General features: G+C 36.4%; 1 protein-coding gene and 1 long non-coding RNA gene across 3 annotated transcripts; both read left to right on the forward strand.

Annotated features, from left to right (window-relative positions):
- Positions 1–15,254: 15,254 nt before the first annotated feature.
- LOC114273795 (ABC transporter C family member 2) lies at positions 15,255–89,672 on the forward strand. Of its 2 annotated transcripts, none has more exons than XM_028215608.2 (28): positions 15,255–15,654; positions 16,436–16,916; positions 17,733–17,911; positions 19,257–19,296; positions 19,995–20,151; positions 20,778–20,892; positions 20,977–21,057; positions 21,154–21,178; positions 30,489–30,545; positions 37,557–37,622; positions 46,131–46,205; positions 46,704–46,811; positions 51,513–51,647; positions 63,720–63,826; positions 63,919–64,012; positions 67,294–67,461; positions 70,158–70,298; positions 72,480–72,680; positions 72,971–73,069; positions 73,188–73,340; positions 74,541–74,926; positions 77,703–77,883; positions 78,084–78,407; positions 83,729–84,485; positions 85,593–85,714; positions 88,442–88,687; positions 88,847–89,273; positions 89,430–89,672. In XM_028215608.2, exons 2-28 carry the CDS (start codon positions 16,581–16,583, stop codon positions 89,507–89,509), a joined length of 4,860 nt encoding a protein of 1,619 aa, XP_028071409.2. In that variant the 5' UTR covers positions 15,255–15,654; positions 16,436–16,580; the 3' UTR covers positions 89,510–89,672. The 2 variants fall into 2 exon arrangements, with proteins under 2 accessions (XP_028071409.2, XP_028071410.2); XM_028215609.2 differs by having other exon boundaries at positions 15,649–15,895.
- Positions 89,673–104,190: 14,518 nt separating this feature from the next.
- Positions 104,191–106,251, forward strand: LOC114319474 (uncharacterized). The gene is made up of 3 exons (XR_014341159.1): positions 104,191–104,369; positions 105,482–105,541; positions 106,007–106,251. It is a non-coding gene; the product is annotated as an uncharacterized LOC114319474 (long non-coding RNA).
- Positions 106,252–136,732: the final 30,481 nt, after the last annotated feature.

Raw genomic sequence — 136,732 nt, forward strand, 5'->3', positions numbered from 1 at the left:
CTACTCTAGAAGGAAAGTTGGAACCTCTCACAAGTGCCACGTTTTACTGGTAGCTAGCCAGAAGGAAAGTGGAACCTCTATATAGCCTAACAATCCACACGCTTTACCGGGCAGTACTCTGGAAGGAAGGCAGAACCTCTATGAAGCGCCACGCTTTATTGGTCGCAAGCCAAAAGGAAACAGACTCTCTTTCCAAAACTTTACCCATCAATTTCCTTATTTCAATTTAGAAAAATTACACCAACATCACATTTAATAATAAAGGTAAAGTTTCTTCTTTATAAACAAATATGATTTGTTTTTCACACTTCAATCACAACTTGTTTTATTTAAATTACACACTCCTTTAATATCATACGCTTTCCATAGTTCATAACACCAAATTCCATCATCAATTACTATAACATGAACCCATCCCACAAGGATTGTTCTCATAACATCTAATAATCAACATTCATAGCCAATTCAACTGTGCAACAACTCAATTTCAAGAATCAAAGACCAATTGAAGAAAAACCCCATGTCAAAATAAAATTTAAAACTAGGGTTTGAATAAAATTTGGGGCTTTCTACCTTAAATCACATAATCATGTTCCCTTCACACCAAAACTTCTATAATCCACTGTAATCACATGTTTAACTCTTTTGACTTAGAAACCCTAACTTCCTCTACATGCTTTTCAAGAAAATTCATTTCAACATCAGGTTTTGTGCAATAGAAACAGACCACAATCTATATGAAAATATAAAGGAAAAAAACCCAGACGACCAACGTCAACTAAAACATGATCCGCTCAGATTAATAAAAACCCTTCTTCGTGCTCATCATTTTTATATAAAGAACTAAAGTGAGATTCTCACTCAAAGAAAATGAAATACAAGGTTTAAAGAGCTTGGAGCTCAAAAATGGTGAAAAAGAGAGAAAAAAGAGAAAGAATTTGGAAAGAAAAAATGTACCAAAAAAGGCATTTTAAAGTGCTGATCCCGAACAAACCGCTCTAGTGATGAAACAAATGCTGAGTGTCAGAGACACAAGACTGCTCGAGCGACATAACCTTTACTCGAGCAAAGAACTCATACTCCTAGAAGTTCAAACCATAGAGCGAACACTTTTGCACTCAAGCGAACTTCATTAACTCTTAGAATCTCCAAACTGTAGACAAAAGTACTACATGCCCCGAAAGACCGCTCAAGCGAACAAACCCTTGTTCGACTGATGAAGAAAATTTTCAAGATGCTACAGGTGCCTTTCCAAAGGATTTCAATGAATGTAATAGGCACAAGTTGTATCCTAGAAGCTTAACCCTATACCCACATAGTCACACAAACACATAATGCATACAAAGTAAACTAATGTCCCTTCTTAGTAAGATAAACCCATTGTAACAAAAGCCACATCTCATGAGTTCAAGGTATTCAAACCTGGTTAACTCTGATACTAATTTGTAAAGCCCTGATATTTTAACCCATTTTATAATTACCGATCCTTTATTAATCTCCAATTTCACAATGTGAAAAAAGAGATAAAGAAAATTAAGTAAAGTACAACCATTTCAGAAGTCCAATATTGATCTCTTCTCATTAGATTTCTCATAGAAGGTACATTTCACTTTACAACGTTAGTGTTCGAAATAATCATACATTATAGTTCAAGAAATTCAACAAAAGGCCCAATAGGGCTTACACCTTTCAAGGCTAGCGCCTTGATTACACACATAAGCGAAATTCTATCCCAAACACATAAACCCAATGGCTATAATCACATAAAACATCCAAAGTGAGCTTCCATGCTCCATCAAGATCTCTACCAATTTCTAGCTGAGTTGAGGCACATCATCGCAACCTGAAATGTTTATTACAATAGGGATGAACTAATACCCAATAGGAAATACTATTAACAAGACATTTAAATAATTGAGATGCATATGATCATGCCATGAACTAGTTAGGATAAAATTCAAATTTTCTCTTTTAAAATAAAAAATGTTCAATGCGTGATTTTCATTTAGAGTCTCATCTACAACCATGGGGTGTAAATCCGCTATGACGTCCCAAGCAAGAGGTGCAAAATCATACATACATATATAGATTTATATACAGAAAATATTTTCACATTTGCAGACTCTAAAGACGGCAGGGCAATGGGCACCAAAAACCTTTCCCTTCCACATTTGCCGACTCTTGAAATAGCAAACTCGTGGACACCTAAAATCATATTTTTGCACATTTGCCAACACTAAAAATGGCGGGCTCGCAGACACCCAAAAACCTTTCCCACATTCGTCTGGCGATAAGCTCAAGACAGGGCAATTGGGTATCTTGACTCTCCACGTAGGTACCAAATACAACACACAACCCATTACCAAAACCCGACTCAACTACCTAGACTTATATGCTATTTACCCCCCTTTGACATTTTCCAAACATCCATAAGATTGTAAAATCACATGAGAAAATTATAATGCACATGATGGATGAGTTTTCAAATCCAATTTCCATAGGTTTGTCTAATTCACAACAACATTTAATAGTATCAACAATAAAGGGTTTCTCCAACACCACCATTTTTCACAATCTTAATATTCATCTATTTTAAGACATATATCTAAGAAATTCAATAATCTCGTGTCCCAACACCATTTCCATAATCATTCACACAATTTCAAGATTTAAGAGTCAATTGAGCCAAACCCCCATTATTTAATCAAGTTTGAAAACTAGGGTTTTTGATAAAATTGGGGTTTTTCCCTCTTTAACACTTAAAGGGTCAATTGTTATCGTCAATAACAATAATTAACAAAACATTCATAGTGTTACTCAAAAAATTTGGATATAAACCCTTTTTATTTATCAAACCCTCTTCATATCACAAAATCATTTCATACATTACTATAACTAAGAAACTACCATATATATCTCAAATCATAAATATATCAACTTAAAAGTACTCCTAACTCAAGAATGGAAGCAATAAGATGAAAACCCATCGAGGGTTTCGAAGAAATCACAATTCAATCGGTAAAAATGTTGATTTTTACTTATTCTTCATCTTTAATGAAATATCTATGGTGGATTCTTGGTGAAAAATAGATGAAATCAAAGTTTGGAGGTCTGGGGTTTTAGGTAAGGAAGAGAGGGAAAGAAAAGAGGAAGGAAGAATAAAAAGTTTGGATAAAAAAGTAACTTTAAAGTGCTTGACTTTGAACAGACCACTCGAGCAATGAAATTAAGCTCTTAGAATCTTAGAATCCCGAACAGACCGCTCAAGCGGCCAAAAGTTCGCTCGAGCGGACTTGCATCCAACATAGGTACTCAAATTTCAAACGCGCATAACTCTCTCGTTTGGACTCTGTTTTAGGTCGTTCTTGTGTCTAAATCGAATCCCTGGAAACAAGATTTCCAATGGTTCTAGCCTCACATCTAGATCCAAAGTGTAGAGAGATAAAAAAGTAAAAGAGTAAAGACTGCTCATGGGACAATTATCTGAATCAATATTTTTGGTTCAATCCAACTTTACCATTATGATACCACCGTAATCAATACCCTAAAATGAATCAAAGCGGCTCCAAGTACGATAATAAGAGTGTCAAGAGCAATCCCACTAGTCCAAAGAATACGAAGTGTTATAACTACACAACAGAGCTATTTAACCATATAGCGTTGTAACAACCCTAACCCATGGTTAATGTGAATCCATGCTTAATTATATCTAATAAGTAATTAAGTGAAATTTTGTATTATGTGTTGCCTTATTTGTGTATATATTTGTTTAATGTAGAAAAATCAATTCGTGTTTCCGTTTCAGTCTGTGAATCGAAGGCCTTATCGGCATCCGATTCAGAAACTGACTTGGTATACGTGTTATTTGGAATTGTTAGAGCATTATGGTAGGTTCAATTGAAACTCGATTCAGAATGAATTAAATTAGAATAAATTAATGTCCAATTGATTAGTTGATCAACAAATTAAATAAGCCATTAGCCAAGCCTATATAAGGCATTAGTGGACCCTCATTCACACTTTACACTCTCATATCTACATCCTTTGTAGCAAAAACGTGAGAGAGAGGAAGTGAGAGGCCAAGAACTTGAGATCAAACTTGAGGTAGAGAAGGACATTGTTTAGAGACTTAAAGGATTGCACAAGATTACCTCTAAATCTTAAGAAATTAGGAAGCTAAGGTGAGAACTCAAGCCTTTAGTCTTGCTTTTGTTGGTAAATTCATGAATTCAAGAGAATTGAGTGGATTAACATGAGTTTTGAGCTAGAATTGAAGAAAGCTAAGTCATTTTATACGTGCATGCATATTACATAGCAATTGGAAGTTGTTTTCAAAGCTTTCCTCACATGCATGTTGTAATTCTAGCATGGTTTGAAGAATTCATAACATTTCTCACCATTGGGCCTTATTTAATCATGTTTTGGAAGCTATGAACTCAAATAAATACATGCATGTCATGTTCATATCATATTCTTATATCTCAAGTTGAATATTTGCACAATTGACATGTTTTTGAGCCTTGATTTCATGAAATAATCTTTAACTCTTAATGTTTTCAAGTGTAAACTGATTTTCTCAAGTTTTGGGGCCCAAAGGTTGAGTTAAATGGCTTTGAATTCAAGTTTGGAGCTTGCAAGTGCAATCTAGAAATCTCAGATTCTGCATTTCTGCTCGAGCGGCAGAATCTGCACTCGAGCGACCACCCTGTGATTTTACACTCCCGCTCGAGCGACCAGAAGTCTACTCGAGCATAAAATGCATGCTCCCAGAAGTTTGTATGTTTTACAGACCACTCGAGCAGCAAAAGTTACGCTCGAGCGAGAACATGAGTCTTACGCTCGAGCAAGAGTCAATCGACCATCGAGTGAAAATTTTACTTAACTAGTACTTTTGCAAGGTTTACAGAGCACTCGAGTGAGGGAAGTAGCGCTCGAGCATCTCCTCACATGTTTGCATGTCCGCTCAAGCGAGGGAAGTTATGCTCGAACGGGACCCTGTTTCTAGCATTTTGACCAAGTGTTTTCAAATGCATTTTTGCATCCTCATTGCATCCTAGGCATTCCTATGCCAAGATTAAGACACTATAATAAGAATAAAGAAGTAGAAACACACCAAGATAAGAGAGAATTAAGTTAATATTTCCGAGTGTATAATTCAATATGTGTTCATTCTGTAACTGTGTAGGTCACGAGCCACAAGACGTCTAATTTGCCCATCATGTTTGTTTTCCTTGGACCCATCTGTTAATTGTGAGTAATAACTTAGTAAAGCTATGTTCAATTTTACTTATTTTCTGTATATGAAATAAGATATGTTCTATAAAGTATTATGTTTGTATTATGAATGATTGTCCAATTTTGATAAGTATTCGAGGCTCAAGTAAGTTATATGTTCCCGGTCCGAAGGTTCCTTATGGAACTGACAAGTTTTCTGTACCCAGCCAGAGGTTCCTTTATGGAACTGACAAGTTATTCGTACTCGGTCTGGAGGTTCCTTTATGGAACTGGCAAGTTATCTGTACCCAACCGAAGGTTCCTTTATGGAACTGATAAGTATGATCTCCGATGCCCCGTATGTGATCTGTTAGCGCTAATGGATGTAAGATTAAGTATGCATTCTGATTTCTGTTATTGACTTGTAAAAGAATGTGAATGTAAATCTGTTTCGGAAATGAATTCTAATTTCCAACTCTGTGATGGACATCATTCATTAAAACTCTTTACTCCGTTATTATTCACTGGGCTCTTGTTCACTATTTATTTTTATGTATGTAGGTGAGCAAGCTCGTGACCAAGCCTAAGTTGCCGCTTGGCAAGTTTTAGAGTCAGCCAGCTGTTGTGCCTCCCATGGAGGTTCCCTTATAAGATCTGACCAAGTTTTGAGTCTTTGGGATTTTCGTACCTTCTGATGTTTATGTTTAATCTGAACGTGTTTTGGAAGTTCTATATGTGTGGCTCTGGTGACGTATGACTAATACATTTTTTGACGTCATATCTATATATAAATATAAGTTTGTTTCAAAAATTTTTGTCTCATGTATGTCTACACAGCTCTATGGACTACGTATATTTTGTATATTTGCTTTTGCAGCCCCTAATTATATGTTATTCTATTAAGAGGCCTTTGGTAATCCAAGGATTACTGGCCGGTTATGACGCTAAACCTATAAAACCAGGTTTGGGTCGTGACAAGCGTTAAGTTGCAGAGTCACACACAGGTGAAGATTCAAACTCACAAACCTTATACTTGGTACAGTTCACCCAAAACTAGAAGGTTTGTCCTACCAACATATGTATTGTCACATGAATGAATATCCCTAAAAAAAATCGAACCTAGGATCTTGGGTATAACACCCAAGGTCTTACTAGTCAATCACACCCATTGGCTTTATCAAAGGAGTTTTGAACCAAGCAAAGCATAAATCTCTATTTGATGGAGAAGCCAAGTGTGGACACCATGCATTTTTCAAGTATATAAGGTGCATTTCCACACTATGTGGTACCAACTCACTATCCCACATTGAACGAGTCGCCACTTAATTTTATAGGAAACTAAGAAACCTTTAACAATGAAAACTAAGTACAGGCACTAATTCGTCATAACCAAACATTCTAGGTTCAGGAACTTAGGTACAAGAGATGAAAGTTATTAATTAATGTATCCCCTCTCGCCCAATCAAGTGATTGGCCTCTACTAACGTTTTATTTTATATGATTAAATGATTCCATGAACTCAATTATTAACTTTAATAAATTACTAACCTTAATAAATTACTAACGTAAAATCTAGGTGATTGAATAAATAAATATCAATTAACTTGGATTAAATTAATACAACCACATTTTTTCCCAATATATATATATATATATATATATGATTTTCTATCAAAAAGCAAACTTTTAATTCATGTTGTCATAAACACAATCCAACACAAGCAATATTCATGAAAAAGCATTCAAAACACATAATTGATCACCAAAAAGGCATTTAACTTGCATTATTGTTAAACAATGCAAAACTTAAGCACTATGCCATGAATAAAGAAGAATTTACCCAGATTTCACCACAAAGCGTCAACACATGCATGATATGGATTAAATATAAATATGATCCTACACATGCTACTAAACACACGCACAACATTAACCTAAGCCCGTACTGACATGATTTAATACAAATAAAGTAACTAACACATAAAACTAAACATGCTAGATATTATACAGTGATCAAACCGGCTATATGTATGCTTATATCATGATTGAACTAACCTAAATATGCAACAAGTATACATCTAACTAGTATATGCAAAATAAAGTGAAAAACATGCAAAAATAGCTAACCTACATGATGCTTTGTGATTATTAACACCCTAATTATTATCATCTAAGTAAAACATGATTAATAATAAATAAAATAAAAAAGTATTGAAATCAAGTAAAATTAGAAATTTACTTGTTGGTTTGAAACAAACTGAAGAGCACGCAAGAAAATGAGAGATTCCATGCTTTCAAGCCTCCCTCAAGTTTGGGCTTCACTTTGATTCTCTCTTCTTGAACCTTGATCCACTTTTAGTTGGTGGAGCTGCTGTAAGGGTTTAGGTATCATGGATTTGAGGCTAAGGGGTTGAGTTCACTCTTCAATCTCACTTCAAACACTTCAAAATTTGCTAAAAAACTTGGTCCCCCCAAAAGGAAAGATGGAGGGTTATTTATAGGTAAGGAGGAGCCTGGGGGCCAAGCAAAGAGTTACTAGGGTTGCCCCATCACATTCTCCTTGTGCCACTCATCCAAAACACAACAATAGTCATGATTGAAATCAAATTCTAGACTATTGAGGGGATGCGAGCGCGCTAGGCACGTGCAGATACACAACCTGTGTACGGGCACACTATGTATGTGCCTATCTGGGGACGCGTGTCAAATACCTATATTGATGTGAATTCTCATGCTTCCGAGCCTACTTGTTGCCTAAATAAGCCTGATAAACTCCAAATCGACATTTTCAAGTAAAATTACTCCATGCTTTTGAAAATATTGTCAATTCAGGTTCAACCAGACCTTTCTCTCTCCCTCTCTCCTAAGTGGGACAAAAGAGTTAGGTTTTAAATGAAATTGGGTTCAAGGGCAAAATGGTCATTTTCACAAAAAGATAGTTTTAGCTTAAAAAGAGGTAATACAGTAGTTCATACCAACTTCAAATATTTCCAAGGATGAAGTAATTACCATTTCATCATCGAGAAGCTTTCAAGCGCCCGAAATTTTGGGGCCAGTCAAAATAAAGTGTCTACACCAAGGCATTTCATTTGGCCTAGTTGCCTTAACTCCTAGGTCCCACTTTCATCTCCTTCTATTTTGTACTCAAGTTCTTGTGTCCTAAAACAATACTTTAAATTCTAATTTTTTTATTGTTGCTATAGTTATATAAATCGGAAAAAAAAAAATCAATTTACACAAAATGAAAAACAATTGTAAATAGTTGGAGATTAAAAAATAATTACAATTAGGGTGTAAAATCAAAAAAATAATCACAAAAATATGAGACCTTCTATTTGCAATAGAATTTTAAATCTTAGCTACCACTAATTTGTCCCCTTTTTTTACTTACACTTATACTTTTTAGCAAAATTACATTTAAAGACAAAATTTGTTTAAAAAAAACAAAATCCATAATGGAAAGAGGGAGGTTAGGGATGAAGGTAAGAGAGTCGGTATAGAGAGAAGGTCTAAGATTATGGATGATAGTATGTTTGAACTTATGACAGGAAGACGGAAGAGAGAGGAACAACATTTTGTCATTTCATCGATGGATTTTACTTTTTTGCAAAGGTATTTGGGTCATAGGTCCAATTTCAAAATTCTTTTCTTTTGGACTAGAATGACAATAATAATTTGAAATACTATATTACTCATACCTATCTATCTATTTGTACATTATTTACCTATATGTCCATGTCACATATCTATCCACATGTCATCTACCTATTCATGTGTCATCCCTCTATTTGTCCATATGCCATCTAGCTGTTTACTTAATCTATTTATTTGTTCATATTGCTACTACTACACTTGCCACTTTTAATGACTTTTTCAGTGAACTTTCGGTGTTGACGAAGTTTCGAGCAGTGGTTCGGCGATGGGATAAAATAAAATAAAAAATATTTCAAAATAATAATTTGCTCTTCTTACCAAACGATTGAACATGTCCTTATCACTCAAAAAGAATAAACCTTGGACCAAATAATTTGTCCTTCACCAATTATCCCTTTTTGTAATTATTTTTTTCGGGTAAATTACATTGACTTCTGTTAGGTTTGGAAAAAATACAACAACTCTCACAGTATTGACAAAATTACATTGAGCTCCCTTAAGGTTTTAATTTATATTACACTTAGTTCTATTTTTATCAATAATTCATTAGCCAAATGGATAGAGAAATTTTACTTGCATATATAATCACTAAATTATTTGCTTGTACTTGCACAAAATTTTCTTCCATAGATAATGACTAAATTATTAGTTTTTTACCAATGCTATGCACGGATTGTGTTTGAAATTTAATTTTATGTAAATATTGTTCTAGAGGGTCTTTTTTTTTTTTTTTCTACAAATAACTTTAAATGTTAGGTGATAAATCCAATTTGAAATTATTGTATTAGTGAGTGAATCAAATATAATTTGTTTCTTATAATAATTATAATAGTCTTTCTTGAGAAATTTTGTTTATAATTTTTATAGTTGACATAAATCATAATTATTGAGATATATGTAAATCAAAATCATTATGATAGATTTTGGACATTTTTAATTGATAGCGTAATTAATTTATTATATTTTTGTGACATAATTGATCGTATGTAAAATTTGATCAACTTTAACTTTAAAAAAAATTAAAAAAAAAAAAGCACTAGAGGCAATTGTAATTGGTATAGTCAGCAATCTATACATTTGGAGAGCTTCTATTTCCACACCCTTCGTTTACACATTTAATTATATAATTTATTTTATTACAATTTTATCCTAATGTAATATTATCAAAATGTCCTTATCTTCTCTACCAAAACCCTAACTTCCTAACCCTACCCACCATCCATCGCCACCACTACCGCCACCACTACAAACCACCTTCGTTGCAAATTCCCCAATTCCATGAGCAGCACTGCAAATTCAGCATGTACCCTCTCTCTCTCTCTCTATGTGAATCTCTTTCTATTGCAATCACTATCGCAATCGCCAAATTGTGAGGAAGGTTAGGTGGTGTGTTACAGGTAAGGGAGTTGCAAAAGGTGAAGGTCATGGGAAAGGTGTCGGAGAAGGTTGGGTAGGGGTGGAGCTACAAATGAGGTGGTAGGGGAGAGTGTGGAAAGGTTGAAGAAGATAGTATGAGATGGTGATAGTGACAATTGAAAGTAGGGTGGAAGGTTTGTGGTGGTGGCTGTGGCTAATGGCGAGTGGTGGCTAGGGTTATGTTAGGCTTGAAGGTTGAAGAAATTAGGGATATTTTTTACAAGAAAGGATGTGTATTGAGAAAAATTTAAGTTTGAAAATTGTTAAGTGTGTGTGCCTTGAGAAGAGATATGCACAGAGAAGGTTTAGTGTATGAAAATAGAAGTTCCCATACATTTGGCATACAATCATTTTAAATAATTCACAATTTCAGTTAATTTCTTTTCTTAAAATTTTATTTTTAAACTACTAATACTATATTATAGTGTTTGATTCATTAGAATGATATTGAATAAAATAGAGTGGTCATTTATTAATCTCTATATAGAACGACTATTTCTTCACAATAATGAATGATCATTCCATTTATAATACATTTTTTGTCATACTTTTAGTGGACCAAACGTAAAAATAGATAATATAATTAATTGATTATTTCATTCCATTTCATTCGAATAAACCCAACATAATATAATGGCTAAAGGTATTTGAGGCTCTTTTTCCTAACAGAATTTCGGGGCTTAAGATGGCTGCCTTGTTTGCTTTCCCCAAGGACTGGCCCCAGGTGGCCGGAGGGGCTTGGAAAGACAGAAGGCATGAAAGTTTATTTTCTAAATTAGTGAAATTAATTTTTTTTTATTGTTACAGGAATTTAGTAAATTGGTAAAATATTTTATAATTTTTTTAAAACAAAAAATAGACACCAAATAATTTTTTATTCATAATTTTTATTTTTTTTTAACAAATATGTATAAAAAATTATAAACATAGATATTGTCAATCTACAAATAGGTAGGGCATCCTTGTTGAAATACTACACCCTCGACTTGACATGGTAAAATGATTTTTTTTTTTTTTTTTTTTTTTTTTGGAATCGTTATCTTAATTGATCTTACTTGGGAATATATTATTTTAATAATTTTTGATTTTTTATGAAAATATGTGTAAAAAGTAAAAAAACAAAAATAATCTGACAACTTATAATATTTTTTTGACTAAAATATATAATTGACAAATGAGACCTAATATAGTATTGGATGATTTTATTATGTGGGATTCAAATAGCATAACCTTGATGTAAGCCATGACATGGTCTTATTTGTACAAATCAATACATTAACCAACCTAAATATAATATTGCATGTTTCACCCCTCCAATACAAATGATACAATACAAGAGTAGTGATAAAAAAAAAAGTCAACTGCTTTTGGAGTTTCTTTTCCTTGTTAGCAACCTGCAGGTTGAATAATCAAATCTGTATAATTATTTTAGGAGTTAATTACCTAAAAAATTTGTTTACAAATGTTGTGGTAATTCGAGTCCTATTTAAAAAAATTAAATTAATAAGTCATATTTAGTAAAATTGATAATATTATTAGTTTTTTTTTAAAAATTTAAAAATAAGAATATTATCAATTTTACATAGTAATGTTCTAGATATTTGCTTCACTAACTGAGGGAGAGAAAAAAAAAAAGAGTATGAGATTAAACGTTTTTTTTCCTTTCTACTTATTGGTTTGATACAACTATCCAATAAAACTGAGAACATTATCATTTTTTTTAATTTTAAAATTTAGAACATTATCAGTTTTTTCATTTTTAAATTTTTTTTTTTAAGTTTTGTACACCAAAGTTCCATCATTATGCTCCTTTATAGATACAAAATTTTCAATTTTATACAAAAAAATAATTCATTTTTTTCAATTTTTTCAAAAAAAAAAAAAAGGTAAATTACACTGACCTCTCCTGATATTTCTGACAAATATAGGGACCACCCCTGTGGTTTCAATAATTACAGTAACCTCCCCTACTTTACCTAACATTCTCCAAATTCTCTCATTCTGTTAAATTAGAACAAACGGTGTTACTTTCCTATAATTAATGACCTTATTGCCCTTCTTTTTAAAATATTAAACAATGTTTTTGGATTGGAGGACGACTGTGGAAGAAAATGACCTTACTATAAGAAGGAACACTGTTTGGAATAAACAGTGTTTTTGGATTTATTTTTTTAAAATTTTAAAAAATATTTAAGAAAATTTTATTTTTTTATTTTAAATATATAATTTTTATTTAAATATTTTAAATTTTTTTATTTTAAATATTTTATTTTATTTTGTAAATATTTTAATTTTTTTTCATTTTAATATTTTAAACTCAAAACACAACTCTACACTTAAATCGTAACCAAACACATAACTCAAAACTCAATTCAAAAATTATTTTCAAACCTCATAACCAAATACATAACTCGAAACCCCATACTACTTTCAAAACTCTATACTGAAATCATAATCAAACACATAACAAAAAATTAAAATATTTAAAAATATATTTATAAAATAAAATAAAATATTTAAAATAAACAACTCAAAACTACTCAAAACTTGTAACCAAATACACAACTCAAAATTCAATTCAAAAATTATTTTTTCAAAACTCAAAACCAAAGACACAATTCAAAACTCTTTTCAAAACTCAAAACCAAATTTTTTTCAAAACTCTATTTTAAAAGAAAAAATTTTAAAAAATGTTTTTATTTTATTTTTTAAAATTATTTTTAGAATCATGATTTGAACGTGGAATCGTATTTTGAGTTATGAGTTTTAAAAAGGAAAAAATTGTTTAGTTATAAGTTTCGAAAAAAGTTTTGAATTGTATTTTGAAATTTTTTGAATTTATTTTTTTAGGGTAAATATTTTATATTTTAAATATTTATTTATTTATTTTAAATTTTCTTTTCTAATTAACTATATTCTAATATAGTAATTAATATTTTCAGTGTAGTAGATAAAAGAAAAAAAAAACTGTACATGTATTCATTTATTACCATTAATAAATGAGAGGTCTTTCTAAGTTATTTAATTATATTTTATTTTTAATTTATGCTTTACAATATTTTAGATATTAAAAAAAATATTATGAAGAAAAGTTATGAATTTTTTTGAAGAAAAAATATTTCATTATGGATATTAAATTGATAAAAAAAAATTATGAATTTATAAAAGTTTCGAAAAGATTTAAATTCATATATTGTTTTTATATAAAACATACAAAATTTATAAGTAATAAATAAAAATAACCTTCTAAAAAAAAGTAACAAATAAAAATATGAATATCAAAAACTTAAATAGTAATTACTATTTTGAGGTGTTTTAGGTAAGAAAAAAGAGTAACTATTTAAATTAATATTTTTAAAAATAAGTTTAAATAACTTACAATTTAAAAATATTTTGTTTACAAAAATTTTCTCTTTCATTTATTTTTAATATTATATTAAAAATTAAAATTTCACAATAATGACTATTTTAAAAAATTAGTAAATTTTAACAAATTTTAATAAATTAATATTTACATATCATATTTTACTTTTTACAAATCATAACAAGACAAAAATACAAGAGAGAAATAATTAAAAATGGTGTGTCATTAGTTTTATATATTTAAAATTAATTTAAAATGCAAAAGATGATACAATTTTCAAGAAATGAAGGTAACTTGTGTCGCAGGCAATATTTTAAATAGTAAGTCTATTAATAATAAAATAATAAGTGGCTGGATACCAAATAATAAGTATGTTTGTAACAAATAATAAGTTAGTATCATTTTTTTATTTCAAAATTAACTAAAATTATTTTATTTTTTTAAAAACTACCTTACTTTTTCTATCTAGTTTGCTATTTACTTATCCAATGACCAATGACTAATATTCATCTTATCTAAGGCCAAGTTTGGGAAGACTAAAAAAGTGCACTTTTTGTCTTTTTGGACTAAAAAATTGAGGTTGAAAATATGGATATTTGGGTTAACTTTTTGACTTTTTATTGAAAAATGTGTAATAAAAAATTGTAAAAATTGATTTGTAGAGAAAAATTTGAATTGGGAGTTGTGCAGCCGTAATTGTTGACTTTTGGTGAATAGTGTTAACTTTTTAACTTTTTGAGTAACTTTTTGACTTTTTGACTTATTTGGGACTTCCCAAACTTAGCCTAAATTTAATGATTCATATTTTTTTTTTTTTAATTTACATACATGAAAGCCACTCTAACTTAGGGAAATTCTAATATACACATCTTTGAAAAATATGTATTATATGCACTCTACTTATGTCATTTTTTTCTTTAATTATGATTAATTTTTTTTAATTATGACTCGTTAATTTGTAGTTATCTTGTATAACATTTAATTATGAAATATAAAATTATACCTTTTTTTAATTATAAGATATATGCAATAATACACATGATTTGAAGGTGTGCACCATTATTTTCGTTTAGAAAAATGAGTGACAACACTAATTAGTGATATCACTAATGATATAATCTACTCTCAGGTCATGTTTGATTCACAATACTAATAGTGAGGTATTAATAATCCTATCAAATTAGTGTGGTATTAATTATCCCACCCCTACCCCATTACTAATAATCCTACAAATTTGTTGGATTAATTATCCATTAGATTAATAGTCCTAAACTAAAATGTCAAAACAAACATAAGATGATTGGGCCCACGGATTAATAATCCTAATCCCATGCTTTAATCCTTCCAATCAAACATGCCATCATAGTACTATTGTGCTTTTTTTTTTTTTTTTTTATAAATAAATGTCAACTATTAGTGTTAATTTAAAACATCAGTCTCTATCATATCATTGCTGTTCCGTCTAACGTATGGTACAATTTCCCTTGAGTTTTGACTTTACAAACCCTCGAATGTGGTGTGTGTATGTTTTTTTATTTGACGTAAGCGGTGACGTAGCCGACGGCTACTACTCCAATTTGTTTATTGTGACAAAAGTATAATTCCCAACTCTTCTCTCTTTGGAGGGAGCTTATATTTACACGTCCACCTTTTTTTTTTCTTTGCACATATTATATAAAAATTATTTTTATTATAAATTTTTTTAAGTAAAATTATTATTATAGACATTAAATAAACATATTTGAAAAGTTAAATGTCGAAAAAATAATAAAAATTCGAAAGTTTATTTCTGAATCAATTATTTATTTTTAAAAAATTACTTCTGAACTAATTATTTATTTTTAAAAATTTATTATCGAACTAATTATTTATTAAAAAGGATGTGTAAAGAGGGGAATGAATTTGTGTAAATAGAAGTTCCCCTCTTTGGAGTATTCCTAACTCCTATTATTCGTAGATTTCAAAGGCAGAGCAACGAGTCGGACACACTCTGTTTCGTCAAGAAGGTGAAAGATTCTCTCTCTCTCTCTCTCTCTCTCTCTCTCTTTTCCGGATTCTCTTATCTTCTGCGTCACTGTTTATTTCCTTGCCTTTTCATCTCAATCAAATTTCTACAATTAAAAGCAACCAAGAAAGTTTGTCTTTAATTGATTCATTTTCCCAAAGTTTTTATGCATTATTTATTTATATTTTTTTATTCCTTTTCGGCGGATGCATTTTCTGACTGATGAATTTTCATGGGCGCATGTATGTATTTTTTGATCCAGCGTGCAAGTATGGTTAATTATGTGCAACTTTGTTTCTGATTCGTTTGTGCTGAGAAAAAAAGCTGGGATTCAGATTTGTTATATATATATATATATATATTTATTTATTTTGTATTTGTATTCATGAGTGTTTCACTAAATTCAGCAACAAAAACAGTAACTCTTTATGTTTATGTATGTATATCAAATGTATTTCTGTTGTATTAAGTTGTGACGCAGGTAATTTTTAAGATTTTTTTATTTTTTTCTGGTCAAAAAAAAAATTTTTCTTTGAATTAATGGAATTTTTTTTACGAGAAAGCTTAAAAAAGAAAAAATCTTGATGCTTCAGTTGTTTACCTAAAATATAGTAGGATCACAAGTTGCTTCATTCACCAGCTAAATTTGATTTGTTGGGATGAAGAATTGTGTTGAATCAAAACTTGAAGGGTTGACTTTTGTTAAATCTATTTTCTATAACAGCTTTAGATATGTTACATATGATCTCTATAATTGAAATTGGTTTGATCTGTTTTTGCAGGAATAGTAAGTATCCTGAGCAGTTAACTCATCTCAGTTGTGAACAACAACGTCTCTTGATGAGTTAAAGGAGAGCATACAGTCTGTGATGTTTTTGTAGTGGAAGTGGATAGAACCATAGACAGACCTTAAGTGCTTGCTTAAAGATGGGTTTTGAGCCACTGGTTTGGTATTGTCAGCCAGTGGCGAATGGGGTGTGGGCTAAGGTAGTGGAAAATGCGTTTGGAGCTTACACACCATGCGCAACAGACACTTTGGTTGTTTCCATCTCCAATTTGGTTCTTATGGGCCTGTGCTTATATCGAATATGGCTGACTAAGAAAGATTTTACAGTCCAGAGGTTCCGTTTGAGGTCAAATTATTACAACTACATGTTGGTATTGTTGGCTGCCTATTGTACCGCAGAACCTTTATTCAGATTGGTCATGGGTATATCGGCCTTGAATCTTGATGGACAGACTGGCGGCCTCGCTCCATTTGAAGTAGGTTTTCCCCTTCTATGTGTGTTCTCTGTTGCTCAAAATATTCTATACTTTATTGAAATGCTCAAAATTCAAAATATCCAGTAGTTGAATTGCGTTCACGTTCTAATGACATAACCTCCTTTCATTTCCTTTGGAGACAAAAGCAGCTACCCTTTTGCATTTTTGAATTTTAAAAGCTTACTATTGCAAGTAGCTACCTAAAGGCCATGTTTGTTTGGGTGGACTGGATTAGGTTGGATTAGAATTTCCATAACTAATAGTCCTATACTACGAATTCCTTTGGATTGTATATCCTATCCTATGATTGGATTGAGTTAGGATTATGAGAAGAGACTAATAGTCCAGAGTTTGGCTTAGTCCGCCAATTTATATCACACTCCTCTGTGGGATTGAATAGTCCATCATACGTGGGATACCATATCCGGATGGATTATTAGTCCGTACTTCAATTGTTTAACCAAATATCGGATTAATAATTTTATTGGACTATTAGTCCAATCCCAAGCTCATGTCCACCCAAACAAACATGGCCAAAGTGTATTTGCGTTATTTGGTTAGCTTGAATGTGAGTCGATTTGTTATGTTCACCACCTAAAGTGTATTTGTGTTATGGGTTTCAGATAATGCCCCCCTCCTCTTTCTTTTAGGTCACATCCAAGGATTTCATCCTAAACACTCAAAAACAAGTACTAATTATAATGTTCGTTTGGCTTTGGATACTTGAATCCATAATTAAATTAAGACCACACGAGGATTGCCCATCCATCACATGTGACCTCTTGCTAATTTTTTATGGTTCATTTATTTTCGCAGATGGTTTCACTCATCATTGAGGCTTTTGCTTGGTGCTCTATGGTGGTCATGCTTGGTGTAGAAACAAAGGTCTATATCAGTAAGTTCAGGTGGTACATCGGATTTGGGGTCATTTATGCTTTGGTAGGGGACATTGTGATGCTCAGTCTCATTCTTCCGGTGAAGGAGTTTTACAGTCGGTTAGTTTTTGTCTAATTTCTTGATACTTTTTGATTTGATAATGTATATTTTTCTCCCTCACTACGGTATGTCTTAATCTTCTTGTTGCTGCTGCACATGTAAAGACGTATATCCAACAAAATTATGTTCATTGATTGTGCTACTGATTTCCATAATTTCTTACTTAAATTTCTTTTGTCAAGCTCCCATATGCAATTTTCAAATATGGGCATTTGAAGATCTGAAAACCAAATATTGGATGAGGAATAACATATCTTTAATTGTGAAATGACCACTGATAATATAGTTCACAGTTATTTTAAAACTATGATTGCAGTGAGTAAAGAATTGTAGTAGTTTGGACATGACATTTACTTTGATGCTATGTATGTTTATGTGTGCGCGCATGCGTGCTAGCCTGTGCATGTGCCTGTGATAAAGTGGAATGTGTCACACGATCTTGGGTAAAACTTAACCCAAAAACCAGCTGTTGAGGTGAGGGTGCCCCTTGCATTGGGTTTCCATTTCTTTTTAGCTGCTTCTTTGTATCTATTTTGTTTGTAGACATTGGTGTGTTGCTGCTTCGTTGTGTCTATTTTGTCTGTATGCATTGATACACCAGAATTTCAAGTGTCTTTAGGATTGAGACAATCGGTATCAACCTCAGTTATTGATATTGATTATTTAGGACTGTTGAGTGAAGTGAAATGGATCTCGTTTCGATAATTCGAGGCGTATCTTGTAGGGTCCTTCATGTATATCATCTATACAAAAAATTAGATGAATTTGATAATCTTAACTTATTCAATATATCGCGTTTGTCCCCCAAAAAATGGATGATTTATTTTTAAAAATACAGTTGTCATTCATTTTGTTGACCACAAATGTGACAAATTGAATAGGTTACTATTATCGGATTAACCTTAAATGTTCATATTTTATCATAATCAACCTATAAAGGTGTGATTCTTGGATTCAAGCAATTAATGGAAGATCTAAACTCTAAAGAGTGCAAGAGTTGGCCGACTAGAGCCAAATAATAGTAGGTTGGGGTCTGGCACAGATAAGGTGGTTGTGATGGGTGGATTGAGTTACTTCGATTTCAGATGCATATGCTGTTGTTTTGGCAATCACTGTTATGTTCTCAACAACTTCAGTTTTCTATTTTGTTTGAGTGAATTATGAGACATGCTCTTGTTAAGCAAATTACTAGTTTGAAAGTGTCAAAATCTCCTTATCGTGAATAATTCGTGTATAGAGTCATATTTTATCGTAGTTTGGAAGTTTTTTTTGATTAAAATTGTTGAATAGATATTTCTAGATATGCTCGCAGCACAAATATAAGGCTGCGTTTTATCCATGCAGATCTGTTCTGTTTTGGTACATCAGTGAGGTCTTTGTCCAGGTTTGATGCTCTTCTCTGTCTCTTTATATTTTTTAAGATTGTTAGTTATGTAATTTTATTTCATATCTTCTGTCCAGTCGAATATTGTGCGGACAAAAGCTAAAAACCGGCCCTTCAAGACCAGGCCAACACTAACCTAAGCCTTATGAGAAGCATTTAATAATTGATCCAGTGCCCAGCATGTATGATTTGTAAATGCCTTCTTGCACGTGCAAGAACATTTATGGGCTTCATCCTTGACACCCTTATTTTGATTAATGGAAATCAAATTTTTAGGATTATAAACATAAATGTGGCAATATGGTATATTGTGGTAACAGATACATATTTATTGGTTGGACAAAAGTAGGCAGTCACAGCCCTGTTCTGGATTTCAAGTAGGCTGCATTAGAACTGCCTGGTGGATCTCTAAACCTCACAAAATTTTCCTTGATACATACTCCTTTTTGTGGTCCAACTTAACCAGTTTTGACTTTCTGATTAGGATGGCTATTACTACCCAATGATACTGAACTTTATACTCATTTAGCTATTTGCACCCCAAGATGTCCAAATTCTAGGCAAGTACAAGAACCAGGGGTTGGGACAAAAATGAACATGAACAATTTGTGGATCAGGGTTTAAACCTTGGTCTTTAACTTTGCGTTCAGCTACATCATACAATCAAATTCAATATGTGGTTATTGTTTGTGAAATAGGTCTTGTTTGGAGTACTCTTTCTGGTGTATTTTCCCAGTATGGATCCTTATCCGGGGTACACCCCAATACGGACCGAATCTGTTGATGACACTGAATATGAAGAACTTCCTGGAGGAGAGCAAATTTGTCCTGAGAAGAATGCCAACATATTTTCCAGTACGTACTTTGTGGATTTACATGTTCTCATTCGCAGTGCTAGCTATTCTAGAATTCTTATATTGACTCTTTGAATGGAATATTAATTATAGTTGCTAAGATGAGAATAATTTGAACCACTCCCTTCCATTTTGTGTGGTGTGATTGATTTTTTGGAAAGCATCTTTGAATGTGAAGCTTACAAAAATGCCCTTTGTCCCATTTGAATAAAGATGATATGGGACTGCCAAAATGGAAAGACCACATAAAACAGGACGGAGGTAGTACATCTCAGCTATACTATGGATTGTCTTCCCAAACAATCAGAAAGGTGGTCATAAAGTGATTTGGCCGCTTCTTTGATTTGAAAATTAGAGTTTGTGCTTTGAGCTTGGTTCACAGTATTCTTCACTGCTATCTCCAAACCTTTTTAGTTCACCTTCCTGCTGTTGTCAATTGCTTGAATTGAGACACTGTTTTTGTGCTTTATGGTGTCCTCCCAGTAATCTTTGCCACCTTTGTATTTGTTTGCTGCACCACCACATGTACAGTGTGAGACTATTTGTAATCTTCTTGATAAAACAAAAATATATCTTTTTCCACTGCTTCACTTAAACTGATATTCTGGTTCATGGTTTCTTTTGCAGAAACTACTTTTGCATGGATGAATCCACTTATGCATCTAGGCTTTAAAAGGCCCCTGACTGAGAAGGATGTTTGGAAATTGGACACATGGGACCGAACTGAAACACTGAATAGCAAGTGAGTCCTTGTTTTTCTAATTTTGTCTTTTACTTGGATTCATTCATAGCAAGATTCGTGTCATATTTTTTGTTGACTCCTTAGGTTCCAGCAATGTTGGGCTGAGGAATCTCGGAGGTCTAAACCATGGCTTTTAAGGGCATTAAATCGTAGCCTTGGGGGAAGGTGTGGATATTGTTACATTACTAGAATTTTTGCATTGCATGTACTGTAGTTTAATCTGGTTGATGTTTTTCGTGACATGTTCTCTCATTTTTGTAGGTTTTGGTGGGGAGGTGTTTGGAAGGTAATGAGCTCCTTAAACAACTGTTTCATTAGGACATTGTTTATTTAAGTTAAAAAGCATGCATCCGATTTAGGAGCAGAGTATTTACATGCATGTGGTTTTTTTGAAATTCTGAACAAATTTAGTTTCTTGGTTGCAATGTTCTATGCTTAGGCTCATTTTGCTTTCGCATTTTGGGTCCAAATACAATTGGCAATGCATAATTGCATTTGCCAAAAGTTTTTTTTTTATTCCCTTTCCATTTTTTTTCGTTTTGGGCTACTATTCAATTATACCCCTTTTCTTTTTGTTATTTCTCTATCTCAACATCGTTAACTTTTTCTAAGTGAAGATGAGAGAGGCTTTTTAGATTAAGGCCTTGATTACTAATGTGCGATAATATCTGACAACCAATAGAACCAATCAAAGCTTGTACCTGTTTTTATCAACTAAGTGTACTGTAAGCATGAAGACATCTTATATCTGCAATATAATTATGAAATGGTAAAAAAAAAAGGTGATTGAGTGCATGAGGCTCCTGCTAAAGTGCGGGGTGGGCAAGATGAATGCAGCCTTAATTCAATTCATGAAGAGGCTGATTTTGTGGCTCGAATCTGCGCCACTAAGAACATCAACAAGCAGCCTTACCATTGCACTTCTAAGATATTTGTAAATTGTATTGACATTAAATATGTACGTTTGATTTCTGGTCCTTGTTTTAATTAAATAAATGATATAACATTAACACATTTGCACATGCACATGCAGATGGGGGAGTATACAGTTAAAGAATAGAGTATGTGAAAAATTAGGGTTGGAATGAGAAAGAGAGAAGAAAAGAGAATTGACAGAGAGAATACAGATTAGGGTTGCATAATCTAGCCCCTACATATATTTATATTCAAGTGAGAACTACAAAATGACCATAATACCCTTACTAACAAGACTGAGAAATATAACAGAGACAAAAAAACTACTCTACACTCCCCCTCAAGTTGGAGCATAGAGATCAAACATATCCACCTTGGGAGATAATTGGTGGAAACATGACCAAGCTAAAGGTTTGGTGAGAATGTCACCCAATTGATCTTTAAACTGAACAAATAGAGTCTCAAGTTGCTTGTAGAGTAGCAAATCACGAACAAAGTGACAGTCAATCTCGATGTGCTTTGTACGCTCATGAAACATTGGATTATTCGCAATGAAGATAGCATCATGATTATCATGCCACATACGCATAGGAGAAGGAACATATATGCCAAAATAGATTCACTTCCAAAATAGATTCACTCATAAATTCACTAGAGATTCACTTCCAAAATAGATTCACTGGAGATTCACTTCCAAAATAGATTCACTCATAGATTCGTATCAATTTTGCAGACATTGCCAATCGAATCATGAATTGAATAGCAAATCGTAAGATTTTGATTACAGAGTCAATTATACCTTAATTAGTTCTCAAATCAATTTTTCATGGGCTATACTTTCCCTAAAGGGGCACTTATGGCTTTTCTCTGCCATGCTTTCTGGTCCTGCATGTCAGTGATTTCAAAAGGATGAAAAGAATGATTTTTGGCTTACCTTTGAATGAGGTAGAGGCCATATATATATTACATATTCCTGATACAATTTTAGGGAACAATATAAACAAGAAGAGAGATTCTTACAATCAACATAAAAATATTCTAATTCCTATTCTATTCTAGTTTCTATATTAAACACTTCCCCTCAAGCTGGTGTGGAGATATTCAACAAATGCAACTTGTCAATGAAAGACTGGAGCATAGTTGGTCCCATAGATTTTGTGAACATATCTGCCAACTGTTGAGAAGAAGAGACAAAGGATAGACACACAATGCTAGTCCAAACCTTTTCTCTAATGAAATGTATGTCGACCTCGATGTGCTTGGTACGCTCATGAAGCGCAATCAAAGGATAACATAATGGCAGGTTTGTTATCACAAAATAAAGAGGAAGGAACAGTCTCCTCAAACCCCAACTCTGCCAGAATAGAGCGAAGTCAAAGAATCTCACATGCCCCATGTGCCATAGCCCGATACTCAGCATCTGCAAAAGATCTAGAAGCAACTGCCTACTGGTTACTTTTTCATGAGATAAGATGATCACCATAGAAAGTACAGAAGCTAGAAGTGGAATGCCGATCAGTCCTAGATCTTGCATAGTTGGTATCGGGGAAATAGGAGAGCCCAGATTAGAGACTAGCTGTAAAGAACAATCCCAAGCCAGGAGAAGTCTTCGAATACCTCAAAATATGATAAACCACATCAAGGTGCTTTGTACGAGGTGCATGCATGAACTACCTCACAACATTAACTGCAAATGTCAAGTCAAGTATAGTGTTGGTTAAATAAATGAGGCGTCCAACAAGACGCTAATGCATGCTTGGGTCATCCAGCAACTTAACAGGCTTTGATGTGAGCTTGACATTAGGATCCATAGTAGTAGAAGCAGGTTTACACCCTAACATACCAGTATTCTTAAGCAAGTCAAGGGAGTACTTGCACTGTGACAAGGAGATCTCCTCTCTTGAGTGAGCCACCTCGATTCCCAAAATGTATGAGACATTCCAGATCCTTAATATCAAAAGTTTGGCCTAAGTCCTTCTTGACTTGACCAATGCCAACAGAGTCATCACCTAAAACCAAACTAAACCAAACCAAACCAAACCAAACCAAGTCAAGCCTTAAGTTCCATCAAATGTGGTTGGCTATATGAATCTTTCTTCTCCATGCAGCTCTATCAATGGCCATTTCGTTAGTCAAATTAAGTAGATTCATATCTCTATTTATAATGCTAGCCAACGTTATTGAGGCCTACCCCGTCTCCTAACACTTCCATCTACCATTACAGCATCACATTTCTTCACTACTGCCTCTGTTGGTTTCCGTTGAATATGACCAAACCATCTCAATCGATTCTCTCTCAACTTATCTTCTATCGGTGTTATTCCTACCCATTCTCAAATGCATTCATTCCTAATTCTGTCTTGTCTAGTCTTGCCACATATCCACCTTAGCATCCCTATCTCAGCTACACTCATCTTATCTACATATTGTTTTTTGGTTGAACAGAGGCATCACCTGTGAGAATAATATCATCCACATAAACTAACAAGACTATACACCGACTTGCAGAATTTTGGCGAATGAAACAAGTGTGATTTGAGTGGCACTGAACAAAGTCCACAGATATAATAACAGAATTGAAGCGACCAAACCATGCTTGCGGAGTGTTTCAGACCATAGAAGGATTTGCGTAACCGGCACACTTTCTCCAAATGCTTCCCCTTAGCCCGAAAACCTGGTAGAGGAGCCATGTAAATTGTCTCAAGAAGATCCCTATGAAACGCATTCTTGACATCAAGTTGATGAAGAGGCCAAGAATAGGATGTTGTAAGGGAGATAAAGAGACGCATAGAAGTAAGCTTAGCGATAGGGGCAAAATTGGCACCAAAATCCTTGTCAGGAATCTGTGTGAAACCTTTGGCCACCAGGTGGTCTTTGTAACGGTCAAATGAGCCACCAATGAGGTACTTTATGGTGAACACCCATTTGCAACTAACCGTGCTTTCCCTAAGAGGTAAAAGTATAAGATCCCAAGTGTGATTCTGTTCTAAGGCTGTCATCTCAGTCTGTATAGCTGCTACCCATTTTAGATGCTAAAGGGCCTCAGACATAGTTCGAGGAATGGATTCAGACTCAAGCTTGGCAATGAAATAACGGGAAGAAGTGGCATAGGAAAGGTACTGGGAAATGAAATGATTAGTATTGCTTAAATAACTCAAACGATTTGGAGGATGTCTATCCCAAGGTGGGTTACAACGAGGAGGTGGAGTGGAGCCAAAGGAGAAGAGTTACCTGACCCAGAGATTGGAGAGGTGGCAGGGAGAGGTTGAGTGCGTGGGTGACGGGAGTATACTTGCAATGGGGGAGGAGACGAAGGTTGAGAAGGAGGGAGGGGGACAACCTCATCCTTAACCTTGTCCAAAATGGTCACCGGGCAAACAGTGGAAGGAATAGTTGGAGGATCCTGCAAAGGAGGGTTAGTACCAAAGAAAGAAAGATCATCAAAAAAAATAACATTTGAAGTGTGGTGAAAGTGATGAGACACAGGGTTGTAACACCTATACCCTTTGGACATAAAAGAGTAGGGGTGGGCGCGGGTCGGTTGCGGCCACGGAACCTCCAATCCGCCATCCGTCCGCCAGATTGACGAATTGAAGAAAATCAATCCGCATCCGTCCGCCAATCCGGCGGATGTGGATTGAGCGGATTGGCGGTTTGGCGGATGGATGCGAATCGGTTTGGCGGTTTAAAATTTTATAAATTTTCAACATAATTCAACTTGTGCACTTCCTCAAAAAAAAAAAAAAAGAAAAAAAAAAAGGAAAGTATTACAGTCAATGACTTAAAAAAGTATTACAATCACTGTATGCCTTATCCAAAGAAAGAAAGTTTGAAACTTTAGAATATCACGATCACTGCATCTCTCATCCACATATTACAATCACAGCATGATTCATCCCCATAAAGTATTACAATCTGTGATTCTTAAAATATAATAACAATTCAAACCACCAAAACCATGAACAGAGCAGTAATAGAGATTGAATGTCTCTGTATTGTTACATCTACATATGTTTTTGAAAACAAAAACCAACCAGTATATATCATATTTTCTATTTATTATTTTTAGAGTTAGATTTAAAAACTAAAAAATATAGATGAATAATACGTTTATTTTTTTCAATGCAAAAAATATATTCAAGTTGAAAACTTTTTTTCAATAGAATATTTAAATTCTTTTTTAATTGAAAACACAAACATAATATTTAAACAAATTGAAAATACAAAGTCTTATAAATTATTATGGGTGCTTGCGATTTGGCGGGTTTGGCGGTTCGGTTGCGGCCAAAAAATCTCAAATCCGCCATCCGTCCGCCAAATTGGCGGATTGGAGAAAATCAATCCGCAACCGTCAGCTCGTCATCACGCATCCGTCCAAAATGCGGCAGATCGGTTCGGTTCGGTCGGTTTTGGCGGATCGGTATATCCGCTGCTCACCCCTATAAAAGAGTATCTTAAGAAGATATAGCGAATAGATTTGTCATCTAACTTTGCGCGAGTATGACTTTGATATTGAACAAAACAAGTACACCCAAAGACAGGAGGTAAGAGTAGAAACAGAGTGGTAGTAGGCATAAGGATATGAAACGGAGTGAGACCATTCAACACTCGACTAGGGGTCCTAGTAATGAGGTAAATAGTAGTAAGGACAGCTATATGCCAATAAGACTTGGGAACACCCATACCTTGAAGAAGACACCGGACAATCAACATAATGTGACGGTTTTTACGTTCGACAACACAATTTTGTTCAGGGGTTCGAGGACAACTAAGTTGTTGAAGAATACCGATTTGATTCAGATGGGAATGAAATTCATTGAGCTATATTTCCCACCATTATCAGAACGAATATTCCGAATAATTGTACGAAACTGAGTTTTAACCATTTGTAAAAATTGAACAAAAATGGGAAACACTTCAGACTTCCGTCAAAGGTGATAAACCCAAGTGCACCTAGTGTGATCATCAATAAAAGTTACATAATATCTATGACCAGAGAAAGCAGTGACAGGGGAAGGACCCCAAACATCTGAATGTACAAGATTAAAAGCATTAGGGGCTCGAGTCATGTGAGGGATATAGCTAGTACGAGTATGCTTAGACAACTCACAAACCACACAATGAAATTTAGAGTCTTTGCAAGCTTTATTAAATGAAGAAAAAAGTTAACATAAATATTGAAAATTAACATGACTCATATGAGAATGCTATAATTCTAAAGTTTGAATATTAAACACGCAAGACATGGAAGCAGGCAAAACAAAGGCTTGAAAACTAACTAAAGAAGAAGAGGAAGGCTTGTTCGGTGGGTCCCCAAAGTAGTAAAGCCCATCACACTCATAGCCCTTGTCAAAAATTCTCTTCGAACTACAGTCCTGTTAAAGACAAGAAGAGGGTAAGAAGATGAAAACACAATTAAATTGTTTGGCAATATGACTAACGGATAAGAGATTATATGCAAACTTTGGAATATGTAAAACAGATGATAAAGTAATGGTAGGGGATAAGGACACTGTACCCTTATAATGAACAGAGGATGAAGAACTATCAGCAAGACACACAGATTGGGCAATACTAGTAGGGACATGAGAAGAAAGAAAGGAAAACTCACTAGTCATATGATCATTAGCCCCAGAATCCAGAATCCATGAGGGACTAGTATACCGAACATGGAAAGTAGTAGAAGTATCTGTAGCAAGGGTGGCAACAGTAGAAGATGATGGGCCATGAGAGCTAGCAGTGAGAGATCCAAGCTGAGTCTGAAGCTGACCAAGTTGAGTCTGTAACTCCTGTAAATTAGGGACATTAGGAATAGCCTCCACTAAAGCAGTAGTGCAATGGGTGCTAGTACCACGAGTATGAGAAGAACATGGCTTCAACTCAGGATGAAGTTTGAAGCAACGAGCCTTAACATGATCAGAAGCACCACAATGATGACTAGTAACAGGACCAGTAGAACCCCGAGAACCAAGCTTGGCAGCAAGAACCATCTGATCAGATAAAACTGGAGAAAGGGTAGGAGGACTTGGTTGAACAAGACGTGTACGGCGCTTTTCACTATCAATGGTGGTAAAGGCCTCATAGAGAGAAGGCATGGGTGATGTGTTTAACATGTAAGTTCGAAGAGATTCGAATTCAGAGTTTAAACCCATCAAAAACTGGTAGGGGTGCTGGCGAGCAAGGCGTTTGGACACAAGAGAGGCAGCATCTGCTGGTAACTCAGTCAATGGTTCATATTGAGCCAATTCTTCCCAACAGGCTTGCAGATATCCAAAGAACTCTGATACAGAAAAACCCAAGGCGGACTGGGGGGCATGAGCATTATCTTGATAGAGCTCAAAGATGCAAGCATCATTGTGAGCATGAGCATGAGCATACATCTATGACAAGGTACGCCATAGACTAGGAACTATGCCGCAATAGAGAAACATGTGATAAATACGATCCTCTATGGAGTTGAACATCCATCCCAGAATAGTACAATTATCAATATCCCACTGGGCACGTGCAGGATCTGTCACATCAGGCTAGGTAGTAGAAGATAGGAGCCAGTGAGCTTTTCTCTTTCCCCTAAATAGAGTTTAAGGGAGCAACTCTAGGTGGCAAAAATTTTCCCATTGAACACCACACTCGTAATACGATGAACAGGAGTGTGATGAGAAAGATAAAAATCAGAACTAACTGGGACAGGCTTGATGGACATATCAGAAGTAACAATAGGAGGTATCTTAGTCATGGTGAAATAATAAGGTCAAGAAAAACAAACACATAGCAACACAGTTTTGGGAAAAAATACGAGAAGGTGGAAAAAACTCAACGGCTAGTCCAGGTAAATGCAATTGAATAAACAGTAGCCTATTGAATGAAAAAGAGTTAAAAAGTGCTTAATACATCAGCAATACACCCTAGAAAGGGAAAAAGAGGGCATGCACTACCCTAAATAGACCGTCGACACACCTAAGGCCAGTAAACAGCCAGGTCGGCAGCAAACAATGACCTTGGCAGGGCTGAAACCACCTGCCGAGGGTCTAGGACAGGTGGGTAAGGGCTGTTGAGTGGTGTAAAGGGGCTAGGAGGGGCTGTCGGTTGGTATAGAAGAGAAGGGTGAGGCTGATGGATGGTGTAGAGAGGCTAGGAGGGGCTGTTGGCACCTAAGGAAGAAGAAATAAGGGGAAGAACAGGTTGGGCAGTGGCTGGGTAATGGCGGCAGGGAGGAAGGAGAAGGGCTAGGGTTTTTGAACTTTGCTCTGATACCAAAAAGGATGAAAAGAATGGTTTTTGGCTTACCTTTGAATGAGGTTGAGGCCATATATATTTAACATATTCATGATACAATTTTAGGAAACAATATAAATAAGAAGAGAGATTCCTACAATCAACATAAAAATATTCTAATTCTAATTCCTATTCTATTCTAGTTTCTATATTCAACAATTTCTATCCAGGCTATATGACCCATGTCCTTGACTATTATATATGGTTCACCATTCTATAACCTGGAGTGAGCTAATGATTGGTCATGGTTCACCCGTGTAACTTATATTTGTTGTTTAATATGACTTGTGGATCAAATTGATGGATTAAACATTAGAATCACCTGGTAAAGATTCTGTGTGCGATGCAGTTTTGGTTGTTTTAATAGGTGACTGTGTCTAGTTGATTTACTAGTACATGTACACATGCTTATGAAAATATTTTTGTTGATGCTTTTGTTGTTAGTATCATAACATTGTATGTGGACAAAAAGAAAAATAGTAATATATACTGTGGCACTCATGCAAATTTGTGATGTGTTTGCATTATTTTTGCCGTCCAGTTGTTAAATCGTACTTCAAAATTTAAGAAATAGGAGTCCTTTTATAAATTGATTGAACCTTGTCATATTCTTAAATTCATAGTTTCATTTGGTACTGAAATTTTTGTTTTTACCCATTTTCCAATGAAAATAATTCTGTATTGCATCAATTTTTTTATTTTTATTTTTATTTTTTTATTTCATTTTTTTGTCAATATAAACTAAGGTATCTTTTTGCAAGTTTTTTGTTAAAATTTTATTTCCATCTTGAGAGGAATCATGATAAGACAAATATTCACTTTTAGGATTTTCAGTTTCCATATATTAAGTTTTGTTTTGTTTTGTTTTTTTAAATTTTTTAAATTTTTTTTATTATTTTATATATATATATATATATGTTTTGTAGCACCAGAAGATTTAAAACGAAATCAAGGTTTAGCTTTGAGAATTTTGAGTCAAGTCAGAATACTATTGAAATCCATTTAAATAGAAGTTCCCATTTTCATTATCAAATGCAGAAATCTATTTTTAAACCATTTGGTGAAAATTTCTGATATGTCCCACATTTTACTAAATCTCTATAAAATTTGGCTGAATCAACTAATATACATATTGGATGTCTATACTAATTCTTTATGAGTCCAACTGTTTCAGGTTTGGCATGAATATCCTGAATATATGGTTGATTATCATCTAAATTTTTATTTATTCATGTACAGATGTATTGTCTGAATCTAGTATTCACTGAATTCTTAATAATTATTACTGGAGTTGGTATTTGCATGTGTAAATTATTACTAAAATTGGTATTTGCACGCTTAAATTATCACTTTTTAGTTTGATATTTCAATTCATAACATTTCTTTCTTCTTTGATCCATTTGTAGATTGGTAATGATGCTTCCCAGTTTGTGGGCCCAATTATATTAGACCAACTTTTAGAGGTCAGTTACTGTTTTGGCAATGCATCACTGGATATATAATTTGAATTGTCATTTTCTCCCTTAGTTGGATTATTTATTTGTTGTGTAATTGGTGATTCCTATTGGTTAATGATACTCATGTGTGACAGCTATATCAGCCCTTTTCTGAGTTGTGTTCTGATTGATGATACTCATGCTTGGCAGTTGTACCAGACATTTTCATAGTTCGAGAGCATATTTAATGCAATATTTTTATTTATTTATTCCTCCTCTCTCGTTTCCAGAAAAAGTCTCTCTCTCTCTCTCTCTCTCTCTCTCTCTCTCTCTCTCTCTCTCTCTCTCGTTTTGTCTTTTTGAGTGACTGGTCTCTCTCTATTCTATGCCTATCCTCCAAATAGGAGGTTCTCTCTCTGTTCTATGCCTATCCTCCAAATAGGAGGTGGCACCTCCTTAAGTTGAGGTGTGTGCCTACTACACAGCTCACTAATCACATAACTACTTATTTACTCAAGGTTATTACTAATTAAGGTTAAGTCTCTGCTCTTACTTAGGCTAATTAATAATGATTAAGCTTAATTAATTTAGTTTAAGTCTACTAATGACACTCAATTACTACTAATCTTGTTACACAATACATAAAAATGTCAAGCGCAGTAGACCAAAACAAAGCTCGTTGATTAAGGAAATGAAACATCTTTAAGCATGTCATACAAAAAATGAAAGTTTTTCTTTCTTATCTCTTAGTTTTCTCTAGTTCCATATCAAAGAGGCATATAGACAATTCAGAGTTATAGGAATTTGATAACAAAGCATATAAATGTATCCTATTCAAAGAACAACATTTCTAATCATGTATCCTCTTTCTCGGTGGTCGGTCGTTTGAGTTTGAGGAGACGTTGCTCGGTGTGGATGGGCGATGCAATTTGTCCATAGTTAAGCGGAAGGAGGGGCTTCGAAAGGCGGTGGTGGTGGCTGGGTCGGAAGCTCGATGGATTGAGGGGCGAATGAAGAATGCCTCGGTTGAACCAGATAATCTAAAATTCCTAGACCACCTCAATGGGGGAAATCGCTCTGTAGCAATATGGGTTCGTGGAGAGGAAGGTGCTAGGTCGTCATTTCAAATAGTGGTGACAATAGGGAAGCAGTGCAACTAGATCTTTATTCCTGTGTCTGTCTTCGGGGATGGCTGCGAAGGGGTGGCATTGGTTATTAAAGGCTTTGATATGATGAAGGAGAAGGCACAGCGAGCGACCTGTAGTTCCGAATAACTCGCCGTCCGTTTCTGCTACGTCGTCATCGGCCAATCGTGAGATCTTAAAGGTGGTTCGCACCACGGTGGAGGTTGATTGGTTTTAGTTGTTGGATAGAGCTTTGGTGGGTAAGGTGGGGGGGCGAAGTGGTAAGGACATGAGCTTCGCGGCTATCTCGAAATGGGTAGGTCGGCGGTGGGGCCAATTGGGTATGATGGAGGTACGACTGCTAGGGGAGAAGGCTTTCTTGTTTGTCTTCCCAACTAAACGTGAGGCAAAGGTGACAGTGCGCCAACGGCGGAAAGTGGGTGGGCTTGATCTTTTGTTGGAATGGTGGTCACCATTGGCCCTGAGTACTTCAAGGAAGTTGTCGCTGTTGGAGAAAAGCATATGGATTCAGGTGGTGGGTCTTCCTGTTCATCACCGTGGGGAAGAGGTGTATCGTGCTATTGGCGATCAGTGTGGTGGTTTCGTGGAGGCAAATGAATCCTCGGTGGATCTGGGTTGTGTACGATTGTGGGTGCGACGTTCGGACCACACTCCGTCGCAAGTCTCTGTTGGTTGTTGGTTGGGGATGTGGCAGTTCTTGCCGCTAGTTTGGGTGGAGGAAGATTTGCTCGTCGAGCTGCGGTTGTCGGCGGCTAAAATTCCTGGGGGATTTGGGGCGGATGAGGTAAGAGTGGATCTCAAGCAATTAGGTCGCGAAGTTATAGGGATTTGGGGGAGGGAGGAGTATCTGCAAAGATTTAGAGTAGATAAGGGGCTTGCTGGTACACGTGGTATACGTAATATGGTGGGTCATGGTTTGGGTCAATCAAGGAGGCCTCATAGGGATCAGTTGAGCTTGGCAAAGGCCCAAGTAGCTGTGAGTAGGAATGTGGGCCGTAAGGCTTGGGTGGTGGCAAATAATAAAGGAGTTCAGGGCTGGGCCTATGAGACTAATTGGGAGAGCTCTCCAGCCTATCACTTAAGCCCTAAGGGACCTGAATTGGGCCAACCTGGGTTACCCTAGGTCAGTTCTGCTGTTGCTGGGCTAGGTCGTGTTGGCACGAGCAATGGATGTGATGTGGTGGCAGAGGCGAATCCAGGAGAGAGGGGTCGGGTGGAGTTGGTCGATGTTGATACACACCATCGATCGCCAGACACGAAATTGGGATGGGAGTTGGTGGCCCATTGCGACTCTGGTGGCGACAATCTAGGGTCTAAGCGGCTGGCGGAGGTTGGTGGACTTAGTTCTCAGGCAGAGAGCTTGGAAGCTGAAGATGGTGAGGTCGATCCAGGTATGGAGTCGTATGGGGGTGTATCCTGGGTAGATTACGTTGATGGTGAGACCAATGGCGAAGGGCTGGCTTTGGTACTGCAACCCCAGGTATGGAGTCGTATGGGGGTGTATCCTGGGCAGATTGCGTTGAACACAGTGATATTACCAATGGCGAAGGGCTGGCTTTGGTACTACAACCCCTTGCCACAGAGGGAGGTGGGTCGGAGGACTTGTTGGGACAGCACCAAAACATGTTTCAGACCAGCGGTGGGTTGGATGGGGCAGAGGTACCATCGTCTGAGGCAGTGTCGGAATGGGTGTTGGAGCGCATTGGGGAAGTCAGCTGCTGTTTGGTTTGTCATTTGAGGCCATGAAAAGGAGGCTATGAGTTTATTTGCAGTAGTAGAAGCATCATGGTGGCAAGGGGCTCCCAGTACGGGAGTGGGTACACCATTTGTTTCCTTGGTAAAACGAATCGGGAGCTCAAGAATTTGGAATGCACTGTTAATTATGATCATGGGAGGCTGACTGCAGGATGGGGAGCTAGAAGAATGCGCAGGGGACCACTATTGTTGAAATGAAGCTAAAAATTTTATCTTGGAATGTACAGGGCTTGCATAACAAGGATAAACAGGTGGCGGTGAAGGCCATGTTGTGTGGAGCAAAGGCGGATGTTGTGTCTACAAGAAACAAAAATGGCGGGGTTGGGACTGGAGATGATTCGGGAGACATGGGGGGCGGGGCGGTTTGTGGAGTCAACATTTTTGCCGTCGTTTGGGACGACAGGGGGATTTTTCTTTGCTGGGATTCGAGGGTGGTGGTGAGAGAGGAGGAGGAGGTAGGGGGTTTTTTAGTTTCTTGTTTGTTTCGATGTGTGGAGGATGGCTTTCGGTGGGCCTTTACTGGGGTGTATGGTTCGATGTAGAATTCGGAGCGGGGAGGGTTTCTCGAGGAATTGGAAAGTGTGGCGTTTTGATGGGATGTTCCGTGGTGTGTGGGGGGAGATTTTAATGTTATTAGATGGCCCTCAGAGAGGTCGGGGACCAATTGGGTCTCTGGGTCCATGAGGTCCTTTTGTTCTTTTATTGATAATTTGCAGTTGGTTGACTTACCTATTTAGGGGTGATGCTTTACTTGGTCAAATGGGCAGAGGATGTCTTAAATTGATTGTTTTCTGGTGAACGGGGGATGAGAGGAGCATTTTTCGGAGGTTGTCCAGTTACGTCTTCCTCGCCTAGTGTCTGACCATTGGGCTATTGTGCTTGACAGTTGGGAGATTCGTTGTGGTCCCACGCCATTTCGCTTTGAGAATATGTGGCTGCAGACAGAGTGTTTTTTGGATGTGGTGCGTGGATGGTGGAGTAGTTATGTTATTTCTAGTTCTCCTAGTAGTGTGCTAGACCATAAATTGAAATTGCTCAAGGGTGATTTGAAGAGATGGAATAAGGAGGTGTTTGATCGGTTAGAGGGGTAGAAAGCAGAGGTGGTGTCTTTATTCCGAGCCTTTGATGAGTTAGAGGCACAAGAGGGTTTGTCTAATGATGATAGTGTTCGAAAGGAGGCGGCTAGACAGGTCTTTGTTCGTATTTCTCGTATGGAGGAGGTGTCTTTCAGACAAAAATCTAGATGCTTGTGGTTGAAAGATGGGGATCGAAATACGAAATTCTTTCATCGGATGGCGAATGCACATCGGCGAGTTAATCAAATTAGTAGGATGTGGGTGGATGGGCGCGAGCTTTGCACGGATACAGAGATTAGGGAAGGGGTTATGGGATTTTATCAATATTTGTTCAGACAGCAAGAAAGGCAGTGACGTCCAGGCTTGGACGGGGTTCAGTTTGATATGATATCAAGGGAGGATAGGGCGCTTTTGGTGTGTGCTTTTACGGAGGAGGAGGTGTACAGGGCTTTGCAGGCTATAAGTGGTGATAAAGCTCTAGGTTCAGATGGCTTCTCATTGGCTTTCTTTCAGCATTGTTGGAGTGTGGTCAAGGGTGATGTGATGGCAACTTTGGAGGCTTTTTTTTCGATCTGGACAATTTGAGAAAAGTTTTAATGCGACTGTTTTGGCTTTGATCCCAAAGAAAGGGGGGGCTGAGGATGTTCATGACTTTAGGCTTATTAGCTTGTTGGAAAGTGTGTATAAAATATTGGCTAAAGTTCTGGCAAATAGACTTAGAGGGGTTTTGCAAGCTATGGTGTCTGAGTCTTAGAATGCATTTGTAGGGGGCAGACAGATTTTGGATGCTGTGTTGGTTGCCAATGAGTGTGTGGATTCTTGGATTCGATAGCAATGCCCAAGTTTGATCTGCAAATTGGATATTGAGAAGGCATATGACAATTGGGATTTCCTCTTGTATATGCTGGACTGTATGGGTTTTGGAGAGACTTGGTGCCGATGGATCAATTTCTGTGTATCGATTGTGCGGATGTCTGTCTTGATTAATGGAACTCCAGTAGGGTTTTTTCCGACGTATCGAGGTCTTCTGCAAGGGGATCCGTTGTCACCGCTGTTATTTCTTCTAGTGATGGAGGCATTGAGTAGATTGTTGGATAGAGCCATGTGTGGGGATCTCTTGGAGGGCTTTGCTCTGGGATTGTTGTCTGGGGCTTCTATTGGTGTATCTCATCTATTATATGCGGATGACACATTGATTTTCTGTGGGGCTGATGTGGAGCAGGTGGGTCATTTGTGGTGTGTTTTGTTATGTTTTGAGGCAGTATCGGGCCTCCGGGTTAACTTGCGGAAGTTGGAGCTTATTCCAGCTGGAGAGATGGGGAGGTTACCAGTTTTAGCTGTAGTCTTGGGTTGCAGGGTGTCAGTTCTGCCGGTATCTTATTTGGGTTTGTCGTTAGGTACTTCATTCAAGGCGAAAGGGGTTTGGGATGGGGTGGTGGAACGAGTTCAGCGCCGTGTGGAGGTTGGAAGAGGCAGTATTTGTTGAAGGGCGGACGGTTGACGTTGATTAAGAGTGTGTTGAGTAGCATTCCGACCTACTTTATGTCCGTCAATGTTATTCCAGTATTGGTGGCGCAACGGTTGGAGAAGCTTTAGAGGGATTTTCTGTGGGGTAGTGGTGGTGATGAATTTAGGTATCGTTTGGTTGAGTGGGGCGGACTTGTCAATTTAAGCAGGCAGGGGGGTTTGGGGGTGAGGAGGTTGGTGACTTTTAATAGAGCTTTGTTAGGGAAATGGTTGTGGCGGTTTGCCGTGGAGGAGGACAGATTCTGGCGATTGGTGGTGGCCTCTAAGTATGGGGTGGGGAGGGGGAATTGGATCTCAGGGGATGTAATCACCACCCATGGGTGTGGGCTTTGGAAAGGGATTTGGTTAGGACGGGAAGAGTTTTGGAGGTGGGTAGGGTTTAGGGTGGGAGATGGGTTGAGGGTGGGGTTTTGAACGGAGAGGTGGTGTGGGGGGGAATCTTTGGTTGCTCGTTTTCCGTTGATTTTTTAATATTGTGGTTGATCGGGAGGCGACAATGGCTTCTTATTTAGGGGGTGGGGATATGGTGGTGTGGGATATTCAGTTACGACATGCGGTGTATGATTGGGAGGTTGCTCAGTTGGTGAAGTTGTGGGGTGTCTTGTATGGGTTGGGAATTACTGGGGTGGGACGAGATGTTATGGTATGGAATGGGGTAGGGGCAAAGGGGCGGTTTACAGTTGCATCTTTTATAGGGATTTGGTGGGAGATGGTGGTGTTGCTTATCCTTGGCACAGTGTTTGGCTACCGGGTGTTCCGTCTAAGGTGGTCTTCTTCATGTAGACGGCCGCTTTAGGGTGGAATCTTACTTTGGACAACTTAATGCGGTGTGGTCATGTTTTAGTGAATCGGTGTTGCATGTGTTGTGTTGTTGCTGAGTCGGTAGATCATTTGTTTCTTCGTTGTTTAGTGGCGTCCCAGTTGTGGGGTTGCTTAGACATTGCTCATGGGGTTGCTTGGTTACAAAATCATTTACTAGTTGTTATGTATAGTTGGTTGGAGAGGAAGGTTGATCCGGATATATTTATTTTTTTTGGATTTTCTAGATGATGTAATTGGTTAGCTTCGTTTATTTTGGTTTCCCCTAAGTGGGGATGGCATCTTGTATTCGTTTTGCATCAACTTGATGCTTTCTAATAAGATTTGTTTATTTATCCAAAAAAAAAAAAAAAAAAATGCTTTCCGGCACTTCACAAGATAGCATTTTGATTTTAGGCCTTCAACATTAAAATGAATGGTATCTCAACTGATGCAAATGACAATATTTGCTCATTTATTGAAAGTTGCTTGCTAATAGGTCTTTAGGCCTTATGAGTGTTGTGCTGGTTTCTGATGCATTGTTGACTTCATGAGAATGGTCATTGTTGCAATGAGGAATTTGTGCTCATTATTAAGAAAAGGTTCCAAATATTAAAATATAAGAAAATGAGTGTATTAGTGAACACTGCTGGAAAACAAATTGTGATATAACAATCCCCTTTTCTGCCTCCTTTGTATAATTCTGTCACTGATGTTATTTTGTGGACAACTTGCAGTCTATGCAGCGCAGGGATCCAGCTCGGATTGGTTATATTTATGCTTTCTCAATTTTTGTTGGAGTGGTATGAGTTAAATCCCCTGTTTTCTTTTCTGGATTGTCTATCTTGCTGGAATTTTTTTTGAAGCATGATTTCATAGTCTTACTGCTTTAATATTTCTTGATGCATGATTTTCATAGTCTTACTGCTTTGGATTATGTTGTGCTTGCTACTACAATCAGAACATGTGTGTTGACAATGGAAGCTGATTTAATAGTTACTGGTATTTTTAATTAGGAAAGCAAGTTATCGATAATCTAAAATTTAAGAGAGCAGACCTGTGAAGCAGTAAGAAAGAGAAGGATAGGTAGATGGGAAGAGAGATGGGAGGAATAGAGGCAAGCATTCATGATCTGTATGGCAAAGCTATAACATGGGATTGGTTGTGTTAAGATTTGAGGTTATTTTTAGTATGAAATCAAAAGAAATAGCTTGCTATACTTCTGTCATTCCTAGTCTGGTAGTAAAAAATAATTTGTAGGATGCTAAGTCGATCTCTTATCTGGGTGTCTCTGGTTCTAAGCTTTCTGCTCGTGAGGGCTAATATAAATAGCTGACACCACTTGATTGGGGACACAACTTAGTTTGATTTGATTTGGTTTGGTTTAGGGAAATCCGGGCCATGTTTGTTTTGTATTTGTGAAACAATTTTGAAAAATAATTTTCTGGAAAGAGTTTACAAAATTTGAAAATTTGTTTGGTTGTCTGGTTTGAAATAGTTTTGGAGTTTGGGATGATTTAATTTTTTTTTTTCTTGTTGAATAGATAGGTGTGAGAGAAAAAGTGATTGATTGATATGTAGGACGTGAGAGAAGGAGAGAGGAGAGCAAAAGGTGATTGGTTGATATTTTGGATTTTTTGTTTCAAAAATTTTCAACCAAACAATTTTTTGAAATTTTTTCTCAAAAATTGTTTCTCAAGAGACAAACCAAACAAGGCCCCAATGTTTTTAGGTTTAGGATGGTTAGATAAGTTATGTAGGGGTTTTAGGAATTTTATTAGGGTTAAAGGATATTGCTTTTGAGTTTTGCACAAAAGTGTTGCAAATGAAAATTGAATGGAATAAAAAATAGAATGACAATAAAGATAATAGACAACTTACGGGTTGTTTGGGATATGCTTATTTAGGGTTGGTTTGGGGTGTCCTAAAAAATTGCACTTTTTGTCTTTTTACGAAAAGATGTGCAGAAAAGTAGAGAGGTGATGTGATGGAAAAAAGATAAAAAGATGGATTATATAGTTCATGCCAAACCAACCCTTAGTGTAATTTTTGACTTTTTACAAAAAGATGTGCAGAAGTAGAGGAGTGATGTGACTAAAATAAGTGCACTTATTTAGATCATCCCCAAACAACCCCTTAGTATATCCGTTAGGGTGTCTAGTAATGGAGTCTCATCTCATCATTGATGAGCATAGAAATCAACAATTTGTATTGATGATTTTTGGATAAAACTCTTAACCAAAGAACAAAGCAACTAGACACCAAACAAAGAGAAAATTACTAAAATATCCCTAGTCTTTTAAAAATACAAAAATGCTTGTGAAAATTATAAATTTCCCTAATTGCAAGGTATTAGAGCCATTTGGACCCATTTGGGCTCAATCAAACTAGTCAAGAATGGTTTTCAATAACATGACGCTACTTTTAGTGCCCATAGGTCCTTTGGTGGATTTGCATGGCTATTTCCCTTTTTTCCTTTTCCAAACATAGAGTTTAAGAGTTTTGTCCTCATCAGCCTCTTTTATAGACTTCTAAATCCCTAATAAAATTAGCCATAGCTATTATACAAACTTAAGCCTTGTTTGTTTCGCTTGAAGTTTGGCTTTTTATTCATTTTTTTTTTTTTTTTGCTTCCCCTCTTATTATCATTTTTTTTCCAATTAAGTTTTTATTATTTGTTTATTATTTTTGGAGACTTTTAGGGGCTTTTTACTCTCTTTTTTTTTTATTATTTTTTAAGTAATGTTAGGGTGGGCCACATTTGGGTACTATCTAATGTAATATATATTACCCAAAAGTTCTGCATTGATTTCTGAGGAATCAGAACAAAGGGCATGGCTTGGGTTCTTTGGAATTGCATGGTACTTGTAGTCTTTTGGGTATTATGGCTTGAAAGGAATGCTAGAGTTTGAGGAGAAATTTGCCGACTTGGAGTCTATTTGGAGAAATTGGTTTTTATCTATTCTTTTTGGCCATCGGTGGCTTCCTCCTTTACAGGGATTTCACTATTTTATATTTCTAGGGATTGGAGAGCAATATGTAGAGCGTGAGATTTTTTGTTTTTGTTTTTTTTTATTTTTTTTCTATTTGGTGGACTTCTTGTTCTCCCTCAGTTGTACTTCGGTGTTTTTATTTTTAATAAATTTTCTTGTTGCTGATAAAAAAAATGTATATCACCGAAAGTATTGTGTTTTTTTATTCTAACAATGAAACGCACAACCAGTGAATTGCCTCTTTCTCTAGTGCTTCAATCATAATATCAAGCCAACCATGACCTTCGTATTCTCTCAATGAGTTCAACACAGTAATCCTGATCTCAAAAAATACCTGGATGCTCCTTGATGCAACATTTATTGGATGGCTAAACAAGTACGATTGGCTTTGGAAGCCCAAAACAAAATCTAAGAGTCCCATGATTGTCAAGAAGCCCTTTTTGTCCAAAAAGAAGTGTACATGGTAGTGTTTAGTAATTAAGGGTGTTTTAGTAATTTTATAATTTCTTAGACATGGGCTCTATGGATTTTATCTTGGGTCAAGTTATTAAATAGGCCATTATATATAAGTTTTATCATGTCTAGATTAATCTTAGTGGTCAAAAGTCAAGTTTCCTATTTTGAAGTTGGAGTAGAATTAGAAGTCATTAAAGTTTCCTATTATGATTAAAGTGGAATTGGGTAGTTGCCAATATTATGAGTTTCAAAATTTGTGTCAGTTCTTACAGAAGTAGGAAAGTATGTTCCTATAATTATTTGTGTAATCCCAATGATTCAATAGAATTGTTGATGTTACGAGAATTTGAGATTGTATTTGTGTGATTAGCCTAACTTTTGCGAGGGTGAAGCATCTCTTCTCTCTCTTCTTCTTTTCTTCTACTTCTTCTCTTTCTTATTCTTTGCTCACATACCCAAGCTATTATTCACGGATTACTATTCACAGCCCATTAAAAGTACACTTCTCAGTCCCGAATCCGTATCTTCTCACCTCCAAATCAACCCTAATCCCTTCCCTACCTATTAGCCTTTAATTTAACGATTCAAAGCCTAATTACTCACTATTTGGGTCCTTAAATAACTTCTGTCTAAAAATCCGGCAAGCCTCCTACATCACGCCCTCACACATAGATTACAAGACGACATGTGATGATTTAGTCACCACTACTATTCCACTAGCTATCATGTGGCAGACACCTCATCGCACGTGCCTACACTCCCTCATGTGTTGATCGTCTCACATGTGTCTTAGAGTCACCTCTCTTGACCCAATCTGGTCCTGCCTCTCATGCATATTGCGTTCTTGATCTACGGTCGGCCTGCTCTACTGGCTCACCTAGTTCAATTGAACTGGATCAGACATCCTAAATTTTTCGCTGACTGGTTCACTCTTTTCTTGGCTGGTTCTAACCAAATTTTGACATTTGTACTTATTTTTGGCCTATGTTTTGCTCAATTCCACCTCTTTAGTGTACATCTCACATGGTGCACCTATGTATCTCACCCACTAATACATTTTTTTGCCCCCTTCCAGTGGGGGAAATCACATTCGGTCCTGCATGGCCTACACCGGAAACTATTTGCTTATTGGTCACTCTCTCTAGTGCAATTCAGATGCTCTCCCGGTGGGAGAATTCTCGATCTGTCCATGTTGTGAGCCACTATCTATCTCACTGGGTTTGCTCTGTTCTCTCTGTGCTTAATAAAGTGTATTATTGTAGATGCAATCTATTTTGAATTTTGCCCTTGTTCTCTTTGTTAAGTCACCAATTTTTCCAAGAGCCTAAGCTATTAGGAAATGGGCCCAACAATGTATATCAAGCTATTTAACACCCTTCCTCACGTGCAACCCTGTCTTGCACATGGAGAGACAAATAGAGAATCAAACAGAAGAAGAGGCAAACAATCAAACAAAGAGGAAGAAACCAAACGGGGACAGAATACCAAATGCCAATGGAGAGACTTAAACCTAAGGCCTCTTTCAACGAGAGCTCTGATACCATATTAAGTCACCAATTTTTCCAAAAGCCTAAGCTATTAGGAAATGAGTCCAACAATGTATATCAAGCTATCTAACACTCTTCTATTTGTATCGGCTTCTGCACTTTGTGTGCCCCGGTTTGTTGTCTAATTTTGTCGTACTTTGCATCTTGTGTGTTGGTTTGTCGGACTTTCCACATTGTGTGCCCCAGCTTGACAGTGTTACAAGAGAAGAATGATTATCTTATTAACCTCAAAAATTAAACACTATTACATAGTTTACCAAGAATGAGTAATGAGTAAAACCCTAATAACAAGTCAAGACAAAACTACCCTGAAACTAAAATTATACAACCAATCCCAAAAAAGTTAATACAACGTTCACAGCCGGATTGTCCACTCTGTTTTCTCTGGCCTTCTGGTGCGATCTCCCTGCACTAGTGTCTTCTCAAATCTTGCACCCTTGCACTCCTCAACTTGGTACTGGATTTCGGCCTGCACCGTATCAGTCAAAGCTGCATTTCTTGTTTACTGCTACATCACCACCACCTCAGTCACCTTCGTCATGTGACTTTTTATTTTTGATTTTCTCTATTTTCAGTTTCTCTTTCCAAACTCGTGTTGGTCTACCTACCTGAGTTTGAGGAGGATGTTAATTTATATTACTAAAAGTATTGCGTTTCCTTATTTTTCTATTTTCTTACTATGGTATTTGGTTAGCACTCAAGGTTTCTTGGTCAGCACTCTATTGTAAGCTTATAAATAGGCTAGCTCTTCAATAATAGAGATAATCTTGATGCAGTTTTCTTCTTTTCCCTATAATTCTATCATCTGATGTGTCGCCTTTGTTGGGAAATCCCCTCAAATTTTCATTCCTTGTGTGAATAGAAATGGGCGAACAAACCACAAATATACCAAGCAATAATATGGCTGAAAATTAAAGGCGACAAAACAATCATAGGACGCCAAATTTATAGGGTTTGGCAAAATGCCTATGTCCACGGGTCCAATTACGAATCAAACTTTTACTATAAAATAATGGGATTATAAGGTATACAATCATCAAGAGAACATTCTTGGATTTAAAATGGCTGTCCGATCTTGGCTTCAAAGATGAAAGAAAAACAAATATCTTTTTTCTTTTCCTTCTCACGCACTCTCTCTCAAGTACACTGTTTGCAGCTTCTGTGGATTCAAAGTTAGGAGACAAAATGTCTCTGTTTTCCTTCTTTTGTCCTGGAAGGCACAAAGCTTCCAAGGAAGCTTTACAAATAAAATATATAATAAACAATTTTGACTCCGAGGAGTCTTTGTGTAGGCCCCCCACTAGGAGGGACACCACTCAACAAATCTCCCCCTCCAAACTTAGGTGGGGGGCACAACCAACCCCGCTTTGCTTCTACAAAATTCATGTTTCTCCTTGGACAAATATTTCGTCATTATATTCGAACCATTCTCATTGGTATGAACCTTCTCAAGTTGAAGCAATTTTTTCTCCAACACATTGCGTATCCAATGATACCTCACGTCAATGCGCTTCGACCTTGAGTGGAATGTCATATTCTTGCTCAAGTGGATAGCACTTTGGTTGTCACATAAGAGAACATACTTCTCTTGTTTTACACCTAATTAATGTAGAAGCCTTTTAATCCATAACATCTCCTTGCATTCCTTTGCTAGTGCGATGTACTTGGTGTCTATGGTAGATAGAGAAACACATTTTCGCAACTTGGATTTCTAAGAAATAGCTTCGCTTGAAAAAGTCATCAAATACCCAGAGATAGACTTCCTAGAATCAATGTCTCCAGCCATGTTTGCATCTGTGGAGCCTTCTAACAAAGATTTTTCATCTCTAAAGCATAAACACATCTTGGAAATGCCTTATGAGAATCTATTTCACTGCAGCCCAATGATCTTTTCTAGGATTGGAAAGAAATCTACTCACAACACCAACCGCATAAGATGTATCCATCCCGGTGCACACCATCACATACATCAAACTACCAATGGTTGATGCGTAAGGAACTTTCTTCATTTGCTGGACATTGCTTTGAACTAAGTTTGAAGTGATTTACAAGTGGAGTACTCACTGGCTTGGCCTTGTTAATGTGAAAATTTTCAAGCACCTTTTCTATATACCTCTCTTGTAATAGCCAAAACTTGCCATTTTTCCTGTTATGGGTAATACTCATGCTAGGTATTTGCTTCGCAGGACCCAAATCCTTCATACCAAAGGATTTGCTAAGCTCTTTCTTCAACTTCTCAATTTTGCTCGCATCATGCCCTACTATCAACATGTCATTCATATGAAGTAGCAAAATGATGAAGTCGCAATCTGAGAATTTCTTCACAAACACACAGTGATCAACCATGATCAACCATGAAGGAATCAAATTTTTTGTACCATTACCGCCGTGCTTGCTTCAATCCATATAAACTTGTTTCTAGTTTGCAAACTAAGTTTTCCTTGCCTTTCACTTTGAACCCCTCAAGTTGTTCGATGTAGATCTCTTCCTCCAAGTCACCATTTAGGAAAGCTATCTTCACATCAAGTTATTCAACCTAGTTCAAGCTTGTGTCCAAACCAAGGACAACCCATATAGATGACTTCTTCACTAGTGGTGAGAAGATTTCCACAAAGTCAATTCCTTTTTTTTTTCTGGATAAAATTGTTCACAAGCAATATTGCCTTGTACTTAGGCTATGAGTTTCCTTCTTCTGTCTTCAATTTGTAGACCCATTTGTGCTTGACTGCTCTCTTTCCCTTAGGCAATTTCACCAAGTCATAAGTGATTCTCATGTAAAGATTTCATTTCTTCTTGCATGGCTTTCAACCACTCCCTCTTATGCTTATGAGTTGTAGCTTCTTGATAGCACTCTGGTTCTTCCTCATTTGTAAGCATCACATACTCATTAGGAGAATACCTTCTTGAAGACTTAACACTTTCTAGTAGATCTTTTCAATTGTGGTTCTGTTGGTGGGTCAAGAGGTGCTTATTCCTTTCGCTCTTCTAAAGCCATAGCACCATCAGCTACTGTATCACCAACATCTTCTTGAACGTCTCCACCATCATCATTATGCACTGTGGGTGGAGAGGCTGGATCCAAGTTTATTGGATACTCATTTGTGGAAACTGGATTCGCAACTTTGTCAAGGTCTTTCAATGATTTGATCTTCAAAAAGGATTACATCTTTGCTCTGGACTATCTTTTTATCAACTGGATCCCACAACCTGTCCCGAACTCCTCATGTCCATATCCAAGGAAGATACACTTCTTTGTCTTTCCATCAACCTTTGATCTCTCGTCTTTAGGAATATGCACAAATGCTCTACACCCAAACACCTTCAAGTGCACATAAGAAACATCCTTCCCCGTGTCTGGTATATCACCATCAAATGGAGCTGAAGGTGAGAGGTTGATTAGATCAACCGTAGTCCCCATTGCCTCACCCCAAAAGGATTTAGGCAACTTTGCATGAGAGATCATAACCATTAGAAAGTTGCTTACTTATGGCAGCAGGCCTGGTTGAAGTTTTGTATCTAGGCCCCATAAGGATTTCTCATGCCTTACAAAGGTGGTTTAGGGCTTCAGCCATGTACGAAAGAGAAAAAGTCAGACTGATTACCTTGTCCCCCTTGGTGTATTTTGCACTTTTTCTTAGCCTTTGTTTCTGTTGCTGATCAGAAAAATGATAATGAAACAATGAACTGTGAAATATGAATAGTGAGCACACTGTCTGGTGTTATACTGCATAATTACACACATTTATGTACTGTCATTAAACAACTGATGTAATTAAACTAGCCATTTAAGATAATGCTTGATGATGTGAGTTTGGGGTTAATTGCCAAGACCTTCAAATTATTATGACTATCTTCTTCAGACTTTCGGTGATTGTATCTGATTAAAAGTTCTTATTTATTGGGGTTTTTTTTAAGGGAATAATGAAAGATATGGCTTTTGAATTTCAGTCAGAGCCTGAAAGCAAAGAATGTTTATGCAGCTCTATAGTTCAATGGTTTCATGATATGTTTATTATATGTGGTGAATTTTTGTTTTGATCACTTTGTTTGTTCATATTTGTGCCCCTCAACACAATTCCATTATATTTTTCCATCCAGCAGAAGTAACAAGCATCTCTTAATTTTGTCCTTTCATTTTAAATTTCATTAGTCCTTATGATCAATAACTCTGCTGGTTTTTGAAGTGAACTGGGAAATTTTTACTTAATGGGCAGATCCTCACTTCACTGAACTTCTTTTTTAGCTGAATTGATTTGAACAAATGCTTGTTGATCACGAAGCACTTAGTATTTCTGATGCTTATAACTTGATTCAGGTGTTGGGAGTGTTGTGTGAAGCTCAGTACTTTCAAAACGTTATGCGTGTTGGTTATCGGTTACGATCAACTCTGGTAATTTTTTATTTTTAAGTTTTGCTAACATTCTGTTAAATAATTCTTGTATCATTTCCTCTTTCCAAATTGAAGTTGTTATAAGATTTGAGCTGGTGTGGTTCTTGAGCTGGCAATCATTTTATTTGTTGGTAATTAGAAGCATTGAATTGCCCACTTACCCAGAAAATCCTCAGTTTAGTCTTCTAACATGTACATATATATATATATATATATATGTATATATCTTTATTTTCGGGAGGTGGGATTGGGCCTGGGGTTGGTGAAAGGTTAAGGCAGAAAGTGATTGGGTGAGTTCAGATTTCAACTAAATAGTTCAACTTCAAGTCAGTAAAGTACGTTCATTTACTTTTGTTTAGGTGTATTAACAAGTTTTGTAATATTTTCTGTTAGGTTTAGGTATACTGCTAACCATTTTTTTGTCCCCACTGAGCTACATGAATGCATCAGCATTGCTCATATTGTTGACACTTTAATTGAAACTGCTTTCATTTTTAGGTTGCTGCTGTATTCCGCAAGTCTTTACGGTTAACCCACGAGAGTCGCAAGAAGTTTGCATCTGGAAAAATAACTAACTTGATGACAACTGATGCTGAATCACTGCAGGTATATTTTAGCTCTTTGACTATGTATATGCATATCGAATTTGCTTCATAATGATGCAATTAATCTGCATATCTAATGTGCTTCATAATGAAGCAATTTTCTTTTTGCTGGATGATGAGTATACTGTTCAAAAGTTAACATTATGTATATTTATATTTCTATAAAATTTACTCAGATGCCAAGATGTTTGTTTAGATCTAAACACACTATTGACGTAGATATATGTACTTGTGAGTGATTCTGTGTAAATAAGCATCCGTTGTGTAACTAAAAGACTCACAAATTATCTTGTGGGTGGCTTGAGTAGGACCTTTTATTTTAAATTTTTATGTTGTGCATATATTTTAGTTTTTGATTTCTTATTTTGTTTGAAAATAATATGAAATACATTAATATCATGGTAGAAATTTATTATTTTACAATGACAATTAATTCAGTTTTGAAATTACAGAAGTTTATGAAATCTGACATTATATTTTCATAGTTTAGAGGAAAGATGTGTAGTAATAACAAAAAAATGCCTCTCTTATTGGTGTATAAATGGAAATGGAAATCAATCAAATTCAAATAGGAAGAATAGGCGCATGCGGTTCACACAATAACTGTAACATTATTTCGCTTGTTCTCTTTTATTTGAATTTGATGATGTCTTTCTTTTGCCTTGTATTTGTAGCTACTTTTCCCACTAGAATAATCATATAAAATATTATTTGATTTATGACATACTAAAAAGCATGGACACGAACATGACTTATATGGTGTTCAAGCAGAAAGCTGTCTTGGGCGCTTTACTCTTGGCACCCGTAATCCTTCGATTTCTCCAGCAGAAAGCTATCTTAAAGCGGATCCCGACCTTATACCCATTTTGGCCAATTGTTTTTAGACCGTTAAAATCATTTTCCAAATGTTTTTAGCCGTGTAGAATCCAGTCACTTATATGATATTCAAGCTCACTTTTCAATTAAAATTTTGTGCTTTCGGTAATTGAGCGACGACAGAGTGGAAATGAGTGGAAATGAGGACAATCCTTTAGAAAAATCCTATTTCTTTTCATTTTTGACTTGGTTGTACAAAACATGTCTAGCTGTACAAATTTGTATGGGCTGCACATAAAATTGATGGCCGGACATATTTTGTTTGGCTGAGCAATTTTGTCGAGAATAGGGTTGCAAATGAATCGAGCTGTTTTCGAGCTAGCTCTGCTCAATTTGGCTCATTAAGGGCTTGACTCAACTCAACTACTAAATGAGCCAAGCTCGAGCTCGAATATTAAGCTCATTCATAAATGAGCTTAGTTTAAGCTCAAATAAGCTCGAGTCGTTTATCTTTATTTAAATAATAGCATAAATACATTATTTATGTATTAAATGATATAAATAATAATTTTTATTTAAATGTCTTTATTTAAATAAGATAAATAATAAAAAAAATTAACAAGTTGAGTTCGAGCTCAATAGATGAGCTTGATATACAAATGAGCTGAGCTCAAGCTTAGCAAAGCTCAACTCGGCTCGTTTGCAGCCCTAGAAATAGAGTAGTTTCTAGAAGATGGTCCCCTATGCATGTGGAGGTGCGAGAATTGCGGACGAAGCAACCTCTGGGGCTGTAAATACACCTCTTTCAAGAGGAAAATAGGTTGAAAGGTTTTGGAAGGTGTAAGCATAGAGACCAAGGTTTTAAAAAACGGCTGCAACCGTTACGTAACGTCGCTATATAACGGTTGTGGTGGTTACCGCCACCCATTATGGCCGATGTAGCGGTGTGACGGAAATTCACATGTGTAACGGCTGTTTTGGTGTTACGTAATGGCCGTAGCAATATCGTAACGGCCGTAGCGGTTCGTTATACACTGTTACATCCTTTTATAATATTCTGAATAACTTCCTTCCCCCTCCCCAAAAAAATAAATAAATAAAAGCTTACAAAAAAAGAACAAATACCCAAGTGATCAAAGTTCCCAAAACAAATCTTATATGAATTTATTTTCTTTATAATTTTTTAAAAATTTTTATTTCATTACATTGGCATGTAAAATAAAAAATATATAAATAGTAGTTGTATTTATTTTTATAATCATTTTATTTAATATTTAATTATAAATATTCTTTTATTTTGTTACTATAATGTGTTGTCTAAAAAATGTCTTTAAAAAATTCAAAAATATTTTTTATTTATGGCACAATTTTTATTTTTATTTTTATAATCATTTCATTTAATACTTAATTGTAAATAATTTTATTTAATTACCTGTAAAGTGTTGTCTAAAAAAATGCCTCAAAAATAATTTTTGTTTATGGTACAATTTTTATTTTTATAATCATTTCATTTAATAATTGTGAATATTTTTTATTCAATTGGTTCAGGTATTGGTCAAAAATAATTTGTAGGCATTTAAAATCAATTATTTTTAAAGTTATTAACTATTGAAATAAAATGTAAAAAGATCCTTTCATAGTGATTTGAAAATATGAAATATATTGGATTATACTTAAAAATTAACAAAAATTGATCAAAATCTATTTTAAACCCTAATAAATGTGATTCTAGAAGGAAAAAAAAAAATATGCGTATCGGTAAATTTTCTTCAAATTGTGTGGGAAAAAAAAAAAAAATACGGTTCCGGTTACCGCAACCATGACGCTACGGCCTTTATACCCCGCAACTGCAACCGCAACCGTTACAGCGATTGCAACCGCTTTTCGAAACCTTGGGTGGCGACTTTGAGTCTAGTGATGCAGTCCATTTTTGGCATATCTTGTGATTAGTGGATTTTCTATATATTTGGCAGATTTGGACTCTCATTCTGTATCACATTGCACTCGTGAAACCAGACTGGGGGTTTGAATTGTCAGGCACGCTCGGATACACTTCGGTAGATCCCACAATGACACCAACTTGCCAACATAGAAAATTTCAAAAAATGTAGGATACAACATGTGAGAAACATATGCAAAATATACAATTTTATGCTGGCACGATACGACACGACACGACACGGCACGACACGAGTTGGACACTTCCCAACACTTACACACACAAGAAACACATTACAAATTTGAATAAAATAACTTGAGATCCAATGCTTAAACAAATATATATAAGTTATACTTATTCTCATCCTTCACATTTCAAAATTGTTATTTTTTGCTTAAATATTCATATATATGATATATAATAATTATTTCTCTTTATATGACACAACACTTTTATATTCATAGAAGTGTTCGTGCTTCTTAGATGATATATATTTTAGAAATGCATCATTTAGGAATTACTAATATTATTCATTAGGTCCTTTCTCTTAGGAGCTGTTGCTTGGTACAATGGTAAATTCTTTGGCTGCAAAGAATGAAAATGCAAGTCTAGAAATAATGCCAAGCGGTAGGTTCGGATGCGATCCACCATTCCACAAATCCTTGGTAAATATGGACCAATATTAAGGAATAGCTCTTTTATATTTATCAAAAAATAAAAATAAAAATATTAAGGAATAGCTTTTTTATGATTTTTTCTTTTATTATCTATCCTTTTGTTTTTGGAGGGCAGTTTGTTTTGTTTTGTGCACAATATGGAAGTTTTATTTGTACAATTGGAAGTTCTAAATGGAAATGAGGGGGTGCGGCTTTTGTTCAGTGTTTGAGAACATTTAGGGTTCACATGAGGACTTATTGTTGGCTACTGCACTAAATAAAAAGTAAGGTCACTCTTGAAGATATGAAAAGGTAGGACACCACCTTTTTCTCAATTCACACCATTTTGTCAATTCAAATATTAACTACTGTACACAAATCAATTGTTTGGACATCAACTACTAAACAAAAGCTAATTGTTTGAACATCAAGTACCGAACTGAGATTTTGTTTGATAATTGATATCCAAACTATTAATTTTTGTTTGATAGTTGATATTTGAATGACAAAATTGTGTGAATTGAGAAATTTGTTGTGTGCAAATAGAAGCTCCCATGATGGATGTAAGGAAACTTAAGCTAGGGTCGTCGGTCTTTATGGGCTTAGAGGAAACATGGGTTTTGGGTGGGGTGGGAGGATCTGCTGATTATGAATTACAGCAGGCAATAAGTTGCACAGCTGATGAAGCTTTTCAAACTTGGAGGGAAACTATAGCACTACGACCCCTTCATCTGTGAAATATTATCTGGAGTTGCATTCAATCTCTTTTCTTTCTCTCTCATTCTCTCTCTCTCAAATGTTATTTATTATTATTATTATTATTATTATTATTTGACATACATGTCTCAATTGGGACTTGAAACACTGGACCACCCCTTAAGTTAAAGGCAGTGCATTCAAGCTAACAGTTGGTGGTTTCGGAGTTAGACTGAATCCTTTGATTTGTGGTTACAGACATGCGCTCCCCAACACATGTCAGAGTTATACTGAACCCTATTGTCTTTGTCAGAGTTCTGTTAAATTTACATTCTGTAACTAGTATGGAGATATATTAAGTAGCTTAAGATTAATCTGTATTCGCTTTGGTAACACTAGGATTGCTCTATTCTCACTTTGAAAACAATTAATGTGGAGTCAATAATGTGAATATTCACCAAGCAAATGTCACCTGTAATATTAGAGTGGTCTACCTTCATTTGATGCATATATATAATATTTCAATCTGTCTACATATGTACCCAAGTTTCTTGATCATTTTTATGGCTGAGTCTTTATTTTTTTCTACCTGCAGCAAATATGCCAATCACTTCACACTTTGTGGTCAGCTCCCTTTCGTATTATCATCGCAATGTTTCTGCTTTACCAGCAGTTGGGCGTCGCTTCTCTTCTTGGAGCACTATTGCTAGTTCTTTTGTTTCCTGTACAGGTGCACAGCTCTCTCTCTCTCTGTCTGTCTGTCTTCTTTTGTTTTTATGGTATATTTTGGAAAAAAAACAGTGCAATATTAAATGTAATGATATTTATTTATTTTTTAATATATTTATTTGTTTGGCCCCTCTTAGCATCACTGTCAATGTGAATCCCATTGTTCTAGGTTCACCTTGTTTATTGATCTTTTATCTCTTTTGGCAACAGACAAGGTATTTGTTTAAGCAAGCAATTTAAGCTGGAAATTAAAGATTTTGGGAGATGTTCTGGATTTGGTTCTTATCAAAATTACAAAAACTAGGGAAAAACATTGGTGTTTAACTTATACAAAGATTACAAGTACTAATAAAGGATCAGTAAATTGTGATCTTCAGGGCATGTTTTTTTTTTAATTCCTGACTTATTTGTGAGGTTAAATTTACAATGTATAGTTCAATAAATGAATTACATTCTTTTTGGACCATGTTGTGGCTAGCATTAGTGCCTTTTCAAACAAAATGTCTATATATCAATTAGAAGACTCACTGTAGTAATAAGTTACTCCAGGTACTAGTCATGATAACACTAGACAGAAATGTATGGTTAGAATGATTTTTTTCATTGAAAAAGATTTGTGGAGATTATATACAAAAGATGGGGGATAAAACACATTGGAGGTGTGATATTTGAATGCATCACAAATAGTCCTAAATATTAATTTAAGTTGACCTATTACTATGGAAATTCATGTGCTTTGAAACTCATAGTAGAAATAATCCTAAATCTTACTTGAAATTGACCTAGGACTATGGAAATTCATAGAAGAAAATATCCTAAGTCCTTGCCTAGAAGGTGATTCTTTCTTTGGTATTACGAAGTATATAGCATTTTCTTATCCAGAAAGGCATTATATTTATAAATGAAGAATCTAATTTGGCTTGTTGGTGATTATGTTTATTTTAGGGAAAATTGGTGGAAATTCCCACACTTCGGTCGTAGTTTAAGTTAAATCTTGTCATAAATTTAAGGGTAATTCTATTTATACACCACTAAACCTCTCAGTTCACACCATATTCTCATATTTTCTCAGTTCACACCGCACCTAAATTGAAAAGTCTAATTTTATCTCACTATACACCCTTATTTTTTAAATAATACCAAACTACCCTCTTCTTGAACAAACCCAAACCCTAACCCGAATTACTACCACCACCAACTGTAGCTGCTGCCACCGCTGCAGTCACAACTCTTTGCCTCCGGTCGTCGCCCCTCCACAACCTCCTCCTCCTCTTGCCGCCTCCATCAACCACCGGATCACTACTCTTTATTGTCACGCTCTTCCTCCAACCCGTTGCTCATTGTCGTCATCCTCCCTCACCACTGCCTCCAACCACTGTCACCAACCACGATCGCAGATAACAAGCTTGCTTCCCTCTTGCCATCGCCAAATGCTCCATTCCCCATCCTCGCCATCTCGACCAACCCTGCCATAGCGATTCATTACCCTACCCCACCATCGCGACCAACCCTGCCATAGCGATTCATTTCCCCACCCCCTTCATTGCATAGAGAGAGAGAGAGAGAGAGAGAGTCGGAGAAGAAGGCAGTGATCGCCGATGGTAGCTGCGGTTAGGGGTGGGGTTGTGTTGATTGAGCTTATTAATTTGTGTAAAGGTTAAAAATGTATTTGACTAAAAGGATAAAACTGTAATAATTTTTTTTTAAAAGATTGTGTGTACTGAGAGAATTGAAGGTGTGTGAATAGAATTTTCCTAAATTGATTGACTCATGCAATTTCATGGTTATCGAATGTTTTGATCTGGAGTCCTGCTTTAAATTTTACATTTCTTTAGTTATTCTATAATTATTTTGTTATTGACTTTTGGGTAGCCAGTTAATGGTTGTTTTACCTTTATTTTAAATGATCTGTATATGAGGTTGTATTACATTCACTATGTGCACCATTGTCGCATTGATGTGGCACATTATTTGAATTTTTGTATTTCGATCTTTAAAATTTCATACCTTTCATTGTACACGTCCATTTTTGATAAAATTTATATTTTTGGAACCTATTTGTTGAGATCTATCAAACATCACTATTGAATTTGAAATTATGTATATATAAAAAATAAAGAGTAAAATTTTCACTTTTTTGGTCAAAAACTGTGAAATTTCACTCTTGAATACCATTTCATTGTTGACATATTATAATCACCGAAAGGCACTTAGCATATTATATTAGCCGAAAGTCTCTAAGATCTGTAATCATTTTTACGCACTCAGGGATCATCTTGTAATTGTCTTCTTTGTAAACCCTAAATCTTCATTTATAAATAAGGGGTGATATCTCATCATACCCTAAGCTGGTTACCCAAGCTTCATGGTATGAGAGCATCACCTCCAGGGCTAGGGTTCAAAGCATACCTAGTTGGATCATCTGCTGAATCGATCTTCTGCCATCATCATCATTCCGCTTCTTCTTCGTCTCTGCCATCATCATCATTCCGCTTCTTCAGCCCTCGTCTTCATCTGCTTCGTCTTCGTCTCAGCCCGTCGATCTTCTCCCGCAGTTCGCCGCTCGTCTTCATCAATCGCAGTTCGTCGCTCGTCGATCTTCTCCCGCAGTTCGTCGCTCGTCTCAGCCCTCGTCCTCGTCGTCCTCTGATCTCAAACCAAGGTACATATAATATATATATATATATATATATATATATCCTGATATATATATATAACTATAGCCTGATATATATATTTATATATAAATATATAAATACATGTATATATAAATAACTCAACATATAAAAAAAAAAAAAAACAAAAAAAAAAAAAAAAACACAAAAAAAAAAAAACACAAAAAAAAAGGGAAAAAAAAAAAAAATGGTTTCTTAATTTTGTATTTTGTATGTCTTTATAGTGATCATTGTGCCTGTTATCTCACTACCACCTTCCAGGTTTGTGATTTCCACTAATTTGTTGCGGGTTTGGTAGTATTGTCTCCATGACAGATTCCACTAGTGTGTCCCCTTCGTCTCAAACACCAAAAAGTGAGAGTCTCATTCTACCTACTACCATGACTGAGAACCCCAACCCTAGTCTGAAAATCACCACCTCTCTATTTAATGGTCAGAACTACCTAGCATGGTCTCAAAGTTTGACTTTGTTTTTAAAGAGCAGAGGGAAGATGGGGTATGTTGATGGCAGGATACAGGCACCTAGTACCACTGACTCAGGTTATGACCAATGGGAGATTAACAACTCTTTGATTATGAGTTGGCTTATCCATTCGATGGTTCCAGAACTTGGTGAGGGCTACTTGTCTATGGAGACTGCCCAGGACATTTGGGAGGCTGTGGCTGTTACCTATTCCCGCAAAGGAAATTTTTCACAGGCATTTGAGTTGCGTCGCTCTATTGAGAGCACACTTCAAGGGGAGCAGACTGTTCTTCAGTACTTCACTTTCCTCACCAACGGCTGGAAACGCCTTGACCACCTGGAAGACTATAAGCCCGTTTGCCCTACTGATTCTATCGGGTACAAGAAGTTCATCACACGGGAACGGGTCTTTAAATTTTTGGCTGGCCTAAATATGGAGTATGATCCAGTTAGGGGTCGAGTTCTGAGTATGGATACTCTTCCTTCACTGCAAGAGGCATTTGCCTATGTCCAAAATGAGGAGAGTCGTCGGTCTGCTATGATGTCCCCTGTCTCTACTGACCGTTCCGCATTACTGTCTACTCCTCGAGATAGCCTCAGCTTGCCTCCTCCGTCTGCTGCTAAGGAGTCTGTATTCTGTGATTATTGCAAAAAGCCGCGGCATACTCGTGAGACATGTTGGAAGCTGCATGGGACTCCATCTGGGGGTCGAAGTGATCGGTCGGGTTCTCGAGGAGGTCGGTCAGGCTACTCTCGAGGACGTGGTTCCTATTCCCGGGCTCATCAGTCTAGTGCCGTTGATACCCTTGATTCTAATTCCACTTCTGCTACCCACGCTTCTGATACTGAGCTGGAGGATGCTTTGCGCCAATTGTTGGACCGCAGATCTTCTACTGCTCTCAGTCCCGCTTCCTCGTCCTTTGCCCGCTCAGGTAACTTAGTACCTTCTCCTTGTGCTTTCCTGTGTCATACATCTTTGCCTTGGATTATTGATTCTGGTGCCTCAGATCATATGTCTGGCTCCTCTAATCTTTTCTCTGCCTATAAGCCTTCTTCAGGTCAGGACAAAGTTAGGATTGCCGATGGAACTGTTTCTTCTATTTCTGGAAAAGGTTTAGTCCAAGTCACTCCTACCATGCATCTATCTTCTGTTCTCCATGTTCCCAAGTTTTCTGTTAATCTGTTATCCTTAAGTCGTCTTACCCAGGATTTGAATTGTTGTGTGACGTTTTTTCCTGATCATTGTCTTTTTCAGGACCTTGTCACGGGGAGGACGATTGGCAGTGGTAGTGCAGAAAATGGTCTCTACTTTCTAGATCAACCGGACAAACTTGCTTATTCTTCCACCCCGTCTTCTCCTACACCCACTGATGTCTGGCTGTGGCATCGGTGTCTTGGGCATCCCTCCTTTCATTTACTTAAGCATTTATTTCCTTCTAGTTTCGCAAATCATCATGTGTCTGACTTTCTTTGTGAGTCTTGTCAACTTGGAAAACAACATAGAGCTTCTTTTGCTCCCAGTTTGAATAAAAGCTTAGTTCCTTTTTCATTAATACACTCTGATGTTTGGGGTCCCTCTCGTGTTCTGTCTGTGAAAGGTCATCGCTGGTTTGTTACATTTATTGATGATTTTTCTCGTGCTACTTGGGTGTATCTCATGAAAGATAAGAGTGAAGTTTTCTCTGTGTTTCGCACTTTTCATAAGATGATTTGTACTCAGTTTGGGGCCACTATCAAAATATTTCGTTCTGATAATGGCGGGGAATACATAGATTCTGGGTTAGGACAATATTTCTCTACTCATGGCATTATCCATCAGACCTCTTGTACCAATACCCCTCAACAAAATGGGGTGGCCGAACGCAAGAATCGGCATCTTCTTGACATGGCTCGGTGCATGTGTTTTTTTATGAACGTGCCTCGACCCTATTGGGGCGACGCCGTTCTCACCGTTGCCTATCTTATTAATCGTCTCCCTACCCAGGTTTTGGACAAACAGGCTCCGCTTCACGTCCTCCTCGGTTCTCAGTCCTTGTTTTCTATTCCTCCCAAAATATTTGGTTGTGTCTGTTTTGTCCATAATCACTCTCCCTCTCGTGGTAAGTTGGACCCTCGCTCCCTCAAGTGTGTTTTCCTTGGTTATTCTCCTACTCAAAAGGGGTATAAATGTTACCACCCTTCTTCTCGTAAGTGGTTTGTGTCCATGGATGTCACTTTCTTTGAGTCCCAGTCCTATTTCTTGTCCTCTCCGGTGTCCCCGTCCTCACTTCCGGGGGAGCCTTGGTATGAAGTGAGTCCTGTGCCTCCTATGGTAGAAGTGAGTCCTGTGATAGAACCAGTTGTTCTTGCACCACCCTCTTCTACTGGAACTATAGAACCCACTGTCACCAAGAATACGGATGGACATGTTTATATCCGGGACATCGACAGAAAACAAGTTAACTGGATACACGGGACCGTTTCTGCTACTCCACTGCCATCTCCTGCTTCTGATGAGAGTCTAGGTAATTTTGAATCTCGTGAGTCCATTGATCTTGATGTTCCTATTGCCAAAAGAAAGGGTGTGAGATCTTGTACTCAACATCCTATCTCACAGTTTGTATCATACTCTCATTTGTCATCCTCATATAGAGCATTTGTGTCCAATATTTCCTCTGTTAGCATTCCTAACCATTTTCAGGATGCTCTTGCTATCTCTGAGTGGAAACTAGCCATGATTGAGGAAATGAAAGCACTTAGGAAGAATGGCACTTGGGAATTGACTGAGTTACCTACGGGCAAACGACCTGTGGGCTGTAAATGGGTATATACTGTGAAACACAAAGCAGATGGGTCTATTGAGCGTTACAAAGCAAGACTTGTGGCAAAAGGGTTCACTCAGACATATGGCATTGATTATCAGGAGACCTTCGCACCCGTGGCTAAAATGAATTCAGTCAGAGTACTTCTTTCTCTAGCAGCTAATCTAGATTGGCCGCTTTATCAGTTTGATGTCAAGAATGCTTTTCTCCATGGTGACCTCGAAGAAGAAGTATATATGGACATTCTTCCGGGTTTTGAGAATCATCAAACAGAAGGGAAAGTATGCAAACTTCGGAAGTCATTATATGGTCTCAAACAGTCTCCAAGGGCTTGGTTTGAGAGATTCACTCAGGCTATGTTTAAATATGGCTTCAAACAAAGTCAGGCAGATCACACATTATTTGTGAAACATTCCTCATGCGGTAAGACTACAGCACTTATTGTTTATGTAGATGACACAGTTCTTACAGGCAATGATAGTGGGGAAATACCTCTGTTGAAGAAATATTTAGCCAAAGAGTTTGAAATCAAAGACTTGGGAAGCTTGAAGTATTTTTTGGGAATTGAAGTTGCTCGCTCTAAGGATGGGATATTTATCTCACAGAGAAAATATGTGCTTGACCTGTTGAAGGAAACTGGGATGCTTGGCTGCAAGGCATGTGCCACCCCACTGGAACCCAATCAGAAATTGGGGGATGATGAAGGAGGAGAAGTTGTGGATAGGGGGAGCTATCAACGTTTAGTTGGTAAGCTCATTTACCTATCTCACTCTCGTCCTGATATTGCTGTTGCTGTCAGTGTAGTTAGTCAGTTTATGCATGCTCCTCATCAGATTCACTTTGAGGCTGTCATGGGAATCTTAAGGTATTTGAAGTCTGCTCCTGGTAAGGGTCTTTTTTTCAAAGTATGATCATCTTCGTGTAGAAGCCTATACAGATGCTGACTGGGCTGGGTCAGTAACTGATAGGAGATCAACTTCAGGGTATTGCACATTTGTCGGCGGCAACCTAGTTACTTGGAGGAGTAAGAAACAGAATGTGGTTGCCAGGTCAAGTGCAGAAGCTGAGTTTAGAGCTATGGCACAAGGTGTGTGTGAACTTTTATGGATCAAATTATTGTTGAGTGATCTAGGCATTGCTCAGACGGACTCCATGCGGTTATACTGTGATAATAAGGCCGCCATCAACATTGCTCACAATCCCGTTCAACATGACAGGACAAAACATGTTGAGATTGATCGCCACTTCATTAAGGAGAAACTCACTAGTGGTACCATTTGTACTCCTTTTGTTCAGTCTGGTGAACAACTTGCTGACATTCTCACCAAGGAAATTGGGAATAAACCGTTTCATGACATATTAGGCAAGCTGGGCATGAAAGATATCTTCGCACCAGCTTGAGGGGGAGTGTTGACATATTATAATCACCGAAAGGCACTTAGCATATTATATTAGCCGAAAGTCTCTAAGATCTGTAATCATTTTTACGCACTCAGGGATCATCTTGTAATTGTCTTCTTTGTAAACCCTAAATCTTCATTTATAAATAAGGGGTGATATCTCATCATACCCTAAGCTGGTTACCCAAGCTTCATTCATAACTATGAAATTTCACAATTTTTGCGTTCAAATTTTGAAAATTTCAACAATTTCATAGTTTTGTGTTCAAAGCTGGAAAATTTCACAAATTCTGTTTCTAAAATTGTGAAATCTTACACTTTTTGAAGTTGTTTTTAAAGTTGCAAAATTTCACAATTTTTGTGTGCAAAATTTCACAATTTTTGTGTTCAAAATTGGAAAATTCATAAGTTAAGCTTCTAAAACTTTGAAATTTCGCAATTTTTGGTAACATTTTATAAATAAATAAAAAATGGTAAAATTTTACATGTTTCAAAATCATTTTCAAATTTTGGGAAATTTCACAATTTATGTGTTATTTGAGAATTTTCACGATCTTAGTTTCTAAACATTATGAAATTTCACATTTTTGCTTTCTAAAACTATAGGATTTCAAATTTTTTAAGTTGAGAAGTTTTTGAAAACTAAATAATTTCATACTTCCTTTTGTCCTTTTGCATAGTTTCATAGTGAAATTTCTTATTATTCAAAATTGTGAAATTTATGAATTGAAGCATTAAAATTTTCATTTCAAAACAGCTCATTTTATTTCAAAACTTTTAGGTAGTGTGAAATTTCTTTAGTTTCAGTTTGACAACAAACAAAAAAGGTTAATTAGGATGTATTATTCCTTGTTTGTAGCAATATGTTAATGATGGAGTGGACACAATATTAATGGAAAACTAACTTAATCATGTTGTAATTCCATTAATTAACATTAAAGAAACTCTGATAAATTAATGTTTAGAGTCAGGCAACACAATTTTCAAACTGCTACACATCAGCTGCCACATGAGATACACATCCACACCTAAGGGAAATCAATAACAAACAACTCAACCAATCCGTCATGCATGTTACATGGATTTGGATACAAGTGTTGGGTGTGGATGCGTGTATCTAGAGGCCAAACTCATCAAACCTCAAATTTAAGGATATGTGGATTTGGCAAAAAAAAGTCCTATTTTTATATGTTTAATTAGTATATATTTGATGAAATAAAATAGATTTTATTAATTTTGTAGGAATTATGCAATAATATATACATATAATGATTGTGTTAAATACAAATATATAAGAAGCGTAACGCCCTCAAAATTCATAAGATCTGACTCACCGAATATAACCCACGTTTCCCATCATTCTCATTATTCAATTGAATTAATCACGTGGAAGCTAATGACAATTTCTAGGATAGATCAATGTAAGATAATTCTCTTTTACTATATCTCATTCCAATTGATCATAGAGATTACACAAGTGGATCACATGCATTGATACATTCACAACCCTAGAGCTTGAATCTATAGCATGTGATATGATAATTACTAAAGCGAATAAATTCAAATATATGCCCTAACAACTACAAGTCTTTCAAGGGCCTTGCCCTATTACAGCAAAAGTGGGTCTCAAATCTTAATACAGATATAAGCCCTTGGCTATACAAAAAGAAGAAAACAAAATGAGTTTTGAGCTCCAAAATCCTCCCTAGCCATCATCTCGGTGGAGGCACACTGTCAACACTTGAAAATGGTTTCCACATAGGGATGAGAATAAAGCCCAGCAGAGATAATCTTAATGAAGTGCATGAGTCTTAACAATATGATGATTATGAGATGCAATGATGTGCCATGCTCAATATATAAGTTTTTTTTTTTCCAAAATTCATGTCATGCTCTTTTCGAAAATCATAAGCCAATCAAAAGCTTTCACTCCAATAAAAGACGGGGCGGTAAATATGACTCTGACAATCCCTAAGTACATATTTGCTAGTAGTCTCTTAGAGCACTACCGAAATCCATTTCACTATGGACCTCAAGCCAACTTAATTCTCAACAAACTACACTCCTTAATTGGATTTACCTAGGTATTTACCCCATTTCTCAACACATTTCAACTATTCTCAATAAACCAAATACAATACATTTCTCAAAATGCGATATGAAAGTTGTATTATGAATGCATGAGATATTCAATGATATGCTTGCTTTTCAATTATTTCAATTTCCCTAATTCACATGTAATTTCTACAACAAGTCAATGCAATTCTCCACCGATTGCCAAAACAATTGTCTCTATCTCAATATTCCAAAATAGGCAATATATAGAGCGTAATTCAACATTTCAAATTCTTTGATACAATAATTGATTTTCCAAGAATCTTAACGATTCCAAAACACAATTGATATTCATAATTTTTCCAAAAATTCATTGAATTTCTCAATACTCAATTACATTCTCCAATTTCATAAATTCTAGGGTTTGAGGAAAATTTGGGGATTTCTAGATTTAAGAACAAATTTCTCAATTTCACAAGCCATGGAGCATTATAAGTAAAACAATTTGAAAGATTGGTGATCATATGGGAATTTCCCAATTTTATGCATTATACTCAATATAAACAAAACCCTAATTTCTCAAACGTAATTAACTATTAAAATAACACATAATAAAGCTAAAATAAATACAATACGTTAAGAAAATCCCTACTTCAAAGATTGAGAGAGAAAGAAAGCAAAAGCCCAAATTTGACTTTGTCAGATTTTCAATTCATTCGGTCAAAACATAGCCCTCGACATGCTTGTCGTTTTGATCTCAAGAACTAGTATCTTAATCTTGATAGATTTGTTTGTGTGATGAATTTAGTAGGGTTCAATGAGAGTTTTTAGAGGGAAGATGGAGAAAAGGAGACTTTAGAGAGGGGGAGAGAGAGAGAGAGAGAGGGTTGATAGAATGAGAAGAAAGAGGGACAGAAAGGCCAATAGAAGGCTGATGGGCACAAAATTTGAGGCTTTCATGTGCCTGGCTGCACATGTGGTGGACCCCTTCCACATGTGCGATGCCCTCCGGCCACACGTGCGGTCTAAAGCAGTGGAGAAAACTCTTACTGAACCAATGCGCCGCACGTGCGGGCCTATTGACTGCACCTGCGGGACCCTTGCTGCACGTAAGGCCCTTTCCACCGCACGTGTGGAAAACTGCCTAGAATCCAAAATGCATACTGCATAAGGCCGCACATGCAGAGACACCTGTGGCCAAAAATCTACCAAAGGCAATTCCACACTCTCCCGGTTCCGTCCTTACGCTCGAAACTCAAAAATTAAACTCGACAAGAAGGTTAGGCAAGGTACGAACCGCAATCACTATGATGTTACACGATGCACAAAACTCCAAAAACAAAACAATAAGTCCGAATAGTTGCATTCAAGTCGGGTCAACGGCCTGGGACATCACAAGAAGTATCCGAAGCAACAAGCATATAGGCTAAACCCTTGTCTAAGTGTTGGGTGTTTGACACGGGTATTTGATTTATTTTAGAGCCCATGTAACATAGCCCGTCATAGTCACCTGTAACTTATTCAGGTCATCATGACCCGTGAACATCCTCCCCTCACACCATGGCACCAACCACTACAACCAATGCAAACCAAATAAAATTCAAATCCCCTTCTTCTCCTATTTAGTCTCATAACATAATCACCATCCAACCACTCAAACACAACTAAATTGCTATTTTGTATTAAGCAACTAATCACACTTCTTGGTCATCAAAAAACACACGATGTGTTAACTTTCCTTTATTTTTTTTTTTGCTTTTTTTTTTTCGAATTATTATTATCATGAAAGCATTCTCATATCTTTCATGCATATAGGTGATCCATATATTTGTATATATCTATCTATATATATAGAGAAAAGGAGTTTTGGGTTGATTCTTCACCTTACCTCGAAAAATGACAAAAAACCCAGTAGTATCGTCGCATTATCACTGAAAAAGGGCTAGGTGGCTACCTCACTTCACAAACTCGAACTTTTGCTTAAATTGAAACTGCATGAGGTGATTGTTGCTGGTAGATAAGAGACAGGAGTTTTAGCTGTGAGGTCTTTTTAGAGGCACTTGAGTGGAGCACATTATATTTTGGGCATTTTGGTCATTTATTGGGAAATGGTTTTTCACGGGTTATGACAAAATGAATGAGGTTTGATGTTGTACTAGTCCCATATGTAGGAGCTTCGGCCAGAAAGCCCTTCATTTTTTACCGAGTGGTTATTTATTAATTTATTTTTAATAAGCAAATAGAATTGTATTAGAGAAAGTACCAAGGGTGTGCCACCCTTAATCTCTTATACATAAGAGAGGAAAGACCAATAAAATTCCCCTACAATACAGGAACCCCCACATGCAAAATACATGTCAGGCTCATTCAGTGAGGTTGCCCTATTGTGTCAAAAGTCTTGTTTGTCTTCCAACCCTAACTCAATAGGGTGGATTCTAATGTATAGAAAATATAAGTGGCATAAGTCTCTCCTTTGTCTTAGTTCTCTTCTTAAATTTTTCAGTGAAGTAGTGCCTTAATTTAGTTTGTTGTTACAAAATGTATTTTCGGATTCTCTTTCTCTGATATAAATATGCTTTTTGTAGATTCAAGATATTTTTACTTATACTTTATCCCATTATATAATTTTATCCTGAATAATGTTGTCTCTAACTTTTGAATTTTATCTTGTGGGGACAGACCTTTGTGATAAGCAAAATGCAGAAACTCTCCAAGGAAGGATTGCAACGCACGGACAAGAGAATTGGCCTCATGAATGAAATTTTGGCTGCCATGGACACTGTGAAGTATGGTTCATTTTGTGAATACTTTATCTGAGACTTGCGCAGATTGGAATCTTGAAATAATCATTTGACCCTTTGTTTCATAAATGCTTCAGATGTTATGCATGGGAGAATAGTTTCCAATCCAAAGTTCAAAGTGTTCGGACTGATGAGCTGGCATGGTTCCGGAAAGCGCAACTATTAGCAGCGGTATGACAAAACTCATTGAAAATTTCATAAATTTTCCTTAGTCGAATTGAATGATGTGTTAGCTTTTATTCTAGTGTTATTTAGAAGAATAAGGATTATATGTATATGCTATTATTCAACGATATGTAACATATTTTTACGGTATCATTAACTGCCAAAGAAATATGATCTCCTCTGAACCATTGTTATTGATATCACTAGGATCCGGTATATCTACTGCATGACATGCAATTACATGCACATACATGTGTGTGGTTCCAGATTCCTTGTCCTTTTATTTCAGGGATTACAGCTTTGATACAAGTTTTCAGTGTCAACCATCATTTTGTTGCTTCTGAAAAGTGATTTTACAAAGGTAGAATCAAATCACTATTTTTGAGATAGCAAATCCACAACTTATAAAGCAAATAGAACACATAAATTGATTAAATGATTAGGATCCTGGATAGTGTTTAGGTTGAAATAGTATTGCTAGTTTAGTTATTCCATTAAGAACTCCTTGGTAAGAAGCACGTGTATTTGATATGCATTAGTCATGGGTTATCTGACCCTACTCTAAAATGGCAAATTACATATACACCCCTCGAGGTTTGGCCAAATTACAGATGCCCCCCTGAGGTTTGAGAAATTACGAATTCCCCCCTGAATACTATATTTGCATAAGAAATTAGGGGGTTATTTGTTATGAAATATAAACCTCAGGGGGCGGGATGTAATTTCCGAAACCTCAGGGGGGTATCTGTAATTTAGCCAAACCTCGAGGGGTGTATATGTAATTTGCCCCAAAATTTAACATTTCGTCTTCTCTCCATCTCTCTCCCTTTCTATGCACACTCTATGTGCGCAATATACACATGCACATTCGCATACATACAAACATGCATATTTTTATTTCATGGCTTCATTGATCACAGAGACAGTAGAATTGTTGTCTTTCTGCTTGCACTCCACACCCCTCTTGTTTTGTTCATTAGTTGGGCCCGCCTCATGTGCACTTGTAGGTTCTATGACTAAACACAAGGAGTAGAGAGATATAGAGATATAGAGAGAGGTTAATCTTTAATGCATCTGCAAATGTCATACTCGTAATATTTATGTTTCTTTCCTTCTCAATTTTGATAAATCATTCATATATGAAAGGTATATATATTTATATATTTTTTGAATTCATATTGTTTTAGTATATAAGATTTTGATACTGGCAGTAATTCCTGCGTTTTGGATAAGTTGTATATTTGCAAGTCCGATGTTTGTAACACTCAAAATTTTTCTTATTTTCTTTATTTCTTTTTTTTTTTTTCTTTTTTTTGGCCTTTTCCAAAAAAATCAACCACCCCTCTCTCTCTGAGGCCTGAACCATCACAAAATGACCACAATGCCACCAATGAGCATCTACTACTGCTATTATTTCCACCAATCAATGGCCACCTCAGTACTAATTGTAAATGACCAGCATCACAATTAAAATCTCCATACTGCTCCAGCAGCAAACTCAATGACTAGCCACTCCGCACATGTTACAAAATCATCAAATTCATTTTGTTGGCATTACCATTACCCTGACTTTTTGTTCTATCTCTTCGCCACCCATCTACCACAGCATTGGAGCCCCCATCACTATGGAAATATTTTTCTCTCCACCTACATCAACCACCAATTCAATGCTGCAAATAAGCACCGAATAAAAGAATAATTTATATACACATATGTATGTGTATGTAAGTGTCTAACACATTATAAGAATGACTAATTCTATTGAGCTTAGAATCTTCTGTGTATCATTCATGTACTAAACTTGTTTAAAGCTTGGATCTTTAGAGGGACAAAGATTACAAAGATTAAAGAAATAAAGAACAAAGTTTTAAAAGCTATACCGAGGCTCGCCTCGAGGCAAGGCTAAGGTAAAACACATCAAGGCTTTGATTTTTAGGTTATACTTCCCAAAGGCTTGTGCATCATTGTTTGAGGCATGCGGCTTAGTTGCACATTGTATGCATTTTCTGCATGAGCAATGCTATACATAATTCCATTTCTTACTTCATTTTCTTACTCCTAGACACAAAGCAATAGTGCCCTTGGGATCCACTCACTTGTGTCTAAGAGTGAAAAAATGAGATAAGAAACTGGATTATATTTAGCATTTTTCTTTGCGCATAAGCATATGAGGAGTATGCATATAAAGAGCTTAACCTAGGCTCTTGTTCAATTAGTCTGGTAGATGGTTTAAACATAAAAAATAAAAATAAATAAAAAATAACCTCTTTTGCAACTATATTCCATAAACTAATCAAGAAAAAAAACAAAGTTAACACTCAAGTGATTAGCTCGATCACTAGAGCTAAGAATATCAATTTCACTTTTATTGAGGGAAAACTTTCTTCTCTATAGTGAAAAGTTTGAGGGCTTGAGGAGAAAATATTTACACCTTTTTATATTTAATATTTAATAAATTTTAGTATAAAATATTTAATTTATTTACTAAATATAAAAATCGAAAATTCGAAATGCTTACGCCTTGATGCCTTAAGGCTTATGCCTTCCCTCATGAAGGGTAAAACGCCGCACGTTACATATTCACCTTTAAAAACTTAAAGAAGGAAGTTATACTAAGGCCTCGTTTAGAATTAAGTAAAAGAGTGAAGGGTAGATGCTAAAATAAAGTATGAACTACAAGTCTCAGCTTTTTCTTTTATAGTACATATACAGGTATATGTACTCATAACATGTATCTGGACACTTAAGGGAGTTATTATTTTATTGGTAATGGAGGGAAGAAAAGGAAATGGTAAACCTATATAAACAAAGAAAGTTTGAGGGAAAAATGGTCCAAGGAAGGTAGAATCACAAGTCACGAACCTACTTTTATACAAGGTATACAAGTTTTCACAGTTTCACCTATATTTTCCTTGTCTGGCTTCCTGAATATTTTTCATTCTGTCCTAAAAATGTGTGTATGTTGCTTTATTTTTGAATGTACAAAATGGAAAATTCGAAGTAACATCCTTTGCTTTCCTATGGTACACTTCACCACAAAATGCGTTGCAAATGCCATAAATGTTTAAGTCTATATACCCAATCTACCCTCTTAGACCCCCATCTAGTGGAGACTAAACTGGGTGTACTTCACTTTTGCTAATGGGAATGTTAGTTGAGCTGTGCCAAAAAGGTCAAGTGATGTGAATTTATTGTTGCTTCTTGAACTGTGCCTTTTCAGTCATGACCCTCATTTTGTGACTAAGGGTGTAATAATTTTCTGCATGCTTTTTTCTCTTCTTTTGCAGTGTAACAGTTTCATACTAAACAGCATTCCAGTTATTGTGATTGTGATTTCGTTTGGGTTGTTCACTTTGCTTGGAGGAGATCTGACACCTGCAAGAGCATTTACATCACTTTCTTTGTTTGCTGTGCTACGGTTTCCACTATTCATGCTTCCCAACATAATAACTCAGGTTCTGACTGTTTCTTAGCTTTCTGACTTTCTGTTATCATCTCACCCTCCGGTGAAATATCTTACTTTTTTATTTTTATTTTTTATTATGCATCCTTATTATTGTTGGAGGGTTATATAATTTGTTTCATGGGAAAGTTTACTTTATGTTAATTTTGTTTATCTCATAACTTGTTATGACAGTTTGATGTTTGTAGCTCACCCCATTCCCCAACTGCTAAAGTTTTTGGGGTAAATGGCTGTTTAACATGTTATCAAACCTTTTTGATTTTGAGAAGTCTTGGGTTCAAGTCTTTGTTCGCATTTGTTCCCCCATTCTGTTTGTCTCTGTGCACTCCAGTAAATTGGTCAATCCGCTCCTTGAAAAGCAAGAGGGGGTTGCATTTAAGGGAAGGTGTGAGAGCTTCATATATATTGTTCAATCCATTTCCTAACGACTTAAGATTTCAGGACAAGTGGTTGTTTAACCCTTGTTAGAAAGGTACACCTTGGAAGAGAGCCATTTTAGATTGGAGTATTTTGTTTCCCAACAATTCTTATTGTTCTTTCTATATGTTGATCTGTCTTTGCAATCAAATTTAAACACCCATGTAGTTAATTCTTGCAACAATAAATTTGATTAAGCATTAATGAAGCTAGCCTTGTTTATTTTTTATTTATTTATTTATTTATTTTTTGTTTGATTTATTTATTATTATTATGAGGGTAAATTACCAATAGGTTCTACTTTTGGGACTTATTATCTAGTAAGTCCTATTGATAAATTCATCAAGTCTTTCTTGTTTTTATGAATAAATTTACAGTGATAAATTTATCATTCAGGACTTGTAGGTAAATAAGTCTAGTTAACAGGGCTAATTGATAATTGCCCTATTATTCATTTATTTTGGTATTTGAAACTGTTTGGTGTCTTGATTCCCTAACTTCACTTCTAACATAGCATTATTGGATGATAAAGTTTTAATGTTTGATGTCTACTAGCGATAGAAAATGCAAGTTATACTGGAGGTGTAACTTATTCTTTTAGAATTAAACCCCTTCAAAACTTTGGTGCTAAACTAGAACATACATAATATTCTTAGCTATTTCTTTTTGGGCTTAACAATTTTATTGTAATTTTTTTGTGATTTGTTATTTTCCCATTTCTTATTCTTGTTAACTCAGCTTGATTCATACAACTTTCGTTGTAGTAGCCATGACTTAATAAGTTGTTCTCGATATATTTCCTTTGAATATGATCTGCCTTTTTCGGACGTAATGATAAGTTTTAGAATTTAGTTTACATGCCTTTTATGGGTGAATTTTAATTTCAAAAAGTTTTATTGAGCTTTTAGTAATTTGTAGGTGTATTTAGTTTTTTTTTTTTTTTTTTTTCCCTCCTTTTTATCTATTGTTGTCAGAGAATCAATTTGGGTTTATGCCTTGTAGGTCAACAATTGAAGGGACCTATCTTTGGAGGAGAGTAATAAAAAAAAAGTATAGAGAAAAGAAAAGAGACATTCATTTGATTTTTATCAATCTTGAGAAAGCATATGATAGAGTGCCTCGGGATATAATCTAGTGGGTGTTAGAGAAGAAAGGAGAGACAAAAGGTTATATTGATGTGATTAGGGATATGAATAAAGGTGTGGTGACCACTATTAGATTGTCTACTAGAGAGACAAGTGAATTTTCAATTATTGTAGGGTTACACTAAGGATCAACTTTAAGTCCTTATCTTTTTGCTTTAGTACGAGAAATATTTAGGATGATGTGCCATGGTGTATTTGTTTTGCAGATGATATCGTGTTAGTGGATGAGATTAGAGAAGGAGTTAATACTAAGTTAGAGACTTGGGGAGAAGCACTTGAATTTAAAGGATTTAGGATAAGCATAACTAAGACAATATATATGGAGTGTAATTTTAGTAATAATAATAATGGAAACAGAGGAGAAGTGAATATTGAGAACCATGAACTGCCTAAGAGTGAATATTTTCGTTATTTAGGATCAATTATCATAACAACTGGGGAGATTGAAGCAGATGTGGGCCATAGAATTAAGGCTGAGTGGCTTAAGTGGCGTAGTGCGTTTGGGGTACTCTGCGATAAACAAATACCCACTAGACTAAAAGAGAAATTCTATAGAACGATTGTTAGACCAATGATGTTTTATGGGTCAGAATGTTAGGCAACAAAGAAACAACATGTAGATAAGATGAGTGTTGCTGAGAGGAGGATGCTAAGTGGAGGTGTGGCAATACTAGAAAAGATAGAGTTAGGAATGAGTATATTCGAGAATGAGTAGGAGTAATATCGATAGAAGATAAGTTAAGAGAGAATACATTGAGATGGTTTGGTCATATACAGTGGAGACCAATAGAAGCAACTGAAGAGATGCAATATAGTGACGGTAGATGGAAGTGTTAGGGGAAGGGATAGACCTAGATTGACGTGGACTAGTATAGTACATGGAGATATGAGCTTTTTAATTTAACTAATGAAATAGCCTTGGATAGAGTCAAGTGGAGAAGAAGGATTCATGTAGCTAACCCCATTTGATGGGACTTAAGGCTTGGTTTGGTTTAGTTTATCTATTGTTGTATACTTTTTTCATGTTTATCCTTTCCTCCATTTATTGGTCAAAACTTTCTTCTTCAAGAAAAATCCTTGTAAAAAATGATGTGTTTTTGCATCTGATGCCATTGTAATTTTACAGGTTGTAAATGCAAATGTCTCCTTAAAACGTCTGGAGGAACTTCTCTTAGCTGAAGAGAGAATTCTTTTACCCAACCCACCCATTGAACCGGGACTTCCGGCCATCTCAATCAAAGACGGATATTTCTCTTGGGATTCAAAGGTCAGCCTCATAACCTTATTGATTTTTACAGATACACACACACATATAATACATGTGTACATAGTCCTATTCTAGGAGTAAGGTCGCTTTTTTATTGATCAATTTAATTTTCCAATTTTTTAAATATGAGCATTTCTTAATAGTTTGCTATCACATGTATGTGAAGCCCTTGTCGAGCTAGTTCAACTTCTTAATTGATAAATATGATATGTGATCTCAACCTTGGAGGAACTCAAATTAAGTGTAATGAAGAAAATGAAATAAAAGAAAAGAAAAGAGGAAGAATAGACATAGACAAGAAAAATGATGTAATACGACATGAAGAGAGATAGCCAGGATATAGGTTCTCTCCCTTATAAATGTATTTATACTGCATATGCAATATCCGATGGATTGTGTGAGAGAGATATATCAGTCTCGCTACAAGTATCTGGCACTTTCCCTTATCCACCAGATCACCAACACACACTACTACTGAGTTAATGATTGTCCTCAATAGGAGTATCCATTGGTCTATAACCTAACATGCCTATTTTTTCAGAAAGATCTAGATGTACTTTATTTGACAGATAATAATGCTCTTATCTAATCTAGAAATTTCAATCCTAAGAGAGTATCGCAATGGACTTAGATTTTTGATCCCAAACTCCTTGGCTAGAAGTATTTTTAGCTGAGGCACTTCCTTCATATCATTACTTGTCAACTATGTCATCCACAGACACAATAAGAACAGTGATCTTATCTCTATCTTGTTTGTTGAACATAGTGTGATTTGCATAGCTTTGCTTATGTCTAAATCTCAGCATAGCGTTAAGAAGTTTGTCAAACTAAGCTTCAGGAAACTGTTTCAATCTATAAATGCCTTTTTCAATTGGTAAACCTTCCCTTCAGTAGACAGATGAAAAACTAGGAGGGATATCCACATCACTTCTTCCAAATCACTGTGAAGAAATGCATTTTTCACATGTAGTTGCTACTAGGGCTAACCTAGATTTGTTGCATTAGAAAGTAGACATACAGTTTGTCTGTCATAGGAGCAAAAGACTTCTGATCCCTTTGCAACCAGCCTTATGCTGTATTTCTCAACTGTTCTATTTGCTCTTTGCTTGATAGTACCAATTTGCAACCCAAGGTTTTTCTCAGTTGGAAGAGTGACTAACATTAAAGTGTCATCCTTGCGCAGAGCTTTTATCTACTCTACCATAGCATCATTCCACTTGGGATTAGTAAGTGCTTTCTCCTATTAAACAGACACATAGCAAAGGACGAAAGGCCTACCCTCTCTATATCTCTAATGCTACCTTGGTCTTCTTTATTGAAGTGCCTACTATCTTCCTAGAGGTCAACAACCAACCACCTCTAACACCTTAAAACCTACACATTCTTTCGTATTCTTCAAGACTCTCAGGTGAGAATTAGCGTGGAGGACGAATTAGTTTGGAAAGGGACCTTGAATGGTTTTTTGTGGGTCTTTTTCTTCTATGATTCCTTGATTAGAGGATGTGTTATGGATTTCCATTGGAAGAGGGTTCGGAGACGTAAGGCTCCTTTCAAGGAAGCCATCCTGACGATGGATAATTTGGATGTGTGAGTAAATTTGTGTGGGAGAACTTAGATTGGTGCTAAATTAAAGGTGAGGGGAGTGTTAATCATCTCATCCTTCACTGTTTAGTAGCTAGGGAGGTGTGGAGGTCTGCGTTCTCGATTTTTGGAGTGGAATGGGTGATGCCTTGCTCAGTCCAGTATTTGTTTGCATCATGGAGTGGTGGTTGTCCGAGAGGTAGATATCTAAGGGCGTGGAAGGGGACTTCTCTTTGCCTCATGTGCTGCTTATGCAGTGAAAGGAATCAGAGATGTTTTGATAATTGTGAGATGTCTAGTTTTGTTTGAAAGGCACTTTGGTTGTCCCCCTGTTTGTTTTATTTATTATTATTTTTTATTTTTTTAATTATTCTTTTGTGGTTTATGGACAATTTTCCATTCTTGTTGCAGGATTTTGTTGATTTTTTGGAAGAGTTGCATGTCCCTGTAGATACTTAGATGGGATTCAATTTGGTCTTTTGGAAGAATGATATTTAATGAAATTGTACTTACTAAAATATATATATATATATTTTTGGTTGAAATGCTACACAATGGTTAACTTCTGCTTATTAATTTTTTATTTTACTTTGAATTCAGGCAGAGAAGCCCACATTGTCAAATATTAATTTGGATATAGCAATGGGTAGCTTGGTAGCTGTTGTTGGAAGTACTGGAGAAGGAAAGACGTCACTCGTATCGGCAATGCTTGGAGAGCTTCCTCCAGTAGCAGATGCAAGCGTTGTTATCAGAGGAACAGTGGCTTATGTCCCACAAGTTTCATGGATTTTCAATTCAACCGTAAGTAAAAAACATGCTTGTTTTATACTGATCTAAGTGTCTAAGCAAAATATCTGCCATTTTAATACTTCCTGGGTTCTATGATTGATCAGAGTCATTGGTGATGGTGCCAAGCCAACATAAGTTATAAATATGTAACCTACATGGTTCAAGTGGAAAATGATCTCTATTTTTGAAACAATTTAGGCAATATAGAGTATGTTGTCCACTTGGTGTTAAGGGCTTTATATCTTATAAGTTTGTGACATTCAATTTCAATATAAGTTTGTGACATTCAATTTCATTTTCAGGTACGTGAGAACATATTATTTGGGTCTGTCTTTGAGTCTGCAAGATATGAGAAGGCAATAGATGTTACTGCATTACAGCATGACCTTGAATTGCTTCCTGTGAGTACAAGTGCAGAGTATTATTACTTCTCTCATGAATGCGCAGTAGTCTTATATTATTATTGATGAGTTGCTTGTAACCTAATGTCTTGTGTGCCTCTCATGCCTTATTTACTAGGGAGGTGATCTTACTGAAATTGGTGAAAGAGGGGTTAATATTAGTGGTGGTCAAAAGCAAAGAGTGTCAATGGCAAGAGCTGTATATTCTAATTCAGATGTTTACATATTTGATGATCCTTTAAGTGCTCTGGATGCTCATGTTGGTCGGCAGGTAATTACTTCGTTTTTAATTAATAATTTTATAATCACTTCAAATCACCTATCATTGTCGCATATAGTTTTTACTTGTTGAGTCTTAATTTTGTAGTATGCTGTTATGTTACAGCCACATTATTCCTTGACCTCTGGGCAATCATTTTTCAGTCAAGTTATTCAGTTTATATATTTAGCGCAAATGCATCATATAGATGAATTTTATAATATATGTGCATGTGTATAGAAATGTCTCTGGTGAGAGATTAAGGTTGCGTTTGGTTCTCTTTTGGAATTTTGATTCCAATCAAAAAATTTCAAAACTCAATTCAAAAATTATTTTCAAAACCATAACCAAACAAACAATTCAAAATTCAAAACCAAACTCTTTTTAAAACTCTATTTAAAAATAAAAATTCAAAATTTTTTTATTTTGGTTTTTAAAATTATTTTTAGAATCGTTATTTGAGTATGGAGTCGTGTTTTGAGTGTTGAGTTTTGAAAAAAGAATTTGTTTAGTAATGAGTTTTGAAAAGAGTTTTGAGTTGTATTTTAAAATTTTTTGAAATTATTTTCTTTTTAATATTTTACAAATTTCTTAATTTAATTTTTTTAAGGTGAATATTTTATATTTTAAATATTTATTTACTTATTTATTTTAATGTGCGCTATATTTCATACATTTGTGTGTTGTATTTTTTAAAAATATTTTAAATATATTTTTTAAATATTAAAAAATTAAAAAAAATTACTTTTTTATTTTATAAATATGTTTTTAACTATTTTAATTTTTTTGTTATGTGTTTGGTTACGATTTGACTGTGGAGTTTTGAAAGTAGTGTAGAGTTTCAACTCAAAATTCAAAAACTCAAAACTCAAAATACAACTCAGAACTCTTTTCAAAATTAAAAAACTATTTTCAAAACACTTTTCAAAACTCATAACCAAACAAATTTTATCTTTTCAAAACTCAACTCACAATTCCACGCTTAAATCACAACTCCGCACTCAAATCATAATTTCAAAACTAAACCAAACGTAGCCTAAGTAAAAACCCTTGTAGAGAGCTACTGGATGACTGATGTTAACTGTTTCTTCGTAAACTGTAATTATGAAATTTTTGCTGCATGAAAGGAGTTGTTGTATGGATGTAGCATAACTTCTTTTTCCTTTTTCTTCACTTTCCTTTGTCATTGACCAGTGTCATTTGCACCTGCAGGTTTTTGAAAAATGCATTAAAGAAGAATTAAGAGGAAAAACAAGAGTTCTAGTCACGAACCAGCTCCATTTTCTTTCACAAGTTGATAGAATTATTCTGGTCCATGAAGGTATGGTGAAAGAGGAAGGAACCTTTGAGTACCTCTCAAATAATGGCGTGCTCTTCCAAAAACTGATGGAAAATGCGGGAAAAATGGAAGAATATGTGGAAGAAAAGGAAGATGATGAAAACGCCAGTCATGAAACCGCAAAGCCTGTTGCTAATGGAATGACCAATGAGTTGCCTAAAGATGCAGCCCAAACAGATAAGAAAAAAGAAGGAAAATCTATTCTTATTAAGCAGGAAGAGAGGGAAACGGGTGTTGTCAGCGGAAAAGTTTTGAAGAGGTAAGGTGGTGAGCAACTTGTCATGTGCACCAAAATGCACTCTCTTGTTTATCTTCTCTTCATCTGCTATAATTTAGACTGATGCCTACAAAAAAATAAAAATAAAAACAAATTGTTTCTTTTGGATTACCAACATGCCCCGGCTTGTTCTAAAGTTTAAACTATTAGCTAAACACGGACAATTGTAAGAAGGTGTTGTGTGTGCTGTACACTTCTTGAGACATGCCGAACACTCATTAAACATGTACTGTTATTTTTTAATTTTTTTTTTTTTTTGATTCTCTAACACGCTTCGAACACTTGGGGAACACAAGTGGCCATCGTTTAGACACGCATAACAAATTATAACTTCGAACAAAATAACTTGGTATACAATGATGAAAGAAAATTAAAGTAAATTTATACCTATTAACCTAGTAAATTGTTAATCCCTCCATTAAACTTTAGAAAATTAGTGTCACATTGCATTTTTTTATTATCTTTGAATGATATATTCATATATATGACATATATCAGATATATAAAACTATATAATTTGAGTGTCCCCCATGTGCCAGGTCCTGCATTTTTCAAAAATTGCTGTGTCATTGTCTTCTCCAATCTTCTATATTGTTATCTTTAGTTTTTAGGTGCTTCATCATTTTGGTAGATACATAGTCGAGTTGTTGTACAGCCCCTTGTGTACTTGCTGCACGTTAGTTTTTGTCAGTTCTGATGAAAGTTTTACTTGCCTAAAAATAGTGATAGCTTTTAGGTTTTTGTTCAGTTTACTGACATAATAGGAATTTGTTAAAGGATGTGCCTTCATATAATGACTTTGTTCATACAATTCCTTTGTCTCTTTATGATGGTGGTATCATTTCACCTTCTCCTGTACTCCTGACCATTCCAAATGCCCATGTGCAACTGGTGGATCAAGCAGTTACAGTGATTGTACTTGGTCTGCTTCAAGAACATAACTAGTCTACATTTATTGGTACTGATTATTTATTTTTTTATTTTTGCTTTGGTAATTATGCAATTAAATGTCATTCCTACATTTTCTTTGGGTTTTTCATTTGACCAATTAATAAATTCAAAATCTATTGCATTAATTTCTTAATGCATCAGCATGAAGTCCTTTCTAGATTCCCCCAGTATGACTCATGACTCATTATTCTGGAACCACCTTTGTATGATATTAGTGTAGCCCCAACAAAATAGCAGTTTCAGCTCTATTTATCTAATCTAAGCAATTTTATTCTGTCCAACTAAGCAATTTAGGCTAACATAATGAAACTTGTCTTTAACAGTCCTATGTCCCAAATTAAAATTACATGACCTTGTTAAAAAAAAATAAAAAAATGCTGAGTCTAAAATATCCCTAATTAAGAGTTAGGCAGCTGACCCACTAAACTAAGTATAGGTTCTGCATAGAAAAACTAGGGTACCGTTTGGTAGAGTTTTAGAATTATGATTTGAGAATAGAGTGTATTTTGAGTTTGTGAGTTTTGAAATTATAATTTGAGTGAGGAAAATTTGTTTGATTATGAGTTTTGAAGAGAGTTTTAAAAAGAGTTTTAAATTGAGTTTGAAAATTTTGATGTGATATATGATATTTTGATTCAAAAACTTACAACTCATAATCAAACACACAATCCAAAATTCTATTCAAAAATCATAAAAAATTTTAAAAAAAAATTCTGAAAATATTTTTTATTTAAAATATAAAAATAATAGGTTCAAAAAAAAAAAAAAAAACTGTTCCGGTCTATAAAACACGGGTACGGGTACGAGTATTGATGCTGGTACGATACAGGTATGTTGATACACTAAAATCCAAAGAAAGTAGGGTACGAGTACGGCTTGGTACGCTTGTAAAAAAAAATATTTTTAATTTAGAGTAATGTAAAAATTAATTAAATGGTTTAATTTGTTCAGATCCAACCTATAATTAACATTTAATGCCAAAAATAAAGGTATGAATCAAAATTAAATGCCAATATATTAAATAACATACTAACTATAGTTTAATTTTAAATCATGTTAAAGTATAAAATTAAAGATAAAATAAAAAAAAGTTTAGGGAAAAGAGTTTTATCTTTGTAGTAGAAAAAAATATTGTTTCAACTGAGGTACGGTACGGCTTGAGTATATACTAGGTACGTCTGGGTACGCCAAAAAAATTGAGAAGAAAAAATTTGGGTTCGTTTTTTGTGTACCCGGTGCGTATGCAGTAGTACCATACGAGGTACCATACGTCGGTAAGTACTCAATACGGGTACAATATGTTTTTCGTAGTACCCATGCTTCATAGGTTCCGGTCAACCGGCCGGACGTCTGGGGGGATGATCGGATAGAAGAGTTTTCAAACGTGGGTGTGGAAATGATTTTTGAAAACTAAAACCAAATGTAGCATTCAAATCAGTGGGTGGAAAATTGATTACAAAGCCCCACCAAACACAGCCTAGATTTCTGACGGAAATAAAAGACGCAAAGTCCCAATGAGAGGACTATGGAGTGATTGTACTAAAGTGACCTTTTAGCTTGGTCTTCCTAAGATGTGCAGTGCCTGAATAACTTATCTACATCTGGTGCATCAGAAACTAGTAAAAAATACCTTAATCTTTTAGTTTCATAATGCAGTGATGGGTGTCAAAATGATGTTTAATATATTAGTAATGCTAGTGGTTAAATTTGTTGATGCAAATATCAAATGCTGTGAGATGTCCGATTCAATTTACTGTGTGATGAAATTGTCTATTGATTTTGTCAATCTCGATATTCTTTTTTGCAGGTATAAGGATGCATTGGGAGGCCTATGCGTAGTTATGATACTCTTCACGTGCTATGTCCTAACAGAAGTTCTACGAATTTCCAGTAGCACATGGTTAAGTACGTGGACAGATCAAAGCAGTTCAACGCGCTACGGGCCTGGTTTTTACAATCTGATTTACGCACTTCTATCATTTGGTCAAGTATGTCTTTCAGTCGGATGTTAATTTGTGTTATTTAGATTTCAAATTAATTGTCATTAAATTTCAATTGACCTGTCCTATGACTGTGACATTAACTCTAATGCTACTGTTTCTTGTATAACTTTGGTGCCTTGATTTAAAATTTTAATGCTGCAAAGAAGACATAATGTCATAGCTGATTATACATTTTTTGGATTCAGGTTATGGTGACTCTGGCAAATTCATTTTGGTTGATCACCTCAAGCCTTTATGCAGCAAAAAGATTGCATGATGCAATGCTTAATGCTATACTACGAGCTCCAATGGTCTTCTTTCACACAAATCCCCTTGGACGGATTATCAACAGATTTGCTAAGGATCTTGGTGACATAGATCGGAATGTTGCAGTGTTTGTGAATATGTTTCTGGGCCAAGTATCACAGCTCTTGTCAACATTTGTGTTGATAGGAATTGTGAGCACCATGTCCTTATGGGCGATACTGCCACTTCTACTTTTGTTTTATGCAGCCTATCTGTACTATCAGGTATGCAACAGTTATTATTTTATTTGTTTGTGTTTTTATGCTTTTCTGAGAACATAACCAGTTTTCACCTCATGCACCCATCAACAAATAGAAAAATAAATAAATAATCTCTACGGTTCGACCCTTGTAACAAATTAAACCCTAACTTCTTAAAATTTTCACTATAAACCTTGAATTGCTAAACTGATAAACCATCTGTTCATCTTTTAAAGTCACTAAAATAGGAAAATTTGCAATACATGTGGGATCATCTCATTCCCTCTTTCTAATTGATGCCTATCCCAACTTCAATTTAACTACTCCAAATCACAAACACCCTTTATGAACCATCTGAACCACCCATCTCAATCCTATCATACACCTAATTACATTGAATCAGCCCCACCTTACCCTTCCCTTACTCACCGTCGCTCCATCCCTTTCCCCTCACTCAATTTGACATATTCAAAGTTTCAAACCACTGCTAGTGCCGACCTATGAAGCATGGACAAGCCAAAATGGAAGCCGTGGGGGTGTCGGATACGGGACACGCCGGGGACACGCCGGAGACACGTACGGGACACTGCATTTGGCGTGTCTCCTTAATTTAATTTATTTTTTTACAGGGGATACGGAAGAGACATTGCGGGGACACGCGTGTCCAAATCTAGACACGCCATGGACACAGCGACACAGCAAGAAGAGTAAAATGAAAGGGAAAACGAGTACAAACCTAGTCAGCGACGATCCAGAGCCCCATTCGACTTTGCCGAGCTGTGTCTCTCGCCTTTGCCTTCTCAGATCTCTCTCTCTCTCTCGCCCCTTTGCCGTCTCGGAGCGCTCTCTCTCTCGCCTTTTTTCTCTCCCTCGCGATCGCGATCCTCTTTCTCCCTCGTGATCGCGATCGTCTCCCTCACTCTCGCTTCTGTCTTGCTTCTGTCTCCCTCTCCCTTTCCCTCTCCCTCTCCCTCGGTTCTCTTCCGTCTTTATCTTCTCGCCTTTTGATTCATCATATATAATATATATAACTATTATATAATAACTATTATATAATAGTTATTGATGTGTTGAAATTCACTAGGAGCATTTTTTAATCCAAATGGCATGACATTCCATTCATAATGACCAAACGGTGTAGTGAATGCAGTTTTGTATCTATCACTAGGATGAATTTGAATTTGCCAAAAACCACTTTTTAAATCAAATTTACTAAAAATAACAACTTGACTAATATATAACAATAATAGTTATTATAATAGTTATTATATAACATATTATAAGATAATATATACTTATACATATTAATAAATAAAAAAAATAAACACATGAATGTAAAACAAATTAAAAAAATTAATTGGAACACATTATTTAAAAAATATAATAAATAAATAAAATAATTAATATGTATTAAAATAAAAATATTTATAAAAAAATCTCCTGCCGTGTCCGTGTCCGTGCTTCATAGGTGCCGACAACACAAACCCATTCATCAATATATATTTATATATGTATCAACTCTGTCATAACCATATATCCCACCACAAAGTGAGATCGATTAGTAACTAGCCAATAGTCATAGACTGCTGAAGGCTTAACTAAACAGACATGTAGTGCTCCTGTAAAATCAAAATTTTGGATATAATTTGATCTGATAACTGAAGTCTTTAAATTCTTTAACCAATTATCCTACCCCATACATTTATAGATGGTGCATAAATAAGTGAGATGAAAACACTAAACTATCACCTATTGCAATTAGAAAGCAAAGTACATATTATCTTTCAAAGCCAACTATATACAATGATCTTGACATCACATTCTTCCTTTAGAAAGCCTAAAGTATGTCATTCTTCCTTCAGTTAAATAAACCCACATGCATATCGCAAAGGAGATCTCAAATATCTGCTACTAGTATACTTGCTATCTCCTATTTGCTGGGACTGACCAACGATGCCATTTATATACTTTCAAATGTAAATAACATAGGATATCCATTCATATCAAATATTTCAATGTAGTTCATAGCATAACATAATTTGAATTCTAAAATAGGGTTCAACACATAACTTTTCTGGAATACTACTCACCTCAAAGTTTATCGGCCTACATGAGTTTAAGCAATACATGTTGGTACACAATTCATTTCAACAAAATTAGAGCAATTTGATTCAATATGGAAATCCATTTCCTTAAACTAATTTGTTTAAGGTATATCTGTTAGATAGCTTGATTAGTTAGTTTTTCGGCCTATTTATGGTCTTGGTTTTGTGTGCGTTGCATCGTCTTGATGCTTTTTTTTTTTAATATAAAACTAGTTTATTTAAAATAAAATAAAAAAAGAAAAGAAAAGAAAAAGAAAAAACCTGTTAGATAGCTGTATATACATTGTTGCGCCCATTTCCTAACAACTTAGTTTTTTGGGAAAATTGGTAACTTAACAATGCCAATGTTCGAAAATGTTGCTTATGTCCTTGCTTGTGTCTCAAAACATGTTAGAGTTAAATTGCGTTTGATTTGGAGTTGAATTGGATGAAGAAAATGAGGTTGAATCCATTTTTGTTCAATTCGAATTGTGCATGCAGCATTGACTCCCTTTAGTAAAACAACCATATCTTTCACTACAAAAATTGAAATCAAGCTTTGTTTTTTGTGTTAGAAACTAGATTCGTATATATGTTTATCAATGGTTTAGGCTGTACAATTTGTTTTTCCCAATTAAAACAGATTTGCACTCAAAGTTGACCTAAAATTGTTGTTTGTGCACACTATGGCATATCTTATTTGTACAGACTTGGATTTAGGGAAAAAATGGAGTCTAAAATAAATGGAATTTTGATGCGACACTGTTACCAATTAGAAACCGGGGTTATTTGCGGATCAAATCAGATCAGAACACTTTTTTCGGCCACCCATCACCTGAAATGATAAGGTCCGTTTGAAGAACATATCAACTGAACTCATCCAAATAGTATTTTGAAATGTCTTCAGGTTGCAAAATAAACTGTCAGCCTTCGGTTTGTATTGCTACTCTTCCATCTTCCTCAACTGAACAGAAACCATAAGGGAAGTAGAAGGGGGGTGGGGGGTTTTAGGGGTGGGAGGGGATGAGGGTTTCGGGAGAGGAAGATAAGAGAGGGAGGGAAGGAAGAATCAGAGGGAGAGAATATATTGTTATCGGGGCTGCGATCTTAGAGCCATCTCCACCATCTCATATACAGGGCATCAGGGTTCAATATTGTTGTCTCCGCTATGAGCTTAGTGTCAGCACCATCTCATATTAGGTAGATACATAGAAGATATTGGTCCAAAAAAATAATGATACGGAGAAGATACAAAGTGAGGAGAGAGAGAGAGGAGACAAAAGGCTCTTTGTGAATGATAAACTGAGAAGCTCTTTAATCAAGAGTGGCATAATAAAAGAGGAGGAATGGCTCTGTAGGTGAAAACATACCTATGAAGCAATTCAAAATTCAAGTAATAAATGTTTACGGTCGGTCCGGTGTTTAATCAGGTCAAATATACCAAATCTGATGTTCTAACAAAGACTCAATTTTTTGAATGATAATAAAGTAGCGAAATCAACTGCGAGATGTTGGTTCAGTTTGGGTCGGTTGGTTTGACCGAGTTGTCTGATTTTTTGAACAGCCCCCTATTAGAAACTTAATTTTTAGAGCTTTAATTTCGACTCTATTTTTTTTTTTTTCAAATTTGAGTTTGTACCAAGGAGATATACCCATTTGATAATGAATGACTTTTTCTAGAAAATAATATATGCAGCTACCAATTTTCGGTCTTCTTTCAGTGCAAATTTATTTTAATTGAGAAAAAAATATTGAACTGGTCTCCATGGCATGCAACTTCACTTTACCAAATGGTCCAAAATATATGTCAAATTTGTCTCCTTATTGTGATTTGCCACTCAAAAATATGTTTTTGGTCCATATTTGTGTAATTTTTTTTTTGTTGTTGTGATTGTGTGAATTTGGTGTCCAATTTCTATTAAATTTATTTTTCGGTTGCAGAGGATGGGGGCCGGGGGTTACGGTAGTGGTGGAGCATGGGGTGAAGGGTTGTGGCAGTGGAGGAGGCGTGGGCTGCTTTCTTGGTGTTTTTGGTGGTGCAAGTGGAGCAGGGATAGGTAGGTAGCGTATTGATGGAGGGTTGGTGGAAGGTGGTGGCACATGAGGGATTGTGGTGCAGCAGATATGGTGTAGTGAAGTGGTGATACAGCGGATTATAAAAGAAAAATAGAAGAAGAAAAAGGGGTGTGAAGGATAGGAAGAGAGAGATTGGTCACGTGAAGATAGAGGAAGGAAAAGAGGGGAAGTAAGATTTTCCTCGTTAAGCAAGCTTAAGGATGGAGACAGAGGATTGCGATTGTTTTCAAGTCCAAAGATTAGCGTTTTATATTGAAAAAATTAAAAAATTAGTGTTAAATTTGTTACAAGGTCAAACTCTAGAGTTTTTGTTTTTATAATTTGCCCCCAAAAAATATTGTCTTGCTCATCATTTTCCAACCTTTTCCTAAATTACTACATCATACAACTTCTCTTGAAGCTTTTATTTCTTAAACTTTACCGTATTACCAGTTATCCCTTTCATCATTCTGATTTCCGCGCACTTGTAAATAAATTTGAACAAGGTTGTAGACTGCTTTCAATTTCATGGAGTGGCCTGGTAAGCTTGACCTTGTTAGACAGCGTGATATACATGTTGGGCCCATTTCTTAAGGCTGTGTTTGGTTGGGAGATTTGGAAATGGAAAGAGAAAGGGAAAGGGAAAAGGTGTGTGAAATTAGGTGAAACGTAGGTATATTTTATTCACATTTTACTTACTTTTTCCCTTTCCATTTTCCTTTCCAAATCCCCAACCAAACACAGCCTAATAGCTTAGGCTTTTGGAAAAATTGTTGACTTAACATGGCATCAGGACTCTGGTTAAGAGAGGTCTTGGGTTCAAGTCTCTCCGTTAGCATTTGGTACTATGTCTCCATTTGGTTTCTTCCTCTTTGTTGGTTGTTTGCTTCTTCTGTTTGGTTATCTATTTCTCTCCATGTACAAGACCGGGTTGCACATGAAGGTAGGTGTTAGATAGCTTGATATATATTGTTTGGCTCATTTCCTAACAGGTTGTTTTTGTGTATGTGTGTTTGTGTGAATAGAAGGTTTGATTTTGTCTTATTCAATTCACAGTTGTCACAAATGGCTATATGTGGTTTCTTCAAATGTGTGATTCATATGCTTTGGGACACCATCTGCTTACCATGTCTACAAGTCCAAATCACTAAGCCCTTGAAAATATTGCTTCTTTTTCTCCCACTTAAGCTTTTTCTTTTCTTGCAGAGTACATCCCGTGAGGTGAAGCGCTTAGATTCTATTACCAGATCTCCAGTGTATGCACAATTTGGAGAAGCATTGAACGGTCTGTCAACTATCCGTGCATACAAAGCATATGATCGAATGGCCAACATTAATGGGAAGTCCATGGACAACAATATCAGATACACTCTTGTGAACATGAGTGCAAACCGCTGGCTTGCAATCCGTCTGGAAACATTAGGAGGCCTCATGATTTGGCTTACAGCAACGTTTGCAGTCATGCAGAATGGAAGAGCAGACAACCAGGAGGCATTTGCTTCTACAATGGGTTTGCTTCTCAGTTATGCTTTAAATATTACAAGTTTATTAACTGGTGTGCTGAGACTTGCAAGTCTGGCTGAGAATAGTTTAAATGCTGTTGAGCGGGTTGGCACCTATATAGATTTGCCTTCTGAGGGTCCATCTATTATTGAGGGCAATCGTCCCCCTCCTGGGTGGCCTTCCTCAGGATCCATTAAATTTGAGAATGTTGTCCTCCGTTATAGACCTGAACTTCCTCCAGTCTTGCATGGTTTGTCCTTCACAGTACCTCCAAGTGACAAAGTGGGAATAGTTGGGAGAACTGGGGCTGGGAAATCTAGCATGCTCAACTCTTTATTTAGGATTGTAGAACTGGAAAGCGGTAGAATCTTGATTGATGGCTATGATATTGCAAAGTTTGGATTGACAGATCTCCGCAAGGTTCTTGGTATAATACCACAAGCACCTGTTCTGTTTTCAGGTATGACTCTCATCAATCGTGAGTTCATTGGAATAGTTACCATTTGTAGTTAGTCAACCTTCTGAATTTTTCTGTGTAACTTGATTTGATATGGTATCATCTTCTCTATCGTTGTACTTGATATGGTTTCCTTTTGAATATGTGTTAATCTTAGTAGGAACTGTAGTATTTTGATGGCTCTAGGCACTCATCAACTAAGCTTGAAATTTGATTCTGTTACTGATTTTTTATTGTTATGCAATGCAACCAAAGTGACAGTTATACTTGGTTGGGAACATGAGGGCGGAGGTTTCTGGAAACTTGGTGTCCAGAAGTATCCAGATCCCATGGATGTCTATACATGCATGAATATATACATGTCATGTATCATGTGTCTGTCCATATTAATAGTTAAAAAAAAATATGACATGAAGCACGAGTGAGAAACTTTGAAAAATATTAAGGTCAATATATTAAGAGTCCGGTACAGGTGCCTTGGATTTTCCTTCCAACTTTATGGGAGTGGATTGGAATTGAATTAGCTCCAACTTTGTCAAATTTTGGATTGAGAACAAGGGGCCACCTGTTTTGGAGGATTGTGTTTGTGAACTATAATATCTTACTGTAGTACCTTACGTGAAAACTCGAAAGGAAGAAAAGACAATATATATAGATATAAATATAATAAAACCTTGTATGTCAACTTCTTCACACCTTCTGTAGTATTCTGCTAACCTCTCTATTTGCATTGTCTGTATGTGTTTTGCCTTAGAGATCACCTGTGATTCTTTTGTATTTATTGTGATGAGAAAAGGTTTGATACCCCTTGTGTTGGCATCATTCTAAGAGATTGGTGAAGAACCTTCTATCATCTTTGCTTCCTCAAATAAAATGAAGCCTATAAACTATTGAGTAGTTTGTATTGATCTTTAGTTACTCCTCAGGTCAAAGCATCCATGCCAAATTATTTATTCCATATAAGTTTCCTTGACAATTGATTTTTAAAATATATATATATATATATATATATCTTTCCAAGTCATTATGATTTTACAAAAATGTTTAAATGATGATTCCTGTATTGTATATGTGATCTTTTTTTCTTTTTTTTTTTTTAAATTTGTTCAGGAACTGTGAGATTTAATCTTGATCCTTTCAGCGAACACAATGATGCTGACCTTTGGGAGGCTTTAGAAAGGGCACACCTGAAAGATGTCATCAGGAGGAATTCTTTGGGGCTGGAAGCTGAGGTATATGCTCATATATTTGCTTCACTGAAGCTTTATAATTTTTGGTTTGGTGTGGCAAATTTCTTCTCAATAGTTATCCATCCATGAATGATGTTAATTGACATGTCGTCCAGATTCTATTGTCTTTCGGTTGTTATGAACTACTGATGAAGTTGCGAAGACATTCTTTCCTTGGAGGTTATGGAGAATTTCTTTACTTGAAAGTTACAGTTGTCAATTGCGGTGGTTTCTTGATATTTAGTTTCCATTTTTGGTCCATCCTTTGCTCTCTACTTGTATGTCATTTGTACACGGTTCGGTAGGGTGGATGAATGGAAGGAAAGATTGAAGAGAAGAGGAGGAAAGCAACGTTTTTTTAAGGGCGAATTACACTAGCAGTTCTTATAGTTTGGGGCTCGTGTTACTTTGGTCCTGACTTTTCAATTGTGACACATTTGACCCTGAATTTTGAATCTTATTCTAAATAAAGACAATTGAAAATATTATCGCTTAATTTCAAGCGCAAAATCATTAATTTGATAAAATATAAACTAATTTGATAAAAATAAATGTCAAAAAAATATTTTTAAATTTAAAAAAAATATTTCTACCCACAAAAGATAAAATTATATAAAATTGATAAATTTTTTAAATATTTATTTATTTATTTATTTTTACCAAATTAATTTTTATTATGTGTTTGGATAATGATTATGTAATGAGTGGTTGTTAGAATTTTAATGTGTAATCGATATATTTAATATATGAAATGTTTTTAGTTTTGGATTTTTTGATTTAATAGATTGGTTTGATAATAATATCAAAGTTGTCGCTATATTTGACTTTTGAAAAAATAGAAACTAATTTAATGAAAATAAAAACGACCACCCATTATATGATCATCATCCAAACACATAATAAAAATTAATTTGGTAAAATAAATAAATAAATGTGTAAAAGATATATCAATTTTACATAATTTTATCTTTAGTATGTAGAAATAATTTTTAAAAATTCAAAAATATTTTTTTGACATTTATTTTTTTCAAATTAGTTTATATTTTATCAAATTGACGATTTTGACCTTGAAATTAAGTAATAGTATCTTCAATTGTCCTTATTTGGAACAAAATTCAAATTTAGGGTCAAATGTATCATAATTGAAAATCAGGAATCAAAGTGACACAAGTCTCAAACTATAGGGACCGTAAGTGTAATTTGTCCTTTTTTTAACCTTTGAAAAGTAGTCTTCTTTACTATGCAAGAAGATAGTTGTGAAAGCATACATCACTTCTTTCTTTCCTTGCTAAACCAAACCAAACCAAACCAAAAAATGGGTAGGCAGCTTCCTTAGAGATACCTTTTCCATCCCCTTTCCCTTTCTTCCATGGTGAGTCAGCGGCTGGAAGTATATTCTTTTAATTGTTCAGCTGAATTATTCTAGAGGAAGAACTTATGCTTGAATAGTCCATGGATTTCCTTGTTTTCTCATTAGACCTCATGGATCTACTGTTGGGGACTGAAAGTCATTCTTGTCTAATGCATAATGTAGACCACAGAAGGTGCACTATTTTCTGTGCCTCCCCCTTTTTTTGGGTAATCCTTGATTCTTTTTGCTAAGTTTGGTCTGTTGGAGTTGGGCATTTATTTCAATAATATCTTATATCTTCTACACAGTTGGGAATTTTATGTGGCATTATATATTTTACACTTTTTTTTTTTTATTTATTTCCTAATAGATGATAGTCTTTGATGTGCTCAATCCTATGTATAGATATTTTTATAATTCAGATATCCGTGAGAAATAAGGACGCATGCGGAAGAGAAGTGTTTACTAGGCAATGTTTGGTTTGTTAAAAAATTATTTTCAAGCTCCTGATAATTGTTATTCTTTATTTAAAAGAAACTTTAGTCAAGTGAGTTAAGCATTTGTTTGGGACCTATGCTCATCTTGATTGAGAGTGTTAGAGATAATAAACATTCAACCCTATCGTTAGGTGCTGGAATATCTAGTAATTTTCATTTTTTGTATTTACTTCCAATATTTTTAATGAAATACTCCAGATCTAGAATGATTTAATTTTGCTGATACCTGCCACTGTGTTTTGCATCTCTGCATCTATTTTCATGGGTTAGTCTTGACTGGAAAAATAGCACAAGCAAGTTATTGATAAACAAATATAGGGGCATTACTCAATGCTAGTCCTGCAAGTGTTGGATGTTGGGAGAAGTAGACTGTTACGAATAAATCCTCAGTATTATTTGCGCAAAGTGGTTGCCATTGAACTCAAGTTTGAGTTCTCATGCTTGGCAGCTTGAGCTTTTAGGATTGGGCCAGGTAATGACCCCTTGTTAACAATATTAACAGAGATAGTCTTCGATATGCTTTTCACTCAAATGTTTTGAAAACAGCTTCTTCCTGTAATTTTCAAAACTCGTTTGTATATAATAAGATGCAGCAAAAAGAATTTGGATGAAATATGTTTGATTAAGACAGGATTTATTTTAGCGTAGTTAAATTGTTTCTCTTATTAATTTGGATATGAACTGACCGATCATGTTGAAAAACTTTTGCTAAACTTAATTTCATCATCAATTTAGCCCTAAAAATACTGATCATACATCATGATCAGTATAGTTTACATGGATTTATTAGACAATAAATGCAGGTCAGCTATGTATAAACTCTTATGCTTCAAAACTTCAAAGAACTTTTAACTAGACTAATTCTCATTGTGGTGTGTCCAGGTCTCAGAGGCAGGGGAAAATTTCAGTGTTGGACAGAGGCAGCTGTTAAGTCTTGCTCGTGCATTGCTTCGCAGATCAAAGATTCTTGTTCTTGACGAAGCAACTGCTGCTGTTGATGTTAGAACTGATGCTCTTATTCAGAAGACAATTCGAGAAGAATTCAAATCATGTACAATGCTCATTATTGCACACCGTCTTAATACCATCATTGACTGTGACCGAATTATTCTGCTCGAAGCTGGTCGGGTATGTTTTACTTCGTCGTTCCCTCGCATTGTCTTGGAAGTTTACCCAATTTAGATTCACATTATGGTATCCATCAAAAGACTTATAAATTGATGATTGATCTTTGGTTTAGTGTGACTCTGTTGATTTGTTATTTGTGTTTCTGTGCCTTACGTCCAGGTTCTAGAATATGCAACCCCTGAGGAGCTGCTGCAAAATGATGAGAGTGCTTTCTCTAAGATGGTTCAGAGTACTGGTGCCGCAAATGCTCAGTATTTGCGCAGCTTAGTACTCAGTGGGGAAGGAGAGAACAAAGTGAAGAGAGAAGAGAGCTGGCAATCAGATGGGCAGAGAAGATGGCTTGCCTCTTCTCGTTGGGCTGCAGCTGCCCAGTATGCTCTTGCTGTCAGCCTCACTTCGTCGCAGAATGACCTTATACAGTTGGAAATTGCAGATGAGAGCAATATTCTCACAAAAACAAAAGATGCAGTTATAACTCTGCAGGGAGTTTTGGAGGGGAAGCATGACAAGTTCATTGAAGAGACCCTTAATCAGTACCAGGTTCCTAGCGATAGATGGTGGTCATCTCTCTACAAAATGGTTGAAGGTACAAATTAAATATCCTCAGATACATTAACCATTTTAGTAAAACCTTAGAAATAATATTTATTTTCCTGGTGCTATTAAAAATTGAAATTGAGAATTTACTGAATAACTTTTTAATGATTTTTCCTGACTAAAATTTGTTTTTATTTATGTTTAGGTCTTGCAGTGATGAGCAGGCTGGCTCGAAACAGGCTATTTGAAGATAGAACAATTGACTGGGACCGTGTTGACTTGTAGAGAGAGAGAGAGAGAGAGAGAAAGAAGTGCCTCGCTCGTTCCAAGTTGCAACATTTTGATATTTAATTATAAGCTGCTTGCACCTTCCTTTTCAAAGATTGTACTGCTATTGCATGTTCTACCCTCTGATTTAGAATAACATAATGTCCAGTTTTGCAGTAAATTGGTTCGCTTGTCTGGGTAGTCGGTGATGTCTGATTTGCAGTGCTGTTTTTGAACTCTAATTCACTGCCTTTACAAAGCTGTTTGGATTCATTCCCAAATGGGAAATTTAACATTGGTACGAGTAGTTTTTTAATGAGTTTATTATTCAAGGAGGTTTGCAGATTTTGAGGGTAAAAACTTGAGTGGACAGAGACAGGACGAGCAAAATAAAAGCTTTTTTGAAATGTATAGGAAGCAGATTTCATTAGACTTATAATGTTGTAGTTGGAGAGAGAGAGAGAGAGAGGGTCCATGCAAGTTTTGCATTCTTCATATAATGAGCTATTGCAGGCAGGACATTAACTCTTACAACTTTGATTGTTATCACAGCCTTGAAGAAGGCTTGATTGTGCTACAAGGTGACATTTAATTTTTGCATGACTGAATGGTGATATCCTAAAGCTTATTTTTTGTTAAGCAAAATTGAGATGAAAATATAGAGTTGGTGAAGCAAAATAAAATGGAACAGAGTATGCCAACTCTCTCTCTCTCTCTCTCTATATATATATATATATATATATATATTACTTCGAAATATTTCAGTATGTATAGAATAACAATATGAGACTGGGGATTATGTATTGATTTTTGGCTTAGTATGTACATATATACTATGCGCAATTGGTTAATAAAAAAGGAATGCAAGTCCGATACTCTTCTCATTAAAAACAATTCAAACAACATTTTTGCAAATCAGTCAATAAAACAATTTTGAAATCGAATCTCATGAGTTGTACAACTAAAATTCCTTAATGCTCTGACATTCTGTGCTTGAGACGGCAACTGGTATTGATACTGACTAATGATAGAATCTGAATGAGATAGTGTCGAACATCGATGTGAAGTTGCCTATGTATCTTGAATATGGCAACCAAGCCATTCGTAATTAAGGAAAGGTTCACTTGGGTGTTAACTCTCTTCTTTTGCGCTCTTTACCTTTGCCAAAGTTGCCTTGTAGGTTTTCAACCTCGTGAGATTTCATTATTTTATTTTTCATTTTTCATGTTCTAAATTTTGCTTGGGCCACCCTTTCGAATTTTCAGCTCAACGAGCTTTCTCAAGGGTTATATTTCTTCAATTTGTCTAAGTTAACAGCTTGCATGGATTCTATCCCATCCAAATCCATCAAAATGATTGCTCATTCTGTCATGATCTTCTCGATAATGTACAGTCCTATCCAATTTTTCCCAAGGTTCATGTATAGGAGCTCGGTTCTCCATGAGCACTAAATCTCCCTCTTTCAGATTCCTAGCCTTTATTTTCTTGTCGAATGCTCAAGCAATCATGCGCTGATAACCTTGAACATGATACAAGCTTGAAGTCTTCTCTCGTTGAATAGTATCTGTTCTTCAAATTTGCTTTTTTGCCACTTAGGTCTTATTTGGGGAGTAATAGTTTTAGCCTAAAAGTCAAAAAGTTACTAAAAAAATCAAAAAGCCTATAACTTATACCAAAAAGTCAAAGATTTTCTTTTCTCTCTACTTTTTGCACATCTTTTTGTAAAAAATTAAAAAGTCATTCCAAATATATAAGTTTTTTTTACTTTATGTTTTAGCCCAAAAGTTACTAAAATAGCTTGTTCTCAAACGACACCTCACCCTCTTTAATTTGACATTCAAGCAACACTTGCAGTGAAGGGATTTTGATTTTGATAGGTAGGATAGCTTCCATTCCATAGATTAAGGAATAAAGAGAGTTGCCCCAGTTCAAGTTCTAATTGATCTCTAATATCCCAAAGTGTGAATGGCAACTTGTCTAGCCAGTCTTTGTATTTGTCAATCATCTTTTGCAGAATATTCTTAACGTTCTTGTTTGCAGCTTCAATGGTTCCATTAGTTTGCGGTCGGTAAAGTGATGACTTATGAAGAGTCACCTTGTATTTTCAAGCAAATCGGTCACTTCTTCTTTGAAATGGGAACCGTGATCTCACATTATCTCATTTGGCACTCTATATCTATAGATGATGTTGTTTCTGATTAATTTTGCCATATGCGAGGCTTTAAGAACTAAGTAAGATGTTGCTTCGACCATTTGGTGAAATAGTCGATGGCAACCAGGATGTACTCATGTCCATTCGATCTGTTTGGCATGACTGCCTCGATTACATCGATGCCCTAGACAGAGAAGGACCAAGGTGATGTCAAGTTATGTAACCATGACGGTGGTATGTTCATGAGGTTGGTGTGGATCTGATAAATAGTACCCTTATCAAAGAATCTTCCTTACTAACATCACTCCATTTACATGAGCTCCATATTCTCCACATGCACGACTTCCATGATCTTTTTCCCTTCTTCTGCATCCACGCATAACTTTTACATTCCCAGGTATCCTCTCTTGTACAACTTTTCTCCACTCTCTTGTCCTTTTATGTTGCTTCTTGAGGATAGGCATCCTTTTCTATGAAGTTCCATGTCATAATACCATGGATATCCATCTTGAATTTCTTCGAATGTGGCGATCATTGCATAAGCAAGTTCATATCTCTATTCAATGATGATAGGCTCATTCAGACTCCTTTAAGAATGTCAACCATAAAGGCCAAGGTAGCCAAGGCATCAGCAAACCAGATGATCTCTCTTAGCATGTGGTGAAGGTAATTTTCACAAATCTTGGTAGCAGGCAATCTAGAGTTTGATGGTAAACTTTCATCATCTCTTCCTTAACCTTCCAATCTCCTCTAGTTCCAATCCTTCCTAGCTTGTGAGACTACTAAATTTGAGACACTTATGACATCCAACCGCTTTGCCCCTAGTTCAAAGGCTGCTTCTAATTATGGCAATACATGCCTCATACTCGACTTGATTGTTGGAAACTTCGAAGTGGAGCTTGAAAATCAAAGGCACATGGGATTCATTGAGGGCTATGAGAAGGACCCTTATTTCATAGTGCATTTGGTTCAAAGCTCCGTCAAATAATAGCCTCCTGTCTCCTCTACTAGTTGCATGATTTCTTCATTTAGAAACATGAACTTTGAGTAGTCTTCTCGATTAACTGGTCGATTGGCCACGAATTCTGCCATTGCTCTGGCTTTTACTAATTTTTTGGTTCTATGCTTGAGGTCAAACTCAGCCAGAAACAACAACTAACGTGCTAACCTACCAGTTAGTGCTGGTTTCTCAAAGAGATACTTAATAGGGTCTAATTTTGAAACTAACACCATTAAGTGGGCAAGCAAGTAGTGTCATAACTTTCTAGTGGCCCACACTAGTGCGAGACAGGTCTTCTCTGGTGATGGGTACTGGACTTCATAGTCTAACATTTTCTTGCTAATTTAGTAAATGGTCTTTTCTGTCTTCGATTTTGATTCTTGTGCTAGCATACATCCCATGGTCAAATTTGTCACTGTTAAGTACAAAATTAGGAGTTTTTCAAGTTTCTGTGGTAACAATATTGGTGGAGTTTGAAGGTAGTGTTTGATATTTTTGAATGCAAACTAACATCTATCGTCCCATTGAAATTGGTTCCCTTTTTCAAAATCTTAAAAGTGGTTCACAATCAATGTCAATTTTGAAATGAATCAACTTATGAATTGCATTTTGCCTGAAAAGCTTCTCACCTCATTTTCAGTCTTTAGTGGAGGCATTTCTAAGATAGGTTTGATTTTGGACGGATCTACCTCTATTCCTCTTTGTGTAATCAAGAACCCCAACATCTTTCCAACAGTTACCCCAAATGTGCATTTCTACAAATTCAACCTTAGTCTGTACTCACGGATTCTCTCGAAGAACTTTTCTAGTGCACTGTAGTGACTTCCCTTTCTTTGGATTTGATGATCATGCCATCCATATATACCTCGACCTCTTTGCGAAATATATTGTGCGGTAGCATAATCATAGCACTAGGTAGCCCCGACATTCTTCAACCCAAAATGGCATAACTCTATAGCAGTACATGCCCCAAGGCATTGTGAAAGTTGTTTTCTCTCTGTCTTCTGGTGCCATCATAATTTGATTATACCCTAAAATCCATCCATGAATGATAGGAGTCCATGTCCTATTGTGAAGTTTACTAACTCATTGATATAAGTAGTGGAAAATCATTCTTCAGGCTAGCCTTGTTCAAATCCCTAAAGTCAATACAAACCCTAATTCTACCATTTTTGTTAGGAACCGAAACTATGTTTGTTAACCATGTTGGATATTTTAACACTAATAGAAACCCGACATTGATTTGTTTAGTGACTTTTTCTTTAATTGTAAGTGCCCTATCAGGGTGAACTCTCCTTAGTTCCTGCTTTACTGGCTTAGTCTCAAGTTTTAAAGGGATTCTATGTTGTATAATCTGAAGATCAATTCCAAGCATGTCTTTGTAGGACCATGCAAAATCATCTTTGAATTCTTTTAAAAGAACAACTAGGCGTTTGTGTTCCTATGAAGAAAGTGTGGAACCAATATGGACCATGCAAGGATTTTCCTCATTGCCTAGGTTTATTGACACAATCTCATCCATTATAGGTCTAACTCGTCTTTCCTCCTCTTATTCAATTAAATTTTTTATACTTTGAGGAATTTCTTTCTCGAAATCAATTTTTCCATTTTCATTTTCGAAATCTATGGGATCAACACAATTAACTATTGGCATCGCGAAGAACTCAGAATCACTAGCCATATTATTGATTAAAGGGATGCTTATATCCGACTCAAACTCAAAATAAATAAAAAAAAACTTAGACTCCACCTTTACTCCTGGATTTATAAGCTCTAGGTCACTTGATTTAGAAGACACGTTGGAATCTAACAGGTGAAATTCTGACTCACTACTAGACTCACTATCATATTCATAAACAAGACATTTTCCACAGTCCAATTTTGAAGTTAGGGGGTTTGTATTTGAGTTCATACTTTCTGCCTTCTCTCTTTTCTCATGCTCTGTCTTTCGCTATCAAGTCTTCCCTTGTCGCTTGATAACCTAGTCCAAAAGTGAATAGATGGCCACTAACTTTTATTACTTTCGTAACCCCTTGTTTGTCATTCTTTCGTAGACCAAGACCAAGGATATACCTTCACTTGTTCATCATTAGAATAGAAGGTGAACTAACATATTTATCCTTCTTATTAACCACAATGAATTGTACCAACTGGGCTTCAGCTAGAGTGAAGCCAGAAATGAAAATGTCTTCATCTCCACATTGGATTTTGAGTAATGGGGTAGTCACATTTGGCTGTGGGTGTATAGAAGTATCACTATAGATGGTGATCACAACATCACCCTTCATATACTTAACTTGTTGATGCACAGTCGAAGATGTGGCTCGAAGTTGGTGCAACCAAGGTCTTCCCAACATGTTAAATGAAGCTGGGACATCCATGATATGGAATTCCATATCATAGTTTGTTGGTCACACATTGGCCCTCAATTTTACCGTTCCTAGAACTTCTTGCTTGGTGTTGTTATAAGCTCTGACCACTTGTGTTGTTACAGTGAAATCTCCAAGTCATAAGCCCAAAGCATAGGCAGTTCTGATTGGGCATACATTTATGGTTGAGCCATTGTCAACTAGAACCATTGGTACTCATTTCTCTCAACACTTCAAGTACACATAAAGGGGCTAATTGTGAGTTTCCCCTTCAGCAGGCAAATCTTTATCAAAAAAAGAGACAACAGGGTTCACAGGTGCGAGCATCACCACTAGTTGTTTTGAAGTTGTATCCATGGGTAATTTGGGCTTGCTCAAAGTAGTTAGGAAAGCATGATTGTGTTCATGAGAGGCCTTCAGAAGACCCCAAATGGAGATGTCTGCTTGAATCTTCATCAATTGTCGAAGCACACAGTCTTCTTCATGCTCCTTACCTTTCCCTTTGGATATGCCTAAAACTTCACATTGCTCAAGAAATGAGGGTTTAAAATGTTATCTACTACGAGTGAGGTAGTCCACTTCCCCCATGTACCAGGTGTCGTCCAACTTAACACCCCTCCAAGTCTCATCAGTGTGAGCTAGATAAAGGTCTTCATCTTTCCACCAGATACCTTCTTCAATCAGCATTGTTTCTTCTATTTGGACCAGGCAGTTGTCGGTTACCATGGCATTGGCTTAATCTTTGTGGTCCTCCTAGGCCAAAGCCATTTTCTGAAGCAACACAGTTAAATCCACTAGTTCATTTTGTTGACCTATTGGTTCATAACTGAGTGAGATTAATAAGGCTTGCTTTGAGTATGAGATAAATAATTAATACAAACCCACTTGGATTAAAGAATTTCTTTTCACAAAATGATGATTGCAAAACTCTGAGAAATATGTGGATGATTCCTAGCCAAACACTGCTTGAACTTACCATATACAACAAGAACTTAATTCATGATCAATGACTAGGTAATAGTTTCCCAGTCAAACACTATTTGAGGAATTAGTATTCTACTTGAAATGAAAGATTAAGTAACTGTCTCCCTGTCAAATATCATTCAAGGAATCATAGTTCTACTCAAAGTGAATAATTAAGTAACTGTTTCCCAATCAAATTCCATTCTATTCATCCAAAAAAAAAAAAGATTTCCATTTGAGTTAGGGTTCTACTCAAAGTGAATGACTAGGCAATCACTTCCCACTCAAACATTACCCGTAAAACGGAAACTCTACTAAAAGTCAATAACTAAGAAACTATCACCTAGTCAAACACCACTTGTAAATCCAAAACTCTACCGAAATTCAATGTCTAGGAAACTGTCTCTCATTCTAACACTACTTGTAGAATTATAACTCTACTCAAATACAATGTCTAAGTGACTGATTCTCATTCAAAAACTTTTTGTAGAATAACAACTCTACTCAAACTCAAACTCAAGGACTACGAAACTGCTTCCCAGCCAGCTACTTGTGAACGTTGTGTCTTTTTGGATATTAGGTGTGTTTCCACACAAGTGTTGTATCAACTCGCTTTTTTAACCGATAGAGTCACCATTAATTTTTATGGGAATTAGGAAACTTTTTACAATGAAAACTAAGCAAAAGACCTGATCCGTCACAAGCAAATAATCTAGGTTTGGAAACTAAGGTACTATAGGATGCTTTTTGGGGTTACCGAGCACACCCAACAGTTCGAACTCTCGATCTAGTCTCACAATGCAATACAAAACATAAATGAGAGTCCAGATCAGACAATTTGTACAGAAAATTCATTTTATTGCAAAACCTTTGCCATAAATGAACTACATTACCAGATCTTAGAATTGCCACCTAATCTTGTGAGAAAACTAAAAAATCCATGACTCGTACCAACGGCCACTACTCGTCATAACCAAAGTGTCTCGGCTTAGGAACCTAGGTATGAAAGGAAAGGTCATGAATTAAGCACCCCCGCTTGCCTAATCAAATGATCGGTCTCTACTAAGCCATGATATGAGTTTTATAATCTTTATACGCTCAAGTTCCGATTACTTTAATAATGCTATCATTACTATGTGGAGCAAGCAATTATAGATTGTGTGGCTCATTTTAGTTATGCTTTGATTTCATACATTTTGAAAAACCTTTTTGTACAACTCACAATAACAAGGAGTTCAAAAGCACAAGAATCAAACAGATATTCCACTTAAGCACATAGCCGCATGGTATAATGCCAGATATAGTAAGTAACATGCACATGCAGGATGCTAAAAAAAAAAAAATTGCTCACCTAGTACTCCTCTGTGGTAAGCGAAAAGAATGTGTTAGAAGTATATGCATGATCCTATGTATTAGTTGCTAATGCAATACGTACACAAAATGTACCTAAGGACTCGACTACTAACACGTGACATGCATATCATTTCTAGGCATGACATAGCGCACAAAATCACCCGTTTAAAATTGACAAATTCCACAAATATAGATGAACCAAATCCGTATGCATGAAAAATGGATGCAAAGCATGAATATGATAAATAAAATATGATACTTTGCAACATACATGGAAAGCATAGAAATAACAGAGATAGGAAGATGCGGGGTCGGGAATTATTCACAATAATGAATGAATAGAAGACGTGGGTTGGAAGTTATTATAACAATGAACGAATAGAAGACATGGAGTTAGGAGTTATTATAATAGTAAATTGATTCAGTCAAATTAAAGTTGAATCTAACAAATTATGGAATAAAAGCAAATAAACTATAAACAGCAGCCATATATGCCTAGGAGAGAACTTCCCCAGAAAACTGCTCTGTTATGCTTTGCTCTGTCTGGGACAAAATTCATCGGGCTGTATATAAAATCATTTGGTCGAATGAAAAGAGATCCAGCCGTGTATAACCTCCGAGACAAAACTTTGTTTTGTGCAATAAAACCAAAGTAGAACCAAAACACACCTTCTAAGAGGTGCTCATCCTTTCTGCCATTTTCTCTTGCAGAAAACATTCAAGGAAGAGGTAGATAGGCCTCAACCCTTATTTTAACAACACAAAAGACGATATACAACAGATATTTACAATAATTAATTAAATGAAATGAATTAGGGTTGGAAAAAATTCAAGCCCAAGAAATAAATGGAAACCTACAATCATCTCTTTGTGAATAAGGGTAGATTAATAACCAAATTCATGCTATCAACTGGAGAGAGTAGATTAATGCCCACCATTTCTTGGTGGAAGCTTTGCTTTCAAAGTAAGACATTCATCAAAGAATATTGAAAACTTCTCTTCCACCCATGGAATAAGGATGTTTTCATCCCTTTCCAGGTTCAACATAGATTGAGTAGAGAGTTTTTAACATCTTTAACCAAAAACTTCTTACTTTAATTCCAAAAAAAATCAATCAAAATAAAAGCTAACAACTTTCTCAACATCAAATCTCAAGGATCATCAAAATAGATCCATGCACCAACCACATCCACTCATCAAGATTAAGTATGGATTGAAGCACATGAGCCAACATGCTTGAATAATTAGAGAGGTGATGAGAAAGTGCACAAATATGAAAGAAACTATTTGTAGACACCCCATTTTTGACCGTCCTCAAGACTTGGACGTCACCATTTGAACATTCGATGATTATCCATGTTTGTGTTCGTTTGGAGTTCCCGGAGGTCTCGGCTCGCGCGCCTTGCCTCAGGATCTCCGAACCCGACCGTTTAGTGTCTGGTTTTCCACCAAACACTGACATCTTGCCTTTGAGAGGCAGGGTAGGGCTTGTAGACCATCCCCACCCACCACCGGCAGTGGCTAGAGGCCACCGGCTGGTTTTTGCTGCCACCGGCAATGTATATTGCCGGCCGGCACTTTTTGTTGCCGGTCAGCACTTTTTAGTGCCGGCCGGCACTCTTTTTGGCCAAGATGGCATTTTTGGCCGGCCGACTACTGTGCATCTGCTTTTGCAGATATTTTAAGACAGCTGTCTTGCTTTTGGCTCCCCTCCATACACGTGTATGGAGGGATCTCTCTCTTGGAAGCTTGTCTTGTAAGCTTTACAAGACAAAAAGCTTCTATATAGAGAGAGGCTTGTCTCTTGGCTTGAGAGGTTAGACACTTAAGATATTTTGAGAGCTTAGACAGCCATTGTTAGGGTTTGAGTTCTAGGGTTAAGGTTAGATGCACATTCTATCTCTCTTTCCCTCTCTTTTGTGCTCTTGTGTGTGTTTTAGTCCATACTATTGCACACAAGAACCTAGTGTTTCACCTTCCTCTTGGAACTGAGGTTCTAAAGGACTGATTTTGAGGTTTTGGTGTTGGATTCAAGCTAAGGAAAGCCATTGGAGCATCATTGTTGAAGAAGGCTTCAAGGGTAAGAATCTCACCCATTTTTACCCCATTTTTGCATTGTATTTCTACCTATCTTAAATTCGTTTTTGAGCTTAGTGTATAATACAAAAAAGTTCTGTTTTTAAGCCCTCTTGGTTGTTTGTTAAGAGTGTTTTGTGGTTTGGGTAAGTTTGAATACCCTTAGGCCTTGAAAGGCCTCGTTTTGTGCCCTTTTGTGTGAACTCCGGGATTTTGGTGTTGGGGTCTCTTCACCACTGAAATCTTGAGGGATTTCAGTGGTGAAGGTGATGCCTTGAAGTCCCAAGAAGGAGAGGGCCACCCCCTCTCCTTGTTGTCCTTGAAAAGGGCATGTTTTGGCCTATTGAGAGTGTATTATGTTTGAGGGTGTATTGACCATGACTTGGCTGCTTTTTATGCTTAATATGTCATGTTATACCTCTGTTTTTGATTAGTTTTGGTACTCCATGCATGCTTAGCATAGTTGCCATGTAATGCCTTGTTATGCCTTAACATGTCTTAAGTTGTGTGCCTTTGTTTCTAGCATGTTTTAGGCTTACATTTGTGAAGATTTTGTGCTTATCTTGACATGTTTTAGGTCTGTCCATAAGTGTTTGGGTTGATTTTGGCATGTTTGGTATAGCTCCTTTGTATTTGGGCTTGTTGGCCTTGAGCATATGAATGTATAGCATGACATCTTTGCATTGATTTGGTGATTTGGGATCATCCACCATGTCATTTCAGTCCTATTTGCATGCCTATATGTTTACCTTGGATGCATCTTTAATGCCTCATAAGCTTGTGTAGCAATGCTCCATGTTTTGGTGTTTATGCATGCCTTTGTTTTTGAGTCATTTGGATGCCATCTAAGTGGTCCTTAGGCCTTGTATTAATGTCCCAAAACTCTGTTTTTGGTCAATGAGTCCATGCCATGTTTGGTCTTGCTAAGTGTAGTTCAATACTCTATTGGTTTGCTTTGAGCATTTAGGCCATTTGGTGCATGCTTGGCTTGATTTATTGCTTGGTTTGGCACCATGTTTTAGCATGATTTTAATGCTTATGTTGCATGCTATGTGTCCATGATTCTCCCTTTCAAATGTGTTTGAGGGTTGTTCAATTTGTGCTTAAGTGTTAGCCTTTCAACATATGTATGTGTGCATGTGTATTTGGTCCCTCATTGTGGTACTTTGGCCCTTGTTTTAGGCCTTATTGGGGCTGCCTAAACCATGCCTAAGCCCACCTTTTCATTGGCTAGCATTGCCGCATGTTTGCTTGCATGCTTGCATAAGTGTATCGCCATGCCATGTTGCATCCTTAGCTTGCATGCTTAGGTTGCATTGCATCTTGCATGCATGCCTTGTTCCTTGAATTGGTGATAGGAATTGGGCCTTGTTTGGTTTGATTTGGTTTGCATGCATTTGAAATCAAAGTTGCATACTTGGTTCTTTGGGCCATCATGCATGGAAATGCGTGATTGGTGGTCCGAGAATCGAGGCACATGCCCCTTTGAGTCATTATCATGATAAGGGACATGGTTGGTGCATATATGTCTTGAATTGTGCTGCCATGCTTTGCCTTGCCCTCTGTTGCTGTCATTTGCAGATTCTGCAGGAACACTCTGCCGACCGGCAGTGTAAGGTGCCGACCAGCAATCATTTCCCTGCCGATAGCTTTGTTTTGTGCCGGTGGCCACACCACACTGCCGGTGGAAATTCCATGGAGCCGGTGATGTCTCTCAGCATCCAAGGAAGCAGCCCTGAGGTTTTGGCAACCTCCAGAGGAGTAAAAAAGGGAAAACAGAGGCAGCGTATGCATGGCGGCGCGTTTCTCGAGGCGATTTTCTGTTTTCCTTAGTTTTAGTTAATTTGCTTAGTTGATTAGGCAATTTGTAATATTTAATTAGCTTGTGTAGTTAATTAATTTGTAATATTTATTTGGCCCCTCCGAGTGAGGGCAAATCTGTAATAAGTGTGCGTGGGTGGTGTGTATGTCTTCCAATCCCCACTTCTTTCTTCCCTTTTATTTACCTGCTTATGATGGTAGATTAGGGCACATTTAATTTAGCATACCTTATGCTATGCATGTGTGCATCCATGCATTTGTATTGCATGCATTAGGCTCGGTACATCACGCTAACTGCATCTGTACTTCAATTCACAAATTGAATATGTGGTAGTTGACCGCATTTCACATGCCATGTTTAGGGTTAGCCGAGCCTGCCTAGATTGCATTTTTGCATGTGATGCATTAGCCATTTTTAACATGAACTAGGACATGCATGTTTGCTAACTAGTTTTCTGTTTTGGCACGGAGTACGATGTAAGTATTTACGCTTTAGCATCCCGCATGCGTGTGAGTGTTGCCATGACAGTATGCCTGCCATGCGGCTAAATGCTTATGTGTTAAATTGTTTGAATGCCTGTGGGTGGAGGTTGGATTGTTTGAGTTGGAAAAACTCATTGAAATCCGTGTTTTAGCCTACTTGCGAGTAGCAAATTCGAAAGCATTTTCAAAACAAACGGATATGCAATGTTTCTTTCCAAATTAGGCAATCTAGTCTATACTTGTTTGCTGCGCGCATAACATAGTAATTCTAGGCTAATAAATGGAATAAGAACACATAACGTTTTCAAAATCGGATATCATGGTTAGTAGAGGCCGGTCTTCGGACCGGGCGAAAGGGGGTGCTCATAGCAGACCTTCCCCGATCGTACCCAAGCTCCCGAGCCGAGACAACTCCGGTGATGACGGACATGTGGCCTTCGGCACCGAGTCAGGGTTTCCCAAATTTCCCCATTTTAAAAATATTTAAGTGGCGACTCTGTATCTGGCAAAGCAGTCCATGTTTGGCACTACTTTTTCAAAAATCTGTTTCTCAAAACGATTTGCCAGATTTGGACTCTTTGGTTCAGATTAAGAACCGCGACAACAAAAATCGCAAGTCCGAACTGTAGTAGCACGAGGCCCCTCCGCGGGCGCGCCTACACTATTCTACTTAATGAAACTTATAGATGGGTGGCTATTTGCTAACTCCCTTCACATCCACACAATTCCCATCAACACATCTATATACAACCACAATGAATTATACCTCCAAAAAGCATGAAAAGAGTACAAAATATAGAAAATAAAGGAAACAATCAACTCAATAGATGGGTGACTGCTTTCTACTTCCCTCCATGTCCACGACGACTCATCACATGATTATAACAAGCTAATAATGAAATTCAGAGCTTAAAGATGAAGAAAGTGAGAAAAGTTCAAAAGTTTCACCTCTTAAAAAAAAGTGTGTTTCTTGGTTGTCAAACTCCTTCTTGGCACCCTTAAGGTTCTTTAGATATAGCTTAGAGTTCTTAGAATCCTCAGCAAGAAACTCGGAGTTAAGCTTTAATGGAGTTTGGGTGGTTAGTGTGTGAGAGATCTCAAAAACAAGTCTCTTGGCCTTTGAAAATTTGTAATCCTTGAGAAAGAAGTCTAGTCATGTATTTATAGAATTTAGGGGTCAAAATATGTAAGATATTTGTGGAAAATTCGCAAAAAAAAAGAAGAAGATAAAACTCCTAAAAATACTCTGTACCCAGACATTTCAGCCGGTCGTACCATTATTCATCCGGTCGACTACATTTTTAATCCGGCCATGAGATGTTGTACGTCTAGATGAAAAATACACTGTTAGATAAATAGGGTAAAGCTAGCATGATTTGAAAGGAGAAACAAGTATTTTAGAGGATTTCACCATTTCCATTCATTTCCACTATATCATTCACTCGATCCACTAAAAGACACAATGTTTGGAGTTTGAAAAGGCGAGCCTCAGGACATTGTAGAAATGTTTGAAACTGCACAACCAAAAGTACTTTGAAAAAGGGTTTTAATTTGGTCTAAAATGTTTTGGCAAAAACGGTTGTAAGGTTGGAATTAAAGCCAGAGTTCGGACTTCTTGCTAAAGAATTTGTAAGATTAGCTACCACATATAATAATTAGCATTTAATTAATTAAGGAGATTTGAATTTTAAATGCCCATTATTCTAATTTAATCTGGGATTTATGAAAATTATGGGGACTGATTCGTATACAATTCAATTGAGGATTTATTTTGGAATTAGAAATTGAAAGCCTAAATGGCTCAAGAGAGTATAATTGGTAAATTGAATTATTTTAGTTTCGAGTAACGGACCATATGGGAGTGTAATTAAATATTTGATACAATTTAGTAAAATTGAGATTTTATTAAGTGGGTCCAAATTGGAGCTACTTAAGTTATGAAGATTAGGAATTAAAATTATGATGAATTAAATTTATTTATGAGGTGTTCAATTGAATATGTAATTTAATGACGGAGATTTTGAGTTTTATTTGAAATTAAAGGCCTTAAAGATTTGGGAAACCAAAATGGATGATGGAAATAAGTTTAATTTGATATTTGGAGCCTTTTGGGAGTTTGATTTAAAATCTGATTCAGATTGATAAATTTAAATATAATTAATTGGGCTATAATGGAAGTCAAATTAGATTGATTAAATTATGTAGGATTTGTGATTAGTTATGATTAATTTAATTATGTGTTTATCAAGATTTATTAAGACTAAAGAGTTACTTAAATAAATTAATCCTAAACATAAATTGAATTATAGAAGAATCTAGCATTGAGAGTGTATGTGTGTGCATGTGAGTGTTGTGTTTGAAGCTCAAGAAGTGTGCACGTGTGCTGGTGTAGGGCCAACAAGAAAGGCATGTGTGTGTATATGTTGAGTTAAGAGTGTTGGATCATTCATTTGTTGTATTGGAAGAAGGAAGGAAAAAAAAAAAGAACGAAGGAAAGAAAGAGAAGAAAATCGAGAGAGAGAGAGAGAGAGAGAGAGAGAGAGAGATCAACTCTATGTGCTGAAAATGGTGAAGGAAAGCGATGGAAAAGCTTGGAAAAGGTGAAGAATTGAAGAGAGACTCAAGAAATTGAGAAGAAATTCATCAAATTGAAGGTTTTAGGTAAGAAATGAAAGCTCAAATCTTGAAGATAAATCATTTAGAAGCTGAAATTAAGAGATAATTAGGTTCAATTTCGTGTAAATTAAAAAAAAAATTGGGAAAGGATGAAGTAATTTGAAGATTAATTATATAAACTGATAGGAATTGGGTTTTGCATGTTAAATCATGTTAGGATGAAGAATATGAGTTATGATTCTTTAAATTTGTTAAGTTTGAGTTCAATTTTGAGAATTATTCTTGAATTAAGTTCTATAAATTACATGCAACAAGAATTGTTTGAAGATTTGATCCGTGCAATAGATAATATAAATCACTTTGAAGAAAAAGTTTTAAAAATCATGAGTTCATGAAATTTGAGAGTTTGATTTTGCAATTAAAGTAAGTTTTGATTTAAATGAGTTGAAGATTGATCATGGCTCATATTTATTTTCATGTTTTGATGAAGTTTTGCATGAGTTTTGAGCATGAAATTGGGTTTTGAAAGCTTAATTTATGTTTTAGAATTTATGAGTTTGGAATTGGGTTTGATATGAAGAAAATGAACTAAATCAAACTTCGGACGAATTAAGAAGCAAATTATGATTTATATTTGAGATGAAGTTTGGAAGCTTAAACTACAGAAAATTTACAGATCGCTCAAGCAACCAATTGGCGGCTCGAGCGAACATTACGCGTTTTCAGTATTTTTACAGACAATGCAGTCTGCTCGATCGTCCAAGTGGTGGCTCGAGCGGTCAGGCTATTTTCAGCATGTTTTAAAAAATTGCACTTTGTTTATATTTTCATCTCATCTCCTCCCAAGGTGTTCTAGACATGGTGCTTGGCTCAATAAAGATTAATAACCTGCCAATCAACATAAATTAGTTAGTTAAAGAATAAATCATTGACCTAGTAGTAATTGTTTAAGAAGCCAAGCAAGAAATTAGTCTATTTGGAAAAGAATGACTTAGTAATGAAGGAATATGTAAAATGTGAACCCAATTCATCTGAATAAAGAAAGAATATGTGTAGTAAAACTTTGGATTACTTAGACAGAAAAAGACAAGAGAAGTCAAGTTTGATCAAGGAAGTGATATTGTGTTCTAATGTGTATATGTTATGTGTTTGTGTAGGTCACGCGCTATCATCTACCTGATCTATCTAATCTGTCTAATTTGCTTCTGGAGCTATTTGTGCGTAATAACTCTGTAAAGCTATGTTCAACTTTAAATATTTTTTGAATGATATGACACAATCAGGTTTCTAAAATGCTATTTTATGATTAAATGAATGATTGTCCAACTTTCTTAAATTTATTCATGGCATCCTTAGAATCATGTGATATCTGTTATGTGGCCTGGTACCATGGTTGGTTATGCATAACCGTTTATCTGCTTTGTATACGTCCCTTTATGGGTCATCTACACCGTCCGATGTAATCATGGGTCATATGTACTATCTCATGTAATCATGAGTCATCTGTTAGCGCTATTGGATGTAACACATATGACAAGCTCTAAATTCTGCATATGAATAAGTATAAGAATCTATTTCTGATATGAAATCTATTTTTTGAATCTGTTTTGAACATCATTCATAAAACCTTTACTTTGTTATTATTCACCGGGCTCCAGCTCACTGTTTATCTATGTACGTAGGTGATCAAGTGCGTGACCAGGTTTAAAAGTGTCTGCCTGGAATATGTTTTTGTCAGCCAACCTATGTGCCTCCCGTGGAGGTTCTGCATATGTCAAGTGGTCAAGGCTATGTGATTAAAGTTTAAGTTTTTGTTTATTCTATAATTAGGACTAAGTCCCTTTTTGTCTAGTCTGTACATATGTGATGAAGTAAGGGTGATGTATGATATATGTATATAAAAAGTTTAAATTTTTTTTTTGTCTCATATAAGGTTGTATAGCACAATGGATGTTGTATATTTGTTATTTGCTTCCGCTAGCTTCTAATATTAAGTTAATCTGTCTCAGAGGCCTTCGGTAATCCCAGGATTACTGACTGGCTACGATGCTAAACCTATAGGGGTGGATTTGGGCCGTGACAGAGTAATATCAGAGCACGAATTAATATCTCACACACGTATCCATTGAAAATTAGAATGTCTGGAAAATTTAAGTTTCATGCATATAGTAAGTAAGTAAGTAAGTAAGAAGTTGTGCATTCAAAATATATATATATATATATATATATATGTTTGTGTAATGCGTTTAAGTATTGAAACTAAGAATTAAGAGCTATTACGGAATTTTGATAATTATAAGGAAATTAGAATGTGTTTAATAAGTTTAGGAATGAGGCTAAAAGCTACGAATTATTATGGAATTTCTAATGTTATAAGGAAATTAGAATTTTTGACCAAAGCATTGGTGAGTACAAGTATGTTGATTTGTGGAAACACGGTGTTATGAAGAGTTAGAAACTTTAATGGAAGTCATGAAAGCTATATGGATTATATGTCAAATTAGACTATGAGAATATTTGGGAAATTGAGGAATTTGATGATCAATGAAGTATGTGGAACTATGGTAGTTGAAGACGAGAAAGATTATTTGATATGTAAGACGGCATATAATTTGGCAGGAAACCTATTATGTGAAATTTTGAACCGTAGAGTCTCATACTTTTGTTGAATGACCTTGAAAGTCCAATTGGAATCACGTTTGGTCAGCGTAGCTTCAAATCGGAAATTCTTGGTAAATTCCATGGGAATGAATAGGTAACCCTACCAATGTTCTTATATGTCTGTATGTGTATGTCTATTTGTATATGATATGTGCTTTGTGTTATAATCTAATTAAGACCAATTCAAATAAAGTCACACATATATAAAATTTTAACTTCAGATTTCTATACATGTATTTAAAACATTCCTACCAATTCCCTAGTTTTTAGTTAAATACTAACCTTTGACCGATTAAATTACTCGAGCCTTCCTTAGACTTTGGAACAATCAATTATGTGATGCCCCATCTTCCCATACTTGAAACAAGCTCTGGTAATTTGATGACACAATCCCCGATGAAGCTTGTGACATATTGAACATACTGGGACAAACTTACTACCCGTACAACCTTGCTTAGAATTACTCGTCTCTCCTACCACAAAATTCTTAGTCTTCTTCCTTGGTCTACTTTTTGCCCCCACGCCTAACTTTTTGTTTTCTTTTTATTTTGATCTTGTCAAGTATTATAGCATTGCACAACCTTTATCATATTCTCTAGCACTTCTTCTATTGTATCTAATCGTTTTGATAAAGACTCAACCTCCACTTCATTCATACCTTTCACCATTTTTGCCTAATGACAGAAGAGAAGGGTTAAACACAAGAAGATGGTTGATAAAGTTAAGCTAATGAAAATTTCCCTACTTAATGTCCGAATAAGTATGACTCAATTTATTGAAATCATATCGCTATGGAACCATTTGAAAACATTGAAAGTAACAATTTTGTGACATATTGAATTATGAATCTGAAAGGATCACCCTTTTCCCCCCTCAATAAAAAAGGAGGGAGGGGGCATAATAATTTTCATACATGAACAATAGTGATAGAAAACATATCATAAGCAAATGATAGAGTTAGGATACATTGCTTGGATAATTGAAACTTAATCCAAAATTGTCTACATTAGAAGGATGAGATCAAGACTTAAAATAATTTGAAAAACAAATCAATTAAGATCATATTCATAACATTAGAAGAGAAACACTTGTGATTTACTTAAGTTATAAAGTCCAAATATATACATATATATAGACCTTTAAGCAAATAGACATGGAAATTTCGTATCCGAATAGTGGTTGGAAAGGGAACATATTATGATATTATAGATACATAATTGGATTTAGATCTTGAATCCTAACTTAGAAAGCCTAACACATTGTAAAGAAATTCAACTCTAGTGTTAAATGGAAGAAGGAAAGCATAATGGGAAATAAGAAAATGAATTTCATTAGAATGATAAACATATATTTCTTAAAGAACCTTTGGGAACATAAGAATTTTAGTTGGCTAATTGTAATGATTTGAGAAAGTTAATAGTTTAGCCCTAAGTTACCATGTGACAATTCATCAAAGTCAATGAATATATCTAAATAGGTCTAAGAGTTGGAATAAGCATGAAGACAATATAATTTGAATTAGTTAAACAAGTATAAACTTAGTTACCAAAAGTAAATAAGGAAGCTAACAAGATCGCGTAAAACGTAGACCTGTTCTGAAATTGAATCACCACTTTGAAATGATAGTATGAGAAAGATTGTTAAAAAAAGGGTAATCTTAATTTAACGAAAGTATATAAGTTCTGCTTTGATCTATATGTCTGTCTAATGCTATTTGAATGCAACCCAACATCTGTCATTTTCAAAAAGACTCAATGAATTTCTGTAAAAATATGCTTCTGTTAACACTCTGCTACACTTCTGTTCTGAATCCGATGTGCCCTTCTGTTTCGAAATTACCATAATTATTAGTATCCAAGATGCCTGTTGAAACTGAGACCATTAATACGTGATTATATTTCCATATAATTTGGAATTTTCTGTTATAGATTAGCATGTGAAACCTTAATTGGGAATACTATATTCTATATACGACTTAAAACCTTCTAACACGATCAATAAAGGTTAAACGACCGTTCTTTTGAGAAATAATGAAATACAAATTGCGTAGAAGAAAAAAAATGTGTCGAGACTATTCTAGTCAATAGACTTGAAAGACTAAGAACTTGTATTTGTTATTAGTGATGCATTGAATATTAAATTTAATTTAAAGACCTCATATAAAATGTCAATTGCGGAATATTTTGATCTATTTGAAAGGTAAGGAGAATTATGAATATCCCTTGAAATAAATCTTCTACTATTTGGAGTATATGAATTATAGATTGATTAATCAAAATATATGAATTATGTGATTGATGACAAAAGAGACGGTAATGAATCACCAATTTGGATTCGTAACCGTTAAGTGATTGGGAAATAAGTCCAATTTCTGCGAAGAAAATCCAAAGAAAAGGAAGTTACTTTGGGGAGAAAATGAAATGATATATAACTAGTTTTCAATACAAGTACCTTAAGTTTGGAGGAGCAAACTTTCTAAGGAGGGAAGGCTGTGACAACCCCACCACGCATAGTAATTAGCATTTAATTAATTAAGGAGATTTGAATTTTAATTGCTCATTATTCTAATTTAATTTGGGATTTATGAAAATTATGAAGACTGATTCATATACAATTCTATTCAGGATTTATTTTGGAATTAGAAATTGAAAGCCTAAATGGCTCAAGAGAGTATAATTAATAAATTGAATTATTTTAATTTCGACCATATGAGAGTTTAATTAAATATTTGATACAATTTAGTAAAATTGAGATTTTATTAAGTGGGTCTGAATTGAGATTATGATGAATTAAATTATGAAGATTAGGAACTAAGATTATGATGAATTAAATTTATTTATGAGGTGTTCGATTGAATATGTAATTTAACGACGGAAATTTTGAGTTTGATCTGAAATTGAAGGCCTTAAAGATTTGGGAAACTAAATTTGATGATGGAAATAAGTTTAATTTGATATTTGAAGCCTTTTGGGAGTTCGATTTAAAATCTGATTCAAATTAATAAATTAAATATAATTAATTGGGCTATAATGGAAGTCAAATTAGACTGATTAAATTATGTGAAGTTTGTGATTAGTTATGATTAATTCAATTATGTGTTAATCAATATTTATTAAGACTAAATGTTGCTTAATTAAATTAATCCTAAACATAAATTGAATTATAGAAGAGTCTAGAATTGAGAGTGTATGTGTGTGCATGTGAGTGTTGTGTTGGAAGCTCAAGAAGTGTGCGCGTGTGCTGGTGTAGGGTCAACAAGAGAGGCATGTGTGTGTGTGTATGTTGAGTTAAGAGTGTCGGATCATTCATCTGTTGTACTAGAAGAAAGAAGAAAAAAAAAAGGGGGGCAAGGAAAGAAAGAGACGAAAATCGAGAGAGAGAGAGAGAGAGAGGGAGATATCAACTCTATGTGCTGAAATGATGAAGGAAAGCAAGGAAAAAGCTTGGAAAAGGTGAAGAATGGAAGAAAGACTCAAGAAATTGTGAAGAAACTCATCAAATTGAAGGTTTTAAGTAAGAAATGAAAGCTCAAATCTAGTAGATAAATCATTTAGAAGTTGAAATTAAGAGATAGTTAGGTTCAATTTCATGTAAATAAAAAGAAATTAGGAAAGGATGAAGTAATTTGAAAATTAATTATATAAACTGATAGGAATCATGTTTTTCATGTTAAATCATGTTAGGATGAAGAATATGAGTTATGATTCTTTAAATCTGTTAAGTTTGAGTTCAATTTTGAGAATTATTCTTGAATTGAGTTCTACAAATTACATGCAACAAGAATTGTTTGAAGATTTGATCCATACAATGGAGTATATAAATGACTTTGAAGAAAAAGTTTTAAAAATCATAAGTTCATGAAATTTGAGAGTTTGATTTTGCAATTAAAGGAAGTTTTGATTTAAATGAGTTGAAGATTGATCATGGCTCATATTTATTTTCATGTTTTGATGAATTTTTGCGTGAGTTTGAGCATGAAACTGGGTTTTGAAAGCTTAATTTATGATTTTAGAATTTATGAGTTTGGAATTAGGTTTGATATGAAGAAAATGAACTAAATCTAACTTTGGACGAATAAGAAATAAATTATGATTTATATTTGAGAATCAAGGATTGATTTGATTTTGATTTGACTTTCATGTATGCAACATTGTTTTCAAAGAGCTTTATAGCGATTTCGGTTTTCCCTTTCTGTATTTGTTGTATTCCGGACTTTGGTTCCGTTGAATTGGTGGTTGTGTACCTTGTTGTCATCCTTTAATTCTGTATGTTTGAGTTTGGGATGTGTTGGGCGTGTTTCGAACAGGTAGGTTGAGTTTTGATCTCAAATGTAGTTGCCCAGGTTTTTGGTGTTACGCTCTAGCGGGTCATTTTGCGCTCGAGCGGAGTTTTGGTTTTTGGTTGTCCGCTCGAGCGGGCCTTCTTGCGCTCGAGTGGGGTTTACACACTCCCAGTATTTCGTGTCCCTGCAAAACTTCTGCAGGTGTGTTTTTCACGCTCGAGCGGGTTTCCTTACGCTCGAGCGGGTCGCGCTCAAGCGGGTATCTTGGCGCTCGAGCGGGTAGTGCTTTGTTTGTGAAAGTTCTGGGATGGGGAAATCCACGCTCGAGCGGACTGGTTTTCGCGCTAGAGCAGATGTATTTTATTCTTGTGTCTTGGCGCTCGAGCGGGCCTTCTTGCGCTCGAGCGTGTCCAGATTTTTGTGCTTGATGCTCGAGCGTTCCATTCTCCGCTCGAGCGGGTTATGCGTATAACAGAGGGCAGCTGGGCATTTTTGAATCACTTTTTACACTTCCTCTCTCTCTCTTACTTTCCCAAAATCGATTTTGAGAGCTCCTCTCTCTAGAATCTCCCTTCTCTCTAGGATTTGATCTAGCTAGAGTGACCTACTCTCTTAGTGCCTTTGCAAAAAGTGTGTTGATCGTCGAGGGTTTCGTTTTGATCCGAAAAGTTTAGAGCATTTTCGATTTCTTCTTCTTCTCCGTTTGAGCTCTAACTTCGAGGTAGGGATATCCTACTCCATCTTATGAGCCTTGTCTTAAAATTTTGGCATTTTGATATGTTGGGGTCGTTGGGTAATTTTGTGAAGGTTTGGGGTCATTGTGTAATTTTCAAAAGATGGGGTTTCGAACATATAAACCTTTATGTATGTAATATATTGGAAAATGGACTCGGTGTTGGTTTATTGATGGAAAACGGAACCTTAGAGTTGGTATTGAGATTTAGAGAAAAGCCCTAATTGTTTCGATAAATTAATTTGTATAATTAATTTTGGAAAAATGAGGAATTGAATAGGAAATATTCAAATTGGAAGTGTATGGAATTAAAGGGTGTAGTTGGATTAATTTATCGCTCACCTAGACGAAATGTTGATATGTTATCCATTTGGTGCATTTATTTTCTGTTTAGAAATAACTGTTTTGGGCTATCGGTGGATGATAGTCTTGATTGTTGTAGACAATGCATGATGATTAGGCAAACTAAAACTAATCAATGGAATGTGTCATCGAATATAACGGTTGGAATAATACATTAACCTTATGTATTGATTGATTGTGTATATGATCTGTGTTTATATACATTGTTGTGTGGGAGGAGATAAGGGATGTACTCCACGGTTTAGGGGAAGATAGGGGATGGACCTCTAAACCGGAAGTTGTTTTTCATTGATACAGCACTACAATGTGTATCATATGTGAAGTATCGAAGTGTTTTTGTTATATTGATACAACACCAAAATGTGTATCATTTGTGAAATATGGAAATGGTTTTATGTATTATTGATACAACACCAAAATGTGTATCCGTCATGATTTTCGAAAGTATTTTAGTGATGAAATACTCTCTCATTAAATTGTTTGGCCAGGTTCTGAGCCTTGTTTTCAAACTTAATGTTAAATAAGAAATGGAAACTGAAGTGTAACATGGATATGATTGTCATGAAACTGTAATATGACATGAATTGGAATACAAGTGTGGACCATCTATCAAATGCTATTATTTTAGTCATTGTTTATAGTTGGTTTAGTATATTTCTACTGGACTGTGGCTCACCCTATATGGGACATCATTTTCAGGTACAGGTAGCATGCCACCTCCAAGGACATAGCTTGGGAGGCTTGAGACTGTTGGGTTGTTTTGTGTCTTTGATTGTATTACATGTATATCAAGCCAAGGGCTTTCTTTGTATAGAGTTAGTACTCTCTTTTTGTAACCAAGTGTTGACTTGGAAAGTTGTAAGCCCATAGGGCATTTACTTTTGATGTCAACATGTAATACTGTAACGCCCTCAAAATAACAACATTAAACCAAGTTGTAACGCCCTCAAAATAACAACATTAAACCATCAATAGAGACATGCATTGATATATAAAAGTTTCACATTCTTCCATTTATCAGAGTTTTATTACAAAAAGTATTACATGTTAACGACAAAAGCAAATGCCCTAAAGGCTTACAGCTTTCCAAATTAACACTTGGTTACAACAAAAGAGTACTAACTCAATTACACATTATGCCCTTGGCTTAAATTTACATGTAATACATCAAAAATAAGACAACAAAAATGTGTCCGCCTCTAGCCTCCCAAGCTACGTCCTTGGAGGTGGCATGCTACCTGTACCTGAAAATGATATTCCCATATAGGGTGAGCCACAGCCCAGTAGAAATATACTATACCAAATATAAACAATGACTAAAAGATTAGCAGTTGATAGATGGCCAACACAGATACTTTCCCTTATCACACTTTACGGTTTCATGACATACAAGTCCATATTACAATCTATTTTCCAATTCTTTTCAATTCTCCATTTATAACCATGGCTCAAAACCTGGCCAAACAACTCATATGAGACAGTAACTCATATCAAACATTTCCCATTTTATATTAGATAAGCATACTAGCTATATCACACAACAATAGATAAGCATACAAGCTATATCATCAGTTCCACAGATATGCATATGAGCACTATCACACTTCCAATGACAAGCATATGAGCTCTGTCAACACATTACTAGATAAGCATATGAGCTCTATCTATGGAGTCCATCCCCTATCTCCTCCCAACACATCCGGTTTAGAGGTCCATCCCATATCTTCTCCTAAACCGTGGAGTACATCCCCTATCTCCTCCAACACAACACAATGCATATAAACAACGATTATACACATCATCACACAATACATAAATTTAATGTATTCTTTCAATCGTCAATCTCAATGACACATTCCAGTGATTAGTTTCAGTTTGCCTAATCATCATGCATTGTCTACAACAATCAAGACTATCCTCCACCGATAGCCCAAAGCAGTTATTTCTATACAGAAAATAAATGCAACAATGGATATATAATCAACATTCCAACTAGGTGAGTGATAAATGATCCAACTACACCCTTTTATCCCATAACTTCCCAAATCAATTCCTCATTTCTCATAATTAATTATGCAAATTAATTAACCAATGTAATTAGGGCATTTTCCATAATTTACATTACAACCCTTAGGTTCCATTTTCATTAATGTTTCAACATTAATTCCACTTTCCCATGCCAAACATGCATTTAGGTTTTATATAAATAAAAACCCCAACTTTTGTAAAATTTACACATACGCCCCAAACTTCTACAAAATTACCAAACCTTCCCCAACATCTCAAAATACTAAAATTTAAAGACAAAGCTCATAGTAAGGAGTAGGTTATCCCTACCTCGAAGTTAGAGCTCGGATGGAGAAGAGACCCAAAACCAACGTGCTCCAAAGACCGAGATTTTCAGATCAAAACGACGCCCCCGACGATCAACACAACTTTTACAAAGGCCAAAGGGAAGAAGGACACTCTAACTAGATCAAACCCTAGAGAGAAGGGAGTATCTAGAGAGAGAGGCTCTCAAAAATGGTTTTTAGAAAAAGTAGGAGAGAGAAAGAAAAGCAAAAAGTGATTTGAAATCACCCAGCGGATAACTCATATACGTATGACCCGCTCGAGCGGAGAACACGATGCTCGAGCGCCAAGAACAAAACTCTGGACACGCTTGAGCGCAATAAGGCCCGCTCGAGCGCCAAGACACAAGAATAAAGCACTTCCGCTTGAGCGCGAAAACCAGTCCGCTCGAGCGTGGATTTCCACCTCCCAGAACTCTCACCAAGACAGTACTACCCGCTCGAGCGCCAACAATCCCGCTCTAGCGCCACCCGCTCGAGCGCCGAAAAACCCGCTCGAGCGTAGAAAACATCTCTGCAGAAGTTTTGCAGGGACACGAAATACTGGGAGTGTGCAATCTCCGCTCGAGCGCCAGAACCCCCGCTCGAGCGCTAGACTAGAAACCAAACTCCGCTCGAGCGCAAAATGACCCGCTCGAGTGTAACACCAAAAACCTAGGCAACAAGGATAAAGACCAAGGCTTAACCCACCTGTTCAACACAAGCCCAAAAACATCCTAAAACTCAATCAAGTGGAATTAAAGGACGACAACAAGATAGATACCGCTACCAACTTCACGGAACTGAGTCCGGAATACAATAGGACAGAAAAGGGACAACCGGGATCGCTATAACCTCCCCCCTTAAAGAATTTCGTCCCCGAAATTAAACACAAGTTTTTCAAAAACAGGTTTTCTCCATTTTCAACAATATTACAACATAATATTAAACAACCCGACCCATTACCGGTCAATTCCATCTCTCTTCAAGAGGCAAAACACAAGATATATTACAAGTGCATTATCAACACGCAATTTCCTTCCATTTCCAACCATTTTCAACATACATGGTTCACAGTTCATATCATAATCGATATACATGATATAACTCCAATTCTACAATATAGCCAACATATGCAATATCATAATCAACTTCCATATCAAGGTAAGTTCCACAACATATTTTCATTAAACCAAAACATTACCAATGTTTTACAACTTAAGACATATATAAAGCTCTTAAGTCCAAAATCATTACATAATCTAAATATTAGATTACTCATCAACAAACAAGTCCGGATATTTCTCACAGACCTCCAACTCACGTTCCCAAGTGGCTTCCTCCACTCCGTGATGTTTCCACAAAACCTTTACCAAAGGGATGGTCTTGCCACGCAGGACTTGATCCCGCCTATCCAAGACCCGAACCGGTCTCTCCTCATACGAGGCATCCTCATCTACCTCTAAGTCGGTCCAATCCAACACATGGGACGGATCCGGCTCATACTTCCGAAGCATACTAACATGAAAGACGTCGTGCACTCCGGACAACTGCGGCGGCAAAGCCAAACGATAAGCCACTTCCCCAATCCTCTCGAGGATCTCAAAGGGACCAATAAACCGAGGGGATAACTTCCCACTCTTCCCAAACCTCATCAAACCTCGCCTAGGTGATATCTTCAGAAAGACATGATCACCTATCTCAAACGCCAAATGCCTCCTCCTACGGTCGGCATAACTCTTTTGGCGACTCTGGGTTGTAACAAGCCTCCTACGGATAAGCTCAACTTTCTCCGTCGTCTCCCTAACCAGCTCCGGACCCAACAAATGTGCATCACCCACCTCGGCCCAACAAACCGGAGACCTACACGGTCGGCCGTACAAGGCCTCAAACGGTGCCATACCGATACTAGACTGAAAACTGTTGTTGTAGGCAAACTCTACCAATGGCAAGTGCCTCTCCCACGTCCCACTAAAGTCAAGGACACAACCTCGAAGCATATCCTCAAGGATCTGAATAGTACGCTCGGACTGCCCGTTAGTCTGAGGGTGATAAGCCGTACTAAAGGTCAACGTAGTGCCCAAAGCACTCTGCAAACTCTGCCACAACCTAGCAGTAAGACGAGGATCTCTATCTGAGACGATTGTCACTGGGACCCCGTGCAATCTCACTATGTCCCGAATATACAAGTCGGCAAGATGATCTACCAAATCTCTCACGCGCATAGGAATGAAATGCGCCGACTTAGTCAACCGATCTACAACCACCCAAATGGCATCACTACCCCGTTGAGTCCTCGGAAGACCTACAACGAAGTCCAAAGTGACATGCTCCCACTTCCACTCAGCAATAGGCAAGGGTTGCAACAAACCCGCTGGCCTCTGATGCTCGGCCTTCACTTGCTGGCAAGTAAGGCACTTCGATACGAAAACAGCCACATCTCTCTTCATACCCCGCCACCAAAACTGGCGACCCAAATCCCGATACATCTTAGTACCTCCGGGATGCACCGCAAGACGTGAATGATGAAACTCTCGGAGTACTTCCTCTCGGCAAGACTCCGGCACAAACAAACGGTCTCGGTATCTCACACTCAGGTCGGGATACACCGTCAAACCCTTCTCAACTTTCCCACTGGAGATCTTCTTTCGGAAAGACTCTACCTCAAGGTCACCTCTTTGTGCCTCTAACACTCTAGTCACAAGTGTGGGCTGTGCAACAACAGAAAACAAGGCCGCAGCCTCAACAGATTCGCCCAGATGCAAATCGAACTCGCCAAGTACACGCAACATCCCCCATTCCCGGATGGCTATACAAGCTACATCACTAATGGATTTCCTACTAAGGGCATCAGCCACAACATTGGCCTTTCTCGGGTGATAATGCAACTCAAAATCATAATCCTCAATAAACTCCATCCACCTCCTCTGCCTCAGATTCAAGTCTCTCTGTGTAAATAGATACTTCAAACTCTTGTGGTCTGAGAACACCTCGAACCTCTCACCATAAAGGTAATGCCTCCAGATTTTCAAGGCAAAGATCACTGCTGCTAATTCTAGGTCGTGTGTACGGTAATTCTTCTCGTGAATTTTCAACTGACGTGAGCCATAAGCCACCACTTTCCCTTCTTGCATCAACACACAACCCAAACCCTCCCGTGAGGCATCACAATAGACTGCATAACCCAACCCTCTCTCCGGAATAATCAAAACCGGAGCGGTGGTCAATCTAACCTTCAACTCTTGGAACGACTTTTCACAAGTCTCACTCCACACAAATTTGACTCCCTTCCGAGTCAGTCTAGTCAACGGCGAAGCTAGCCTGGAAATATCCTTCACAAACCGACGGTAATACCCAGCTAATCCCAGAAAACTGCGGATCTCGAACACACTCTTAGGCTGTGCCCAGTCTTGCACTGCCTCAACCTTGGATGGATCAACAGACACCCCTTCCCTGGATACCACATGGCCTAAGAATTTCACCTCCCCTAGCCAGAACTCACACTTCCCAAACTTGGCATACAGCCTATGGGCTCTAAGCAACTCAAGCACCACTCTCAAGTGTGCCTCGTGCTCCTCCTCTGAAGGCGAATAAACAAGAATGTCGTCCACGAAAACGACTACAAATCGATCCAAGAATTCCCGGAAGATCCGGTTCATCAAGTCCATAAAGACTGCCGGTGCATTGGTAAGCCCGAATGGCATCACCAGAAACTCATAATGGCCATACCGCGTATGAAATGCCGTCTTCGGAATATCCTCCTCCCTGACCCTCAACTAGTGGTAACCCGATCTCAAGTCTATCTTAGAGAAACAACGGGAACCCTTCAATTGGTCAAATAGATCATCTATACGGGGCATAGGGTACTTATTCTTGACCGTAGCCCGATTCAACTTCCGGTAGTCTATACACAATCTCAAGGCACCATCTTTCTTTTTAGCAAAGAGGGCCGGTGCTCCCCATGGTGAAACACTAGGGCGAACAAAGCCATTATCTAGCAATTCCTGGAGCTGAATCTTCAACTCACTCAACTCGGCTGGGGCAAAACGATAAGGTGCCATAGAAATCGGCGCCGTGCCGGGCACTAAATCAATAGAGAACTCTATCTCTCGGTGAGGTGGCAAACTAACAAGGTCCTCAGGAAAGACATCCGAATACTCACAAACCACCCTCGGCAACACAAGTTGGGTCTCACCACACTCACCACTCTCAAAGCTAGCAAGTAGGCCACTAAGCTCACTTCGCCCTCGCGAATCATACCCCGGTGGTAAAACACAACCAACCCGGTCTCCCAAGAAATGGAACCACTCCCCGCTCAAGGTACATAACGTGACCCTCTGACGGTAGCAATCGATAACAGCCCGGTATGACGATAGCCAGTCCATACCCAAAATAACATCAAAGCTCTTCATGGGCATGACAACAAACGGAAAAGGAAGCCTATGGTCGGCGACCTCTATATCACAACCTTTAACACCCTGTTTCAAGATCAACTCACCACCAATAGGAGATATCACACAAATAGGAGATGCTAACTGTGCTAACTCCAATTCCAAAACAGATGCAAATGCAGCAAATACAAAAGAATGAGATGCACCCGTGTCAATCAACACATCAGCAACCGAGTTGCAAAACAGAAAAGTACCTCTCACTACTGATGGAGCCGGTACAAGATCCTGTGCGGTAACAGCATACACGCGCTCCGTAGGCCCTGGTCTACCTGCTCACCCCTCGGAGCATACGACTACTGCACTGACTGGGATGACGAAGCTCCCGGATTGGCCCTCGAGGCCTGCACAGACTGAGCTGGCTGAAAACCCTGCGTCTGCCTAGAACCAGACGCTCCCGAAGTAGCACTCAACTGTGGGCAATACCTCTTCAGGTGCCCAGCCTGACCACACTGATTGCAAGACAAAGGCTGGCCCCTGCCCTGACTCTGGCCCTGAGGTCTAGCTGAAGAGGAAGCAGCTCGCTGACCCCCTCCCTTCTGCGGGCAAACTGAAGACTTGTGACCCAACTGGCCACACGCAAAACAAGTCAGGCCTCCCTGACTACCTCTCCCCGAGCCTGCACTCGGCACCGGAAAGGTCGATCTAGCAACTCCACCCTGTGACTGCTGAGGGTTAGAACCCTTCTGCCTCCTGCCATCACCCTGACCATCTTGGCTCCTCTTGGAGCCTCTCTGCCCCTCATCCTCCTCCTGCATCATGAGCTCCATATGAGCTGCAACATCCACTAAGTGTCTATACTATCGGATGTAAGACCCACCAACTCTCAGCTTAAGGCCCCGCCTCAACTTCTGCTCAAACTCATAGCAACAGCGTTCTTCGGACGCCACCAACTCAGGTGCAAACCTGGACAAACTAGTGAAAGTGGCCTCAAACTCTGCCACAGACATACCCAGCTAATTAAGCCGGCTAAATTGATCCCTCAGCTTCTCCCTAGCCACTGCAGATAAGAACCTCTCCTAGAAAGCATTTACAAACGCCTCCCATGTACCACCAACACGAGCCTTCTCGTACTTCCACCATTGACCCGCATCTCCCTTCAGCTGGAAGGATGCCAAGGTCACTTTCAGTGCCCTGTCCTTGATGCCAAGCATCTCGAACGTCTTACTCATTTGTTCCAACCACTCGTCAGCCTTCAGTGGCTCCTTTGGATCCCCAACAAACTCATCCGGGTTAGACCGGAAGAACTCCCTCTTCAAGAAAGAAGGTCCTGCCTTAGCTGCCTGATTCCCAGCCCTGAGAATACCTAAAGCTCCTGCTATCTCTCGTGCCAAGGCACTCATAGCCTGCTGACCTGCTGGCTCGGCCACATTGGCCTGACCAACACCCTCCTGCACTGCCGGAACCTCCTCCGGTAAAGGCATCTCCTGCCTACCATGCCTGCCACGCCTACCGCGTCCTCGTCCTGATATCCTAATAAAGGTAACCAAGACTATTAGCACATTCATAAATGTGCCCAAGCTATACACTCGCATCCTAATGCATGGAACTCTGTAATTCATTCCACGTAAGCACATAAACACATAAGCACTTACGAATTTCATTTCCGGATAATGATAGTCCCGAGGTGTTACTAGAGTTCCGGTTAGAAACAACATTGATCAAGTGCTTTTCCAACAAGACTCACAGAAACCCAAGGATCCAATCAACATCCCAGAAACTAAATTTCATTCCCACATAGTCACATAAGCATGTTATCAATTAAGCACATAGCATATGACACTACATCTAAGTCTCTACCAAGCGAGACAAACCCATTGTGATCCTAATCACTTCCCACGTACCCAAAGTATTCGAACCCGGTACGCTCTGATACCAAGTTGTAACGCCCTCAAAATAACAACATTAAACCAAGTTGTAACGCAATCAAAATAACAACATTAAACCAAGTTGTAACGCCCTCAAAATCATAACATTAAACTATCAATAGAGACATGCATTGATATATAAAAGTTCCACATTCTTCCATTTATCAGAGTTTCATTACAAAAAGTATTACATGTTAACGACAAAAGCAAATGCCCTAAAGGCTTACAGCTTTCCAAATTAACACTTGGTTACAACAAAAGAGTACTAACTCAATTACACATTAAGCCCTTGGCTTAAATTTACATGTAATACATCAAAAATAAGACAACAAAAATGTGTCCGCCTCTAGCTTCCCAAGCTACGTCCTTGGAGGTGGCATGCTACCTGTACCTGAAAATGATATTCCCATATAGGGTGAGCCACAACCCAGTAGAAATATACTAAACCAAATATGAACAATGACTAAAAGATTAGCAGTTGATAGATGGCCAACACAGATACTTTCCCTTATCACACTTTACGGTTTCATGACATACAAGTCCATATTACAATCCATTTTCCAATTCTTTTAAATTCTCCATTTATAACCATGGCTCAGAACCTGGCCAAACAACTCATATGAGACAGTAACTCATATCAAACACTTCCCATTTCATATTAGATAAGCATACTAGCTATATCACACAACAACAGATAAGCATACAAGCTATATCATCAGTTCCACAGATATGCATATGAGCACTATCACACTTCCAATGACAAGCATATGAGCTCTGTCAACACATTACTAGATAAGCATATGAGCTCTATCTATGGAGTCCATCCCCTATCTCCTCCCAACACATCCGGTTTAGAGGTCCATCCCATATCTTCCCCTAAACCGTGGAGTACATCCCCTATCTCCTCCAACACAACACAATGCATATAAACAACGATTATACACATCATCACACAATACATAAATTTAATGTATTCTTTCAATCGTCAATCTCAATGACACATTCCAGTGATTAGTTTCAGTTTGCCTAATCATCATGCATTGTCTACAACAATCAAGACTATCCTCCACCGATAGCCCAAAGCAGTTATTTCTATAAAGAAAATAAATGCAACAATGGATATATAATCAACATTCCAACTAGGTGAGTGATAAATGATCCAACTACACCCTTTTATCCCATAACTTCCCAAATCAATTCCTCATTTCTCATAATTAATTATGCAAATTAATTAACCAATGTAATTAGGGCATTTTCCATAATTTACATTACAACCCTTAGGTTCCATTTTCATTAATGTTTCAACATTAATTCCACTTTCCTATGCCAAACATGCATTTAGGTTTTATATAAATAAAAACCCCAACTTTTGTAAAATTTACACATACGCCCCAAACTTCCACAAAATTACCAAACCTTCCCCAACATCTCAAAATACTAAAATTTAAAGACAAAGCTCATAGTAAGGAGTAGGTTATCCCTACCTCGAAATTAGAGCTCGGATGGAGAAGAGACCCAAAACCAACGTGCTCCAAAGACCGAGATTTTCAGATCAAAACGACGCCCCCGACGATCAACACAACTTTTACAAAGGCCGAAGAGAATGAGGACACTCTAACTAGATCAAACCTTAGAGAGAAGGGAGTATCTAGAGAGGGAGGCTCTCAAAAATGGTTTTTAGAAAAAGTAGGAGAGAGAAAGAAAAGCAAAAAGTGATTTGAAATCACCCAGCGGATAACTCATATACGTATGACCCGCTCGAGCGGAGAACATGACGCTCGAGCGCCAAGAACAAAACTCTGGACACGCTCGAGCGCAATAAGGCCCGCTCGAGCGCCAAGACACAAGAATAAAGCACTTCCGCTCGAGCGCGAAAATCAGTCCGCTCAAGCGTGGATTTCCACCTTCCAGAACTCCCACCAAGACAGTACTACCCGCTCGAGCGCCAACAATCCCGCTCGAGCGCCGAAAAACCCGCTCGAGCGTAGAAAACATCTTTGCAGAAGTTTTGCAGGGACACGAAATACTGGGAGTGTGCAATCTTCGCTCGAGCGCCAGAACCCCCGCTCGAGCGCTAGACTAGAAACCAAACTCCGCTCGAGCGCAGAATGACCCGCTCGAGCGTAACACCAAAAACCTGGGCAACAAGGATAAAGACCAAGGCTTAACCCACCTGTTCAACACAAGCCCAAAAACATCCTAAAACTCAATCAAGTGGAATTAAAGGACGACAACAAGATAGATACCACTACCAACTTCACGGAACCGAGTCCAGAATACAACAGGACAGAAAAGGGACAACCGGGATTGCTATAAATACATTTTGTAAAGACTACTCTGATGGAATATATTTATGCTTTATTCACTTATGTTTAAGCATGCTCTTGTTAGATGATTTATGAGTTTATTTTGAGGGTGTTACAAGCTTTATGGCTTCAATTTTATGTTTTATAAACAAAGAAAGAAATATTTTGAAACATCGTATTTATGAAATTTTAGTTTTAATCTTAACAAATTAAAGAAGGGTTTGTATTATAATTTAAAAGTAATCGTAGTTTCATGTTTGTTAATGAAATTACATATTGAAATTGAGTCAAGCATGAGCCTAAGTTTTGAAATGAAGTTTGGAAGCTCAAACTACAGTTTTGAAACTTAGAAAATTTACAGACCGCTCGAGCAACCAATTGGTGGCTCGAGTGAACATTACGAGCTTCCAGTATTTTTATAGACAATGTAGTACGCTCAAGCGACCAAGTGGTGGTTCGAGCGGTCAGGCTATTTTCAGTATGTTTTGAAAAATTGCATTTTGTTTATATTTTCATCTCATCTCCTCCCAAAGCATTCTAGACATGATGTATGGCTCAATAAAGATTAATGAGCTACCAATCAACATAAATTAGTTTGTTAAAGAATAAATCATTGACCTAGTAGCAATTGTTTAAGAAGCCAAGCAAGAAATCGGTCTATTTGGAAAAGAATGACTTAGTACTGAAAGAATATGTGAAATATGAACCCGATTCATCTGAATAAAGAAAGAATTCGCATAGCAAAATTTTGGATTACTTAGACAGAAAAAGACAAGAGAAGTCAAGTTTAATCAAGGAAATGATATTGTGTTCCAATGTGTATATGTTATGTGCTTGTGTACGTCGCGCTATCGTCTGCCTGATTTGTCTGATCTGTCTGATCTGCTTCTAGGGCTATCTGTGAGTAATAACTCTGCAATGCTATGTTCAATTTTAAGTATTTTTTGAATGATATGACATGATATATTTTCTAAAATGCTATTTTATGATTAAATGAATATTTTCCAACTTTCTGAAATATATTCGTGGCATCCTTAGCATCATGTGATATCTGTTATGTGACCTTGTACGAGGTTTGGTTATGCATAACTGTTTATCTACTCTGCATACGTCCCTTTTATGGGTCATCTGCACCGTCCCATGTAATCATGGGTCATTTGTACCATCTCATGTAATCATGTGTCATCTGTTAGTGCTATTGGATGTTCCACGTATGACAAGCTGTAAATTCTGCATATGAATATGTTTCTGATCTGAAATCTATTTTGGTCATCATTCATAAAACCTTTACTTTGTTATTATTCACTGGACTTCAGCTCACTATTTATTTATGTATGTAGACGATCAAGCGCGTGACCAAGCTTAAAGACGTTTACCTAGAATCTGTTTTTGTCAGCCAACCTATGTGTCTGCCGTGGAGGTTCCAGATATGTCAAGTGGTCAAGGCTATGTGATTAAAGTTTATGTTTTTGTTTATTCTGTAATTAGGACTAAGTCCCTTTTTCTCTAGTCTATATATATGTGATGACGTAAGGGTGATGTATGATATATGTATATAAAAAGTTTAAAATTTTTCTGTCTCATTTAAGTCTGCATAGCTCCATGGACATTGTATATTTGTTATTTGCTTCCGCTAGCCTGTAATATTATGTTAATCTCTCTCAGTGGCCTTCAATAATCCCAGGATTACTAGCTAATTACGATACTAAACCTATAGGGGAATTTGGGTTATGACATTATCACATCTTGCACCCCTTTCGCGTGAAACGCGTTAGGTCGTTGATTCACCCGGTTAAAACCTCCCCTCTCTCCGTATGAAATACAGTTAGATACGCCTGTTGGTTACACCACCTTTGTACCCCTTTCGCGTGAAATGCGTTAGGTTGTTGATTCACCTGGTTAAAACCTTCCCTCTTTCCGTATGAAATATGGTTAGATATGTCTGTTGATTACACCACCTTTGCCCCCCTTTCGCGTGAAACACGTTAGGTTGTTGATTTATTTGGTTACAACATTCCCTCTCTTTGTATGAAATACGGTTAGATACGCCTGTTGGTTACACCACTCGTCCCTCCTTTCGCTTGAAACACATTAGGATATTTTTTTGATGTCGGTTAAAACCTTTTCCCTCTCCGTATGAGATGCGGTTAGATATGCCTGTTGATTATACCGTCTTTTCTCTTTTTACGTGAAACATGTTTGGAATTGTTGTTTGCTTACTCCTTTTCGTGGGAGACACAGTTGGATTTATTTTGATTTAAGCTTGAGGCTTGTTTTATTCATATGCTATCATCTTGTTATTACTCAATGCATTGTTTTGCATGATCATGGATTTTCAAAAATAATTGGCTTCACGAAGCATGTAAGTCCAACTTCTAAGTGTAGTCTTGAGCATGTCATTGGCATCTTGCCCTTGAGCTACGCTGGTTTGCTTCCTTGCAAAGGGATACGTAGGCAACTTTCGAGTTCAACCAATTACATTCACATTTTGTGTGTTTAAATGGGTCGTCTTCGGGTTTTGATATTCACTCATGTCATTTCATGACTTCGAGCTCTATCAAAGAGGGGGCAATTGTAGACACCCCATTTTGACCGCCATTAAGACTTGAGCGCCTCACTCTGAACACTCGATGATGAAATGTTACGCTGTGCAATCGTTCTAAATCTTTAGCAAAATGATTTGGTTTCAAGCTTTAAAACCTAAACCTTGCACCCCCATTGGACCAAAACCTTTTTTTTTTTTTTTAGCCTAACCACTTAGAGAACAGCTGGCTAACAAATGGCCGGTAGGTCATTTTCAATGGACCGACCGTACATCCTCATAACCGGCCGGAAATGTTTAGCACATGCAGATATTTTGCAGCAACCACCTGCTCCCATGCACATGCTTTGGGCCAACTATCTTTGATATACAAACATTTCTAATGTGAGAACCTATTTTTCTACAAATACAGCACCCCCTCATGGTTTGGGGTTAGAAAAATTTGCCAAGAGCCTATAACTTACACAACACACTTTCCTCCTCTCTTGCAACATACATACACCAAACATACACCTTACAAGCTTAAACTTGAATCTTTTACTGAGGTTCTTGAACACAATTTCAGCTCCTTGAGAGTACTTAGCTTGTGGTTTGTGAACTAAGAAGAACATCCTCTCTTTCAAGGGGTAATCTTTAAACTCTTCAACCATCTTTTCTCTATCTTTTTCTTGTACTTTCATACTGATTTCAGATTTTTTTTTAAAATTTTATTTTTAAGCTTAAAATGTGATTAAAACCTCATAAAAAGAGAAGGGGTTAGGCACCCTTTCTTCGGCCTTGTTCCATAGCTTGTTGTTTTGCCTTTTCTACTTTGTTTCTATTGATTTTGGCCACTGTTTTCTTGAGTTTAGGGGCTGTTTAATGTGTCTATTTAATTTATTCATTGAATATCATACTTGTGTTGTTGTCAGTCCTCATGGGTTTGGTGTATAAACCATAGCCACCAATTCATTTGAGTTGATAGTTTTTCTTTCCATATCTTTCATATATATATTCATGTCATTGTAATCATCCACTTTTCATTCACACTTTGCAACCTCCCTTCTTTCTTTGTTTCTTTTGATTGAGGGTTGTATCAACCAAAATATTTTTGCTCATGGCATAAGAAAGGGGTTCCATGTGGTAAATGGTTTAACCACTTCGAAGGTTCATTATCAGGGCATCACGTCTTTCTTATGATAAGCACAATCTCTTGTTCGATACCTTCCTTTATGGCTGGTACATTACTTCTAAAGGACTAATTTTCTATTTAGACCCCTAGAAATCATAAAGGAAAGATTCATTATAGCTCGTTATCAGGTTTGGATTTGGAGTCATTATCGCTCATTTCTAGATTGACTCCGAATTCATTATCGCTCGTACATGGGTTTGATTCTTCCTTTGTAGTTTCCCCTGTAGAAAAAGGTTCGAAGAGCTCATTTCTTGGGTCAAGTCATGCTTGCTAATCTTTATTGCTTTGGACTTAGTGGGTGTAATCATCACCTTTGGACAAAAAGGAAGAAAAGATAAGAAAATGGAAAGGTAAAGTAAAAAGGCTAATAAAATTGGAGTAAAAGAGGTAAAAAGATAATAAAATTTGGTTAGGTTCAGTCAGACAATATACTGAATCTAGTGCTTCTAGAATGATCGCATACTATTTCAGTTATGTTCAATGATTCATGAAACAAGTCTACTCCCTCCTTTGAGGTAATTCCATGATAGGGAGGAGGAATTGTCAATCTTTTGTTGTATTTATTAAACTCTTGTCCTATCGTTTCAAAGATCATCATGCAACAAATTTGTGATGATTGATGATTTGAGAATCGAATCTACTCCTCCCTTGAACATCTTCATGATAGGGAAGGGCAGAGAGCATAAACACCTCCTAGAAACATTCTGTTTTGCTCTGTTCACTATTGCAGCAAGGTATTCTTCAGAAACTGTGGTTGGCCAGCCATCATTCTATACGGCTGACCATCTCACCGAGCTGGTCGGCCATCCATTTTACACCATCCATTTTACATGATAGTGGTGATTTTACAGCAGAACAGAACAAAACAGATCCTCAGGCCAAAACAGAACAATTTTTTTACTGTATACAGAGCAGGTTCTGGCAGCAAATAGAGAGATTTCCTGTGGGTGTTCTTGGTTGCGCACATGTAGTTCCTCGCCTCCCGTTTAAGTCCATTAGATTAGCTTCGAGATTCATTTGTAATTAATTAGTTACTTTCATTTGAATTTGTAATAGTTAATTCATTCATTCATTCATTTTTGTTTGTAATAATTAGTTAATTAGGACATTCATTCGGACCCTCTTGTACGAGGGCAAATTTGTAATATTTGTATGTCTTTCAACCCCCATTTCTTTCTCTATTTTACTTATATGCTTATTGTGGTTACATGTAGTGTCATGTTTTCGTTTCATATCATTGCCATGTTTTGTATCCATTTTTGCATACATAAGGTTCGATTCATCATTCTTGAATATTATTGTCATTTCCTATTTTGTTGAATACGTGCATTATAGCATGCTTTGAGTTAATCCATATGACATGTTAAATAGTCGAGCCTACTAGCTACATTCTTGTATGTGTTGCATTAGTCATGTGCATTATTAGGGTCAAGCATTTTTTCTAATTACTTTCTTTTTCTTTGGCTTACCTCGAAGTACTAGGTGAGTATTTTTGGCTTTAGCATATTCATGTGTGTGATTGTTGTCATGCTTAGCATCTTACCATGAGGCTGCGTGCTTACTTGAAATAAACTATTTGAATGTCTGTGGATAAAGGTTATTTTACTTGCATTGGGGATGATTTTGATTAAATGTATGTACGAGCTTATTTCTTTCCTTTTGAGTTGTGTACACTCCAAAACTCTTTTAAAAAAAATCATATAAAATCAAGTCATTTCCAAAGCAAACGAAACAATCTATACTTATGTGCCTTATATAGTAAGTTAGCATAATAAAATCAGAACAAGAGCATATAATGTTGATAAAAATCACACCATGATTAATAGAGGCCAATCTTTGATCGGGTGAGGGGGGTGCTCAATTCATGACCTTCTCCTCTCATACCTAAGTTCCCGAACCAAGACAACTTCGGTTACGATGAACAAGTCGCTTTTGGCACGAGTCACAGGTTTCCTAAATTTTCTAAAACTATTTAGGTGGCGACTCTGAAATCTAGCAGTGCAGTCCATTTTTGGCATCTCTGATGATTAATGGATTTTCTAAGATTTTTTGGATTTGGACTCTCATTTGTTTTCTGTTTCACATTGCACTTATTAAACCAGATTCAGAACCATAGGCGTCCGAATTGTAAGGCTACCATACCCGAGAAGACTAAACCCCTCCGAGAAGCACGAAAAACCAGCTATAGTATCTGGATGTTTTTCTAGAAGATCGTACTGAGTTGCCACCACATTGAGAGATTGAATTGACTTAGTGCTATGCACGATAGCGATTTTTGTGGTGCTGTATAGATTTGCACTTGCCGAGTCGCATGAGAATTGAAGATGCAACTTCAAGAATTGTTAGATAAGGGCTTCATTCACCTAAGCACGTTGGCTTGGGAAGCATCAGATCTCTTTGCGAATAAGAATAATGACTCATTGTGGTTGTGCATTGACAATCGCAAGTTGAATCATGTTATAGTGAAGAACAATGTCACAACCTGAATCCGTCCCTAGAGGTTTGGATTATAACCGGCCAATAATCATGAGATTACCTACGATCTCAGATCGAATTTCAAAATATAAGGTCTGAAGTGGAAGCAAAATAATACATTAATAATAAAATTGTCTAATGAGCTATGCATAATGGCATAAACAGAAAACTTGTAAGTTAATAACCCACATCCAAACACACTTACATACATAGATTCATATACAAATACTTAAAGATGGAGTACAATTCAAAGTCTTACCAAAACTTAAACCTTATATACATAACATGGTCAAACAAACACAAAAGTAAAAGCCTCAACAAAGAGGCACTCCTCGGTTGACTACACAAAACATGGGTGATCTTCCAGGCAAACTCTAGGGTTAGACATCCTACTACTCACTCATATATATAGGGAAAGGGGGTGAGCTAGAGCCCAATAAGTAACATGAAAGTAAAGGACTTAATGAATGAGTTTGAATGTTAAACATAAACATTCAAATCAAATTTCAAATCATGCTCATATCAGATTTAGAACAGAAGCAGTTTATTCTTATATCAGAATGAAAACAGAAGCATATCTTACAGAAAATCATTGAACCTTTCAAAGGTACCAAATATTGGGTTTTACCCAAATAATAGTAAACACATGTACAAAATATAACATAACTTATCAGAGCGATCTTCAGTCCAATTCATTATAGTTGCATCAAAATAATATAATAACCATTTAGTCAAACACATTAAAGATATACATAAGCTGATCCTTTGGTCTAGCACATAACAGATTTACATAACAACCTTGGGTCCATCATACACATTTGTACTTCATCAATTTCATTTGCACATATCGTATTGTTCAAACGGATAAAAGCTCATTCATATTCACAAAATCATGAGTTTAGAAAAGCTTACCACAACGGAACATTTAGAAAATAGATTATATGAAAATATCTTTACTAAGATATTATTCACAGCGATTAGATTGGTTGTCACTGCTCCGTGGATCAACCTACACATATCACATGAACATACACACATTGAAGCACATAGCTAAATCGAATCATTCTTTTCTATTCATGTCCTTTAAGTCTATTTGTAACTTATTAAATCAGTAATGAGGTTTAATTTATGCTTAAGAATGCTCAAAGAGACATGAGAATAGAAATATGGATAGAATGCAACTTTTCAAAATATACTAGAATAGGGCTATTCGCTTGAGCGGAATTTTGGTCTCTCAAGCGGTCTTTTGGTTTCTCAAGCGGTTTACATGGTCTACAAAAGTACTGGATGATCACAAAGTAGGCTCGAGCGAAGACTTGATCATTCAAGTAGAATGCATGAAATAACTAAGTTTGCTCGAGCTAACTATTGGTGGCTCACGTGGTCTGCAAAACTCTGTCAAAGTACTGGTTGATAGAAATATGTACTCGAGCGACAACTTCATCGCTTAAGCAATGAGGTTGAATTCTGAATTCTTAATACTGAATGAAAAATGCTCCAAACTCAATTTCAAAGGCAAAAATTCATGCATGGCTTACTTTAAAGCTTGAAAACTTTCCAATAAACAGAAATACATGATCATTAGCAAACCCTTTGCTTAAAACTTCATGAATTCTTCAAAATTGATACTCAAAACTTCATGCATGTATGAATTAGTTTCAAACTCTTTTCCCATAACTCCCAAAAGATGAAATTAAACTTCAAAATATTGTAAATCAAAGATGCATGCACAATTTAGTTCTCAAATTCCACAATGATGATAGAAATCATGTTCAAAATGATGAAACCTTACAAACATAGCCATGCATGTACATCTAGTTCAATTATCATCAACTTAAACTAATTTCTTTCAAATTACTTGTAATTGATCTCAAATACTTCATGAATATATTAGCTAGATGGATTAACTACATGAATTAAAGGTCAAAACCTTACCTAAGGTCTTGAATTTAGCTTGTTCTTGAAAAATCTTGGCCTTCTCTTGTTAATTCTTCAATTCTCTAGCTTCTGTCTCTCTCTACCTTACCTAGAATAAAGGTCATTAAAGGTCAAAACCTTACCTAGAATAAATGATTTGTTTGACCAACTTAAGGGGTCTTATTGCTTCTCAAAGATTGACTTAAGGTCAGGGTATCATCAATTGTGAATGAATGAGGAGGAAGTTTAGAAAATGGCCTTTTGCACGCATTATGGCCATTATGAAGTCTTAGTTATGCCATTTGGGTTAACCAACATACCGGTTTCTTTCAAGGACTTGATGAATCGAGTCTTCCAAGAATTCTTAGACCAATATGTGGTTGTCTTCGTGGACGACATCTTGATTTATTCACCTTTCGAGGAAGAGCATAAGGAGAACTTACAGATAGTACTTGACTTGTTTAGGGTACACAAATTGTATGCTAAATTTGAGAAATGTGAGTTTTGGCTTTCGGATGTCAAGTTTCTAGGCCACGTTGTGTCGGGAGGAGTGACTGTTGACTCTTCTAAAATAGGTGTCGTGCAAGATTAAGAACAACCTAAAAATGCATTTGAGATCCGAAGTTTCTTGGAATTAGTCGGGTATTATCGGAGTTCTGTGAAAGACTTCTCTAGGCTACAATCACTATTGACTATGTTGACAAGAAAAGAAATAAAGTTTGTATGGAGCAAAGCTTGTGAGAAATCCTACTAAGATCTTGATTATTTCAGAGAGGGGGTTGGGTTACACTGTTTATTGTGATGCGTCTCGGGATGGATTAGGGTGTGTGTTGATGCATGAAGGGAATGTTCTGGCCTATGGTTCACGACAATTGAAAACTCACGAGAAAAATATCTAGAAGTTAGACTTTGACGGAGCAGCCAACTAGATAGGTTACGAGATAGGAGTGTTGATCATCACACCCAATGATTTCCACATACACTTGGCTTTCAAACTCCATTTCAAAGTATTTAATAATCAAGCCGAGTATGAAACATGTATCATTGGATTGGAAGTATAGCCCTTGAATTAGGGGCAAAAAGGCTAGAAGTGATAGGAGATTCAAATTTGGTTGTTTCTCAGGCTTGGGGAGATTTAAAAGTGAATGAAGAGATGATGATCTACCATCAAACTTTGGATATCTTCATCTTGAGACTCAAAAAGCTAACATTCACTCATCTACTATGAGAAAATAATCGGTTTGCAGATGCCTTAATGACTTTAGCTTCAATAGTGGATATACCAGTGGGAGTCAAGATGTGCCCGATAATCATATAACCAATATATGCACCTGCATATGAGTTGATAGTAGTATTTGAGGAGGTTCAGGATAAGAACCCATGGTATCATGATATTTGGAACTTTCTGGAGAATAGAACATTCCCACAAGGGGCAACTACAAAAGACAAGAGAGGGATACGATATCTAGCCATTCAATTCATCATTTGTGGAGGAAAATTATACAGAAGAGATTATTTAGGAATGCACAAGCTGTGTGTGAACAAAGAAAAAGCAAAGCGCATCATGGAAGCAATTCATAGCAGTGTGTGTGGAGCACACATGAATGGAGTCATGCTAGCCAAAAGAATCCTTCAGCAAGGGTATTATTTGTTAACAACGGAAAAGGACAATATCGACTTCATTCGAAAATGTCACAAATGTCATTCTCAATATGGGGCGTAGATGTCATTGGGGCTGTCACACCGAAAGGTTCAAATGGGCATGAGTTTATTCTAATCGCCATTGATTATTTCACAAAGTGAGTAGAAAAGGGGAACGTCATTGAATGATGCACCCCCTTTCGCCAAATGAATTGATTGGCCTCTACTAACATTCTATTTTATGAGATTAATGATTAATTATTTCACAAAATCCATTATTAAACCCTAAAACCTTCACTACCCTAAAACTAAGTGATTTGAATAAAATAAATACACATAATTTAGATTCAAAAGAATAAAGCCATGTTTTTCATAAACCCCAAGGGGTTGATCTGGTGGTAGCAAGGCCTTGGGTCTTGGGGGTGTGTTCCCTCCAAGGTTCAGGGATCAAAACCTCCTAGGTACTAACAATTCCTTGGGGCTATCAGATTGGGAGAAAACCCTTGAATTAACTGTGTATACTTGTGGAAAACTCCTTACTGAGGGCTTATACATCCATGGAGATTAGACGGGCTTTGATCCGGACACCCCAATGCCAATAAAAATAAAATAAAATAAATAAATAAAAAGCCATATTTTTCATAAAATAATGGTTTTTCAATAAAAATAGATTTCTTTTTTAACATTACATGGTCATAAACTTTAATCTAAAATAAGCAATATTCATAAAATAAAAATAAAAAATAAAGATCCAAAACACCAATTTTGCACTAAAAAAACACGTAACTTGATTTATTGAAAAACAATGCAACAAGCAAGCAATATAACAAAAATGAAAGAAGACTTACCCGAATTCCATTGCTAGCGTATTACATGCATTGCATAAAATAAATATGAACCTAAATATGCAATTAATCATACAAGTATGAATCTAAACCCAGTTTAAGACTACTAACATGATTATGAACAAAAACAACACTTAACAAATAAAAAGAAAAATATGTTGGAAATGCATAATTACATGAATATTAAACTACCCTAAATATGCTGTTTAAATAAACTAAACAAAACATGCAAAAACAAAGCGAAAAATAGGCAAAACTAACAATTTACATGATGATTATGATGAACTATACCCTAACATGATTACATACTAAAAAATAAACTAGAAAATGTACTGAAAATAAAGAAACCAAGGTACTTACTCGCTAGTTTGAGTTAAACCGAAGAAAACACAAGAAAAAAGGTAAATTCTCTTGTTTGCAAGCTTCCCTCAAGCTTAGTGTGACAACCACCACCTTGATTAATTAAGCTAATTATATGATTTATATTGATGATGTGTTTATGTGTTATTATGTGCCATGTGTGAATTGAATTGTGATATGGTTAACAGATGCGTATAGAATATGGCTTGAACTTGTATGAATCAATAATTTATATAAGGTTAGAATAAAATATTTGCATTGGCAAATTAGGGCCTAATTCACATTAGTATGATTAAATTTAGTGTAATTTAAATTTTAGAATGATAATTTAATTAAGTATTTGATTAATGCAATTTAGCCTAATGTGATTAATTGATCTAACTTAAAATTAAATAACATAATTAGAGATGTCCTAATCTAAGTCAACAAAATTAAGTGTAGACGAAAAGAGTTTGAGGCAAACAGAGAGACTTAGTGCATTGTGTTGGAGTTATACAACTTGAGAGAGGGAGTTCTAGAGAACTCAAGAGGAAAAGAATAGGAAGAAGAAGAACTAAGCAAATCTTCAACATTTGGAACTCAAACTTACATGTTTTATGATTTTACATTTCTATTCTAGAATTTGATCTTTTGCACGGAAATTGAATATTGATTTGAAGTTAAGATTCTTGTTTAAAGTTAGATATGTTAAATCCAAATGTTTTTCAAGAGTTTTGGGATACATAAAATTGAATTTGAGATTGCAAAGAATTGAGTTCCAAATTGAAGCAGATTTTCGGACACTCTTCAACCCAAAATTGCACATGCAGTTTGGAGCCCCGCACGTGCGGAAAACAGAGCACATCAAGGCTTCAACACTGTTTTAATTGCACATGCAAAGCGTATATGTGGTGGTGGCTTCGCATGTGCGGCTAGCCCTCCGCACGTGCGGTTTTCAAGGCAGTCCCGGTTTCATGTTCTCTTTATTTTCCCGACTTCCGAGCCTCCATTTGCATGGTTTTCACATGTATTTCAAATTCATATGCATATCATGAACATGAAAGAAATTAAAGAATGAATAAAAATAACTAAACGAATAAGTAACGAATGACCCAAATAAGTTTAAGAACCGACTGAGTCAATTGAACTTATTTTGAGATTTGTACTTGAATGTGTTTGTGTAGGTCAGACGCCGCATTTTGATCACGTGATTCAGGGAGCCAACTGTGAATAACAATCTTGTAAAGATATGTTTGAAATATAAGTATTTTCTAAAATTATAAACGTTCTATATTTGAAATTATATTTTCTGTTCAATTGAATGGCTGTCTTATTTGTGAAATGTAATCGAGGCATCCATAGCATCTATTACTGTTACTGTCACTGCTACTGTTACAAAAATCTTTGTCAGTTCCAATTCTTGGAACTACTATTATTGAGTTGATGGCTGTAACGCCCTCAAAATAATAACATTAAACCCATCAAATAAGACATGCGTTGACATATGAACTAGCCACATTCTTTTATACATTAGAGTTCCATTACATAGGTATTACATGTTAACATCAAAACAAAATGCCCTACGGGCTTACAGCTTTCCAAGTTAACACTTGGTTACAACAAAAGAGCACTAACTCGTTTACACATTAAGCCCTTGGCTTGAAGTTACATGTATTACATCAAAAGTTAAGCGGCAAAGGTATGTCCGCCTCTAGCCTCCCAGCTATGTCCTTGGAGGTGGCATGCAACCTGCACCTGAAAATGATATTCCCATATAGGGTGAGCCACAGCCCAGTAGAAATACACTAAACCAACCATGAACAATGCCTAAAATATTAGCAATTGATAGATGGCCAACACTGATACAATCACATAAATCACATATTTATGTCATACGACTTATTAGTCCAAGTTTCCTTTCATTTTTCCCTTTTTCAACGGATAGGCATATAAGCACTAACCACATTCTCGACAGATATGTATAACAACAATATCCACATTCCCAGATAAGCAAATAAGCTATATCCACATTCTACAACAGATATGTATAACTACAATATCCACAGATAAGCATATGAGCTATATCCACATTCTACAAAGATAAGCATATGAGCTCTATCTTCACTTCTCTAGACAAGCATATGAGCTGTATCTACGGAGTTCATCCCCTATCTTCTCCCAACACTAACCGGTTTAGAGGTACATCCCCTATCTTCCCCTAAATCGCGGAGTACATCCCCTATCTTCTCCTCTACACATAACGTATACAAACACAATGGTTCTATATACAACCACTCAATACATACAGTTAATGTATTCTATCAACCGTCAAGTCCCATGACACATTCCATTGATTAGTTTCCGTTTGCCTAATCATCATGCATTGTCTACAACAATCACGACTATCCTCCACCGATAGCCCAAAGTAGTTATTTCTAAACAGAAAATAAATGCACCATGGATATTCAATCAACATTTCATTTACTC

The sequence above is a fragment of the Camellia sinensis genome, chromosome 9 (assembly GCF_055761805.1).
Source record: "Camellia sinensis isolate YWXY chromosome 9, ASM5576180v1, whole genome shotgun sequence".
Classification (NCBI taxonomy): domain Eukaryota; kingdom Viridiplantae; phylum Streptophyta; class Magnoliopsida; order Ericales; family Theaceae; genus Camellia; species Camellia sinensis.

What these genes read in the sequence shown, in the direction of transcription:
- LOC114273795 (XM_028215608.2), top strand. Translation starts at nt 16,581, where the DNA reads ATGGGTTTTGAGCCACTGGTTTGGTATTGTCAGCCAGTGGCGAATGGG. An exon ending in ACTGAAACACTGAATAGCAA is followed by an intron (nt 20,893 to 20,976) that starts GTGAGTCCTTGT and finishes TTGACTCCTTAG; the next exon opens with GTTCCAGCAATGTTGGGCTG. An exon ending in CTGATGCTGAATCACTGCAG is followed by an intron (nt 46,812 to 51,512) that starts GTATATTTTAGC and finishes TTCTACCTGCAG; the next exon opens with CAAATATGCCAATCACTTCA.